This window comes from Amblyomma maculatum, chromosome 2 (genome assembly GCF_055883805.1).
Source record: "Amblyomma maculatum isolate TAMU_Amacu chromosome 2, ASM5588380v1, whole genome shotgun sequence".
Lineage (NCBI taxonomy): Eukaryota > Metazoa > Arthropoda > Arachnida > Ixodida > Ixodidae > Amblyomma > Amblyomma maculatum.
In genome coordinates, this window is record NC_139345.1 from 183,377,598 (window position 1) to 183,521,776 (window position 144,179).

At 46.0% G+C, this 144,179-nt stretch overlaps 2 protein-coding genes across 2 annotated transcripts in view; both read right to left on the reverse strand.

Moving 5' to 3' along the window:
* Window positions 1–6,426, reverse strand: part of LOC146200575 (neprilysin-21-like) — a 21,237-nt gene extending 14,811 nt beyond the window's left edge. The window contains exon 1 of the mRNA XM_084592962.1: window positions 6,342–6,426. The gene's annotated coding sequence lies outside the window, so the exon portion shown is untranslated. The remainder of the gene's footprint in view (window positions 1–6,341) is intronic.
* Window positions 6,427–11,857: 5,431 nt separating this feature from the next.
* LOC146200576 (endothelin-converting enzyme 2-like) lies at window positions 11,858–72,488 on the reverse strand. Its single transcript, XM_084592398.1, has 11 exons — window positions 72,416–72,488; window positions 69,519–69,721; window positions 64,371–64,541; window positions 58,168–58,248; window positions 57,122–57,252; window positions 52,867–53,068; window positions 47,598–47,696; window positions 42,311–42,385; window positions 16,983–17,083; window positions 13,299–13,351; window positions 11,858–11,913 (listed from the first exon to the last, which is right to left on the reverse strand). Exons 1-11 carry the CDS (start codon window positions 72,486–72,488, stop codon window positions 11,858–11,860), a joined length of 1,245 nt encoding a protein of 414 aa, XP_084448524.1.
* Window positions 72,489–144,179: the final 71,691 nt, after the last annotated feature.

Sequence of the window (144,179 nt, forward strand, 5' to 3'; positions counted from 1 at the left end):
TGAGGAGGCTTGAACTTCGCATGAATAAACTCTTTATTAAGGGGCCCAAAACAGCCATAGCAATACAGTTTCCCTATGCCTAGTACGTGAAAGAATGTCGATGTAAGATAACCTTAGCGCAAAAATTTTTTAAATGCGGCATTTGGAAGCAGAGTTATTTGCAATCAAATTTTGAATATCTGCGCCTTCGCGGCTTTCCTCCTCTTTTCAACTTTTTAGCGCGGTCTAAGGCTGGCCCTCCTCCACTCCGCCCACTGACACGTCACAACTGACGCATCTGCTGCTTTTACTTTTTTTGCTTAGCGCCGCACGCCGCAACTTCCGTTTTGTCGCGCTTGCTTGCCGACGCGCCGCCGGGGGCCTCTCGTCGTCTGCTTCATCGTCATCGCCCTTCGGCACGAACTCGCAAGTTTTGTTGCCACGCTATACATCCCTGGCGTTGACCTCACCTTCGATTTTGTGTTACGTCGTGTGCGCGACGGGTGCAGGACAGTTCTGGGCTAGACTGGCCACTCTCTTGAGTTCGCGAAGGCAGTTATCGAAGCGCTGAATTGTTATTGTTGACGGGACATGAGCGGGAGGTTGTTACAGTGTGCAGTCCCTGGCTGCGAAGGTATTGCTAGTGACGGCAGGAAAAACATTCTGCACCAAGTGCTTCAAAACGCCAACCTCCGGAAACAGTGGCTACAGCTCATCGGATAGCCAGCATCGGTGAACAAAGCGTTTATCTACGTTTGCTTTACCAGGATATGTGGTTCGCGATTGGGGGATCCCAACAAGACTGAGTCTGCGTGAAGGAGCGGTACCAACGCTGTTTCTTCCAACCCTGCCGGTAAGTGTAAAATGAAAAGATTGTGATAATATTAGCTTTAGACGCGTTATCACAGTAGTGTGGATTTTTTTTTTAACTCAGGCGATCTTGCTCGGCGTTGTGGCATGCATATAGCAAGATTTGTCATGATCACTGTGAACTACACTGCTCAAAATAAACCAGTGGCGAGCTTACGATGGGATTTTATTTTTTAATGTTACGCTAGTCGACCCCACGCACCAATGCACCCATATAAGCCGTATACTATCATCGTCGGGGTTCAGCAGCGGATTCTTCAACGGCGTGTACTTATGGGGGTCGAATCCCTTCTCGGTACTCATTCGCCGAAGTCGCTTTTCGAGCTCGGGGTCCATAATATCCGTACCGCAGCAAGGGCATGAGATGTTAGCGAAAGACTAGAAATTCAGAATCGAGATCGCAGAGAACGGTCTTCCGGGCGTTGCGGGGGAACTCTCTCGTGCACCTTGCCCGAACCGCCCGAACCTTGAAACCTTCGTGTTTAGGCTCCTCTTGCGTTTGACTATACGATGCCCCTTCGTGAAAGATAACGATCGATTGTAAAGAAAAAAAAAAAAGGAAGGGGATGAGGAGAAGGGGACTGCGTAGTTGTGCGCTGTGGTGTAGTTTGTCAGTCGCGGTTCGGCGTCAGCTGACTGCAACGGAGAACGCGCGCGCCGACAGGAAGTAAACAAACTCTGTTCGGTGCCCGATCATTATCGCAGCATGACTCCCGCCCTGTAGCATTTTTTTTTTTTTTTTTTTTTACGCCATGTGGTGTTTGTACAGAGCGCACTCTGAAATGTCGCGCGAATGGAGCCGCGTCCAAGTTCACCAACCGAGGCAGCCAGGAAAGAAACACGTGAAACCGAGATGGGCGTTGATAAGAAGAAAGAGAAGAAAGGAGGGACACTGTCAGGAATGAAGAGATGGAAACAGAAAAAAAAAGTGCCAAGAGGCTTTACCCTGCAGCAAAAAGGGGGGAGGGGGGGGGGGGATCGCAAAATAAACGTTATCACTCGCGTGAACTGGCTCAGTCGCTCAAAGTTGTGCCTCTGTATCCCTAAGCGATCAGCTGCCGAGCGGAAGTGTAAGTTGGTTTTGACAGGAGCATAGACAGGAGTTATACACAACTAGATTTTTCCTGCGGAAAGGGGGGGGGGGGGGGAGATAAACCGCAACAAGGGAAGAGGACTTCTCCAAATGGCTCACCGACAGCAATAAGAGCAGGAGCCTTCTCCGGTTCCTAACGGAAAATAATTTGCACGGGTTCTTATAATATGCCTTATGGCAAGCTTGCGTAATAAAAAAAGAAAAAACAGCGCGCGCATGCAGTAGTGCAACGATCGAGTGACACAGTTCGGCACAATGTTACAAGTGGCTCACAAATGCACATTTATTTTTGTCTCAGATTTTCCAGGAACAGCGGGTACAGATCATCAGCCAGCTGGATGGAATGGAAGAGGACCTCGCAGGAGATGGGCGTTGCGACTCCCCGGGCTACAGCGCCAAGTACTGCACGTTCAACGTTGTTATCATTCAGACTGACCATATTCTACAATGGGAACAGGTAAGAATAGGAGAGGTCAGGCAATGCTGCGATACGAAAATTGGCAAGCTGCAATTCCTATTAACTGTGTGAAGTCAGCTGCAGTGCCCAATAGTGCGAGCATGGGGCCTGGCCTCAACTAACGAGTCTCAGTGCAGTCTTTAACAAAAGGCGCCAATTTCTGCATATTATTAGGAGAAATTTATTTCAGCCTCACCAAGAGTGCCCTTGGCAAGTGCTGCTTGCATGTCTATATATAAAAAGAATCAAATTAATCATTATATAATACAAACAATTGAATTACAAAATGTTTCATCGTTGAAAACCACTGGGGAAGAGGTAAATTTTCTGACATATATTATTATGTAATGAGGTTTTAATTTCATCTATCTACAAACTGCCACCCAGCTATCTGGACATATTGCAAGAGCAGCAAATCGCCCATACAGCACTACTTTGATGCTTGGCGCATTACTAAAGATGCATGCAGTTGCTTGTTTTAATAATTAGGGCGAATACATGGCAATAACATTATTCTATACTGCATTTACTAAGTTAAAAGCTGTGAGCAGGTCAAAGGGCTGTGAAGCAAGGGTAATGATGACCTGATCATCAGCATGTAGTGCAGCCTGTTGAACCACATATGCGATAAGCGTGATGGCCATGATAGACCATACAGCAAATGCCTGCATTAGCTCCTTGCAAACAGGCAATGGATGAGCAGAGGTAATCTGTTTTGTATAGGTTTTTTTTTTCTAAAGTTTTTCACTTTGATGTTGTTTGGAAGGTGCACGGCTTACACTTGTGGCATTTGTCAACCAATGATAAATTTAAGAGATAGGTAATGCAAATAGAACTTCACGGAAAAACCTTTTTACACATCCGCACATTACAGCAAGACATAGCCAAGAAAGGAACCCATAATGAAGTGAAGAAACAACATAATGTAAATGTGAGTGCTGAGACTGCGAGATTAATTTAATACTGAGGCAGCTTGGTTATAACGCCAGTAAGAAACACAAAAACAATGGGATGTTCTATACTTTCTTATACTGACAATTGTTTGGTCAACAACACCTCTTAGATTTCTTGTCACAGTAAAATAGCAGTACAAGACCAGGTGTCTTTTAACGAATATGTTGCTAAAACTGTTTTCAACTGCAATGCAGCAGCTGTAAGCAGGTTCAGCATCTATGATTGACTAGAATACACACCAACACTACCAACTCATCAGTCAAATATATATATATATATATATATATATATATATATATATATATATATATATATATATTGGAATAAAGAGCATTAAATGCAAAGCGGAAGGAAAAACAACGCGCCGACGGTATATATATATATATATATATATATATATATATATATATATATATATATATATATAAAGTAAAGCTCCTCAATAAAGGCAGGTTAGCAGGTTTCTTTGATCGCCTCCTGCGTAGTGCGCAGGGGTGTCATGGCAGGAGGGAAGCTGCAAACCGACTCCGTCCTCGCTGTTGCTCTCTTTCTACACCAGCAGCAAAGCCGTTTGTCTCCCAACCCGCAAGGAGAGGGTGTCGTCGATGTCTGTCAACGTCGTTCAGGTACCATGCACCATGACAACTACGCGGTCCTCGGCATCGACAAAAATTCCAGCGAGGCTGACATCGGGAGAGCCTACCGGCGACTTGCCTTGAGGTACCACCCGGACAAGAACAAAGCCTCCGACGCCGAGGAAAAGTTCAAACGACTACGCGATGCCTCTAAAGTGCTAAGTGACAAGGACAAGCGTGACGAGTACGACAGTAAGCTTAAACAGTACGATTCCAGAGGCGACGTACCAGAGTGGCAGATGGGCCCAAGCTTCGGATTTGATTCCAAATATTTTTGGTCGCTCAGCAAAACTGCCGATGAACCATCGGGCAGAACACATGACACACCATTTCGGTTCGGCGCCAGCTCATCATCAACCCGGACAGCGAGTGACGATCCACGCGCAGAATGCTCGAAGACATTTAACGCGCTGCACTGGTCCGGGTTCAGACCCTCATCGGAGGCACAGTTCGATAGCCGCTGGTCATCCCCTTGTTATTCGCGCGGGGCGCAATTCGGCTACGGCACATCGTCGGCCGGCGAGAATATTAGTGACATGGGACGTTCAAGAGAGTCTAACTACTCAGAGTACGAACCTTCCTTTAGAGGCTCTGAATGTTTTATCTACGAACATACGCACTTGGTTGTCAGAGCATTTTTGTATATATTCGTGTTCTTTCAATAAATCATGCAGTTGATAGTCAGCGCTGTTCCCGTCTACTCGCTTGTCCTATGTTTATTGCGCTGTGTATTTTTAAAAAATGATGCACCAACTAGCTCAACTCACAGTTCTTTTGAGACTGGCATCAGCGCCGCAAAGAATTGGCCACTGGAACCAAGAAAATTGTTTCAATATGTTTGCTGCGGCTGACAATAGCTGGAGCGCAGTTTCATATGACTTTTGTTGTCTGAGTGAGTGCAATCTTGTACCCATATCTCTGCGTTTTCTTTGTGGCTGCGGCTAAGCAAAAGTGCACACAAAACATGTTGCTGTTTGCTTATCGCGGCAACTACACATGGTGTGCGACCGCTCGCAGGCCTTTCAAGTATTATATCAAAGCTGCCGCTTGAAACAAAAGTAAAAAAGGCAGAGCAACTGTGGGTTCAAGGTGTGTAAGGCTAGATTGTGAATAATTATGCCAGTCAGAGTTTTTGAGGCCAAGCTAGAAGTAAATGGAAATTTCAAGTGAGCCGGCTTCACAAGTGACCATTTAACATCTCTCTTTTCATGGGCTTGCTGTTCCCCATCCGTTAAGCTACACAGTTTACAAGACAACAGTGTAATTATGCTGATTATTATTATGTGTGCGAAATAATACAGTGTTCTTAGCGGCAATTTAAACTGCTGAGCGACTCAATCAACTTCATTCAGATTTTTTTCCTCCTGTCGACAAAACAACAAATGCTAAGGTAGGAACAAAAGGCTACTAATACAGTAGCTTGACGAGGTTTTTAGCCCTGTTTGACATGGACGACAGACAGTCATATTTTTACAGTGATCTGCTAGCGAAAAAAAAAAAGATCAGCAAGTAAAAGAAATGTGCAATATGGACAGGGGCTGTGTCGGAAACAAAGTGTGAGAAATGTACATGTATTTACATTCACTTGCCACTGACTCTTGTACACACTTTGAGTATCTTTAACGCGCAGAACATAAAAGAAAGACGTGGTGACAAAAAAAATATTAAAGTGTCACATACATTCGAATGTACACCGGCTCAAGCATAAGAAACAACAAGGTTATAAAACTAAGAAAGCACAGTTTTTCGCCGAGGAGAGCAAATCTCTTGAAATAATCTCGAAATAAAGTCGTTTTCTTTGTTTCTTCGGTGCGTCCCCATCACTGCACGTCATGTGAAACCTTGCAAGGGCCAGATACAGCATGCGTATCCTAATACTACATGTTTACCGCGGCTGCTTGTACCTCTCCGGCTCTACCGCTCAGTCGTTTGTGGTGAAACTGCGCACGGAGCTTTAATATTACGGTAAACTTTATTTGCTCGTAGGAAGTTAGGTAAGGGTGCTTAATTCGTTGCTGCTGCGTACAATGCAAACCCGCAGTCTGTACCGGGATCGGGGCCGGAAGCCGCCAACGCCGGCGCACGATTCCGCGGGTTCGCGAACGGCCGAGCCAGGTAGGCGCAGTTGTCTTAGGTAATTTACTATAAGGCAAAAGTTTATAACCTACAAACTTACTACGAGACAAAATGCAACCTCCGTGAGTAGTTTCACGCAATCAAGTCAACGGTTAAGACGGTAGGATTTTAATAGCCGCCACAGTAATGATGCATCACAACAATGACTAACTCATTGCACCTGTGAAACCGTCGCTTATCTGTGCGCTATGTTCAAGCTAGTAAACACATTACTTACCAGCGTATGTTGTCGCCTTGACTTGATCCGAGGTGAGTATTTTGGTTTGGTGGACACAGGAACGGAGCAGCGGTTGCCTCCGAAATTTTGCTGCACTACGTAAGGCGCAGTGGATTGGGGCCCGACATTTAAAGCACCGACTTAATGCTGCAAACCTGTAAGCCGACTTCGAAGTTCATTTCGCAAGGGCGACACAAGAAACGAGAACATTCACAGGCGGAAAGTGCCCCGCAAGTACACTGCAAGGAACTGAAACGAGACCGCCGCTTGCGACCGCGCCGCGATTGCCGTGGTACCTGCGCGAAGGGCAAAGACAGCAAAGATGCGCGCGTGCGCGCGCGAGACCGGAAGTGCAGGAAAAAAAAAGCTTTGAAAAAATGTTTCTGTCTACAGAACATCCTAATTTTCTTTCCTGATAATTAAAAGTTAAGCGTATTTCCATTTTTCTGGCATAAGCGATAGTTTAATGGCTGTGTGACGTCGCAAAGAAGCAGACCAATAGTCATTCGAAAACGCATGCACGTAGCAGCGTTGCACAGAGGAGGAGGAGGACTGGCAAAAGTCGAAGGAAAGAACGCGCCAACTTTCGAATGGGATTGTGGGACCTGCACTGCGCGTAGACGTGTATTATTGCGTTCAAATGTGTATCGCAGCATAATCTAGTGACTGAGATAGTTTGTGAGGAGTGCTCGGGAGGTGTTTGTGGGCCCCTTTAAGCTGACTTGCGCCCGCAAAAGAACTAAGCAATCCGCGGCGGCGATGGCAACAATCGTGCTCGGCGGTCGTCGATATACGAGTATTTAAAGGCGTCTATGAAACACCTAGACAAAGCCGCAAACGGTGACTAGCATAACATCGGACCTTGCAAAAATACACGCGAGTGGCTAGAATCTGAGATACATCTCGACGCATCTTGCACGACAAAAAAAAAATTTTAAAGGGCCGTCTTGCGACAACGAGCACGAACAAAGTATACAGAAACGATCTGCGCGCTGGAATCAGAGTGATAAGGCCGCAGTCCGGCGGTTGTCGAAAAAAGAACAAATAAAAATTTGAATAGTTCAGGGGCAATATGGTGCTCGATGGGAGATAATGTTAAAATGTGTGCACAATATCCCCTAATTTATGCTGATTACTGTAACAGTATACAGTTAGTTCGACGACGAATTTATTAGACAACTGCTTTCACCTCTCCAAGATGTTATCAGCATGGAAATGGTATCGTTTATAAAACAAAACATAAAACCCCACTTTTAAAAATGGCTTTTGACAGCAACCTAATGCCGCCATTACGTGACACGAAAGATTTTTAATCGATTCCTGATTGACACCACAGAGGGTAGAGTCTAGGAAGCTGCCGCTGGACGTCCGTCTATTGTTTTACATTTTTGGTTTTAGCTGCCGCTTAAACGTGGCTTCAGTGCCGCTGCTTTTTCAGTATCTCAGAAGATGAGCGAGCATATTTTCAAATTAAATAATCACAAAAGACCAGGCGGGCCACTTCAGAAATGGACTTCTATTCCACTATTATCACAGGTATGCACAAAAGTGCGTGCTTTTGGGTCATCGCTCTGGTGACACAGAATACAAGCCTACATTGTGCGTGTCTGAAGAAGTGTAACCTGCCCAACAATACCGACGTAAACGTCTTTGCTCATAACTCCTCGAGTTCGTTCAAAGCAGTTATGAGCAAAGACTCCACGCGCAGAGAACTATCTGTGTCACTATCTCCATCTGTGTAGTGTAGCTTATGACTTTCGCAAAAGGTGCGTTTACAGTAGTGCACACAGCGAATAACATCACTTTCACAAAATAACTTCGACTCGCCTAACAGAAGCACTTTCTTCTGTTGGTCGTTTATCTACGCCAGGTGTTCATTTGTCTATGCCCACTTGGAATCCAAACTGCGTTCAAATATAGGCATATTTGGATCTGGGGTCTGGTCACTTAGGTCAGCAGATGGCTCATGACGCTTTACAGTCCATGAGTCTACCTTAGATATTTGTAGCAGATAAAAATAATCGAAAATTCAATAAAAGAGAGTATAGAGCTTCTTTCTGCCTCGCGCAAGCAATCACGTTTTGGATTGCCGATATGGTGCTTCCCTGGAAAGAACAAAAACTAAACCTCCTATAAATTTAGATCTATAAAATTTGCGAAGCCACTGACCGCGACACACTAACGTGCACTGAAGCTGAAATTGTATAATCACAGAGTTGTCGCTGTGGATATTCGCTATTTGAACAGGCTTGATGACAGTTCAGGTTGCATGCTGGCCATTGCTCATAAATACGCGCTGTGATACACGCGATTACATAACATATCGCTTGAAAGTGGCAAGTTAATATCAATTTAAAAGGTACGAAATATGAACGTTTTGGGAAGTGCACATAAAATAATGAAGATACATATTATATTAACACTACACAGTTACACCTGAGATAAATTTACACAGAAGATCGCACGCACTACTGCATCAAGGTATAATAAATGTAGAAAATAGCTATTTTACTAGCGCAATATTTTTAAATTACATAAAAATTGAGAGCATCATAGCTTTTTGTTCACCACTTTATTATGTAAGAAGAAAAGTGTCTTGTTGCTTAGTTATACATGAAGGGCGGCCAATGTATTCCAACAAGTGACCACCTTTAATTGACGCCTGCCCTTTGTCCCGATATGAAGTGATGCTGCTTGCATACACATATACTGCATGACTCATAAACTGTTGAAACTAGCATGTGTATTTGCATCTAGAGTTAAAGCAGTTGTGGTCAGCCTATACATAGTTCTTTATTCTAATAACCGACATAGTAGTTTGACAGCGCCAAGGCTTGTTGCGCTTACTTTAGCGTGCGCCGAGTGATTATTTCACTGTTTTAACCCGACCGGTTCACCAGAAGATCCAGCGTCGGAGCTGTGAGTTACAAATGGCAGGTGGCAAATGGCAGTTGACATGCCGATCACCGATTCTGCGATGGTTTGTACGCGTTAACGAGACAACACGACATCAGAATCTTGGGAGGCGTTGCCAAGTCTCGTTACTCATTTGAGGTGGGAAGGCAGAATAAGAATCAACCTTCCAGTGCTCTTGGATGCCGAGTCAGGCACGCTTCTCCTAGGCCACGCAGGCACATTCATGCCACTTGGTTAAAGCTGGGCTTTGTTTCTGGGCTGATAGCCTACGCTATCGCGTCGTACCATTAAAGGCAGAGCTTAAGTGTCCCTAATAATTTATTTTTCACTTTCAACAAAGACACCAAATGAGATATTGACATCAAATGATATTTGTCGCACATTTACTGGTAAGTGTGTTGTCACCCACCAGTGTTTTGTCAAAAAGACCGTGCGTGTGGTTTCCGCCTCATAAATATTAAAATATGCATGCTGCACCACGAACTGCTGCATGCACTTAATGCAGCGTCAAAATGATAAAGCCGCTTTGGACAGTTTTAGGTGCTTTGTGAGAATATTTGAGCCATTAGCTGATTGATACTAATAAACCGGGCATGAGCCCGCGTTGATTGCGGTGGCGATGCAAAGTGACTCGCTGTGCGCAGGACTTGTCAAGACTGAAGTTGGCAGCAGTTGAGAGGCACACTCATTCTATTTATTATTCAGGCCGCTGAGTGAATGATCAAAGCAACCGGTATCATACATCGAATTATCCTGATGGTTGAAGTGATCGCTGCTAACGGGTCGTGAAGTGTTGTATACACAGAAGCCTACAGGAACAGCCTCATTGGAATGAACTGTGTGTGCTTCCATTCAAGAGTGAATATATTAATAGCAACTGCAACTGCGACCCATATTTACATAAAACTCTTGATTTTTGAGGGTTTAGCACTAGTAACTTTTTATAGGTTTCCAGGAAAAAGAGCCGTAGTATCTATCACGCTTTTTCTGTGGACACATGACCTGCTCCGCAAAAGGGAAGAAGGTGGAACTGAAAGCGGGAAGAGAGAAAGAGGTGGCATAGTGGGTGATTACGAAGTAATTTCAGCCACCTGGGGACCTTGTTCACTGACGTCGCGCAGCACATGGACGCCTCTTCGTTTCGCCGCCGCCGGCGGTCGCGATCGAACCCGGGTACTCCTACACAGTAGTCGGGCACCTTATTACACCACAACGGCGAGGAACTAGTAATGACCACAAACATGGGTTTCCCCAGTGTCTGTCAGAGTCCCAACGTTTGCCAAAACAAGTTTTTATCATCATCATCATTATCATAATCGTATTTCTCTTTCTCTCTCACAGTATCTTCGTGAACTTTAAGTGCGAAATAGAAGGCTGCAACACGTGCATTTCGTGGCCAACGAGGAGGCGGAGCGGCTGCAGAGCTACAGCCAGTCAGAGAGACTGGCTGCATCACAGTTGAGATCGTTGCGGCCATCACAAGGCAGTGTTGTAAAACAGTGCAAGCGCGTGTTACTCCGGGCTGAGTAGCAGCGTATCGTTGGCACGCCCTCAACTTCGGACAGTCTACCCTCGCGCCAGTCACCTCTCGGCCTTCACGCACCGCAGATGTGTACGCGCCGTGGCCCTAGACTTCGGCTCCGCGCCGCTCGAAACATCGTGAAGATGCTTTTGCTCACTTCCTTGTCTTCAAGCGCACTTCTTAGCTCTTCAATACACTTCTTGGCTATGAGGACATTATTCTTTCACTGCTTTTGGGGTGGTGATCCCGAAACTTGTGAGCAAGCGTTCTTGCCGTACCCCGCGTTTTCCTCGCGTCTCTCTTTCTCACGAATTATGTAGAAACAGTGTAATAATATGCACCATCAAAGAATAACAAAGCATAAGAAAGTGTAAAATTCACAGAGGAGGATAGTAGGATTAAGCAGTACTGCCGCCCCTACTGCGCATCTGATTAATTACGCAAATCGGCTGTATTTTGTTTTTTCGGTGCCTGTCTCTATCACGTTTTGGCCCTGGTGAGCGAGAGAAACGCAAACTCAGGCGCTGGGCTGGGAATGCTGGGAATGCACCAGTCGCCTCGATCCATTATTTTCATGAGGTGGAGAGCGATAGTAGCCGACAGCAGAGGCTGCTTCCGGTCAAGCATAAATAGATTAGCAGAGGAGTACTCCGTTAACACGCCGTTTTGGGCGAAGTCATTAACTTCGCGCCGCTTTCGCCGTTGAGCTTCGCGATAAGTCGCCAGCTTGACAGCGGGTCGATGTCAACGCTCTCCTTTTACGTTAAATATAAAGTTACAACACGCACGCACGCACGCACGCGCACACACACACACACACACACACACACACACACACACACACACACACACACACACACACACACACACGCACACGCACACGCACACGCACACGCACACACACACACACACACACACACACACACACACACACACACACACACACACACACACACACACACACACACACACACACATGCCTGCGTCTGTGTGAGTGTGTGCGTGCTTACATGTATAAAAAGAATAATATATAAAGGTACGTATAAGGTAAGAGTGAGTACAGAAATCAAGGACGTGCTTACGGGAAGAGCTTGTCGTACAGGAAAGGCTTTTGCACAGATGTGAAGGGAATAACTGAAAGAAAAAGAAATAGAGCAGAATAACGGAAAAGAACGGAACGCTCTCCCTTATGAGTAGGAAGCAGGCTTATCTGTTTATTTATTTTCAAATATTGCGCACCATATCTAGCTTAGGCAGGAGGGTTGAGCGGGAGGAGACACATAAAGTAGAATAGTGTCCCGCTAAAGGGCGCTTCCAAATATCAGATACGTGGGAAAAACAGAGACAAGAGGCTACAAAAACAAAGAACTAGAAATAGACGCTCCAGTTCCTTCTTAGTGGAGCCTCAACAAAAAATAAAAACAATAAATAAAGGGCAAAGCTTTCCACTCACAGGTTTTGGAAAGATATATCTCCTAATGTATTAATTCCGGTGGAAACTTAGGCCAGCCAATGTTCCTAAGCATGCGTTGTATTTATCATACACTGAGTTCCTGTAGTAGATTTGTGTCGGTGCATGGCGATCGGGAGAGCTGTGTTTCTGCCAACTAGGATAGGCTTACTGTGATAAGAGGGCAGCAGGTGAATAGAATGATCTGGGCAGCCCTGTGTGAATTCACGAACAGAGGAATGAATAATAAAAAAATATCTGTCGATACCTCTAAGAATAGATTCTAAACCAAGAGTTTCACATTTTGGCTGCCTACTACAGCGCAGTTATTTTTCTTTTTCAAAGTTTCACATTTTCATGTTTCACATGCTTGCACAGGTAGTACGGCCAGCAGGAGTTGTCGCACTAAGGTTTGGAAGGAGTGGGGCAGTATTAAAAAAAATAGTGCCAAAAGTTTATGGGAAGTTTTCTCTCTTTTAAGTTTATGGAGTATGCGCTGCAGTAGCTGTGGAGTTAGCAGGTAACAAGCTGTCTCTGTACTAGTGGTCTCTTCAGCTTAAACATCGCAGGCAGTCGAACAGACTTAGTTGTGAGCAGTCCTCCAATGCAGCGGGCCTCATGATCATTGCCTGAGTATCGGTTCTTCAGTAGGGATTACATCAAACTATTGTGGCGTGTAAATTGTTAATATTGTTAACAGGTTGTAAATGCTAAGCATCTAGTGTACTTCCTTGGTTCCGGACAGCCTACGCACAAGCATGGGCGGAATATCTCCGGAAGTATTCAAACACAGCCCTCTATACTCAGAAATTGTCGCTGTACCTCATGTGTGGAATCCAGAGCATTGAGCTATAGTGCGTTGGAGAAGAGTGTTTAGACTTCTGTTCCAAAAACAATCGCTGACATATGAATCCATGCGCTCACTCTGCTGCCAGGCAACGAGAAAACCAGCCATTACAGTGAACCATACATACTATCTCTCTCGGAACTTAGGCGGTAGGCTGAAAAGAGTGACGCTAGGCGTATATGCTAAGGTGGCTCAGAGAAGTAGTGAGCAAGGGTCACTCACCTAACGTGTTGCGAAATACATCGTAAAAGGGCGACACGTCGAGGAAAGCCCAGCTGGAATGAAAAGAACACAACCGTGCACTCGTGTTAAAGTCAGGGTTAGTCGTTTAACGATTATGTGCTTTCGAGGCTGCCCGTTGGCATGTGCAGAAAACGCTCTAAAGACCATTTGCGTTCTTTTGTTTATTGGTGTGGGTATGTTCGTTTTGATTGCCAACAATTTCGAGAAAATAGAGAAAAACACGGAGGCGTTCACAAAAAATACGAAACCCAAAGAACGCGAAAAAAAAGGAAGTTTTAAATTAATAAATATTTTAATTAACTTATATGTCTTCGGCTGACGACAGTACTCGTACAGTTTTTTGTGCACTTTTGGCGGTTTCGGAGGCTACCTTACGTTCCTACAAATGGTGTGTAGAGCTAGTGCTAACTAGGGACGCCGGCGCATGCTGTGAAATATTGCGATTGTAGCGGTGTTGGCAGCGTTGGTTTGTCAGGTACTACAACAGTGCTCCACGAGTGCCGTCAGCCGAAAACACCACAGACTTTTCACCTTGCGTATAGGCGATGCTTCGAACTGACTTATAAGTACACCTTAGGTATCGCATGACCAGCACAAATGGTGAACCCGAGAGTAGTGCCACTGAAAGGAGGTTTTACTCGTATGATTGTAGCTATGTCGAGGAGAGCAAAAACTTCCGTTGCGGGAGAGAGCAAGCTAACGCAGTCTTTAAGCGGAGTTGCAGAAACGTGGTTGCTCGTACCTGCATGAACGTTTTGTAAAGACCCCCAGACGACATGCCGTGATGAATAATAGCCCTCTGGTTTTTGTGAAGGTGCTCTTCTTTTTTAGTCCAAGCAATTTTACACACATACGCAGCTTCAGGCGTCACAAAGCGCTTCGTCCTAGTGGGAATTTGGGCTATCATTTACCCAGTGACGTCGCTAGGCTCACCCGCACCCGGTGCAAAGGTCCCCCCCCCCCCTCCCCTCTCCAATCCCCGCGTTTTAAGCATCGAATCGCAACTTCCTTTTCTACCTCCTATGTGCTCACGGTTTGCTTTGAAGTCAAGTTCGCTCTTCACCCAATCACGCAGTGCGAGTGAAGTGGCATTTTAACACGCAGCGATCGTGCCCCATGACTGGTGATTCAGCAAAAGATCACATCAGAAGCGCATATTCCGAAAAAGATAGAAACAGTAGCGCGTGTAAGTTGTGAGGAAATTCACTGAGCAATCCAAGCGGCTTGAGACAGGTGATTGCCCAGTATGTAAACACGCGTTGTAGTTAGGTCTCAAGCAGAGCCTTACAGATGTCACATGCATAGGTGAAAGGCTTGTACACATTTAAATTTTCTCCTCTCCTTTCCTCTAAGAGGTGTAAGCAGACTTTGTCATCCAAACTGTGAAATTACCAATGCGCATTGATTCCATACCAGCTGAAAACATTAATCGCGAAACGGCTTTTTTAAGCTGGGCTCGACGGTGGGCGTCTCCAGACTCATTCTCTTTAACGCTTTCAGTTCCGTTTCTCATTTTAACAATGGTTTGCTTTTTCCAGAGAAAAAAAGGTAAGAGCCGCAATAATGCACTATGGGAGCACCCTTGAGTACATTCACTCCCAATTCCCCTTTTTGAAAAACCTGGCCTTGCTAAAGGTGGCTTCCTTCTCATCATTTTTTTTTTCTAGTCAGTGCGTAGTGATCAGACTTGCCATTCTACTGAGGAACAGGCATTCCGTGCCTTTCGGTGTTTGAAAAGTGTGAGGCGAATGTGTGACTCGGTCGAGGAGCGAGAAAGGCACAGGAGATAAATGAACATCACAAAAGACTGCCGGAGAGATACTGCCAGCGGTCCTCGCTTGGGAGAGGAGAGTGAGCTGCACCTACAAAGAAAAAAATAAAAACAAACGGATGTCGTCTAACACGCTTCTGCGCATGGGATTTCCGATGGGTATCGACTTAATGCTGGTGTTTTCAGGGCACACGCACGTGCACAGGCCCGGTCCAACATTAAAATGGCGTGGAGTCTCTGTCATAAACTAAGGCATGTGTTTTCAAGCGCTCCTCACGAGAAAATAATTCCTCCTACGAGAATATTACGCTTGACGCATTGTTGCATCTTTACAAAGGAATTAATTTTGCCTTCCGCCCCTTTCTCTCACTGTCATGAGCGCTGCACCCGGTTACTGTTTGGCTGTACTCATCTACGTGGGTTCAAACCGGGGGATGAAGAGACCGTTACTCAAGGAAAGTACCACAGGGATGACGTTGCGCATAACGGCAGCGAATTCCTGCTTGTAAATATTTCATCCTATCCCATGTTATGTACCTGGTGTTGTTGCGCAGTTATATATAAATCAAAGTAATCTTCCTTGGCTGTTTTTTCTGATTTCCGGCGATGGTTCTGTGGTTAAAAAATCACCCGTGGGAAATTTTCTAGGCGATTATGTTAGCCTATCCCTCATGGTGGGTTAGAAATATTTATTTTGACTTCGAAACATTCAACTACAATGCCGAAGATCTAGCCGCGGCTTTGAAAGCAAAATAAACATTGACGAGGCTTTTAGAGTACTTCTCAGTAAGACTATTAAAGCAAACAATACGAACAAATCTTGACGAGACGTGCACCCCAACGTTATGTTATGCAATCATTGGCGGGTTACATTTAATATACGCTACTGCCCCGAACCTGGTTTATTATCCGCTCGACTTGTGTGTTTTCCGAACGTGCTGCTTACTGTTAAAGGTAAGCAACGAAGGATCCTTACAGGGCAGCTTTCAGGGTCTTTTGAGGAAGGACTTCAAAAGTCAGGAGGTGTAAAACATTACGTGCACGCCTAAGGCACCTTAAAGCAGTTTAGACATTATTTCTCACGCTGCAAAATCAGGTTATGGACTTTCATCATTGTGTGTAAGGTCTTCCGCAGCCAACTTTACTGAATGGCATCACTTGTGAAATCGGGTCACGTTAAGTGATACATGATCACTGACTTATCTCGACCAATGAGGGAATTTTCCGGCACCACGTCGAATTATATTCACTTCATTGAGTGATCTTGTTAATTGCGACAGGTGGCTTTTGGAAGATAGATTTATGACTCCATTATTTGAGGTATGGTGGCTTCCCGCCGAATGGGGCTTCCGATGCTTTTACAACAAAAACCTAAGCCAGCGAGATCGATTACACCGAAACAGTATTTAGTGCAGCTTCGCAGGCCACAAGCAAAAGTAAAAAACAAAACAAAAACACGTTATGCACTGTATTAGCATGAGAAACGTTCTAACTCAAGCGCACATTTAGGAGTATTTTCCTCTTCAAGCACTGCCCTCGATGGTACCCGTATTCATTCTTCGGAATCATATTTAAAGGCCTGCGGGGCTACTTGCCGACTAGAACAACATTTGACACAAATTCTGTTCAAAACTTTCTTGCAGCTGCTGAGGGCCTATAGATGAGAGAGAGAGATGAGGGCCTATGGATGAGTCGAATAACATTGTGTTGGAGAGTATATGAAAGAACAGTGTAGCATTGTTCCCGCCGGAACCCGACAGGCAACCGTCCATTGCGGATTACTGAAACCACAGTTCCTCCCCTATTTGTACTTCGACTTTACAGCCGGCGTGATGTCAAAAGCGCCATAAAAACAATGCGGGCGCAAAAAGTTAGAACGGCAAACAAGAAACCTTTGTTGCGCGGGTGCCGTCAGCGACCATCGATTCTCCATCGCCAGTGATGAAAGCGTCAAGAAGCCGTCGAGGACGCGGGACGAGCTGATGTCGCGGGCCTGCAGAGAAACGCACGCATCCTGTTAGCTGCTCACGCACACTGCAGTGCTAGATTAAAATGACACAATGGGGCACAATGGAAAGCCAGATAGTCTGATAAAGAGCCATTAAGGATAGTGTTCCTTCAAATGATCAAATGGAATAAACGGAACTCGTTGGATGTTCCGCACATTTAAAACGGTGTGTTTTTTTCTTATGGGCTTTTCACTGCAATAAACTCTGCATGGTGGTAACCTGTGTTGTGGACAAGGTAGACTAAAGGCGCTTTTATTCTTCATAGGCACTACGCAACAACAGAACGGGCGCCATGCTCTTCAGGCAACTGCTGTAATTACAAGCTCCCCTCTTCCATGCTGCAGCCCTTCAAGGTATAAAATGAAATTATGCCTCCAGCGAGGCAATGATCTTTCCCGTTCTTAAAACGGCCTCACAATGAAAGGAAAAAACCGATGTTTTATACTGTGCTCACAAAAATACCTAAGCATTAAACGCTCTGCGGTTGATGAGATACAAGCACCACCGGGAATAACAATGTTATATGCACGAATAGCTTTTGCCGAGAGCAGAACAGATGCAGTGAATGCCCCATGCACTTCGGTACTCCCTGAAGCGTGAACAATGACAGGATTTACAGAGGCTTTAGCCGAACTGGGAATGCCGTACCGACATGTCATTCATGCGAATAGTTTGCCACCGGCGTATCCGGGTGTAACATGGCCAAGCTTTTGGCTAGAACAAGCAGTCCCGTTGAAGGGGCAACTCACATGTTTGCGCGAGATCCTACTCTTATCCCACCAAATACTACGCATTAGCATGTCTGCGGCGGCAGATCCTATCCGCAGCCTTGCAGATGTGCGCCATACATTTCTAGCCAGGTACGAGCCCCACTGCGGACATCATGCAGTCTGAGTTCCAGTGAACAGAATGATAAAAAGAAGTTTGGACAAATTATTGGTATGGGTTCTTGAAAATAATTTCTTCAGATATTGTATCGTTTCGCAATAACAATAAATCTCCCCAGGCTTGTAGTTTTAGCGCGAAAGTACTACTGTTAACCCCGTTTAACCAAACTAACAATCTTATGGCTTGTACGACCTTAAAGTCGGCATTGGTCAACTTAGCTTAGCAGCATCTGCTGCGATCAGGGAAAGAGGACTGGTCGGAGTGGAGCAGATCCGACGCCATGTGCTTATCGTGGACTCGACCGCGGAACCCCGTAGCTTTTGGTGCAGCAGGTGCCTTCTTAAGTGCGTGTTTAAGTGCCACTCTCTCGCCCTGTGGATTGCACGTCATCATATTCACCAAACTCCACCCACGGAGAAACGAATCAACACATGAGGCCCGAAATTTAGGCAGACAAATGCCAAGTTACGTCTGAAAGCAATTAAATGTAAATGGACACTATAGGTCTCGACGTAGTCACGCGATATTACGTCGAATGGCGGAGTCAGCTTATCACTGTATATATATATATATATATATATATATATATATATATATATATATATATATATATATATATATAAGCAGATCAATTAAGGGGAAACGAGGGTGCTCGTTATAATAGATGAACGAAAGAAGCCAACAGTCAGCGAGGCCAAGGAAAGCGTTGGGGATGGTACTTTATGTCTTTTTTTTAATGTTTACTTTGGATAATCACAGAAATTAGTAATGTAATCTGTTTAGGGGAAAGATAATTAAACACAAAGTAGAAGAAAAAACAACGTGCCGATGGTGGGAACCGAACCCACGACCTCCGCATATCGCGTCCGGTGCTCTTCCAACTGAGCTACATCGGCCGCTGTCCCCCCTGCTACTTGCTTGGGTATTTATGTTGTCTGTATACGAACCTTGAGAGTGTTCACCAGCGCCACCCTCAGCCATAGCGGCGGACGTAGAACGTCCTTTGTTACCGCCAGCGTCACGTAGAACGTGATCAAGAGCGAGGGTGAAAGCTGTGCTAGAACCCTCTTACGCTACCTATGGCTTCAAGACTGCCAGAACCGAGACCCCCGTAAGCTACATGCAGATCAGTTAAGGGGAAATGAGGGTGCTCGTTATAATACATGAAGGAAAGAAGCCAACAGTCGGCGAGGCCAAGGAAAGCGTTGGGGATGGTACGTTATGTCTTTTTTTTTAATGTTTACTTGGATAATCACAGAAATTAGTAATGTAATCTGTTTAGGGGAAAGATAATTAAACACAAAGTAGAAGAAAAAACAACGTGCCGATGGTGGGAACCGAATCCACTGCTTCATAATTTAGCCTGCCGTGGATGTCCCGAAAACTTCGTGCTTCTTGAATCCCTGCGTCGGTGCCGTGGACTGGTGGATGAAGTGCCTTCCATTCTATAATAATATGTTTAATATTTTCCGTGGTTTTCATGCAGCAGCCCCAAATGTCATATGTGCTGACGAATGTTTCCCTGTAGCATTTCGTACTCAAGCAACCAGCCGTAGCCTCAAAAAGTAAACCACTACCTTTGCAAAGGTAAAAAAACTTTGCTTTTGAATATTGTTAGTCGATAAAGCTCTATCGTCGGTTTGTCCAGCATTCTCTTTTGCCAGTGTGCAATTTCTGAGGATTTAGCTTTTTTTTTAGGGTGATTTTTTGTATCGTTTTCCTCTCTATGACATTTGTAATTATTCCCAAGCCATCTAGTTCTCCTCCATGTCGCATCAATAGTGCACCGATACAGGTTCCTGAAAATCATTGCCGCCCAGCCCTTCTCATTCATTTGCCTCAACCGTTCTTCATAGTGCGTGTTACTTTTCGCCTCCCGCTCTTTGAACGTCGACCATCACAAATCGCCTTGAACTTCCTCATAAGTAGTGGCTCCTTGTGCCCCCAGAGCAAGTCTGCCGATTGTCCTCTGCTTTATTTCTAGCGCCGAAGTTGTGGCAGATCCCAATGCCAGCACAGCGCTTGAAAACGTCAAGCCTGGTACTATTGTGCCTTCCAGATTCCTCGAATAACTTCATATTTGTTATATACCCAGAGGCCGCGCTTTTTCATGACAGCAGCGTTTCGTTTTGCATACTTTACAATTTCCTCTCTGTGATCCCGCAAGCAGTCTGTGCCATTGTTTATCTAAATAACAAGCTTCTTCCACGCTTTAACTCTAGGTAGCTCTAAGTTTTGTAACATAATTGTGCAGGGCTCATCATTAAAAACCGTGAATCCTGATTTCTCTGCACTAAATCTTAATCTCAGAACTTCTGCCTCTCCTCCACAACTGTCTGCCAAGTATTGGAGGCCTTCCAGGGTATCTGCTAGAAGAACAATACCATCTACATATATCCGTCCCGGTATGCAACTAGATTCAAATTCACCCCACCCTCTTTCCCTCCCCTTCCGCCATGACATCGTAAAATCCAATCCGTTCGATTCTAACTTCGGTTAAATCACTCTATTGTAGACCATGAATAGAAGTAGTGATAGAGGACATCCCTGCCTAGGTCCCTTTTTGCGCAACTTTTTTGCACCACCCAATGCCTACCAATTCATTGCTACATTATTCCCCTTGCAAGTCTCTTTCAGTAACCTTATCATTTCCTTGAACATAAACGCTTTTTCCAGAATTTGCTACATCACTGTGCGGTTTACACTATCGTAAGCCCCTTTGATATCCGAAAACGCCATCCATAGTGGTCGTTCTGCAATTGTCCCGATTTCAATGCATTGTGTGACTGCGAATAATTCATCGTCTAGGACGATGCCTGAAGCCGTTCTGCAGTTCACCTAGTACCTCCCCCTCATTACCTCCCCATCCCAAGTCCATCCTGATAATTGATCTTTGGTTATCTGCCTTGTTATTCTACACAATGCCGATGCCACTGTTAATGGCTTATAAGACTATTTGATCTTTTTCAGATTTTACTTTGTATAGAAGGCTCATTCTACTCTCTCGCCAGCTTGCTGGGATATCTATCATTCTTCAGTGCGTCACTTAAGAGCAGCATACACAGCCGTTTTTGTTTCTTTACCAAGCACTGCAGTTAGTCTCATTGCCATTTTGTGCAAGCCTGTTGCTGTATGCAAAGGCACCTTCTTGTCCGCTATTTCCCAATCCAATTTGTCAATGTCGATGGTAAAAACTTCCTCTTTGTAATGACCCGCATCAAGGTTACTACCACTGCCGTCGTCACACTGTTTAGAAGCCTCTTCTAGCTGTTCGAAAATGAATTGCATGACATCTTCATTTTCCAGCAGAGTATCGTACTCATCCTTTATATTGCGGTGCATCTCTTCTGGCTTCTCGCCAAGTGCGTTCAGATGGTTCCAGAATTTCCTAGGTGCCTGCTTATTAATTTTCCGGATATCTGCCATCCACCTCTCGGTTGTATCATTAATGTTTTTTTTTGTGTGCCAAGAATTGGCATGGTTCTTTGGTTTCTTTTATTCGTCCCATTTCTGCTGAAGTTCAAGCAGGGTCTATTTTCTTTTTTTTTCTTGCTTTTCGATGAGCGCTGGAAGCTGCTTGGCGTCTCGTTATTGCTTATTTAACATCTACGTCCAACTAACATTTTGGTTTCTTTTTTGCCTCTCCACTGGTTTTTATTTAGCACGAAATCTATTTCCGTCTGAATTACTTCTACATTTTCATTATATACCCATGACCGATTTGCGCTTTTTTATGCGTTTCTCTACCACTTTTGATATAGCCATCAAATGTTTGTCGCTCGTATACCGGAATCCACACTGTGCATAATGTCTCCGCTGTCCAGCGTTATCCTTCCCTTTATGCCCAGCCCTTGCCATTATTCGCTTATGTGTCGCTCCTAATACTATTTATGGTTTCCTAGTCTATTTTCATCACATCTAGTCTTTCATGTAAAACCACAGTCATTATACAGTAGTCAATGGCGGAGTGGGAAACGCCAGATTCCCACGTGATTACGCCATCACATTTTGCTTCTTTGTTTACAATAATAACGCCGTGCTGCTCACACATTGTCAACATCATTTCCACCTAATGTGAGCATTCAAATCTCCGAATATGAGTACTTATCCTTTGCTTCGCATTAGCCTGATATCTTCCAATAGACATTTCATCAAAGCTTCGTTTCTCGACCTGCTGTTGCCTGGTGTCTACAAGTACAATACTACTAACAGTAGTTTCTTGCCAGCCATGTTGAATTTAACCCACACATGCTTCTCACATCCTTTGTTTACTCGCTGCCAGGTAAGTCCGTGTCTAATCAACACTCCTACGCCACCACCTTTGCGTTGTCCACCCTGTCTATTACAACCTTCCCAACTGTACCCTGGGATAAGAGGAGCTTCTTCGCGATCCCTAAATTGCGTTTCTGTCAAGCCATATATCGCAATACCCTCTGCTTCCACCTGCTGCTTGATTTCAAGCCACTTTAATGCTGATCTTCCTCCTCGCATATTTAAGTAAGCGATAATGTTGGCATTAATCTTCTGCCTCCGTTGCTTCTTGCGACTGGTCTCAGTCCATTGTGGTTGGATGGTTCTTCAGGTCATCTTCTGTGCTCGGCGAAATGCCCTTTAGTGCTGCCCTTAGGGGCCAGAACCTGCCCGGCTCCCTTTACGCCCTCTTTCTTAGCGCTATCGGGCCCTTTAATCAAGCTACAGCTTTACCCGAGAGGCTCCATCCTATTGTTCAGCCCATGTCATAGTTGAAATGAATTATATCGCATTGGAATTGTTTTTTTTTTTGCGTCAGGTTACTCGCAGCTTCACGTTAGTTTCTACCACCTCATACCACATTGCACGTGCCAGCTTTTGACGTTTGCAGCCAAAATCTCGTCTTCCACGTGGGCGCCCTGGTAACACACTTTGGTAGTATGCACACGACGATTTCCACTCCTGAGGCCATTTCTCGGAGGCCTTTACTCCCTTCGCTATCTGCTTTGCCACCCTTTCTCCTTTACTTCGGAGAACGTCGTTTAATCCCGCGATAACTACCACAACGTTCCTCCCTTTCTTATCCTGCACGTGACATCTTGAATGGGCCATGATTTCTCCGGCGGTCCCGCCTGAAAACGTTCGTCGTTTTTCAGTCATTCCTTTATATAAGCTGCTTCACATCTGCGCATATTGGAATCGTCCACGACAATGACATGGTCATTTCCGGTCTCCTGACCTACTTCAGGTGAGTCATCCTCATTTAGGTACTCTCCTGTCTTTTCTTTATTTCGTGGGTCGATGGAAAGATGGATGGATGGAATATAGGAGCGTCCCCTTAGAGACAAGATGGTAGCAGTTGCTATCATGCTCATGCCCCCCCCCCCCCCCGGCTATATCTTAGTATTGTTTTAGATTGGCTAACTATACCATCGCTTTATTTATTGAATTTTTGTTTCTACATTACTAACATTATGTCACTTCTCTGCTTTTAGGCCACCAATCTTTCAGTCGTTTTTTGCTAGCTTCCACTGCAGGTTTATTCACCCGGCCACTGGTATCTCTAAACCTCAGAGCTTCAGGAAGAGTGACTGCGCCTGCATCGACTTCCGGATGGATACCATTACATTCGAGTATAAATGGTTAATTGTTTCTGTGAATTTACCACATACTGCACATAAGTCATCTTCCTTGTTAAATTTCTTTTTGTAGCTGCGTGTTCTAAGACACCCTGATCTAGCTTCAAAAAGTAGGGCACCCTTTCTTGAGTTATCAAAGAAAGCTTCCTTCCTGATCTGCCTTTTCCACTTTCAGTATAGTTCCACACTCTGTTTATTTTCCATCGAATTTATCCAATTTTTACCTTCTGTGTTTTTCACTTGTTGCTTAAGGCTCTTTATTTCTTCGTCCTTGTGACAAGCATACTTACTGGTCGGTTTGCTAGTTCTTTTCCTCCATTGTGCGTCAACGCCTCTTAGGTATATGTATTTAAATACTTTAGCTTGCCATCTGTTACTGTCCAATTTCTTCAGGCGTTCCTCATATATTATTTTACTTTCAGCTTCCCATACTTCGAAGGATGCACAGCCCATATCTCCCTGTACCACCTCATTTGCGGTTTTGCCGTGGGAACCCAGTGCTAATCGTCCGACGGCTCTCTGATTTATTTCTAATGTTGACTGTACCTCTGATATTAGGCACAACACCGCATTTCCAAAATTAAGCCCGGGCATCATAATTCCTTTCATCATCGTCAGCCTAATTATACCCACTGCAGGGCGAAGGCCTCTCCCATATTTCTCCATGTAACCCGGTTCTGTGCTAGCTGCATCCACTTGACCCCTGCGAACTTCTTAATCTCATCCGCCCACCTAACTTTCTGCCGCCCCCTGCTATGCTTTCCTTCCCTTGGAATCCAGTTTGTTACCCTCAGCGACCATCGGTTATCCTCTCTTCGCCCTCATGTCCTGCCCCTGTCCATTTCTCCTTCTTAATTTCTACTAGAATTTCGGTAACTTGAGTTATTTCTCTGACCCACTCTGCACGCTTTCTATCTCTTAAAGTTACCCCTACCATTTTTCGTTCCATAGCCCCCTGGGTTGTCCTCAACTTAAGTAGAACTCTCTTGGTTAGCCTCCACGTTTCAGCCCCATAGGTGAGTGTAGGCAAGATGCAACTGTTGTATACTTTCCTCTTGAGCGATACCGGTAAGCTGCTAGTCATAATCTGCGAGTGCTTGCCAAATGCGCTCCATCCCAATCTTATTCTTCTTGTTATTTCCTTTTCGTGGTCCTAAGTAGACATATTCGCCTACTACTTCCAGTATTTCGCTACCTAATGTAAACTGCTGTTCCTTCCCGAGGCTGTTGAACATTACCTTAGTCTTCTGCATATTGATTTTCAAGCCTACCTTTCTACTTTTCCTGTCTAGGTCATCAATCATTATTTGCAGTTCATCCCCCGATTTGCTTAGCAAGGCAATGTCATCAGCAAATCGCAGATTACTGAGGTATTCTCCATCTACCCTTATCCCTAACTGCTCCCATTCCAAGTCTCTGAATACTTCCTCTAAACAAGCTGTGAATAGTACTGGGGAGATTGTGTCTCCTTGCCTAACACCTTTCTTTATGGGAATTTTGTTACTTTCTTTATGCAGAACTATGGTTGCTGTGCAGCCACTATATATATCTTCCAGCACTTTCACGTACGGCTCGTCTACCCCCTGATTTCGCAAAGCCTGCATCACCGCCGAGGTTTCAACTTAGTCAAATGCTTTTTCGTAATCAATGAATGCTATGTATAAGGGCTGGTTATATTCCGAGCATTTTTCTATCACCTGATTGATGGTATGGATATGATCGATAGTAGAGTACCGTTTCCGAAACCCTGCTTGATCCTTTGCTTGATTGCAGTCTAAGGTTGTCCTGATTCTATTAGCGATTACCTTAGTAAATACCTTATACGTAACAGACAGTAAGCTTATTGGTCTGTAATTTTTAAGGTCCTTAGAGTCCCCTTTTGTATGAATGAGGATATTGTTTGCATTCTTCCATGGTTCCGGTACCGTTGATGACACCAGGCACTGCGTATACAGGGTGGCCAGTTTTTCTAGCACGATATCCCCCCCCCCCCCCCCCCGTCCTTCAGCAAATCTGTAGTTATCTGATCCTCTCCAGCTGATTTCCCCCTTTTCATAGTTTCTAGTGCTTTCTTGACCTCATCCTTCGTCACTGGTGGAACGTCTGACTGTTTTTCCCTACCGCCAATCTCATTACGGTCCTGACTATTTTGGCTACTGTAGAGATTTGTATAGAACTCCTCGGCTACTTTGACTATCTTTTCCATATTAGTGATGCCACTACCCCTAAAAACCTCATACCTGTTGTGTCCCTACAATGCCCTATGCTTATTTATCCCGGCATTTCTTCGCCCTTTTGCTTTAAGTGATTGCTCATGCTTTTCAATGTATGCCAATCCTTCGTTTACCCATACCCCGAGATATTTATATTCTGTCACTCTGGGTGTTTCTGGGTCATTTTATTCTGGGTCGATGGATGGATGGAATGGATGGAATATAGGAGCGCCCCCTTTAAAACAGGGGTAGTAGCAGTAGCTATCATGCTCATTTTTCTCCCTATATCTTAATTATTGATTTGGATTGGCTAACTAAACCATCATTGTATTTATTAAATTTTTATTTCTACACTACTAACATTATGTCACTTCTCTGCTTTTAAGCCACCAATCTTCCAGTCGTTTTGCAGTTTGAAGTATCTTCCAATATGTGCAGCGCCCCCTAGCGGAGGCATAAATGCCGAGGCCGGCCGCGAAAGCGCCCCAGGGTCCCCTCTTGTCGGTGCATCCTCATCATCATAAGCTGGACTGTACTGACCGCAGCTTCACGGCCTCTCAAATATTCCTCCAATTCACACGGTCCTGTGTTATCCTACACCCGCTTGACCCCTGGAAACTTCCTTTTCATCCTACCGCCTAATTTTCTGCCACCCCCTGCTCCGCTTTCCTTCCTTCGGAATTCAATTTTTGCTCTTAACGAACACCGGTTTTTCTCTATTCGCACTGCACATCACTCCCATGCCCACTTCTTGATTTCGAGCAGAATGCCATTAGCTATAGTCAATGTTTTTATCCTTTCTGCACGCTTCCTATCTCGTAACTTTATAAATGCCTTTTACTGTTCCATAGACCTGTGCGTCGTCCTCAAATTAAACAGAACCCTTTTCGGTAACCTCTACATTTCAGCCCCGTAGGTGACTACAGGTAAGATTCAACTCTGGTATACTTTCTTCTTGAGCGATACCGGTTAGCTGCTAGTCATAACCTGGAAGTACGCTCCAAAGGCACTCTACCGCAAGCTTATTCTCTTACTCATTTCCCTTTCATGGTGCGGATCTGCAGTTACTGCGTGTCCCAAGTAGACATAATTGCCTACCACTAGCAGCACTTCGCTACTTATTCTAAACTGCTGTTCCTTTCCGAGACTACAAAACATTATCTTAGACTCCTGCATATTAATTTTAGGCCTACCTTATCTTTACGATTTCTCTGCCTAGGTGATCTATCAATGTTTGCAATTTGTGCTCTACGTTACTTAAAAAAGCTATGTCATCAGTGGATCGCAGAGTATTGAGTTAGTTTTATTCTATCCTTGTCCCTAACTGCTCCCATTCAAAGTCTCTGAATACCCCTTTTAAGAAAGTTGTGAATTGTACTCAGGATATCGTGTCTCATTGCCTAACATCTTTCTTTAAGACAACTTTAATAATTTTTATGGATGGCTATGGCTGTTGTGCAACCACTATAAATACCCTCCAGTATTTCACATATGTCTTATCTGCACCTTGATTTCGCAAAAGGTGCTTAACTGCAGAGGTTTCGACTTAGTCAGATGCTTTCTCGCAATCAAGCAATGCTATGTGGAGGGCTGGCTACATTCCGAGCATTTGTCTTTTTCATGATCGATGGTAGAGTATCTTTTCCAAAATCTTGCTCTATATTTTGGTTGACTGAAGTCTAAAATTGCTCTGATTCCATTAGTGATCACCTTAGTAAATTCATTGTACGTAACCTCCCTTCCTTTCCCTTCACGAATTACCGAACGAATAATAAGGAGATTGGGGCGCAATATTTTGAGTCCTCAGCGACCCCTTTCTTATGGATTGTGATAATGCTAAAGCTCTTAGAATAATCTGCCACCTTCGTTGACATTAGGAATTGCGTATACAAGGTGGCCAGTTTTTCTAGAACGATATACTCATTGGCGTTCAGCAAATCTGTAGTTATCTAATCCTCCCCTAGCTAATTTCCCACTTTCCATAGCTACAGAAGCTTTCTTAACCTTGTCCTTCGTTACTGGCGGGACGTCTGATTGCTCTTCACTACTGCCAATCTCATTATTTTTGCGACTGCTTTGGCTACTGTATAAGTGAGTATAGAACTGCTCGGATACTTTCATTATATTGCCCATATTACTGACGCCATTGCCGGCATTGTCTTTTAGAGCATACATCTCATCTTTGTCCATCGACAATTTCGTCTTCACCGCTTTCAGGCAACCACCATTTTTTATAGAATAAAACGCTCGATCTTCTCCATATTATGCTTCCCAAAGTCGGAAATTATAAGCCTATTGACAAGCTTTGACAGCTGTGCTAGTTATATCCTGTCTGTTGTGTTGGAGGTTTTCATACTTTGTCATTTCTCAATCAAATATACATCTGCTTAGATAACTTACCGGCATCCTCTCTAACGATCTTATCGCCTTGTTCCACATTGCCTTGTTTAATGATATCATGACGGTTATGTTTCTCTATTTAGCCGTACTACAACGCAGTGCTGAAGGGCTACAATAACGTCATAGATTCCTAAAGGGAGAGAACACCAGACATAACGTGTCATGGGATTATGGTGCAATTGAAAAGATTTTTCCTCATATAATGTAGACAGAGATCTATATTATCAATGAAACAAGGCTTTCCAATCTTAAATTACCCAGTGAAAGACGCATAAAATGATTGACGCAACCTCCTGCGGTGAGCCGCTGCTACTATCACTATAGTACCCCACGTGACATTAAAGGAGAATTTCACTGATTTTCGCAAGTGCACACAATGTTTTTTCTTCCAGAAGTACTTCTCATGCTTTATTGTATTTCTGCTCTCTCCAGGGGCCTATTCAATATCATCCCTCCTTTCGTATCTCCAGTGGGATGTTGTCCCCTTTTGTCGCTAGATGGCGCCAAAGTGTTTTGAATTCCTTGGTTGAAGCGTGACTAGGGCCCACTAAATATTTCTTTGACGAGACGTCCGTTCCTGCACAGTATACCAACCTTGAGTGTGGAAACTGAAATGGATGCCACTTCACACTAAATTCTAATCGCTGTTTGGCGGGTGACATGTATATTTGTTTTCGGTACGTGTCTTTTCCCCTTCATGGATCACTGCCTTGTCGTGGCGGAGGGGCTTGCGAAACTCGATGAAGTCGTGAGCTCTGCTGTGTAGGGCCACTCAAGATAGACAGGTCACGGCAGAGAGTTCTGACAAAATGTGATTCACTGGAGAAGGCAATGACAACCCACTCCAGTATTTCCTGCCAAGAAAACCCTATGGCCAGTCACAATAGCATTAATGATATGGCGCCGGAAGATGAGCCCCCCAGGTTGGAAGGCGTCCCATATGTTACTGATGATGAACAAAGCGTGATTCTTAGTATCTCCATGACGAATGAAGCGGCCGGGTTAAAGCCAAAAGGACGCTCAGTTGCGTATGTGTCGGGAAGCGACCGGGAAGTCCGATGTTGCAAGGAGATATATCACATAGCAGCATGGAATGTAAGATCTATGACGCAAGGTAAACTAGATGTCGTCAACCGAGACATCTAGTTTGCTAGGGTAGTAAGGAAAGACTTGCGACGATCGTATAAAAGGGCATGAGGAGCTCCGTGTCTCGCAGGAAAGAGCTTATATTGCTAACTGCGCAGCGGAACCAGATGGTATAGCTGATTTCGATATACCGGGTGAGGTGGTCCACAGCTATTACCAGGTATCCAGAGATTTCCTGCCGCAGTCAATGGTAACTTCGAAATGTTTAAGAGGGCAGGTAAGAGGTTGAAGTAGGCCCACTGGAGGCAACGTCGACCGTTTACGGCATTGGCATGGCACACGAGAGGCAGCACACTTGGTAACCCTCATTCAGAGGCCGGGCCAGAAAAGTGGCTTTTGATAAGTCTTATGGTAGCCTAAGTGACTAGCGGTGGGATCGTCGGAAGGAGGCTTGCAAGATCTGACGGCGAAGAGAACTGGGAACAACAGGCAAGCGCGGTTTGCCGAAAGGGTTAGGTATGCCGAAAGGTTATGCATGCAAGTAAAGCAGTCCACTCTGAATTTTAAAGTTAAGTTGGTGGCGCAGTGTCAGGTAGGCAGCAATCGACGCGGTATTCGCATTCTGGATGGACAAATAATTTGCATGCGCTGGCAAGGAAGTACAGGCAACGAGAGAAGGCATCAGCGTCAATATGTGTACTTGCCAGATTTGTAAGTTATTGTGAAATGAAATTCTGTAAGTCTGAGAATCCAGCGCCCGTGCTGGCTAGTTAATTTTAGAGGGAAGAGAGCAAACAGAAAGCTTGGTGATCAATTACTGTCATGTAATGCCGGCGGCAAAGGTAAGGGCGACATTTTTGAACAGCCCATAAAACTGTATGGCACTTTTTCGGTGACAAGGTATAGTTCTGCTCAGCCGTATTCAGCGAGCGGCGGGCGTAAGCGACAACCTTTTCCATATATTAGTCTTGTTGCTTTAGTATAACGCCTCGCCATATACGCGGCTTGCATATAAATGTGCAAAACGTTGGCTAGGACTTATCAAGATGGAAGATAGTATGGATCTGATGAATCACTGCCTTGTCGTGGCGGAGGGGTTTTCGAAACTCGATGAAGTCGTGAGCTCTGCTGTGTAGGGCCACCCAAGATCAGACAGGTCACGGCGGAGAGTTCTGACAAAATGTGATTCACTGGAGAAGGTATAATGGCAACCCACTCCAGTATTTCCTGCCAAGAAAACCCTATGGCCAGTCTCAATAGCATTAATGATATGGCGCCGGAAGATGAGCCCCCCAGGTTGGTAGGCGTCCCACATGTTACTGATGATGAACAAAGCGTGATTCCTAGTAGCTCCAGGACGAATGAAGCGGCTGGGCTAAAGCCAAAAGGACGCTCAGTTGCGTATGTGTCGGGAAGCGACCGGAAAGTCCGATGTTGCAAGGAGATATATCACATAGCGTCATGGAATGTAAGATCTATGACGCAAGGTAAACTGGATGTCGTCAAGCGAGAAATGGACATATTGAACATTGATATCTTGGGTATCAGCGAGCTCAAGTGGACCGGAATGGGAGAATTTAATTCCGGCGACCAGTATGTCTTTTGTTGTGGGCACGAATCCAAGACAAGGAATGGGGTCGCTCTCATAAGTAAACAGAAGAATGGGCAAAGCAGTGCTAGGGTACAACCCCAAAAACGACCGAATGATTTCACTTCGGATCCAAGGTCACCCTTTCAACATAACAGTTATCCAAGTCTATGCACAAACCATGCTACTGCTGAAGAAGCTGACGAGAGATTTTATGCGGACCTGCAATGCTTTTTAGACCGCACTCCATCATCATACGTCCTTCTTCTCATAGGAGACTGGAATGCTAAGGTGGGGAGTGAAGAAATATCCGGAATTAAAGGCAAGTTCGGTCTTGGTGGGCCAAATGAAGCTGGGCAGAGGTTAGTAGAGGTTTGTCAAGAAAACAACCTGACCATAGCGAATACTCATTTTCAACAGCACAAGAGGCGCCTGTACACATGGACTTCACCGGACGGTCTGTACAAAAATCAGATCGATTATATTCTTTGCCGGCAGGGATGAAGAAGCGCTATACAAGCAGTAAAAACAAGGCCTGGGGCCGATTGTGGCACCTATCATCGGCTTCTTGTTGCCAAATTTAAGCTTCGATTGAGGAAAACGCAGAAAACTAGAAGACCTTTCAGGTATGATCTGGATCAAATTCCATCAGAATATGCTGTGGAAGTGAGGAATCGATTTCAGGATCTAGAAGACAGAGGGCCTGAAGAGATGTGGACTGATGTTCGTGATATAATACAAGAAGTTGCTACTAAGGTAGTTCCAAAGCAAAAGAAATGCAAGAAAGCAAACCGGTTATCTGAAGTAGCTTTGCAAATAGCTGATTAAAGGAGGATGGCAAAAGTTATGGGGCAAAGAGAAAGACACAAGGTTCTGAATGCGGATTTTCAGAAAATAGCAAGGAGAGATAAGAATGCCTTCCTGAACATACAGTGCCAAGCAGTTGAGGACAACAGCCAATTGAGGAACACAAGAGCTCTGCATATGACAATCAAAGATATCGAAGGAAGCTTCTGTGCTAAGCTGGGCGTGATAAAGGACAAACGAGGCAGGGACCTCACTGAAGCCTCAGAGATAAAGAAGAGGTGGCAGGAATACACAGAAGTACTGTACAAGAAGCACCCAGATGTGCAAACCCAACATAAGACGGTTGTGATTACTGATCTCGAACCGGGCATCCTGAAGAGGGAAGTTGAATGGGCCTTAGCCAGCCTTGCTAAAAACAAAGCTAGCGGAATTGATGGCATTCCAGCTGAGTTGCTTCAAAACCTCAACCATGACGCTGTTAACATTCTGCATACATTATGTCAGAAGATTTGGGCAACCCTGCAGTGGCCACAGGATTGGAGGAGGTCAGTTTACATCCCCATTCCAAGGAAAGGCGGTGCCAAAGATTGTTCTAACTACCGCACGATCGCGCTTATTTCGCATGCTAGCAAGGTGATGTTGAAAATCCTCCAAGGTAGGCTGCAGCAGTATGTGGATCGGGAGCTTCCGGATGTGCAAGCTGGGTTTCGCAAGGGCAGAGAAACTAGAGACCAGAATGCCAACCTTCGCTGGATCATGGAAAAAGCAAGAGAGTTCCAGAAACCCATCTACTTCTGCTTTATTGATTATGCGAAAGCGTTTGACTGCGTTGATCACAGCAGATTGTGGCAAGCTCTCCAAGAGATGGGAGTTCCAATTCACCTCACCTGTCTCCTCAGGAACCCGTATGAAGGGCAAGAGGCTACAGCCAGAACTGGACATGGTCTTACTGATTGGTTTCCGATTTAGAAAGGAGATAAGGCTGCATACTGTCGCCCTGCATATTTAACCTATATGCTGAGTGCATCGTAAGGAAGGCCGGTCTGGACGAGTGTTCAGCTGGAGTGAAGATTGCTGAAAAACGTATCAAAAACCTTAGATATTCGGATGATACCACTTTAATGGCAGAAAGTGAAGTAGAACTCAAGAGACTTCTGATGCGCGTACAAGAAGAGAGTGAGAAGTTTGGGCTTAAACTGAACATTAAAAAGACAAAGATCATGGCGTCTTGCCCTATCAAGTGGTGGAGCATCAAGGTACAAGAATTGGAAGCTGTGACAGATTTTCTCTTCTTGGGCTCCAAGATTACCCCGGAAGGAGACTGTAGCCATGAAATTGGAGACGCCTGCTTCTGGAAAAGACAGCCATGGCTAGCTTTGACCGCCTAGCAAAGAGCAGATACATTAGTCTGCCAACCATGATCCGTGCTATAACTCGTGCTATGGTCTTTCCAGTTGTGATGTATGGATGCAAGAGTTGGACTGTGAAGAAGGCTGACCGCCGAAGAATTGACGCGTTTGAATTGTGGTGCTGGCGGAGACTCTTGAGAGTTCCTTGGACTGCCAGAAGATCATATCAGATGATATTGTCGACCATAAACCCTGATTGCTCATTGGAGGGTCAAATTCTACAGTTAAACCTCAGCTACTTTGGTCATCTGAGGAGAAGAGAGGAGTCGCCGGAGAAAGATTTGATGTTGGGAAAGATTGAGGGTCACCGGAGAAGGGGTGGAAAGCGAACGCGATGGTTAGATGGCATCCTCGAGGCGCTGCAGATGAAGTTATGTGCTGTTAGGAAGATAGTGAGAGACCGGAAAACGTGGCGTGATATGGTCCATAGGGTCACGAAGAGTCGGACACGACTGAACGACTGAACTGAACTGAACGTCTCTTTTGACGATCCCCAGTCGTCATTGCGGTCGCTGCTCATGGTTGACAGCATCGGGCTACATAAAAATGGGCACGAGCACTGATCGAAAAATTCTTGGTAAAGTTTTCTACAGCGGTTCCACCAAAACCATTATAGAATCAGCACTTTAGACATGAATCGTTCCATTGCGCCAAAATTGTTTTGCCTTTAAAAAGCACGCTCCACAAAAATAGCTGGATCCAAAGTGGCACAGGATAAAAGGTTGGCTGATTTATGGGACTTAACGTCCCAAAGCGACTTAGGCTAGGAGAGACGCCGGAGGGCTCATAAACTTTCGATCACTTGAGTTTCTTTAACGTGCACTACCATCGCACAGCACCCAAGCGCCTTGTTTGTCGCCTTCATCGAAAAGCGGCCGCCATGGCTGATATTCCCGAATGACTGGACGCAGCAGTCTGGCGCACTAACCCTTGGACCGCCCCAGCAGGGTACAAGAAAAAGGGGCTGTGCTATGTGAAATAGGATCTCGGATACCAAACACTGCAATGATCCTCTAAATATGGTTGATGATCGATTACAGGTAAAACCAACGCTTTGCCATTAATATGCTAGTAAGATGTAAAAAACCAACGCTTTGCCATTAAGATGCTAGTAAGATGTAAAGAAGCAGTCAGCAATCCATGTAATAATTATTGTCTCGTACATGTCAGTGAACATGTTTACGTGTGCGAATCGACTCGTGCGGAATTACAATGCACATTCGTCGCCAATAAGAGGCAGCTAGCACACGCATATTATGAAAACGCTTGAGTTTGATGCAGTCTGCAATCCATGTAATAATTATTGTCTCGCACATGTCAGTGAACATGTTTACGTGTGCGAATCGACTCGTGCGGAATTACAATGCACATTCGTCGCCAATAAGAGGCAGCTAGCAGACGCATATTATGAAAACGCTTGAGTTTGATGCAGTCTGCAATCCATGTAATAATTATTGTCTCGCACATGTCAGTGAACATGTTTACGTGTGCGAATCGACTCGTGCGGAATTACAATGCACATTCGTCGCCAATAAGAGGCAGCTAGCACACGCATATTATGAAAACGCTTGAGTTTGATGCAGTCTGCAATCCATGTAATAATTATTGTCTCGCACATGTCAGTGAACATGTTTACGTGTGCGAATCGACTCGTGCGGAATTACAATGCACATTCGTCGCCAATAAGAGGCAGCTAGCACACGCATATTATGAAAACGCTTGAGTTTGATGCAGTCTGCAATCCATGTAATAATTATTGTCTCGCACATGTCAGTGAACATGTTTACGTGTGCGAATCGACTCGTGCGGAATTGCAATGCACATTCGTCGCCAATAAGAGGCAGCTAGCACACGCATATTATGAAAACGCTTGAGTTTGATGCAGTCTGCAATCCATGTAATAATTATTGTCTCGCACATGTCAGTGAACATGTTTACGTGTGCGAATCGACTCGTGCGGAATTACAATGCACATTCGTCGCCAATAAGAGGCAGCTAGCACACGCATATTATGAAAACGCTTGAGTTTGATGCAGTCTGCAATCCATGTAATAATTATTGTCTCGCACATGTCAGTGAACATGTTTACGTGTGCGAATCGACTCGTGCGGAATTACAATGCACATTCGTCGCCAATAAGAGGCAGCTAGCACACGCATATTATGAAAACGCTTGAGTTTGATGCTTCCAGAGGCACCCTTTCACCTCTCTCTTGTGATTATGATATAAGAAATGATCGCGTAAAGTGCGCGTTTGTTAAAAATACGTTTCCACAGTAGAAACAAAACAGAGCAATCGTAATTGTTCCAAACACACCTAAGGACAGCTGTTGAATGAAATGAATTTATTTTCTTTAAAACGCATAATCGGTACCGATCTATTACAGTAAACCTGACGTATCGTGTAACACTGTACTCGCCATTAATATAATTAAAGAGCACTGCAGAATCTACATTGGAGTAATGCGAAAACACGGATGCTGCTGTTGGTTGCTTCTGGTTGCTTCTAGTATCTTAATTCACTTCTTCTTTGCCAATTTTAGTCTTCGGTACTTTGAAATTGCGCGCCAACCCCTTCTTATGCCCCTTTTCGGCTCTACTTCCGGTTGCGCGACGTCACATCCTCTACCTCACATAATTCACTTCTTGTTCGCCCATTTTAGTGTTTGGTACTTTCAAATTGCGCGCCAATCCCTTCCTATGCCCTTTGTTCGGCTCCACTTCCTGTTGCGTGATGTCACATCCTTGACGCCATATCCACTACGGCACCCGTCTCTCTTTCCGCTTTCACTCCCGCTTTCCTCCTTTCCGTTACGGTGCGGTTCAGATGTCCACAGAACAATGTGCAGTTACGGCGCCTTACCTTTGATGTCAACCAGTTATTCCAAGTAGTTACCTAATTAACTTATTGGCCTAATTATTTTTTGAAGCAACGTTACGTCAGCCTCTATCGATTGACACCACTCATTAACCTTTACCACTTCTCAATCACCCGCAACTGCTGCGGACATGATTTTGCGGACGCGGTCTGCGGACAGAAATCTGGGACCATAGCGAAGTAACGCTTTCTGTTAAAAAAGGGTACGCTTTTAATACATTTAAGCCGAGTAGAAATTGCGAAAGGTTTTGCGCAGGGGTGGATGTTGACCGAGACGACAACGTTAACTAAACAGCGCGAGAGTGTGTTACTGTTTAATACGCGTTGTTCTCGGCTGCGGTGATAGCTGCATCTTTTCGCACTCACTTTCCTCGAGGAATTACTGGGTTCAAAATCATCATTCCGTAGGTTTTTCGGAAGATGCAAGCCAGAACATTCTTGGTTCGGTTTGGCCTTTAGAAGGAGGAGGAGGAGGAGGTAAACTTTATTTAAAGAAGAGGTCGTAGGCGCGGGGTGGGTTGACGTTCCCGTCCCCACGGTGGGCTCCTTTTCTATGCCGGACGCCAGGTGGCCAACCGACGATGTCGTTCGGCGACCTCTTCAGCCCGCTCCGTGACTCGGAGTTGAACCTCCTGGTCGGAGCTGAGCAGCGCGGCCTCCCACTGAGATTGGGTAGAGAGCTGCAGACTCTGTGATGGCTTGTCTTGATTACATGAGTATAGGATGTGTGGTGTGTCTGCCTTTTGATGTCCACAGAGAGAACAGACAGGGCTGAACTGCTCTGGGAACCATATGGAGTACATGTACGGATTAAAGAAAGTGTCTGTTTGAAGCTGCCGCCAGGTGACTTGTTGTGTTTTACTTAGAGATCGATGTGGTTCTGGGAAGATTTGTCTTTCTTTCTTGAAGTGGATAGTAATTTCTTTGTAGGTTGTCATCCTCTCCCTGGCCGACCTGAGCTCAGGGCAGCGCACCTCCCGGTTAACTACGAATCCTCGGGCAAATTTGTGCGCTGCCTCGTTCCCAGGATGGTCCGAATGGGCAAGGACCCAGATCAATGTGATAAGGCGGGTATGGGAGATTTTTTGTAAGATTTTGATGGTTGCGGAGTGGGCCCTTCCTTTTGCAAAATTTCGAATTGCGGTTTTAGAGTCGCTAAGGATGTATATGGCAGTGGTGGAGGTAATGGCTAAAGCTATGGCAGCCTCTTCGGCCTCCTCCGGAATATTTGTTTTATTGATTGTCGCCGATGCGAGGGGAGAACCTCGATGATCGACAACTGCCAGGGAAAAGGCATCTCTATCCGCATGTTCTGCCACGTCCACGTGCGCCGTGTCTTTCTGTACTGAAAATCTTTCGTGAAATTTTTTTGCCCTAGCCCTTCTTCTGTCCGTATCGTATTCTGGATGCATGTTTTTAGGCAGAGGACGGACTATTAATTGTTCGCGCACATGTCTTGGAATCGGCAAAGCGTGGGCCCGGGTCCCTTCATATTGTATTCCTGCTTTTTTTAGGATGAAACGTCCCGTTTCAGTGCTTGAAAATCGTTCGTATTGTGCGGTGAGGTGTGCTTCCATCATTTCCGCTAAGGTGTTATGAATTTCTAACTTTAGTAGTGTTTCATTTGGGGTATTGCGAGGGAGGTTAAGCGCAATTTTATAGGACTGCCTAATTAGTGAATCCAGGTCGTCTCTTTCTCTAACTGTGAGGGTGACATATGGTGTAGAGTAGATAACTCTGCTAAGAACGAAGGCTTCTACTAGTTTCCTGGTCTCAGCTTCTTTAACTCCTCCACGCCTATTCGCGATTCGTCTGAGGAGGAGGGAAATTTGGTTGACGGTGTTTTTCAGTTTCTTAATTAGTGTGTCGTTTTTTTGGTTTGACTGTATGAGCATTCCCAAGATTCTTAGTGTTTCCACTTGTTGGATGGCTGCACCTTCCGCGTAGATTTTGATCGCAGGCGCTTTATTCTTTCTTTGACGCTTTGGGTGTAGAATGAGTAATTCAGATTTCTGGGGGGAACACGCGAGTCCCGCGGCTTGCGCCTCCTCTACGACTACGTCTACCGCTTGTTGTAGCGTATCTTGTATCGTGCCAATACTCCCCTTGGTGGTCCAAAGGGTGATATCGTCCGCGTACAAGGAGTGTTCTAGGTCTGGTATTCTTGCGAGTTCGCGTGCAATTTTGATTAGAGTTATATTGAATAAAAAGGGGGAGAGGACCTATCCTTGCGGAGTTCCTCTATCTCCTAAAGTGAAGGTGTCAGATTTGATAGTGCCAATTTGAATTTTAGCCGTCCTATCGGAGAGGAAGTCCTTGATGTAGTTAAACGTTCTTGCGCCTACATTCAGCAGTGAAAGAGATTCTAGGATTGCTTTGTGTTTAACATTATCAAAGGCTTTGGTTAAATCTAGGGCTAGGATTGCCCTGGTACTCCTTTCTTGCTCATGATATAGGACTTCGTTTGCAAGTCTTAGCATCGTATCTTGTGTTGATAAATGTGGTCTAAAGCCGACCATAGTGTTTGGATATAAATTCTCTTTTTGCATGTGGGACTGGAGTCTGTCTAGTATGACGTGCTCTATCAGTTTTCCTATGCAAGAAGTAAGCGAAATAGGTCTGAGGTTTTCGAGCGCGAGCTTTTTGCCAGGTTTTGGGATGAATTTAACGATGGCATGTTTCCAAGACGCTGGAGATTTCCCTCCCTCCAACACTCGTTCGCAAAGTCCGCGAGGGCTGTGATAGAAGCGTCGTCTAGATTTCTGAGTGTCTTATTGTTAATGCCGTCCTCTCCTGGGGCGGATGTTGTACGTACCTTAAAGAGGGCTGCTCTTATTTCCGCCATTGTTATGTCAGCATCCAGGATGGAGTTAGGCTCTCCGTTATAATCAGGCAGGGACTTCGTCTCACGGGTTGTGCAGAAGTATTTTTGCTGTAGCGTGTCTATAATATCTTGATCCGTGCCTGGGTCTATGTTTAAAATTTTGGTGATTTCCTTTTGAGTGGTAGCCTTGTTGGATTCCGGATCAAGGAGATGCCGCAGAAGATTCCACGTCTCCCTCGTGCCTAGATTGCCATTCACATTTTCACAGATATGGTTCCACTGCTGTCTCGCTAGTTCTGCGGTGTGGTGTTGAATTTCTTTCGTGAGTGTGACGATCCTGTTTCTAAGCTTTTTGTTATATTTTTGCTTAAGCCATCTTTTTTCTAGGCTCTGCCTTGCCTCCCACATGTACGTAAGTCGGCTGTCAACCGTATTTACGCCTAAGTCATGTACTAGTTCCTTAGTGGCCTTTTCCACATCCGATAGGAGGGTCTGTGTCCAGTGTTCTAAGTCTATGATTGGTTCGTTATTTTGGTCGCGGATAGTTCTAAGTTTGTCCCAGTCGGTGATTTTGTTTTTTCTGGGTTGGGGTTTGAGATTGGCAATGGTGATTTTAGACATTATGATATAATGGTCACTTCACAGATTTTGTCTGGTGTTGCTCCAGCTTAAGTCTGAGAGATTTTTGCCCATCGTTAGGTCCGGGCACGTGTCCCTGGTCACGCTGTTGCCTATCCTAGTAGGTTGCATGGGGTCCGTGTATTGGGTGAGACTTCTTTGCTAGATAAAATCCATTAGGGCCGTTCCTTTCCTGGATATGGTTGCGTGTCCCCATTGCACGTATTGAGCGTTGAAGTCGTCCACAATTAGGGTTGGGTTTTGGCCTGCGATTTGGAGGGATTTGAGTATAGCGGCTTTCGCTGGTCCAGCCGGTGCCCTGGGGTGGCTGTATGCGTTTAGTACGAACAGAGAAGAGGAGTTTCTTCTGCTAGGCAGAATTTCAATTAATATACAATCGAGCTCTACGTTTTCAATCTCGTGGTTAACCACGGTAAGATTTCTATGTACCAACGTAGTGGTTAAAGGCTGTTCTTTGATGTGACATGGCAGAACTGCCCGGTACCCTGGCAGTTTTAGTCGAGACATTCTGGGTTCTTGAATCGCTATAACGTCAGGTTTTTCGGACTGTGACTGAACGTGTAACTGCAGATTTGTTTTTTGTTGCGCATAGACCTGCAGTTCCACTGCCAAATTGTTACGGTTTTAGGATTGACCATTTTGCTGGGATAGATCGATTGGCGCCCCTAGAGCTGAAGGGGGAAGCCGGTGTAAAATTTCATGCAAAACGGCGTCAATTACTCCGAACTTGTGATTTACATCCTGTATTTGTTGTTCGAGTCTTTGTGTTAAATTATCAACTTTTTGGGTTAGACTATCGAGTTTCTGGCTGTGCTCCTCCACTTTTTGTTCGAGTTTTGGGAGTCTATCCTCCACTGAGGTATTTCTTACGTCTGCAGCTACTGCTCGTTTTTTGCGAGGTGTTTCTTCCTTGCTAACTACGCTTACTGGGGTTTCGACTGAGGCGGTCACAGTAGTTTCCATTTCTGTGACTTCCGGCAATGGGAGTGGTTTCCGAGGTGGGTCCTTAGATATGGCGGGTGCTTTTAGTTTACTATTTTCCTCCTCCAAGTGTTTGATTCGATCCGTGAGAATTTGAATGTGGTGGAATGCCTGATCTAGTTTAGACTGTAATGTCTGCAGCTCCATCCCCTTCCCATGAGAGGTCACTCCTTCCCAGCTCACCTGTTTCGGCCCAGGGCTCTGAGTCCGGCTGCTAGTGCTGACGCCTCCTCCATTGCTGCTGCTTCCGTTGCGTCCGCCGCTGCTGCTCCGTCCGCTACGGCTGCTGCTGCGTCCGCTGTCCAAGGACGGGAAGGAGCTCGAGCGGTCCTTCCTTTCGGTAGATGTTGGGTCGTCACATGTCCTTGATTTGGGTCTTGATTGGTGCTCCGACTTTTTCGTTTGGTGTCGTTGAAATCGCTTCTTGCAGCTGTTATCGCCTGTGCGGTGCCCTCCTCCGCAGATAATGCAGACCGGGTCGCAGACTTCTTCTTTCAGGTGTTGGTTGCCGCAGTACGGGCACCGTTGTTGCGGTGGCTCCGGACATACGTCTCTTCTGTGGCCGACTCTTCTGCAGTTTGTGCACGCCTCTACTTTGGGAATGAAGGGGTAAACTGGGTACAGGACTCCGAAGTAGACGATGCTATCTGGAAGTTCGTCCCCGTCGAAGTGAAGCAGGAGGGACTTTGATGTTCTTCCCATGGTGCGTGCTTGAACGATGTCAGGGTTTCTTTTTCGGAATTCGGTCATCATTTCTTGGTGCGTTTCGCCATCGTAAGCCCTATAGATAATGCCCTGCAGGGCCCTGTCCGGAGGGGCGATGTACGACGTCATAACAATGTCTTTGCCTTCTATTTTGATTTGCTTGACTGCGACGTAGCGTAGTGCGTTTGCCTGCACCGGCGTCGATATGGTGATCACATTTTTTGCAGAGTTAGTTCTAGATTGGTCGTTTTCGGCCGCGGACGCGGTGACGCCGCTCGTTGTTGCGATCGCTTGTCTGATAGATTTTCCGGTGTAGCGCGTGATGTCTACGCCACCCGTTGGTCTGTAGATGATTTTATAGTCCTTCTCCGGGAGTCAGGGTAGCGGTTTCTTGGGATGTAGCGGTGGGAGAGGTTTCGCCTTCGGTTTCTCGGACTGCTCATTTTTCTTCTGAGGTGTTAATGACTCAGCTTTGGGGTTCTTGGTACGGTAAGAAACAATTGTCGTCCAATCTGGTGTTTCGAATTCGGCTGGGGAAGCGTTCGTCCCAACTACGGCGTACTCCATGACTGCCGCCGTGGCGTTCGCGCCGCACTAAGCCTGGCGTTCAGGTAAGCAAGGGCGCCGGAGCGACGCTGGATTTAAACAGTCGGAGCTCGGTCTCCCGAGCTCCGATTAGCGTAAATAAGGTCTTGAAAGGTGCCTTGTACACTCACGGTTCTTGTCCGTGTGTCGCAGTCGACGTATCCGGGTGTTTTCCCTTGTAGCAGGTACTCGAAACGCGGAGCCCACACGAAGCACATGCGCCTCAGTTGGCCCCCTAGCGGAGAAACCTTGGCCTTTAGAACTAGTGTCTTGGCATTTCTGTTTGAATCACGTACTCAAGAAATCTTAACTCATGTCAAAATGTGGCAGGCCAATCAGGGGTACGACACAGAAGGTCGTTGCTTGGCTCTGGCGTCCATGTGAGCTCTCAGCACGAATAATAATAAATATGAGCTAGTGGTTAATGGCGATTCCGCATGAATACTCTGAGGTCGAAACAGGTCGTTTAGTGTATCATTACACTCAAGACCAGCTTTATTATACTTAAAACGTTCAGTGCGGGGAAAGCAATTGTGACCCTCCTTACTACTGTGTTCTGCACATAACAATGTATTGATCTAAGAAGGACGCGCTACCTACCTTTTCGAAAATGATGTCCATGTCCTTGACGCCTTCCATATGCTTCGGAAATATGTGCCACTTCACATCACGCATCTGGAAGGAACCAACACAATTGTTGAAATTACTACATCAGATAGACGAAAAAGACATTATGCGGTTACTTGTCGGGGCTTCTGAGTTCGGCTTTACTTATCACAGTTCCATATTTTTTTAGTCCGGAAATATGACCGCGTAAATAGAAAGGCCAGCATACTAATCTATAGTGCTCATGATGAATCGTTTATTGCGAACGGTAGCCTTAGCGCATAAATAGGAGAGAGGGGGGGGGGGGGGGGCACATAAGGTCCGTGTTAAGGGTATGGCGCGAAAGTGTTAACGGTTCCTGTTCACCGGCCTCTTTGCGAATTCTATGTAGTTCTTGTTACATTGATTGCGCTACTTCCTTAATGGGTAAACTTTGACTCGTGCTCTTATAATCTAATTCACACACTTTCGCATGCACTTTAAGCTACCCATCTTTAACCTTTCTGAGCTGTAAGCTTTTCTGTGTGGTATGTGGCTTGGTGGTGTCTTCGCAAAACCGTACTTCTTTATTATCGCCATGACTTCAAACCTACGTGCTATAGCTGCGCTAGCAGGGAAACCATTTCACATATGCTCGGTTACTTTCCCACGTTCAGGGCCGAAACGCTATCCATTCGCTTTGCACCCACACTCACTGACGGAGAAAAACATCCTCGAACAGTGGTCGTGGCGATCAACTGCAGTGAAGGCCTGCCAAGGACTCCTCCGTTTCTGAAAGTGTCCGGCCTGTACAACAGGCTATGGCTTTCCCCAGTGGGCTTTACGCCTACTGACTTGTTTTGTCTTCTGTCTGTTTATCTGTCTTTCTGCTAAAGTGAAGCATTCGCCAGCTAAGGCAGTGGTTGTGAGATAGGAGTTGCATCGATCGGGATAACCGTCATTAATCAATTTCACAAATGCCTGTAAAGGCTGGCGACTGAGATGGGAATCGTACCCACCGGACACCTCAATTGGGTCCCTAGTCTGGAAAGCTACTTACGTGATGGAAACATGTTTGTGCGGCTTATTAGCCAGATTTTATATCTTCATTCACTGCTGTTTCTCATATCAACGCGATAGTGTTAGACGTCGCTGTAAAGAAAACCCGGCGGCGGCGTTTTCGGTGGGGGACAAATCACGGACATAGCTCAGGCAGGTGGTAGCTGTCAGCAGAGATGCGAGGGTACCTGTTTGGTTGTAGGGTTCTGCGGCTTCAAGCGACTACATGCCTGGGAAGATTTGACAGGAGCAGCCAATCCTGGCTTCTAGTTTCGGATGTAAGGTCAAGGGAGTCGAATCTTACAGATCCCTTCCATATTCCGACTCAGACCTGCTGAGCCTAATACTCGCAGGCCGGTTCACACGGGTTCGTTAACAGGTGCTTTATATCTACGTTGCATGGGATTTCACATGATTTGCAAGCGTACGGCTGCATGCGAAAGCCCATGTGTGAGTAAATTAGATATTGAGCAAAGTGGATATAAGTTAAAAGCGTTAATTGTTGGGCTAGTTGGTGATCAGTCTTAAAATTAATCTTGTTTAGCGCAAAAGGACAGTACACACAGTAAGAAGACACGTAGTCAAGTGGACGAGTCTTTGTAATTGTAGCTACGGACAGGAGCCGTTAACGCACTAGAGTGATAACATTACATTCATAACTTAAGTGTCTGCTCCCATTTTGTTTCGGTAGATGACGACTGCATATCTATTAAGAAGGTGCGGAAGAAACTAAAGTGAAAACAGAAGTGCTGGCCCATCTAAATTGCATTTGCCTTACAATGTCGCCTTAATTGGACTATCATTTTTTAACGTCATAGCGTGATAGGCCCCATTTCTCAGGCGATTCGGCGACGGAATCGTAAGCGACAAATCACGAGCATGAATACGCCAGGTGCTAGTTGGCAGGAGAAATGAGCAAGCGCTGATCGGTAGGAGGGTTGCGCAAGGTCACGATGCCACATTAGATCACCTATCTGGCACGAGCTGCCAATGGGGATGAGACGGTAGACTGGAAATCCTTCGTTCTTCCCTCTGGACTCTCCGATCTTAAATTAGGCACGCCATTTATATTCCACGTTGGCGCGTTCGTAGGGCTTGTTGCGAAGAAGATCGGTAGTGACGCGAGAGGAGCCCTCGTGCTAGGCCCGTCATTAAATCATCTTTCACCCTGTCGCCATATTGTGCCGCCTTCTTGCTTGTCGCTACGTAACAACGACTTTGTCAGATGGTATATCTTACAAAGTGGTATCTTACGGCTATATGCTAATAACTATATACGAGATCATAACGCCTAAATCAAGGGGTTAGTGATAAAACCTGCAACCAAATGCATCTTGAGCCTTCCCAGTTTTTATTAATATCGCGCGAGCGTCCATCAATGCAGCGGCGCCGAAGCAAATCAGTTCGGAGATCTGGAGAGGCAACGAGAGCGCGTGTCCGTGATGCAGCTGGAGAGAGCGTCGCGTTATTGGCTTTTCTGCTGCGTGCTATACAATCCTCATGAAAGGTGTCGACGAGTTGCGAAAGCCTTGCATTTGTTTTCTCTCTGCTGCATGTTCATGGTTCCCGATTAGTGCAGGACAGTAGGCGCTGGCTACGCTTGTGGTTAGCGATTATGGACCATTTGTTTTAATACATCATAATGGTCATCACCAGCCGGACTACATGCACCGCAGGGTAAAGGCCCCTCCCGTGCTCCTCTAATTTGTTTCTTTGGTTTGTGGGGTTTAACGTGCCAAAGCAACTCAGGCTATGAGAGACGCCGTAGTGGAGGTCTTAGGAAATTTCTACCACCTGGGATTCTTTAAACGTGCACCGACATCGCACAGTACACGGGCGCCTCGCTTTTAGCATCCCGGTGTGGTGGCGCAGTTGTTACCCGGTCCTTTTTAAGCTGCGTCCATTTGACCGCTGCAAACTACTTAAACTCATCCGCCCACCTAACTTTCTGCAGCCACCTGCTACGCTTTCTTTCCCTTTGAACACAGTTTGTTACCCCAAGCGACAATTAGTTATCCTCCCTTCGCACTGCATGCCTTACACGCCTTCATTTCTTCTTGATTTCTACTACAGTATCATTAACTCGAGCTATTTCTCTTAGCAACTCTGCACACTTTCTAATTTTTTTTATATATTTTTCAAGTGACTACTTCTTTATTAGAGATCTACTGAACTTTGATGAATTCTTCGGAACCTTAAAACACCTTTATAACATCGAATTCTTGGTCAATTCTTTCTCGGAATATTATCTGGTCTGCTAGCCTTTTGGTTAGCGAATCAACTGGATAAAATGACCTGTTGTCGGACTGGCTGGTTCTGCTCGATAAAGAAGATGTTATTACAAGATGTAGCGCTTGCATTTCGGTGCATGTTTCTCTTCTACATCTTCGACAAAGTTTTTGTGCTAACCATCTCCTAGACCAAAGCGATACACCCAGCGACCTTCAAAAGTTCATGCGAGGCGTGTTATGACCTGGCCTGCGCGAAATGGCGGTTGAACCGTCGAACGATGCCACGCCGAACTAAGGGCAACGCCGCATGGGATTCCGAGAGCTAAACATGTGCCGCAACGTCCCCTATCTAGTACACGTTCCAGCGGCGTGAGGACGGGTGCGCGCAGGGATCACGCCATTCGTCGTACGAGCTCTCACTGGCCTAGGGACTACTCAGAGCTTTTGGATGATACCAGTTGGGAAACGCCGCTCCAAAAACTAATTTTTGCATGCATTTTTCGGGTGCCTATTAATTTTCGCGCCATCTAGAATGGGTCAATAGAAGTTATCTGCTATTGCCTTTCGGAAACCACTGCTGTCTTTCTTATTTTCCATCTTAATCAACTCTACAGATGTTGTCTTCAAATAATTTTATTTTCCAGGTGATTGAATATTTATGAAAAATCTGAAAATTTGAAACTTCGATGCCGTTTCCTTTAATGGCGCGGGCACCGTCACTATTCGTATACACTCGAATTTTGACCAACTAAAACCGCCGTTTTTCGATACATGGGCCGTAAGGAAAGTATCGCATTTGGTGTTATTGAAAAGCTCTGGGGACCTATACAAGGACTTTCATGTAACTATACAACACATGCGTCCAACGTATAAGTGTTGGTGGTTGTGGAAAACATTTATCGACAGATATGCGTACATGAGTTATGCATAAGTTGACCCAGAAAGGGCCAGCTCAGGACAGGTGTGCACTATTACCTACTTTACAGGTAGGTAACCGGTCACACTGGGGTGCTTCCCACAGCCGTGGATGATTCTAAACCGAAAGGCCGACCATAATATGGGATAGGGTGTCCAACGACCACAGCATTAGGGAGCATAACAGTGGCTCCTTCCAGATAAAGCCTCCTAAGTAGATGATAAGCTTGCCTGTGCATGTCTGCATGAGTACCTTGATACCGCTCCCTTTTTAGTTGCTGTAATGACTTTTGTAAAGCTAAGAAGATTGACCTTACTGTAATATACAATGCCAAGTGTCTCATGACAGTGGTATTCTGGGTAGGCATGCCGGAACACAATTTGACCAAGGTGACTCACTTCAACCAATTTCATTGAGGAAAGAGCTCTTTGTATGCACACCCCTCTTGCAATCGGAAAGTTTCACCATTATCAGGACAACACTTTAGAACACAAGTATGTGGATGTGAGTGGCAATACAAATCGCATCTTTGATTTGTGCGCTAAGGCTGATCGTTGCCATTCGGCGTCAGTCCGAGAGCAAACATTGTGACCAGCGTTACCGGCGTTGGCGTTGGACAGATCTGTCCACGGCCAGTGCTAAACGGCACAGTGTGCTAACAGCAAACATGCAAGCACAGTATTTTAGCAGGCTGTTCAATCAGTAGGAGGACTGCCTGTCGGCTTATGCATTTGTTTCGTCGGAAATGAAAGGGAGCCACATTATCTGTGTGCGGAGTACAAAAAATTAGATCGTCAAGGAGTCGTTACATGGCCACAGCGGGTAGCATTTAAGCAACACCTCTTTACGGGCGCAAATAGAGAAAGCAATGACACCCTGGACGCCAAGGAAAAGTGCGCTGTTTTAAAGAAAGATCGCGAATTGAGGCAGTCAACGTATATTTCGCATCCACGCAGCCACGACCACCGTAAACACAGACATGATGGACAGCTTGAAACAGTGCGTTGCGAATAGACGAAGAATAAGTCTGAGGGTGACCGAAAGTTAAGTGCTTCAGTCTCCTCGCGTCCTTCACTTGTCTAAGACAATGACTAACCTTCTCCGCTATGATGAGGTTCATGTCCTTGGTTACAGCGGGTGAGTTTTTGAACAGTTCGACGATGCCGTCCTGGATTTGGTGCAGCACTGTTTTCACCTGGAAGGGGGAATGAGAATTTCAAATGGCGATGCTGCCCTTTATTCGGTATCAATGTAATAATCATTCAAACTACTCTTCCTAAAAGGGTGGCTGACTGAGTGCCAGGCGAAAGAACTTCCTGGCTCATGGGCGGTGTGGACAGAATGTGTGACCACCAAATGTGTATGTGACATAACGACAAGAATAACGATAATTAATGATAACTAATGAATTAGCAGAGGATTATTAATGAGACAATGCACCCCAACGTTGTGCACAGATTATCAGTTATCATCATGAGGGTCATTATAAAGGTGAGATACGACATAGAAAAGTGATCACCCACCATAATGAGAGTTTAGGTCACCAGTAAGGGCAAATATATGGAGTCATCAGATCAGATAGATAATTAGTGGTAGCGATGGAACGCTTAACAATCTAGAAACAGAACTAGGCGCGGAACTTGCAAATGCTGTCGCATTTCCGCTGATAAGGAGACTTGCGTGCACGCCTGCAATTTGTCGCTTTTCGCTATTAAGGTTCAAGGACTTTGGTAGGTTGATTTGTGGTCAAAACAAGTCGGTGTGAATCAGGACAGACACAAGGGAAGAAAACAAGATGACGCGTTCCTGGCAACTGATTCTGTTATTGAAGGACATGCTCAAGCAAGCCTGTTCTTCAAGAAACTATAGTTTCACGAAGAAGCCGTGAACGTGTTGCCATTGAACTGGCAGATGTATTTTTTTATTAGAAAAAGGGACTAAATGTGATTAGAGATGCTTTTATTTTCTTGGATTTTTATTTGTTTTCTAAATCATTTGGCCGGTAAAGGCCGTTAGAGGGCTGGGGCAGATAATATACTTTTTCACAACAAAAACTCAACGTTTGTAGAGTAAGAAACGCGACAAAAAACAAAACGAACATGAATTAAAGTTAGAGTATGCAAGACGCATCTCAATGGTTCGTGTTAATTCAACTTCCAAAGGAAGATAGCATGTCTGACTCTGGAACAATGTCGTAAAGTGAGTATTTGTATGACCGAATCCTTGCTTGAAGATTTCGATAAAACCAATTTGGCGGCTCTGCGTTCGCAGTTTGAAGTCTAAATTAATCCGGTTTGGAAGGAGTACTAAAGAGCGCTGGCATATTATAACGTAGGCCTCACGTGGGTTAACTAGGCGGAAGTGGAGATGGCTGTCTAAAGAAATCTTCCAGAGTAAAGGACAGGGTACAAACTGTTCTGCAGTACAGGGTGTTCATAGAACGAAACCGTTTTCGAAGTTTTTACGTTGTTCCGTGTTCGGTTTTGTTTTGAAAGGAAAGCTTTGCTATACGCTAGGTAAAGCCATGGTCGCAGTGATTGGGAGTTTGTCCTTCAAGTGCGCCAGAGGCCATGCGTTGTTATAAGCCTTACCATATGCACTCCCCCATGCTGCCGCACCACATGACCTTCGCCTTTGAGCTTACAGCCAGCGGTGTTAGTCTAGGCATGTGATAGGGCGTGAAGGAAACTACCGATGTGACGTCAGACGATGGGTATAAACAGCCCAGCTGAATATCAACGCTGCATATCAGAGCCAGTCATGGGAGACAATGGGTCTATGGACTTGGTTTTACAACGCGAAGCACCAAGTTCAAGCCTCGTCGTAGTCAACACTGAAACTAAGGCAAACTACTTTATGGGCCCCGGAACCATATTTATATGAATTCGATAGCCCTGCGATAAACAAAAAGCTTTCCTTCTCTTTCATAATAAATTATATTTTGTTACTTTGACCGAACACACCACGGTCGGTTTTTGCCTGTTCTGCTACAGGATGACAATCGGCAAAGTTTTGGGATCTGAAGTGTTTGGTGTTTTTTCTTTTTTTCAGATTTAAAAATTAAGAACGGATTTGCGTGCCGCTATCGTTCCTTAAAGCGGGCGACATAAGGAAGTATAACACGAGGAAATTGAGCATCCTCTAAAGAAAGGTTGTAGCCTGAAAGCGAGGAAGTGGAAATTGGATATAGGCAGAAATGAGATGTATGCGCTGAGGGACAAAGCGAGCAAAGTCAATACTAATATGGACAAGAAAATCAAGATATCCAAGGAGTTCTATATTGATATATACAGCGGCCGAAGTAATCAGCATAATAATGAGATTGCCAGTAACGAATGACGAGGTTAAGAAAGCTTTAGAAGCTGTGGAAAGGGGGAAAGCAGATGAGGAGGATCAGGTGACTCTAGATTTGTTGAATGACAGGGGGGATATTGTGCCAGAAAACCTTGTCACCCTGAATACGCAATGTGGGATGACATCGAAAGTACCGGAGCCGTGGAAGATTGCTAACATTGCATTAATTTATAAGAAAAGGGATACTAAGAAGTGGAAAAATTACAGACCAACTGGCTTATTATCCGTGTCGTACAAGGAATTTACTAAGGTAACCGTTAATAGGATCAGGACGACTTTACACTTCATCAGTCAAGGGATCGGGCTGGTTTTCATATCCATGCTATAAGCAGGCGATAGAAAAACAGTCAGAGTATAACCAGCTCCTATTCATTGACTACTAGAAGCATTTGACTCCGTCGAAACCTCAGTAGTCAACCAGGCATAGCGAAATCGAGTGGTAGGTGAGCCATATGTGGAAGTATTGGAATATATTATATAGTACCTGCACAGCAACCATCGTTCTACATAAAGAAAGTAATAAAATTCCTTTTATGAATAGTGCTAGGAAAGCAGACAAAATCTCTCCAGTGCTATTTACAGCTTGCTTAGAGGACGTATTCGTAGACATATAATGGAACCAGTTAGGATTAAGTGATGGAGAATATCCCACCAATCTGCGATTTGCTGATGATACTGCCTTGCTAAATAACTCAAGGAAACTGTAGCAACGAATGATTAATGGCCCATAAAGAGGAGAAGCAGAATGGTAGGCCTAAAAATGATTATGCAGAAAACTAAGATGTTAATCAACATTCTCGGGAATGAACAGCAATTTACAGGTAGTAACTGCAGGTCCACAAAATGAAAGGGAAATAACTAGGAGAATAAGATTAGGATGGAGCGTATTTGAAACATACTCGTACATTAAGACTGGCGGTTTACCGGTATCGCTCATGAGAAAATTGTATTATACTTGTATCTTAACGGCACTCACATAAGGGACTGAAACGTGGAGGGTAATGAAAGGCCAATAAAACTGAGAGTTGAGCTAGTTGGAACTTATTTGTAAAAATTAACAGCGCAGAGACGAGGGACAAGGAATGAAGACAACACCGTCGCTGACTATCAACTGCAGTTGATTAGAAGGAAAGCACAAAATATACTCTTTTCACAACCAGGAGCGCATGTGCAACACCAGACGCCGAACTGATAACCCAGTCTTTGGAATCAAGATATATTAGTTCACAGTCATGAACTGTTACGGAAGGGATGCTCACATAGAGTCATGGTTTTTATGAATATGAAGCGCTTCTCTGACTTCTCTTGTTGGTTTATCTTTGTGTTCGTAGAGAATTCTGGTTTCATTGTCCTGTCGATTAAGACAGTCACTGATAGCATGTACACATGATTTAGAAATGATGGCACCTAAGCAAGACACTGCTATACCACATTTTACAATCTTAGAATGCGCAGAATTATAACTAAAAAAGGCTTTTCGGATCTCTAGGCCAAACGGCAAACATAGGTAAAACGGGAAGGTGCCTTAGTACTCGCTTACGTGACCACAACATTTTTTTGAAAGGGTCACCTTTCTCATATCTCGCTCTGCATTACAGAAATTGTCCGCTTTACAAACAACCGAATTGTTCTGAAAAGTCACGTGTTGCCATTTTTAATGACTGCGTTTCGATGGAGGCGACACGAAGTGGCGTCCGTGTGCTGTGCGATGTCAGCGCACGTTAAAGAACCCCAGGTGGTCGAAATTTCCAGAGTCCCCCACTACGGCATCTCTCATAGCCTGAGTCGCTTTGGGACGTTAAACCCCGACAAACCAACAAACCAACCAACCTTTTTAATGAAACCAGAATTCTGTACAAACACAAAGATAAACTAACAAGAGAAATCACTGAAGCGTTTTATATACTTAAAGACCATGACTCGTGTGTAAGCATCCCTTTTCTAGCTGTTCATGACTGTGACCTAATATATCTTGATTCCAAAGACTGAGTTATCAGCTTGGCGTCTGGCGTTGCACATGCGCTTCTGGTTGTGAAAGGAGTATATTTTGCGTGTTTCCTTCTAATGAACTATAGTAGATAGTCTGGGACGGTGTTGTCTTCCTCCCTTGTCCCTCGTCTCTGCGCTGTTATTCTTTACTAATGAAAAGGCTTCTACTTGAGTTAAGGTCAAGGGAGAGAGCTATGCACCGGAAAGCGGCAGATGTAACGTTAACAGATAGGAAGCGTGCGATTGGATCAGAGAGAACTGAGTGACATTCTAGTGGAAATGAAGAATAAGAAATGTACATGGGCAAGACATGTAGTGTGAAGAAAGGGACCCCGATGATTGGTAAGGGTGAGTAATTAGATTCTAAGGAAAGGAAAGCGTAGCAGGGGGCGGCAGAAAAGGAGGTGGGTGCTTTAGGATATGAAGTTCGTAGTGTTCAATTGAATGCAGCTAACACAGGACAGGGTTAAGTCGAGGAAAATGGGAGAGGTCTTCGCCTTGCAGTGGGTATAAACCGGCTGATGATGATAATGGTGATGATGACGACCATCCTTTAATTTCCCATACGACACTTTACTCTGTCCCTTTACGTCGTGTGCCTTTTTGTTTCTTTGTTTTTTTACTTTAAAAAATCATCGCGTTTTTCTGGCATGTACGGAAGCTGATAGATGGTGTGACGGCGTACGTATGTACTATGTGTGTCCTTCAATAAAAGAATCATTTACCAGTAGCACGTAGTCCTACCTGCACTCTTGCGTTCGTCTTCTTTTGTGTTAACTTGCATTGATCGAACTTGCACCATCTAGCTCAGAAACAAGTTTTACTTCAGTACCTTGACTTGCGATTTAAAGTCTATCACTGTCCTATTACTATTACTATTACTGTCCCATAATTTTCATTTCCGGATAGAGCTTGCGTTTGAGAGAATAAGCATCTTCAATTGGCCTTCGTCAGACGTTGCAGCCGCTAGTCTGGTCATCGGCCTAAAGCACGTGCCAGACATCCGGTAGGGCAGCGGTCACCTTAGAGACGGCGCTCAGCGAGGGCTGGCGTCGCAGCATCGTAGTGGCGAAGGTGGCTCCCAGTGTAGGCTCGAGCAGAGCGTAGCAGGTTAGCGTGGCATCCCCCTGAGAATGAAGCCGCGACAGCTCGTTTAGGGGCCTCGGCAGCAGCGGGGACACCGCCACCAGCACCCGCCACGCCACTAGGGTGGCCAGGCTAGCTCTGTGGGATGCAACCGGGGGCAGCAAACAAGGCGAAAAGGGTTAATCAAATTCTCAAGGCCATTTGTGTTGTGCTGACGGCGCTCGCGCAAGCATTTCGTTAACGTCTTGTGATAGGATATTTTAGACATAATAACAGGGTATTCAACGCGACACGGAGAAGAAAAAAGACACCACAGAAGCATAATCCAACGGTTTAATAAGGTGAAAGCAGCTGACATATATAGCCTTTTCGGCTATGCTAATGCACACGTGTGCAAGGTATCAAAGAAAAGGCATTAATGTTATCAAAACAGGTGTTCAGAAAGTTTTGATGAGCCTCATAAGGAAACTAGACGTGCCACTGATGCAGTTCAAACCAGCGTTTTTGGTGTAGAAGGCTCCCAGAACTTCACGAGCCGTCTGATGTCTGCCTCTACCCAGAAACCGTGGTACACAATTGGTGCTCTCAATGTCTTCAATGTCTTTTGCATGCTCCCTAAGTCAGTCATTCACGCAACGCCCCGCCTGTCCAATATAGGATTTTCCACAAGACAATGGTATTTCATAGACGACACTGGTGGCGCACCCTGTTATTATGTCTGACAACTAACTCAGCAGTTAACTCTCTTAAAGGTCCCCTGAAAGGGGTCACAAAGAAGGGTAAACAACGCCATAACACTGATAGTTATTGAACCACCCATCATTTTCCCGCAAAAATTTTCGATCTAGCGTCTGCAACACCAGAGATATCGGCGATTAAAAATAACCCTTCCAATATTCCCTCTCAACTCGTACGCCAAAGGGAGCCATAAAAAAACAAAGAATACAAGCAGGTTCAAAGCTCCGCCCAGACATACATCACATCGACGAACTTCCAGTTGCCGCGCGCTCGCTCGCTGGCGTACTCGCGCCAACCCGTCCTCGCTCGCACACGCCTGAGGAGTTCGCCAGTTCGCGCAGCGACGGTTAGTGTAACCGCGAACCCGTGGTTATCCTATCTTTCACGGCGGACCAAACCATGGTTGCACCACGAACCGCGGTTACCGCAAACCGAGCTTGACGACCTCGGTTTGCGTCGTTAACCGAGGTTATGACGGCGTCTGTTGACGGAAGCTACTCGTCGGCGCCCGAATGCGCGAAACGTACGAGCGGGTCTGCTTCACAAAGTTATTCATTTGCCCACTGTATCACGTTTAAAGATCGATTTATAGATTATGGTGCCGCCCGACGTCTTCGATTACGGCCGACAGCGCAGCGACTGCGTGCTGAAGCCTTGTCTTGCCTACAGTATCGTTTGAACGGCTTGTTGCTGAGCAGAACGTCAAAAAAATACGCGGCCTTAGCTATGAAAGTACACGAGTTTGCAACGCTTGCAGCACGGGATGCCGCGAGCAGGCGGAGGTACGTTATACAATTACCGCGAGCGCGGCGAACGACGGCGCCGTGCGTAACCGTCCCTAGTCGTCGCAGGCCTAAATTGTTTCGCTTCGAAGCCGCGGCGGTCAACGCTTTGGAACATGATCAACGCTGTCGTAAATCGTCTACTTATGAAACAGCCTTATAGTGATTCCTGTCCTGCCATAGTAAAATAATTATAGGATTAACTCTGCCGACGCATCAATCGCAGAGCTAGTACGAGCAGCTCGGATCAGCCGAAATGCACCAGCGGCAGCTGGCTTGAGCAGAAACTAGCATGTATTATGGCTATCGCTCTTACCAGCAATTTGCTGCTGGTCAGCGATCCTCACGAGGGCTTCATATTTGATATTCGGCTCAGTATTCCAGACGCCAACAAATTTTAGCACGCTTTATTTCGGACATCGGTGCTAACGAACCGCCGTGTGGTTCGCGAGCGGTATGCGGGAGGAGGGACCACAGCGGCGGTGTTTACGGCGGTCGAGGAGGTGCTGCCATCGTGCGGTGCTTGACCGTGCTGTTGACGCCTCGTCGGACGACACTCCGGTATCCTTGAAACCACGTTATATAAATAAGATATTTGTAAATGCAGCTTCGTTCTGCCGATCCCTGCGTCGCTTCGGTTGTTGCACTTAATGGGCAATGGCCATCTAACCGATAAGGGCGGCGAGCTGTGTAACAGCCCGCACAGAGTTCGAGCAGCGCACGAGCAGACGACTTTCGCAGCTACCGGAAGTGTGTCCGTGACGTCATGGTTGCAGTGACCGCAGCGAATGGCAGCTTCTAGCAAGCCTTGCCAGTAAACTGACCCGCGACGTCACGGGTGAAGGAAATAGTTCCATGCGACACCGCCAAGCGACATTCTCTCTGCCCGCGAATTTCAAAAAACGCTGTTTTTAAAATTAATAATAAATCGCTGGCTTTGTTCCAAGGAGTTATACTTTGCGTTATTGCTCAAAAGGATGTGTTCTACGCACTGCACACGTTTATCAATGGCTTCTTGGGGGCCGTTTCCGTGGACCTTTAAAGCCTTTAAGTGGTTAGTGTGGATGCAAGGGAATACAAGTTTTTTTTTTTGTTTATAAAGTTTGTTAAGATCTAGTAATATTCAATGGAGATAAGTTGTCCCACAAACTAGGCTTTAATAAAATACTTAGTTTGTTCGTTTTTATTTACTGCAGCAAACTTGTAGAATGGACGCGAACAGATTCTGCAGGTCCTGAGAATGGCTTAACACAAAATTAATTTTTACTGCAGGGAAAAGGTAGAATTATCCTAGGCCAAGTTAGGACTACAAACTGGATGAGTGTTAACTAAATCGCTGTCTGCTGCAGGAACTGATTGGTGACGCTGGGTTGTCTGCATGCGCAGATGCCCTGTCATAGCCTTACTGCATGACTGGTAATTTATTTGCAGTATCCTCGTGGCAAAATACAATCTCGAGCGAAAGGGCGAAAATAAAATACAAGAAAAAGAACATAAATCGTAGAGGTGCAATTGTAATAACAAGCAATTTGGTAAAGCAATTGGAATGCAATACATACATACATACATACATACATACATACATACATACATACATACATACATACATACATACATACATACATACATACATACATACATACATACATACATACATACATGTATGCATGCCGAGTGTTTCAGTGAACACTAGAATTCGTAAGATAGTGAGTTGAAAACAAGGAAAAAATATTTGCAGTAATGAATTCTTCCGTTGTGGACACAATATCTGGAAATGAAACTCCTATAATTAGCCCACTAGCTAAATTAACCCCACTAATTATTATTTAGATATCGCAGATGAGTGGTTATTCCTAAAAGAGAACTCCAAGTCGTGAACAAGGCAATGCCATAAAAGTTTTTAGCATGACAAAAAAAAATAACTGGAGCCCTGCCGGGCGATGAAATCTGACGCTCTTTTCATACGAAACCGAAACTGAAGGCGCAGGAAACTCGACGCAGATGTGAAGTCCCGTGATGACGTGATCACCTGGCAGCGGTGCCAGGTTTGAACTGCATGCTCTACTATAAGGCCTCATGTAGTTTTTAAGATTTGTTGTTCCTAACACTAAATACCATACAGATGTCAATCACTGATCTGGCTGTGATGGTTGTGATGAATACACGAGATGTGGCGCAATACAGCTCGCAGTTCCAAGTGAGAATTGACATTATGCATTGGCCAAGCCAGTGTGCCGAAATTATTCGAATGGGCTTCCAGCGTCGTATGAAGTACAGAAAAGTAAGCAGAGCCGAGAATTTCGGCCGCGATCTGTAAAATAGCGGCAACAAAGACTAGAGGGTCATTGATAACTCCTTGGCCCCCATATCTCTGCTTTGTAAAGCAGTGATCGGCAAAAAATGCTTGCGTGCGAAGTACTAAAAGCGGAACATTATTGTCAAAGGTCATGTTTGTAATTGGTTCCTCATTTAGTAATGAATGTACACAGTATCTCTGATATTTCCACCTAGTCCTCTCAACTACATTGTGTCTTAACATTGTCATATTTGGTTGCATATTGCGTAAAAACAGTGACACTATCATCTCATTTGACTCCTGCTCAACGTGCTCAACAAGAGAATTATTTAAGTCAGAAAACTTAAATATCATATCTTTTGCTCACTACTATACCTCGAGCTGTTCCCAAATACCGGCACCAGTTGTCGTAGAAAGTCCACTGAACTGACCAGGACATACAAGTCTTCTCCGAGTGACGACTTCTTGACGCCAAACAGAGTGGAGAGAAATTCTGTCCAGCTCCACTGTGAGGGAAACAATGACTCAAATTAGGTTCTTAGTTGTTTCCAACAGAAGATTTCACACTTCCAACGATCCATAGCGATAGTGCAAATGCTTGGTTCATTTGGAAAGTTCCAGCGCCACTGGGTTTGTCCGTGGGTTGTAGAATGTGGAATACAAAGCTGGTCGCAGCGCTTAAAGAGTGAAAAGATCTATTCCTTGACCGGTGTCTCAGCTTAGCACATGTCAAGCGTGCTTAGGAACTCGCTACGTGACCGAGGAGTAGACACACTTGCGTGAACTCCTAAAAAGGCACAATGAGCAATCGGGCGGAACAATATTGAGGCCTTGCTAATATTCTACATATCACACAGGGGAGGTACGTTTAATGGAGAAAGTGAGAGTGCACGCTCGAAAGGGCACCTTACATGAGTTGAGGTCTTAGCCCGGGACCCGTTGTACAAAGGCATGGAGGAGAGGATGTCAGCAATAAACTGCGCAACGGGTTTTCCTCTAAATTTTCACCTGCTACATTTCTATACTTATTGTTTCAAGGTGTTAAAACTGTGCTTTCGTGCTGTACGGAAGCCGTATAAATTTAAGAAGCGAACTGTTTAGTTTTAGCAGCATGACTACATTAGATTAAGCTCTTCCTGTTAGCGTAGTATGAATTTCCATTTGGATTGCTGTTGCTGTAGAATGTGAACGAGCAACTTTTTAATGTGTTACCGTTAGAACGCCTGTAATCACCAAATGTGTCGGGCGTTGATAGCGGCATGTGAGACCGGATTGCAGTTGCTAAAGGCATCATGAAAGACAGCGCATGATCGATACCATTATTGTCATGCGAAATTGTGGCATGTATGCACATATCCTTTTATGCAACGGCGACTTTTCACCAAAGTGCTGATGGTGCAAACAAAGGCATGACAACATACTTGAGGGATGGGCAGCAGATTCTTGACGACCACCCGCTCGTACAAAGGGATCGACTCGTTGGGAGCGTCAACAATTTTCGCCTGCGATTGGAATGGCAAAACTCGTTAAAGCTGCAATAAAGGCGTTGTGATCTAAGAGTAGCAGACAAAAAGCACAACATAACCAACCAACAGCTTTGCTGAAAACGTCTTTCGGGTCCACAGATCTGTCCAGTTGAATAATTAGTCATCACCATAACATCGGCATGAAGTTCAGAATAGTATAGTTGATAGCGCAAGCGCCCTGGACAGGCGATGATCCACTTTCAATCCCAAATTTGATTCCCAAGCGCAGCCGTTGGACGTGATCCACATAAACGCAGCCAATGCCAGTGCGATTGTGGAGAAGACTATGTGCCGCCTTCTATTTTTCGAGAGATGAAGAGGACGTGGAATGGTGCATTTTCCAGCTTTTGGCTGTTCTTTCGCTTTTTTCAGGGGCGTGGACCTCAATTTGCACTGTCGGTAGATTAGGCTGTGGCAAGGCTCCGATCGCAAAGACGACTCAAGTACCAATGACAACTAGGAAAAAATATGATGTGGGATTCACTTAACACGTAAAAGAAACGGTAAAAATTTCACTTGCGTCCATGAGTTATTATACACAGTTAGAGCCCGAGTGAAGGTGGTGTGTGTGGCATCCACTGGATTCGTACTAGTATGCCTTGGAGCATCTCGGCGTATGGCCTGTGCGAGCTGGTGAGGAAATGGGCGTAAACAACATTTCAAAGACGGTACCGGGTATTCAGCAAGCAGGGGACGCATTTTCAGCATCCAATTCCCCATCACCCCCCTCCTTAGACCCGAAGAGTGACGCCACTGAGCAGGCCGACATAATCCGTGTCCAGTATCACTCCCCCCCCCCCCCCCCCTAGCCTTAGAATAGTCAGTACAAACAAAAATAGGGGTCATTTTAAACAGGGGTCACTTTCCATAACCTCTCACTTTAAGCTCCATTTAGTAGGACATCAACATGATGGCAGCACCAGACGAAATCAGCCTGCGGCCGGTTACAAAACACGCAAGCTAGCGTTTCTCAACGTCAGCAAGAGCCGCCAAGCTCGCTCGCCTTAAGTTCCGCCTAATCATTTGATGCGTAATGCAGTCATACGGTGAAGTCATCATCATCAGCCGGACTATATACCCGCTACAGGGCGAATGCCTCTCCCATATTCCTCCAATTACACGCTCCTCTGCTGCATCCACTTCACCCTTGCGAACTTTTAAACCTCATCCGTCCACTTGACTTTCTGACGCCCCTGATAAACGTTCCTTCCCTCAATTGGTACCCAATTTCTGCCCCTCTTCTGCCACCGGCTATTTTCTCTTCGAACTACATTCTCTGCCCATGCCCATTTCTTTTTTATTTCCACTAGGATGTCATTAACTCGAGGTATTTCTCTGACCCGCTCTGCACTGTTCCTAGCTCTTAAGTTATATACCTACCATTTCTCGTTCCATAGCTCTCTGCCTTGTCCTCAACTTAAAGAGAACGCTTTTCGTTACCCTACACGTTTCAGCGCCATAGGTGAGTGGAGATAAGATGCAACTGTTATATAGTGTCCTCTTCAGCAATATCGGCACGATTCTAGTTATAATCTGCTAGTACTACCCAAAGGCGCTACATTCCTGTCGTATTTTCCTAGATACTTCGATTTCTTTCATTGTATGGATCTGAGGTTACTACCTGTCCTAAATAGACATATTCATCTACGACTTCCAGTGCTTCTCTATTTACTGCAAACTTGTCTTCCTTCCCTAGGCTGTTGAATATTACCTGAACCTAACGCATATTGATTTCGAGACCTATCTTTCTGCTTTCGGAGAGACATGATTTTAATAAACTAATGGTCTTGTCGCTTTCAGCAGACGCTTGAAAGATGTGACTTCGCCACACAATCACAGGGACTAAATGCCTAAGGAACAAATGAATCCGAAAAAAACAACAACAAAAAAACGCAAGCTTATAAACTATGACACATGAATATACGTATACATTGCTGAGAAATTATGGTTATAAGTATCTAAAGAAACGAAAAATTATCGCAAAAACATAAGGGCATTAAAATTCATACATTTTAATGTCCTTCGAAATTGCATCAGCGATAATTCTAGTTTGTAGCGCCGTGGCATCGAATGACAGGTAGCTGTCGCTGATCGGCTAAACGGTGTAACGGATGTCACCGATCATTTCAGCCCAACTTGAAAGTTGAAGCAAGAGCTGGTGACACAGGTGTAACTTAGAAATATACAGGCGCTGAGAGTGAGAAGCTGCTGGAAGACTGCATGTTGCCTTAGAAGCCCTATTTGTAAAAAAAAATAAAATAAGTAATAACCGTTCGGAGAGGGGCTGGGGTTAGCACATACTCTTGAGAAATGATCGTTGAGCGACTGGTCGCAGGCGCGCTTAACGGGAGTCGTGTTCACTATCCGGTAGGATCGAGAACTGCGCGGTCGGAGGCTGGTACATAGGAGGAGGTCATAGAGGCGACTTGCTTAGGAAAAAAAAAAAACATTTGCCCGTTGTATGTCATAGCAATCGAGAAAATAATTATTTTTTCTAATACTGGTGATGGATTTGACGCTTGTTGATAGTATTAGGTTTTTATTCAATTCTCTGTTTCTTCCAATGTATCGCGTAGGGAATCTTCTGACTGGTTCGCTGCTGTAACTGCTGCAGGAATAGGCAATCGCTAATCAACGTACGGTCGTTTTTCTGTCCGATGCATGCAGAGGCAACTTCGAAACAAACTAAACTTTATTCCTTATCTACTTTTTAGTGCGTAGCACATCTAGCCGCAATCACGGATTTCGCCGATGCCTGTCCGAAGCTGCTCACTCTCTCCATATCTCTCTATCTTCGTGAGCATGAAGTGGAGAAAGAGAAGGTGGCGACGCGCGCGTCGCGCGGCTCAGCGGCCGCATAAGCTGCAGCAGACGCCGCTCTCTCTCTCTCTGTCCATCCGTCTCTCCTTGAACTTGAAGAGGACAAAACGAAAGTGGTGGGTGAGGAGCGAGGGGCGCGTCACTTTCAGACGTGGCGGCCGTCACTGGGGGCAACGCTTCACAAGCGTGTGTTACTCCGGAGTGAGCAGGCGTGTGTCGCTCGTGCGTCCTCAACTTCGGCATCTCTCCCCTCGCATCAGTCACTCCTCAGCCTTCACGGACAGCAGACGTGCACGCGCGGTGCTCCCTGGACCTCGGCTCAAAGCCGCTTGCCGCGTCGTGAAGCTGCTTGTGGTTACCTCCGCGCCTTAACTGGCGCTCGCCTTCAAGTGCGTTTCATTCTCTCTTTCTCTCCTCGTATGATCCCAGCCCAGACCTTACGACTGCAGAGCAGTGCATTATAAAGAGGCACATTGTGCCTGTTTTCGTTTATTTCTGAAGATGGCGTAAGGAAAGCTGAGGACGTGGCTCCGCGGCGCGTTTGCTTCGCGTCGCAATTGATGAAGCCGGGCCGTCAGGCACTGTTGTGCAGGTTCGCCGTGCTTAAGTGCTGAAGTACAACGGTTAAGCAGTGCTACGTACCTACTTCGCATTTTTCTCTTCTTCCTTTGTATTTAGGTATCTGGCAAGGCACACGAAATCTGTACTTCCAAGAGGCCGTTGTACAATCGTTGTGTGGGGTACAATTGCGAAGTATACGCATTGGCGGCCTCCTCAGAGCGGCGCAGAAATATATTGGAGCAAGCGCTGGCGTCTCGACTTGTTAACAAATCATTTGCTTATGGTGTTTATAGGCTGTGGCACGACCGCAGTCATGTACGTATTGCAAAGTTCTTGCTAGGTTCTTGCGGCGTTAACTGAATGCAGTGGCCTCCGAATGGCGTGGACATGAGTGTCAAAATAGATATTCGTAGGCTAATGATAGAGACTCTCGCTTCAAAAAATTTCAACTGCGCCACTGTTGGCGGGATATGGACATTTATCCGCGAATAGTCAATGTGCATGGGCCGTGAATTAGCGAAAGCTCTTTATAGCTCGATGCCAGGAAGTCTACAAGCAGGTATTACCATGATGGCAGTTCCGCCGAATAAGTAACAGTATCTCCGTTATCGGTTTCCTCTTGTGTCTGCCAGATTTGCAAGAGCGATGCTCTGAGGCGCCGGTTCCTGGATTGTGCGCCGTCGGCATAACTGGCCAACTGTCGGCGGTGGCAGGTAACAACGGAATGAAACGTCACCTACCACAGCTAGTAGGAGGCAAAGTGCAGAGTTACAATTCTTCTCACATTTAGGGAAAAAGTATAGAAGATAAGAGGCAGCGGGTGGCTTGTGGGTATGGCAAGAGCGGAGGAGTGGGCAAGCGGATTGGGGTTTTCAGCGGGAAGGACTACGACTGTGGAAACCGTAGAAAGAGGTGGATTAGACGATGAGGGAAGATTGCCCAACTTAAAAGGGGATGTTAAAAAAATGAAGGAAGTGGGGCGAATACCATGTCAGTAAAAGGTTGTCGTGAGAACGCTGGAATGCAGCCCGAAAAAAAGGGGAGGGAAATGGACGCAGCTGGGGAGCAAGCAGAGCAGAAGTGAAAGTGGGAAAGATGCAAGCGTGAGGTGGAAAGTGTAGGAGGAGAACACGGCGGGAGCAACTGAGAAGAATCGCCCACAGTTTGCGAAGCTTAACGCGTAAAATGTCGTGGTGACATATGAGTGCCTTAGAAAAAAAAAAAAAGAAACATGCCCACGCCACCGTAGACGACTTGGCGTGGTGACTCCCACTACAGCGGCGGCCTCGTGCACCTTATGCATAGACATCGTGCTTCAGAACCAGCCGTTATCGAACTCCTGGCCTCCTCCGTATCAGAGAAAAAAAAGGAAAGGGGAGTGATTTTAAGGAATAATATTGTGGGAAAATAAAGTCCATCCTTAGCTGTAGATAGTCGCTTTTCTAAAATTATTTACCTCGGCAACACCCAAAATATCCCTAGAGCTGGGCTCATAGTTCTCAGCACCGAATACCGTAATCATGTAAAAATTATTTTTCCTTGTATAAGATACGTGCTTCCAAATGCGCTCTGATTGGTGTATTGCTGTCATTTGCTTTGACCTGCCGTCTACCACGTTTCCGCGCCAGCTCGAACTCGGCATATCTACGCCTAAGCATACGCAATCGATTGGTGCCATGCATGCCAACTACAATGGACAGAAGCACTGAACTGTGCAGAAAGCGCGAACGTTTTGTCAAGCAACATTTCTTTATCTTTCCGCGTAAGATTAATCACACATTCTCTGTCCGCTTTCCCTAGTACCCCAGTCATTTTCTAAGTTGGATCACTTTACTGTCATGCCAATTGCAGTCTTGCCGCCACTTTGTCTATCGGTAGTGAAAACTGAGAGCCACACTTCGAAGAGCGAAAGAGCAAGCAGAAACTTCGAAACACACGAATACATGCCCTCTACCCTTGCGAAAATGGAAGGAGGCAGGCTGCCTCCTCCACAATCACAGTGGCTGGCGCAGACGCTCACGGCAGTGCGCATCGGTGCGCAGGCTATGATTCGGCACCTGGTCCCGAATCCTATCTATGCATGGCACGCGTAAAAAACAAGTGAAGGTACAGAACTGCTTGAGAAGGACGGGAGTTTTTCCATGCGCTCCCACATATAACACCACATCGCGATCGCGACAGTACCGTCATGCTTACAAGGTTTTGAAGTAAATGTTTGACCATGAGAAGGAGTAAAATTTCTCTCCATGTCGAATCCTAAACACGAAACAAAGCGCCGAGACTTCGTACGAGATAATGACTAATCTTTGCTCTGCGCGGAATGGTTCCAAGCTTGTTCTCACGGAAAACCATGTACAAAATAAAGCGTAAGAGCCGTGAATTTTTATAAGTTGTTGTATCCAGCTGCTTTGTTTCGTCAAAGGAGAACCTGCGAAAAGAGACTTGCTGATAGCCTGGCCATAATATATGCAGATTTTGTGTCAGCCAGTTATGTTCCACACCAACATTGGGAGCTGAGCCGTGCTGCGGTGAAGGGTATCAAACAATGCTTACTCCTTAGCGTAAAGTACCGAGATTGCTCGACGGGATACAATGGCTGTAAAGTTGGACCAAAACGTTGTAAGGTTTGTTGCATGTGCAGTAAGACGACAAAACCCTCTGAATATTTCGTTACTAAAAAGCACTGGCTTCCAGGTCTACGAATGTAGGTCACCGACCAGGGCTATGTCATTCTCCAGGTTGAAGGTGTCTTCCGCTAGTCGCGCGGCGTAGTTCTCATCTTCGACGAGGTAAAAGAAGGCCTTCGCCATCAAGCCCTGGTACCAGGACAGACGAATCACGTTGTCTTCCAGCAGTGGCGCCTCCAGGAAAACGTCAGGTGCAGCAAGCTAAGACAATAAAAAAAAAAAAAATCAGAGCATTGCATGTCAGCCTGATCTCTTTGACCGATTATAAAAAGAAAAAAAAAAATCGTACGTTTAGTTGTAAATATAAGAGCGGCACGAGGAAATGAGGACGAAGCAAGGCACAGAGGATTACTCAACAGCGCTGAACTTCCAACTGATTGTATTTCGTAAGAACCGGGGATTTATAAAGCCCATCGTCAAAACAAGAAAGGTGCACTTTACATTCTAGAGGAGTGCTGATGCGCCAAGACTATCCGTGTATCACAACCGGGGCAGGCTTCCACATGATCACCACGAAATCCGAGCTATTACCTTGAAAGTGATAAAGATGGCGAGTTGACATATTTGACGTCACCCTTCTCGAAAATAGACTAGGCCCTCATGACCTGTACTTCGGCCTTTGAATTTGCCTTAGACAGAAAGGTATCTTTATCCAGGTAGAAAAAACAGCTACCGTATTGCCAAAACGTGAATAACGGAAATGCTTACCATTCTACGTGAGCCTACCCGTCTGCTGTTTCGCTTAGTGCGACGCCATCCGGCTGTTATGTGTCGACGCCCAAGAAGCTGGTACTGCTTTTTGTCGGCTGCTTACACTGAAGTTCATATCGAGTGCGGTTAATATTTCCGATAAATAAAACAATGGGCCCATGCAACCAGCTGCGATCCTTACTTGGGAATAGCTTACAGGGGACCCTGAAAGTTGTCGTATTTGGTTAAAACAAACGCCCACGAGAAGGTAACTACAAACACAACCGGGAGCAAGCGTCGCGTTAGAACGTTACCAGTTTGGTCAGGGTGTTTCCACGTAAGATCGAACAAAGGATGGTCGGTCGGCCTTTTATATTTCTTTCAAAATTTTATATATTGTTGCCTGATGAATGGAAAGAAGAGATCTTCAATTTTTTTTCCTGTAAAAAATGTTTTCAAGGTACAGGAAATTAATCACGACGAAGAGGTGCAGTGCTGCGCTTATCTTCTTTGCTGTTTTGGCCAACTTTGGTTATGAATTACGCGAAATATGTTATAGGTAGGTAGATGAAAAGTGTCTGCCTAAATCTATATATGTTTTTATTTGTATTAGTTTATTTTCGCTTTCCTGAGTAATGTAGATATTTTTAAAAAATGTCTCAAAATGAGCCAAGGAAACAAAATTTTACCTACTTTGTCGGCCTTTATTTCAAAAAAGGCTTATGGTAGAGCAACAATAATTCCACACTATGATCTCAGCATAGCTATCTATTGAACAGCTAAAGCTTGTATCTATTTAGCGTCTCACTAGAGAGATATGATCGGGCTAAGTTTTAGAAAACAGCGAACAATGAAAACGTTTGAGGAGAATTAAAAAAAGAAAACATTTGATATTTTTTGAACTTTGTCCATCTATTTTTCTCTGCCACAGCTTTAAAAATCCTTAAAACATGTTGCATAACTTTGTTGCACTAGTAATTACGGCCACTTCAATAAGGCACTTGTGCAAGGCATGGCACCACGCAGATTTGAAGGTTCTACGGAATTTGTGAATCGACCAAGATTTTTAAATTGTGGCATAATATTGTAACAGGAGAAATATATTTACAAAAGGAGATTAAAGATATATACATTGGCATACAGCCAAGGCGCCAGGCAATGGGGGCCCAGCCTTCGACGCACTTCTCTTCACCTTCCAGAAACGAGCGCGCCACTTTGTCCTAATCGTTCTCCACCCTTAGGATTATTGCATCTAGTCATTTTCTGCCTCGACGTCGCTAATTAGCTGTGACAGACACAGCAGTGAATGACTCGGAATCATTTTTGTACGCGTAGAGTTCCTGATGGGCTGTGGCATCGGGCAGCACACCGACGTTTTTCGCAATCACCTTCAACATAAGGCGTGCTTAAAGATGGACCACGAGTAGGCACCCAAAGACTGAGGTCTGGGACGGTGTCCAGAAAGGGTGCCTTTAATGCGTTCACGTTAGCTCAAGATGGCGACTTGACCACGTCCTCGCTCAAGAGCTGTTTCTGGGCTGCATTCATTTATTCGAATGATTCGACAGCGCACTTTTCATTCCTGCACACACAGTTTCTCATATAGTGAACTAGGATAGTTTAGTTTTTCTCATGCAGTCCCGGCTATGCGTGCCGGCATGAAGTGTGACCAGTAGATCGAACGCGCTGCAAAAGACCCAGTTCAGACCGTCTGGATGCCGTCATCTGAGATAGGTACGGGCCCGGTGCGACCATCCGTTTACCAATAGTTTTGTTTTCGTTTTTCATTTTGGCATTCGATACCTCGCTTTGCCACTGGAGAGCCATTTTCATGCTTTCCACCGATCGCATATGGCGCAGCAGTTTCTTATATACGGCAGCGGCTGCCGTCCGCGCTCGTGAAGCTGGCGCTCAAAGCTTGCGATAGTGCTCTCATGTCACTTCCTTCCCCCTCTTGTTATCGGCGCCTGGCTGCGGTGCGAACAAAGAGCGGATAGAATAGTGAAGCTCCAGCGGACATGCGTTGAACAGCTACCCAAGAGGTACTGCTCTTTCGAACTCTGTCGGTACGAAGACGCGAGAACGAGCTCTCACTGCGCCGCTTCTTAAACCGAACGCCTGGGGTGAACATACGCCCCCGCCCCCCCTCCCACTGATGACCGCTCCGGTGACCATATCATATCAATATTAAAGTAATCAGTTCCATCGATATATTTTCTGTACTGTTGGACATTTTTTTAAGAACCTGAAGTCCAATCGTGCTTGCATTTCCTACGCTTAGCGGGCAAGAAGTCTGATCTACAACAATTGCAAATTCTTCTGTAAGGGTCTTATTCGACTGGCCGTAACTTATAGTGCATAATGCAATATGCCTTTAATAATATTGAAAGCTGACGTGAAGAAAAATACCTAGACGAAGTTTAAAAATATCAAAATTTGGATTTTTTTTTTTTGTCCTCAGAAAGTTTTACTGTTACGATGGAAGTGATCGTGAAAAACGTCGGTGTGCTGCCCTATGCTACAGCGCATTAGGGACTCTAGCGTACAAAACTGATTCTGAGTCATTCACTGCTGTGTCTGTCACAGTTAATTTGTAATAATAATAATAATAATAATAATAATAATAATAATAATAATAATAATAATAATAATAATAATAATAATAATAATAATAATAATAATAGTAATAATAGTAATAATAATAATAATAATAATAATAATAATAATAATAGTCATTCACTGCTGTGTCTGTCACAGTTAATTTGCAACGACGAGACAAAAAAAAATTATGCAATAAGTGGACAACGATAAGGACGAAGTGGCGCGCTCGTTTGGGGAAGGTGAAGGGAAGTGCGTCGAACGCTGTGCCCTCATTGCCTGGCTCCTTGGCTGTCTCTCAATGTATATATTTTTTTATACTCTTTTGTAGACATAATTCTCCATGCTACAATATTACGCCAAAATTTCAAAATTGTGGGCGATTCACAAATGCCGTAGAGTCTCCAGATCTGCCTGGTGCCTATGCTTTGCACAAGGGCCTCATTGAAGTGGCCGTAATTACTAGTGAAACAATGTTATGCAACAAGTTTAATGATTTTGAAAGATGAAGCAGAGTAGAAAGGATAGACAAAGTTCAAAAAATATCAAAACTGTTTCTTTTTAATTGTCCTCAGAAGTTTTCACTGTTCGCTGTTTTCTTGAACTTAGCCAAATCATATCTCTCTGGTGAGACGTTATATAAATACAAGCTTTGGCTCTTTGATAGATAACTACAGTGTGGAATTATCGTTTTCTACAATAAGCCTTTTTTTTTTTTTTAAATAAAAAGGCCTGCAGAGCAGGTAAAATCTCATTTTCTGGCCCAATTTTGAAAAAAAAAAAAGAAAAACGTCTACGCTACCCACAAAAGTGAACATTAATTGAATACAAATAAAAAGATGCATATATTTAGGGATATAATTTTCAGCTACCAACCATTGCCTTATTTTGTAAAATGTTTGACCAAATTTGGCCAAAACTGCAAAGATAAGAGCAGCACTCCACCTCTTCGTCGTTAATAATTTCCTGCAGCTCGAAAAAATTTTGACATGAAAACCAATTGGAGATTTCTTCTTTCCAGTCATCAGGCAACAATATATAAAGTTTTGACAGAAATATAAAAGAAGACCAAGCATTCATTGTTGAATCGTACGTGGAAACACCCTTGAATGAAAGCATAAAGACACGCGGTAAATAGGACACATCCAAAACGCGCTCAGAACTCGGCCATAAATCTTGCTTCGCGGGTGTTCCTTTAATGTGGCCAGATGTACACACTACATCGAAGTTCTTTGTATAGTCAGGTAAGTTCTATGTTGTGTTGAATTTGATGGTGCATAAGCAGCAATACCTCTCATGCTCCAAGTAGAGGTTATGTGTTTCATTGCTCAACCGAAACAAAAAAATTCCGAGAGCACTGTGGAATCTACACTTCAGAAATGCACACGGTGCATACAGTTTGCTCACATTATGATTGTCAACTAAATGCACCGTCATTATCATTGCTAATGTTATCATTGTCATTATCATTATTAAAGCGTCATTGTCATCGCTACTATCATCCTCACGTTAAACAAGGAGAAATATGATGTGCGTTTCACGATACTGGGTGACGCAGTTGGTTAAAATGCTCTGCTGGCGATCCAAGAGATGGAGGTTTGATTCCCGGCGCAAATAGAATTCTTAATTAAGTACTTAATCATTGAAAATCAATGACCAATTAATGTTATGGTATTCACCAAATTACTGATTTACGTCGATGATGTCATCAGTTTGATTGACCGGACTGAAGCTGACTAAATTTTCGAAACTGCCGTATAAGCGGATGGGACGTCACATTAGCTATAGTGTGACTGAAGTGTGTGACAGAATCTTGGCCGACAGTATGAGCCGTTAAACGCTTTCGCCTTAAAAGCGGCAAAGAAGGGTAGGTGATGAGTCAGAGCTCACAGCGCACACAGCCTGCTCCTTGAGCTGTGCGTCGGGCCGCAGCTGAGCCGAGAGGAAGGATTGCACGCCCAGAGTGCGCAATGCCATGGCCACCAGCCGGGACAGATCTAGGCGGCGGGCCTCCTCGTTGCTGGGCGGAAACGGCAGGCCCAGCCTGCCCAGCAGAGCCTTGAGTGGCGCCGAGCCTAGCTCCTCGATGGAGTCTGCAAGGACCCCAGGTTCAGGTGTGTCGGCTGTATTATGGTGACCGCGTCTCTTACTAATTGTAGGGCGACCGAGGAAACAGCGGAGGGTAGCTTATCACAGAGGATAGTCGCAAAGAAGCAGATGACCAGCCGAACTGATGACCCTATGGTACAGCCTCCCCCTTGCATTTCAGAGGTGCCAGGTCCGAACCGCAGTGCTCCCCTGCCGGTTTTGTAGTGGTGACAATAATTTCTAGGGCCTTATAATCGTCTCTTTGAGGCCTGTGGCGAGTGCTTGAAAGAAGGGTCCTCCGCCAGCCAAGATGGCTGGACATAAAAATAGATGTTTCCCGAGGTCCAAACGCAGTTGCATCGACTTGGGCACGGAGGCAATCGCTGCGGTTTATAGGCCTACGGGTTGAAATGGAGTGCGCGTGCTGTCTGTATTGCTCTCTAAATGCGCCTGGAACAGGTCTTATAGACACCAGTGCTGTCAGTCCATTTCATCGGCACCCGAGGAAGGGTCCACGCGTCGTGGTAACACAGGTGCCCTGGTGAAGGAGTCATATGCACTTTAGTACTGCGGCTCAATTTCCTTCACCTGTGCCTGGCTCCGACATTTCTTCTTTTCTGTCTTCTGGCTGCTTTCGGTGAAATTTGCTCCAGTAGAGCAAAATGGCTAACAGCCACTAACGTAAACGCGTAACATAACGTATGTAGTTTCAGCTTTTTCTTGGAATAAGTATTAAGAAACCGAACACCAGTGGGCTGCTCAAGTAGCAGAGGAAACTATGAGCCCTTATGGTGGTACATTGTTTTTGAACAGAAAAGACAGTGCGAAAAAATTATTGATTGTGAACGGTTGACAACTTGCATACTTCATAAGAGCACGCAGGAATCTAAACAAGCCAAGCTCTATAAATATTTTACCAATAGAATCTTTAGGCAAGAAAACTTGGATGAATGCCGTCTTGTGACACTTTCTTTAATAAACCTATTTTCAGTAAGTGTATGTGTGAAAAGTGGTTTATCTGGAGGTAAGGAGAATGATAAGGTAAAATTTTGGCAGCATTTGAGCCCCACATTTAAAAGGCAGTCTACTGCCGGCAACCAGTACAAAATTACTGGCAGGATCTGGGAGATCTCACCACTTGCTGGCAATAATGAAAGAAGAACTGGCGGTTTAACCAGGAATTCATAATTTAAATTGATCATGAAAGTAAGGTTTTAGTAGATGATTACACCATACTGTGTTCTTTCGTTGCTACTAAATGATATCGGATTCAAGTGTGTAAAGCTATACTACGCTTTGCGATTACGGCACAGGGTCATACAGACAAATATTTGTGTTAATAGCAACTTAAGGAGCCTAACTTTTGAACCGCTGCAGTGGTGTAGTGGTTAGGGCGCTCCACTAATGTGCCCAAGGATGTGGGATCGAATCCAGGCCGCGGCTGCGCTGCCGCTTTTTGATGGAGGCGAAAAGCTAGGTGCCCCTGTGCTGTGGGATGTCAGTGCGCGTTAAAGATCCCCACGAGGCCTCAATTTCCGTAGTCCTCCACTGCAACGCCTCGCATAGCCTGAGTTGCTTTGGGGCGTCAAACCACATCAAAACAAAACGAACATACCTTTTATCCCTTTCAATAAATTAACAGCTGTTTTTATTCTTAAATCTTGCTTGATTCGTTTCAAATGCGTTCAAAACAGAAAAAAATCACGCAAGCAGCGCTTCTAGAAAGGAAAACGGTTGTTGGTGTCTGTGGCATATACCACCGGGTTTATTTAATTTAATTATTGATTTCAGTCTTGTTAAAGTTGTCTTAGCGTGCGTACTCATAGCTTTAAAAAAATCTGTGCATCTCAGTTCATTACACATTCTGCACGAGGCTTAGGCGGTGCGGCAGTCGTTGTGTTCATAGAGCTGCACAAAGGAGCTGACGAAGCCTTGCTGAATTAAGCGCTGTTCTAACTCAAAAAGCCTGTTTTTAAGAAAATACATTGTTCTGCGAGACACCTCGGAGTTATTGAGAGATTATTTTCCTGCAGCCTAGATGGAGCTACTTGTGCTGCATTCGAAGAGTCAAAATTAGGTTATTACCAGTTACGACGTTGCCGCGAAGTGAAATAATTCATATGACAATAATTGACTGAACTAGATAATTTTTGCATTCTATCGACCGCATTGTCAAAGCTAAGTTATGATAAGCATTGAGTGTTCTTCAGCGTTGCGCGTTTATTGTTTAACACAAATGATTTGAGGTAGTTTTCAGAGTTAAAGCACGTTGAATTTGCTGCACGCGTTTGTGAAACTGAAGGAGCGACCATTCACCCTGTTTTGTTTTTAGCCACAGCTTTGGAGGCGTTTGGTACTATTACATCATTCATTTGGCGTTGTTAATTCAACTGATGCCTGAAGACAACCCGAAATGGTCAATTAAGAAGGCAACCGTTGCTGACAACAGGCTCGATAATCGTCGTTCAGCTAAAACACGTCTTCAACTGCATGTTTCGAAATAATGCTGCAAAGCATCGGGCGATAAAAAATAGAAACATAATAGCCACAACATACTTATACGATAGACAGGTGGCACTAAAAGCATTAAGAAATTTCTGAAGAGAGGGTTTCCCATCGCAAAGTTTGTGTTCTTCGCATGCTGCGCGTTCCTGCACGAAATATTTCTGAAATAATGCGGGCATCTAACGTTAGCTTACCTCTGTCCATGCAGCCAGTGAACATGGCAGCTGCCTTTTCCTCGGCAGACTGGAGGGCACTGTCGATTGCCATGGATCGATAGTCATCTGAAAGAAAATCAGCAGATATTTGTATGCTAATTGAAATTTCCTGCTGAAACTGTCTTCCCGGCTAGAAGGAAAAACAACAGTAAAAAATGAAATAAGAAAGCGGGGTATGTAGCAACTATCGCAGTTCTCGCTTTCAGATGTTACTCCTGACAAATTTGATGAGTAAATTCGGAGTACAAGCAGACGGATAGTTGTGTCCAGTGCTTTTACAATATTTGAGAAATCAAATCTTAAAAAAAAAGAACAATTTCCGCTTGTGTTCCAAGGAATCCAGAACCAAATACAAACCTTGTTAAAAGGCCAGAAATGGGTAATAGGTAGAACGCGGTGTAACTAAAAGAACATCAATGACGGTTACAACCCCTCTCCCCCCCCCCCCCCCCCCCCCCATAATGCCATCATCATTGGTAAGGGTCTGAATAGAGCACTGAATACCTCCGGTAAATCGGTAATCTTACATCAGTTCTGTAACGAAGTGGAACTTTAACAAAGGATTGCTGTGAATGAGCAACGAGCCTACTACTTTTTCCTGTTGTTAATTAGTTCTATTCACGTATTCGCAAGAAGGTGCATTTGGCTCCAGAGCAGAAATAGCGCAGTTCACTCTTGGTATTGCGATCTTTGCCGCTATTTGCAGAGGTAGCTGTACATCCGCTTAAGACAAGCCGACAGGAAACAGACAAATGCCCACCGTAAAGCTGTCGTACGTATCGAGCCCTCACGGCGTCAGCACGGGAGTTCTCCGCTTGGTGGCGTGACGGCAGGTTCCGGCGCACCCAGCGGCCGCAGACGTGCGCGTAGAAGTCTTCGCAGGCAGGTGACTCCTCGTCAACGTCCTGAGACAGAACCTCCTCTGTGTGTACGAATATGAACCACTGGAGTCTGCTTTTAATTTTTTTTTTACACAAAAAGCTATGAAGGAAGGCCTGCAGCAACAGGAAAAGTCGAGCTAGTTTCTAGGACATTTTGTGGAAACAGCACTTGTCCTGCCTTCCTCGTGCTTGTCTGCTGTGTCTTTTTGTACCGCTTCCACAAAAAAAAAAAAAGAGAGAGAGGTGGTTTTGCTGTTAGGCGAGTAATTAATTCGTCTGTGCTTGTTATTACATTCGCACGTTGTTTCCTTTTAGAAAACAGAAAGTGATTTTGAAAGAATGACTGTTTTCAAGGATTTGTAAACCCTTAAGGTGAGATCAAATGTCAGGTGCGTGGTACGGTCTATTGCGGGCTTGTGCAATTTGCCTGAATAACGGCTCTCAAGCAGTGCTGAGATTCCTTAAGTCTGCAGTTGTTTTTTTTTTTTTTGTTCAACACCAAATAGTGCAGATGTCAGACGTGCATATTTATTTATTGCGCTTCATGAAATACTACAAAATATGTATCTGATCCCCTGCCCTGCAGATGTCTGCTGCAGAACGCATTTCATTAGAACTAAATGAGCAAACGACGATGAAATAGCTAGCGGAAAAACAAGAGTGGCGCGAAAGAGCCGCGCAGGCAGATTTATTGGAAGGCGCATCAAGGCGCCGACCATAGATGTTCCATATAGGGCACCGAATCCAGGCTGCCAGTTTCAACAGTCACTGGTTAAAGCAGAGCTAAGGCCACTCCGACCTTCCAGCAAAACAAATCTGCGCAACCTGTGCCTTGACAAATAAAAAAAACAAAACAAAGGCGTTCAGCCCCTGACTAGTAGCTGGGGGTCAAAGGTCGTTTGAGTAAGTCGAGCAAACAATCTCTTCTTCCCCGCTTGCGCATGAGAGAGAAGTACCTCACCGTGCCGCCAGTAAAGGTGCGGTTTGTCTCTCGGAGGGTGTCGAAGGATGATGACGTAGCACAATAAAGTACCAGTCTTGTCACAACAAGCTCATAAGGCGCATTTCCGGGGTTCAGGGAAGCTGCACTGGAGTTTTACGCGTCCACCACTAGTGCTGCCTAGCGGCTGTCGCGTCACTCGCTTAGTAAGACGACTGCCGCTACAGCATGTGGAGGGACGGAAGTGCGGCTAAATTATCGCGAAATCGAAAGCATGCTGCAGCATTTACGAGGTTTCTCTGCAGTCGATTCCGCCTTAGTATACAAAAAAAGACCCCTTAAGATCGAAGGTAAAATTTTGGGCTGATTTCACTGTAGTGTTTATTTGAGAAAACACCGTCGATCATGCACTGCAGGACAGCGATGCCCATTTGATGTGAGTAGCTCCACTCGGCGGCGATGCTGCGCGATCGTTGCGGTGCATAATTTCATAGTTGGCGGCAGATGGCGTGCGCCACGCTCCCTCCTAGAGAGCCGGGTGAAGGCGCCGTCGTCGCGCTCCTTGTTGCCATGGAGACGGCAGGAACGATAGACAAGGAGACCTAGAATATGTTTTTCGCGTTCCCGGTGTGGCGTAGTCGCTTAACGCGCTCGGCTATTTATCGGAGGTGTATACGACCTGGATTCCCGTTGGGGGGTGATCCTGGTGCAATGCTTGTTTCAGCATGTATACTAATGAATCTCTTAAGACTCGGCATATTTTCTTCAGTTTAATCGGGAACATTCCGCTTAATGTAAATATCGTGCCGAAGGTTGGCTGCAGCACGATGAATGGATGTTTAAGTCATGATAAGTGCTGCCTGATGCGTCGCCCTGTGTTTTGTTTTATATATTTTTGGACTCGAAATTTTCTACGCCGGCGTTTTTTTTTTTTTTTTTTTTTGTTCCAGCGGACGCGCGGGGAGGAAGGGAGTAGACCAATGGAAATGCAATGATTAGAAAACCATCTATTGATGATGTTCATTTTCTCCTCTTAGAGATAGGAGGGTGCGTGCGGAGCCTAGGGATATTAGACGATGTGGCAATTCTCCCTGGCGCACTCACATCGTTAGGTCACCGACAACTCGTGCCTGTAAATTATTAGCAGAGCAAATGCGACCGCTTAATTGCTTAATGTGGCAATAAAACAAGCCTTTTATATTAATCATTCAATGCGAATATCGGCGTTATTCGATAACAAAAGACAAAAAACCATTGAAATCGTTGTCGTGCGTGGTCGTAAAACGGCAAGCGTCGAAAATGCGATGGCGGGCCTTTTTTCTACAGGTGTACGTTCCGCTGCTGGGTACTCACAGTGTATTTCATATTTCGGCAGAAGAAATGTAATATTAATGGGCGAACATTTCTCGACTAATATGGTTGAGTCTTCTTCGGAAAGGTAATAGATAAGCATTGCACGCATTCATTGCGCTTATCAAGCACAGCACGCAGTAATCGATATGAATGTAGATATCTTTTCCTTTTATATGGTATTTCACTTTCATTAGCGATGATTCATGGCTGGTTTGGGGGGTTTAGCGTCTCAAAGCGACTCAGGCTATGAAAGGTGCCGTACTGCAGGGCTCTAGAAAATTCGACCAGCTGTTGTTCTTTAACGTGCACTGACATCGCACAGCACAGGGAATAAGCGATACTTCTTTGCTGCCAGATGTTGTCTGCTCAATGTACTGCTCCTTTTTTTTTCCTGTGCGGAAGTAACCATCCAATAGCGAGAAAAAAAGAAATTCCAAGCCAAGAGTTCTAACCTGCGGGTAATTACGTTGTGTTTCCTCTAATGCAGCGACGTCGCGGCTCGTTTTCAAGTAACAGGCAGATGCGATCAGGTCGCGGTTTTCAGCCAGTCTACAGAAATTAGTCATTGAAGACATTAAAGCTGTTATAAAGACGCTACGCACGAAAGAGAAAGCTCATAATCCGTCGACCGGCGCATCCACGACCCGGCGTCTCCTTTGTTCCGTAATACTGTACGATTGCTCATTTTATAACAAGGGGGCGCTTCGTATCTGACTTTATGTGAAACTGTCATTGTGCGCAATGGAGGAGGTCACTGCCCTTATATAGTCTGCAGAAAATGCCAAATATTATAAAACGAGTGGCCCAAAACGCGCATTTTTCATGCGTTCACTTCGTAGCCGAACAAAGTAATATAATATTATTGTAGACTAAAACTGCGGTAACGACAGGAAGGAGGTAAGGAGACACACGCCCTGTTTTGTCCTCTTGTGTTCGTTTCCTCGGATTTAGTTTACAATGTCTCACCAACTGTCCTATAGCCAAGCTCTTCAACAGCACTCACCGTAATATACGGGCGTTTCCCACGATTCAGTTCATGTGTCCTGCGCCGGCTGCGACCGTCTTTAACTCACTCAATCAAGCACTAAACATGACCCTGTCGATCAATCAGGACCTGTCCCAACCACCTTTTACGGCAGCAACGGTTTCTCGGCAGAACGAGCTGTATACGTTACCTTGCAATAGGAGAGCGTGCCTACAAGCTATTTGTCGGTGGCCTTATCGAAGTGGTCCAGAATTGCTTTCCGAAGTTGTGCTAGCTGGGATATTTCATGTATCTATACATGGATTATGTGCAGGACACGCGCGCTTTGACACAAGTATGCGGAACACTATTCAGTCTGGAGCAATCGCCTCAAGAAAATGAACTTTCAGCAAAAATACCACATTTATAGAGAATAAATTCTAAGGTATGTTGCTGAAAATAGAAAAAGGAGCCACAAAATTGCTTAAATATTCGCAGTGTAAAATAGATCTGGTGTCAACGTTTGTGGTTTATTCTTATCTCTGTGCCTACCGTAAATGGAGGTGACGCACAGTGCTCCCGCAATGCCATGTTCACGGAATCTAGCATGATAAGGTTACCTTCGGCCCGACAATCGGGATTTCGGCAGATGACGACATCCAAGCTGTCATCCAGGTTTCCTGCACAAAACACGACATATAGAGTTCTTGAGCTGGGCTAAGCCTCAACATAGCAAATGTGCTCATAATGATAGTTTTCAGCACGCAAGAAGAATGATATTGTATCGCTACTGAAAACAACTAGCAGTATGCATGTTCTTCAGAACAAGCCTGAGTTGCATACCCTGGAGGGCATGCCAGATCCAAAACTGGCCCTGTACTACGCGAGGTGGGTCGAAATTCAATTGTTATCTAATTTTGTCCCCTGATAATCAGCCGGCTCGGGCTACGTTTTTTTTAGCGGAAAATCATTGTTACCTTAACTATAGAGTGTATAGAAACTTAGGTTCTCCGTTCTGGACATCAGCTATTTCGTCGAATTATATTTTCGTTTCTTCATTTCAGGCCGTAATATCATAAGTAATATCTCTCAAGCATTCTAATCTCTCAGCGCAACCATCACTGAGTGCTCCGTAGCTCAGTTGGCTATTTACAACTTGAAGCCATTTCGTCAGCCTCTATTTTCCGTTGAAAAGCAGCCCAGGAATTCAAAAACAAAATAAAAGTAGAGGCCACCATCGCTGACCTTATCTGAGATTTTTACGAGGCACACACATACGTACATATCGGCCAACAAACAAAACCTATCTTCAAATCTCTCTCGCGACCAAACTCTGTTCTTATAAGCCAGGCTGAAACAGACGCTTTAGTTGGCACTCCATAAGTGCAGACAGCGAAAAAAGGAAGGGTCGTTTTTGAGCTTCCTGCACTCACTTCTGAGCCTTCATGTTTCGGCGTCTGCCACTGCTCACACACATCGGAGCTATAAGCACACTTACAAGGACTTGATTTTAATATCTTAAACTGCTATTCAGCGCCTTATTGGCGTACGTTTCCACGAAATCTCAAGCCAGTTAATTGCCGTCGCATGATATTTGGTTTGCATTTTCTTGCAGAGTTAATTTTGATGAATAGCCACACTTGCGCAAGACATAATAACACAATGCATTTGCAAAGGAGCGGTTGATGCACGTGCAACACAGAAGGAAGACCGTGTTGCAGCGTTTCCAGCTGTCTATTCGAGGTCACAAGCGGGTATGAATTGAACTTGGAAACCGAAATAGCGCTGCGCTTATCAATACTCACTTTCAATTCCCTCAACATAGCATGCAAGTAAGGGTTCTGAACTAAATAATGCGGTCAAAAAATGTTTTCTTCACATGAATAGCGCGTTAGAGAGTGAATTTATATAGCACCCGGTCATTGGAAAAGAGATTTTATGCTACAAAACGAGTCACGGTAAAGAACAGAGCAGCCACGAGATGACGCTTCAGAGTGCAATAAGTGTGCCGTCAGAAGGTACCAGTGATAGTGCTCGTTTTTCTTAAGCCTCCAAACGTTTTCGAAATTTTCATAAACGACACAAATGTTTCACGCGCTGCTTTAACACCAGGTGTAAGAGCTATAACAATAATTCTGTTATATTAAGTGGCGACGTCAGAATGAATTTTTACACCAGTGTAAATATCCATTACAGTTCTTCCATATACCATGCATTCATGCACCAAGCATGAAATGAATTTAGCTCCCGTTGTTGACGCGCCGCCGTACAGGAGGTAAACTGAACACAAGTGTCTTCTTTCCGCGCTGATTCCATGGCGAAAACCTGATATGGCGAGAAACTACCTCATTTCTCGCTGAACTTCTTAAACGAGCCAGCGGATGGGACACGTGATGGAGCGGAAATGCGACTCTCTTGAGCACCCTCCGCCTTTTCTCTAATGCATTTTATGATTGCGTATAATCTCGATGATTAAATCGACTGCGATTTGAGAACGTCAGTTCCACTCTACGCACTGCAACTCCCAGGTTCGTGTGGCGCCGCGACTTTGAACTTGAACCAGGAGACGCCGTTGGGGAGGGCGCCAAGAATTTTGACTACCTAGAGTTTTTTTACGTGTGCTCATCACGTGACTAGGCAGGGGTTTAACAACTACTTCAACAGAGTTTGGTTGCTCAGCAGCACCTTGAGTGAGTGCCGCGCTAGTCCAAGTGCCTGCGCCAACGCTTCGTCACCGGTGTCAGGTTGATGTGCAGCCATTGTTTAACCAGGATAAACCACATCAATCTTTTTGCAATTTTCTACAGCGCTCTTCCGCATACTTCCTCCTTTGCCCATGTTCCTTAACTGACTTTGTTCGTTCAATTCTCCTCAATGTTCCCGTCCGCGTTTTGAAGCATGAGTCGTAGCCGTAATTTACCTGCGCGTAGCTGTTTACACGTAGTTTCAGTTGTTACCTCGTGAGATAAATCTCGCTAATCTCTTGTGCTGACGTTACAGACCAATTACGCCTCCACAGGCACATCCGGCACCCGCCAATACAAATACAAAAATATAGTGAAGTGAGATGAGGTCCTGTGCAGCTTGGACCTCAAAGCCCAAAGGGCCCTGGTCGAGAGAGCTTGGGTAGCGGTGACGGTCAAATGCATCCTTGAATAGGGGCTGCCCCCCAGTACCGCAACGATCCCCACGTGTCTTTCCAAATTCATTTCAGTGCTTAAGTAAACGTTTTCCGCCCTTCTGCTATTTCATCATAGCAGTGCTTTTAAAAAGTGGACCGCTGGTTGTCCTCCCATAGCCATCATGAGCCAGTTTAGGAGCACAATGTTCGTGCGCGATCGCAACTGCCGTGAAGGCACCAAAATGAGGAGGGCACTCACCACGGGCAGCCTGGAGTGACAGCGCGACGATCCTCTGGCGCCCTGTGGAAGAGAATGGATGCAAGGCAAACAATGTATGACCAAACAGTGATTACGAAAATGTTGCTAGACCGCACTGATGGATGAGGATGACTGTTCCCTAGGAAAAACCGTAAAATACCTCATTTTGTACATGGCAGTGGTGGAGCAGAGTTTCTTGAGGGCTAGTTGGTTCATTGCAGATAGGGGTATAACTGCGCGAGGAAAAAAGAACAAGGGACATATGAACGTAAAACGACACCATTGGCGAAGACGTCCAAATAAACAGTTGGAATTCTGCACCCATTTTGCCATTTTATGTATTTATGTCGCTTGTACTCTCTTGTTTGCGCAGTTATACCCTATTCAGTACTTCAGCAAATGCACATTCTGCTGGTAGGCTCGCTGCCCAAATAACACTAGGACACATGTGTCTCAGAGTTGGCCAATTTTCGCCTGTCGGAAGCTTGTTTTACTCGAAATTGCTAAAGCCGCTAGTTGGTTTCCAGCCCGCAGGACGGCGCAAACAGATCTGCTTCGTTGGCCACTAAAGTGGATGCACTGCGTCCTGGCCGCAGCCGATTAATTTACGTGCTAAACTGCCGGTCACTCGCATTGCGCTGTGCATGCTGTCGTCTTGAGCAACTTCCATGCATTCGAAGTGGGTACGAAAACTGAAATCTTAGGGTTAAACGAAGTGTATGCGCTCCGAATTCGCACCTGCAGCCTAACAGCGATAGCCTGTCCATCACTTTAGTCTATTTCCGCTACTACCCGCATTCTCGAAGAAATAAAATCCGATGGGGCGTGCCACTCTGAGGCCGACGAGACCTTCCACCTATCAAGCGCGGTGGGAAGAAAAACTGCGCCGTCATTTAGTTTTAAACACAGGGCGCGGCAAAAGAATATGCGTTTCTGGCCACAGAGCTATGCCACTCTTTGGAGCCTGCTTATCTACGTTCAAGGCTTCGAGCGATACCCAGAAATATTGGATATTTTCTAGAAACGTGCTCTTAAGAAATTGTTTATTTTTTTTACATATTGCACAACTTCACCATTACAGCACATTCTGATATCATTATCATGCCGGCTTCTAGCTTTAATAAATACGCCCCATTGTTTTTTTTATGGCACGCTGACCATTTCTTAAGTTCGGGCAGTATTCAGGAGGAAACTTTTGCTACGTATTTATAGAAACTATGATTAGGTCATTTTGTTTATAAAATATCTCAATAATTCACGAATCGCCTAAAAAGCGTTTAGGAATACTCCGCATTGGTTCTATGAGCGAGTCCTGCAGGGTTAGTCAGTTAGTTACTGTTTTTATTATATGACACACTTCAGAGGAAATCTTTTGCGACGCATCGGTGGCTAAGGCAATTACTGTCACTATGTTCATAAAAGTAGTTTACTAATATATTAAAAAATTCAGCTCACTGCTTCCTATGGCTGTTTTAATTACTCGCTTCCAGCGAAGAAATATTAAAAGCAAATTTTTCACTAATCGTAAGCTTAGTACATTGCCATGAGCATGTTCTTAGGGTTAACTTTAACATCCCACAGTTTCCTGCCAATTAAATGGTGTCTCAGAATACGAGACGCATTCATGCTGCGCTCTGGACGCCGTCTTGTATGAAGTCAGCATCTCTTACGACAAAACAACATTAAAGAGGGCATTGAGGGGTATTATTTTCGAATTTGTGACTCTATTGTAATACCTGTAAGGAAAGTTTCATCCAGAAAGCAGTGTATAAGCCTCATATAAAGGTGATGAAGGGAGCACATGGCATCGTGCCTACTGCTGCATGTTTTAGGGCTCTTGAAGGCACGTTGGCACACAAAGGCACAGGATCCCAAAAGAGCCGTAAGTGAAATAGTGAGCGCAGGGTATGCCACCGAAGGCACATGGTCAAACACTATGGCTTTATGACATAGTTAGCACAAAAGAGCGACAGCCAAGGTAGGAGAAAGGCGTTTTTTACGTTGAGTTTATCATGAATTATATTCAACTCGCTCAACTTTCCATCTTACTGCTATGGCTTTGTTCCTACAAGTGGAAACAAGTAAGCAAAATCCTAAGCTTATCCGTAAGCAAAATCGTATTTAAACCCCTGCCTGTAATGATCGCTCTGCTAAGACAAAGACAAATCCTCTTGTCGAAACATTGGCTCGGTCTGCGAACTGAGGCTTCCCCCACCTCTACCCTTGTTCAGTGCTCTTTCATACCATATTAGCCATCCCCTTCCTTAGTTCGAGGCTTAGTTAATCAAGCTATGAATCGGCAAACAAGGCAGTGTAAATTCTCACTTGTACAAACAATAATTCCGCGCACAGAATTTAGCCTATGCAGTTGGTGAGTACCGGCCGAAGCATCGGCGCGTACGAGTAGGTCCTTGCGCTTATCAATTGTTTAACTACTGAAGACTGATTGCTCACAGAATAGAAAATATGATTGCCCCTTCACGAAGCAGCACTTTTCCTGAGCAAAGAAGGCTTGTTCGATCCCCGGGAGGTATCAAATTTATTATCCACGAAGGCACTGATGCTCGGCAACAAAAGTTTCAGAGGGATGAACTAACAGATTCTGCTGCAACGGGCCGATGTATGCGTGACGCGTAGTATTAGGCAGCTTCAGCAGTAATGAAGCAATAATTATAAGATAACGTGAAAGCAAAGAAACAGGAGCAAAACATTGCAGGTCATAATCTGGTGCCAATAAAACTACTCTGTGTTTGGAAAAAATCATTAGCACGAAGCGTGGAGTAGCCATGATTGCTGTCTGTGCTCAAGAATTGGCTACTTGAAACACACCTCTGCACAGATGCCCTAAAGACTTCTCACGAGGTCCCCACTGTTCAACCCTATACCACGTTATTTTCAACCCTACCACGTTCAAGGGAACGGTCAAACGGCACCGCTTCTGCCGGAACTGTCCGAAAGAGCTCTGCATCAGGCACCTGACAGCGGCGCTCCCCTCGCACAGAAACCTTTAATGGCAACTGCATGAGGCGACATTCCTTTGCGATGTATCGTGCGATGACGTCATTGCTTATCATTGCCGCTCATGCATCAGCACGAAGCGACCAGGTCCGGCGACGCAGCGGCGCTGTAGATAAAGGACTGGGTAAAGAGCGGACACTCGGCGAAATCTGGCCCTATGAAATGACGCATGAATGATAACGTTAGTTCGGCAACACCAAACGGATTGTGCTACCAGCATCGCCGCGCGCGCGGGGGCCGCCAGCGCAGACCGAAGCAGACTGCGGAAAGGCAGTTGTCTACGCGTGCTGTGTGTGTTCGTGAGGACAGACTGCGTAGTTTACGGCTTTCTTGGCCTTGGAAGAACTACTGCAGTTTGTCAGAATGGCGAGGTGAGCAACATTATTTGCCTTAAAACGATGTATTTCGAGCAGTTTAGGCTGACTGCGCCGACTGGTTCCTTGAATTGCGCAGCTCGTGAACAGGCGCTGGTGCGCACGTCAAGGGCCAGCCAGTTCGTGACACCCCGGCAGCTTCCAGCAAAGCCGAAGGTGGGAAGTGTGTTCTGCTTGAAAACTACGCTACATTCAAGCAGTTAAGCTCAGCATTCCGACTTGCGTGATTGTGAATGGAGGCCTATTGCTCAGTAATGACCTAACAAGGGATCGCCGATTGATGCGCAGTTAGATAAGAGCGAAACCACGCTCTTTGCTTGGTTTGCTTAGCGGTTAGTTTTGCATGGTTTCGCGTTGCGTTTTACATGTGGGGGTGTTTTTTATGGCCTTCACAAGTGCACAATCTCTTTCGTTGGAATGTTTTGTTGAAATGTGAAAACGAGCGTTCTGGCAAGCAGGAAAGAAAGGTAACGTGCAAAAAGCTGGAAAACCAGAAACTTGTGTGTCGAAGGCTGTCGTCTCAGGCACCTGTGACAAAACGCGCATTTGCACGGGCGCAGCAAGGGAATACGCTTTAAAAAAAACAGCCACACATAAGGAAACGCCGAGGTGTTTCTAAACAGCTTCATACTAAATGAGTGGCGCGCCATGGAGGAAGCAAAAAACTTAGGAGATGCTCTGACGTCACTTTTTTGAAGCCAGCATGGCCGCGCGGCTGCGCCGTGACCGGACGCTGCAATGTCTCTCCTTCTCCTTTACCCTCCACATTTTTTATCCGAGCGACGCCCACGTACCTTCGGCCCTTAGCAACGCTGTTGCCAGTAGCCCGAGTTTTCATAGCAACAGCGATTGCATTGTTAGTGGCTCGACTTGGCTAACCCCAAAATTTTGACGTCACTTCCGCCACACTTTGTTCAATGCATTGTGAATGGCAAGGGCCTCTCCCTAGTTATTTCCGTCCTCCATGTGGCGCACCGATCATTCCGTCCTCTCCGTTTCTGAAAACGTGCATTCCACCCGCGCATTTACTTTCATTGCTCCTCACTTACACTATAAACGTCTGGCTGGTAGTCGCTTTGTTGTTGCCGCAGGTGCATCAGATATTTTTATCGAATGAAACGTGTAGTCGGCTGTCTATGCAGCTTTTAAAACCAAAGATTAACACCGGGAAATGGAGCAATGCTTTGAAATTACTGGTAAGGATTTTCGTCGTGTAGATTTATGTGTTTTTTACGTGGGCACGCACGCGAGGTTCGGCAAATCATTGACCATGTCCGTAATTTTATTTCTTTACAGCTTTCTCATGTTTAATCTGTTGCACAGTTTCGGTAAAAGGTTTATCACGATGACAAATATTGGTTGGTTGGTTGGTTCACAGGAAGGGAAAGGCGCAGTATCTCTCACACTTGCTCTGTGGACACCTGAACCACGCCGTAAGGAAAGGGATGAGTGTGAGAGCGAAAGTGGAAAGAGAGAAAGGGGAGCCGTAGTGGAGGGCTACGGAGTAATTTCGACCACCTGGGGATCTTTAACGTGCGCTGACATCGCACAGCACACGGACGCCTCTTCGTTTCGCACTTTAAATTTTCCAGCCAATGCCAGGATTCGGCCGTCTCTGCTGTGTGCCCTGGTGAAACAATTGCAGCATACGTGCAAGAGGTCAGGACCAATCTCCCGCATCCCACGAGTCAATAGATTTGAGGTTTCACTTTCGGCTTATTTCACGGGACGTATTTTTACAACGATATAAATATTAATCAACTTGAAAAATGTGTTAATAGTCGTGATATAAATGTCCCTAATGTTTCCTGAATAATAATAATAATAATAATAATAATAATAATAATAATAATAATAATAATAATAATAATAATAATAATAATAATTTGTTCACACGAAGAGAAAGGCGCAGTATCTGTCACACTTGCGCTGTGGACACCTGATCCACGCTGTAACGGAAGGGAGAAAGGTGGAGTGAAAGTGGAAAGTGAGAAAAGGGAGTAGTAGTGGAGGGCTACGGAGTAATTTCGACTACCTGGGGATCTTTAACGTGTGCTGACATCGCACAGCACACAGACCCACTTTGTTTCGCCTCCATCGAAACTCAATCGCCGCGCTCGGGATAGAGCCCGGAACTCCGGCACAGTAAAATCAGTGCATATTTTGACATTCCAACCAATTGGCCATGTGATAACATTGCAAGCTAAGCTTGGTTGGTTCATACTGTTTACTGTTCCAAAGAGACCCAGGCTTATTATAACGACGCGCATAATACGGAAACAATTTTTATATTGAACCTGTTGGGTATTCTGGCTATGAATGTAACGAGTTGTAGTTACAATTTCATCGTACAATTAATGCAAGGCATTTTGTAACACGAGTCTGAATGTTTTCCACCTTATTTCGGGCTTCCAGAATATTTGTGTTTAGAAACCCTTCAAACTTTCTGAGAAAGGTTATGCTGAGGATGAAAGACGTGACCGTCTGCTGGAAGTTTGCTGTCAAGGTCGTACCCAAACGCCCATGAAGGTGTGGGGAAAGGGGGCGCATTTAAGCTCACAGCAATGTTGTCCCTGTTTAAAATATTTGTTTAGAATAACATACAGGGTAGTCTGAGTATTGTGAGTATTGTGAGCGAGTGTATCGTGAGCATAGCGTATGTTTATTTTCTTTGTGTTTTGTTTTGTGTTACCTCCTCTGCTGCCTTCTTCCAAAAGAGGTCTATTTTCTTATCTATCATTTTCCGTACTTTGTATATCTGCATGTCGTGCTACATTTGCCTACCTGTGTATTGTTTCTTGCCAACTGTAATATTTTTTTTTTCACTTTTTGTTTAGTAATGTACACTTCGGCGTGTGTATCCTACGTTTTTTCTGTCTTCCTGGTTGCTTTTGTGCACCAACCTGTGACAGAATTGTATTGGTTTTGTATTTCTATGAAGCAAAATAAATGTTCATTTTACAGAGGTACTGGCATCTTTCCTGCAATACTGCTGTTTGGCAAATGCTTTGAGGCTGTTGCGGTGATGTGACCTAACTTCATATTTCAATGCTGAAAATAAACAGGGAAGCAATACCACACCGTACAGAACAGAAATAATGCGCCGACAGGGTGTGGCAGTACGGCAGCGCTTGCATTCAAATTGCGCGCCATGGCGCAGCTCATTTCGGCGTTCAAACCACGCGCCTTTAACCGAAAGCGGATATGCGTTAAGCACCGGCCGTTTCCGGCGCTACAGTGAACTGGGCCGCTGGGCCCTATGGAAGTGTCCCTCTCTTCACCCAATCCTTTCTCCATGGCGGCTCATTTTCAGTGTTAATATTTCAGCCCACCTCACCGTGCTGTCACTCCGAACCACCCAGGAAATAGTTATATGCGAGTAGCCCGTTTTTAAGACTAAATAACATGAAGTGCGGCAAATAACTGAAAGAATTTCTTATAACGACTCGCATCTCTAACGCACACAGTGCAATGTTGTCTACTGCGATCTGCGGTGCAAAAACACAGGTGGGGGGACCTCTCGCTTCTTTCTATAATAAATAATAATATCTAGCCACAATAGCACTTCTTTCTATTAACGCACCAAGCTTTCAGGGAACTATCTCGGTGCTCTGAAGCACGGCTCTGAAGATACTAGAGGTTCTCTGCTGAAGCCCCGCAAGAAAAACTTCACTCGTAAAGGGACTCCAACAAACGTGGCGCGCCCGCAAAGCCCGCTGCAATTAGCTGTCTCCTGAAATGCTTCCAGGCAGTGAGCGAAATATTCTCCAAACCCAGAACCTGGGCGATGGGAAGATCAGCGGTTCATTGTCGGACGCCAGCTCCCCACGCGGCGTGCCGCTGCGAATCATCGCCATATGCGGTTAGCGCTTTACTACTGAAACTCAATGACCACTCATCTCTAGCTGCCTGTATGCAGACCTACGTTCTTTCTACAGCAGCCACAAAAACACTGAGGCCGGTATGCATCATCGTCACATTTGGTAAACCTTGCTGAGTAAGTGAAATTCTTGTGTTGAATGAGGGGACCTAATGACTCACGTTAGGCTTAAACAAGTTCCTAACAAAATTGTAAGGCAAGTAAATAATGAAAAGTGGCGTGGTTTTTTGGGCTTGTTGGTACATGATTCCAATACACTATAGCGCAGCAAAAAACGAGGACACAAGAGACGAGATACGAACACCACGAGCGCTAACTTCCAACAAATTTTATTCGCCTGAAGCATCATATTTATACGGCAGAAAAGCAGGAATCACTTGTGCCAACAGTATCAATTCCTTAGAAAGACGAGCTGTTTATCTGAGAGGAGAATGGAAGGTGTGCTTACACACGCGCATCCTGAACTATTTATCTTTTCGGCTTCAATGATGTCGCGCGTTATCATTTCTCTGCTTTTTCCCATTACCACACTTTTATCAAAGAAAGGCTTACAGGTTTTTGACTTGCATTCGAGAATGTGGTCAACCAGCGATCCGCCTTGCCGGCCGTTTCTGACGTTGCGAGCGTGTTCCATTAGGCGCTCGTTCAGACAGCTCCCCGTCTGGCCGATATAGTGTTTCCCGCATGACAAGGGAAGTTTATATACAACACCTTCATCGCACGTGACGTACGGCTTCTGGTGCCTAATTGCGCATCCGCGCGCTTTGTTGGTGTTGGTTTCTTTCAGCTTGCAGAGCGTAGAAAGTTTCTTTGGCGCCGAGAACACTACGGTCGCATTTGCTCGTTGACCAATTCTTTTCAAATTGGGAGAAATCTTGTGCAGATATGGTAATACAAAAAGGTTTTTCCGTTCCCGAGGAACCGGATTTAGGTGGCATTGATTTTCTGGTTTCCTTTTTTTAAGAAGTTTTTCGGCAACAGAAACTTGAACATGGGCGGGATATCCAGCATTAGTCAGCCTCCTGGACTGCTCTTGAAAACTATCGCTCATCATGTGTGGACAAGATTTCCGGAGAGCATTTTGAAAACATAAATTGACAATACCTCTTTTCACATGTTTAGAATGAGCGGAGTGATATGGCAGCATCGGCTTGTCGCTACGCGGCTGATAGGCCCAGCATATGTGATGAGCGTGAAAGGTGAAGTTAATATCTAAAAATCTAATGGAGTTATTAATGGGCAATTCGGATGCTAGAACAAGCGGTTTAAAATGCTCTTTCATGATAGTTAAAATGCTTTGAGCCTTTGGCTCAAAAGAGCCATGGTCACACTTAACAAGAATAAAAAAATCATCAACAAATCTAAAGACTGATTACGTCAAAGCTGTCAAGGTGGCTGGAAACAGCCTTGTCAAGTTTGGATAAAAGCAGATTACTCAGAATCGGCGCTATGCACGACCCGATGCGTATCCCTTCTTTCTGAAGGTAGGGTTTTCCTTCCCAGTTAATAAACGTTGACTGCAAGTAAATAGCTAACATTTCTAAAAAACTGCTCGCCGACACACCCGCCGAGTTCTGGAAAGCAACACACCCGAACTCATCTATGTACTCCTCTACACAGCACAGCACCTTGTCGTTCGGCAGCGAGTAATAACGATCCTTAACATCCACAGAAAATGCAACAATGCTGCCATCAGAGCGCGACCGAACGAAGTCTAAAATTACGTCAGATTTCTTAACCATAAAAGGATCGTCAAGCGGCAAAAGGTTAAGTTTACTTTGTAAGTACATTGAAACAGTTTTTTGCCATGTGCCAGTTTCAGAAATGATCACTCTGAATGGTTTTTCCGGTTTATGGGTTTTTGCACTGAAAAACACGTCTAAAAATCTTTTCGTGCATCGCCTATTTCTTTAGCCAGCTTGGTAAGGTTTAACTGGTTGCATAGCTTCTTCGCTTTAGCTTTAACTTTTGACATCATTATTTCATTGCGGCAGTTAAATACAGATGACACGGCTTCGTCCGCCTTGGACTTGTAAAGTTCAGAGGATAGAATCGCAAAACCACTTTCTTTGTCAGCCGGCAGCACGAACAGGTCCTGTTCCTTGATGTAGGACTCGACGCTCTTGAGGGGTAGCTTGGAAGATCCTGGCTTTGAGCATTGCAAAACGTCCACTTACAACGTGTACTTACAAAGCAAACTTAACCTTTTGCCGCTTGACAATCCTTTTATGGTTAAGAAATCTGACGTAATTTTAGACTTCGTTCGGTCGCGCTCTAATGACAGCATTGTTGCATTTTCTGTGGATGTTAAGGATCTTTATTACTCGCTGCCGAACGACAAGGTGCTGTGCTGTGTAGAGGAGTACATAGATGAGTTCGGGTGTGTTGCTTTCCAGAACTCGGCGGGTGTGTCGGCGAGCAGTTTTTTTAGAAATGTTAGCTATTTACTTGCAGTCAACGTTTATTAACTGGGAAGGAAAACCCTACCTTCAAAAGAAGGGATATGCATCGGGTCGTGCATAGCGCCGATTCTGAGTAATCTGTTTTTATCCAAACTTGACAAGGCTGTTTCCAGCCACCTTGACAGCTTTGACGTAATCAGTCTTTAGATTTGTTGATGATTTTTTTATTCTTGTTAAGTGTGACCATGGCTCTTTTGAGCCAAAGGCTCAAAGCATTTTAACTATCATGAAAGAGCATTTTAAACCGCTTGTTCTAACATCCGAATTGCCCATTAATAACTCCATTAGATTTTTAGATATTAACTTCACCTTTCACGCTCATCACATATGCTGGGCCTATCAGCCGCGTAGCGACAAGCCGATGCTGCCATATCACTCCGCTCATTCTAAACATGTGAAAAGAGGTATTGTCAATTTATGTTTTCAAAATGCTCTCCGGAAATCTTGTCCACACATGATGAGCGATAGTTTTCAAGAGCAGTCCAGGAGGCTGACTAATGCTGGATATCCCGCCCATGTTCAAGTTTCTGTTGCCGAAAAACTTCTTAAAAAAAGGAAACCAGAAAATCAATGCCACCTAAATCCGGTTCCTCGGGAACGGAAAAACCTTTTTGTATTACCATATCTGCACAAGATTTCTCCCAATTTGAAAAGAATTGGTCAACGAGCAAATGCGACCGTAGTGTTCTCGGCGCCAAAGAAACTTTCTACGCTCTGCAAGCTGAAAGAAACCAACACCAACAAAGCGCGCGGATGCGCAATTAGGCACCAGAAGCCGTACGTCACGTCCGATGAAGGTGTTGTATATAAACTTCCCTTGTCATGCGGGAAACACTATATCGGCCAGACGGGGAGCTGTCTCAACGAGCGCCTAATGGAACACGCTCGCAACGTCAGAAACGGCCGGCAAGGCGGATCGCTGGTTGACCACATTCTCGAATGCAAGTCAAAAACCTGTAAGCCTTTCTTTGATAAAAGTGTGGTAATAGGAAAAAGCAGAGAAATGATAACGCGCGACATCATTGAAGCCGAAAAGATAAATAGTTCAGGATGCGCGTGTGTAAGCACACCTTCCATTCTCCTCTCAGATAAACAGCTCGTCTTTCTAAGGAATTGATACTGTTGGCACAAGTGATTCCTGCTTTTCTGCCGTATAAATATGATGCTTCAGGCGAATAAAATTTGTTGGAAGTTAGCGCTAGTGGTGTTCGTCTCTCGTCTCTTGTGTCCTCGTCTTTTGCTTCGCTATAGTGTATTGGAAAGAAAAGTGATATCAACGCGCAACTAAACTCACAGGATCACATCACACATCAACGTTTAAACACGCGATATCCCACTCAGTAAATCACGTGGGCGCTTCCAAGAGGTAGAACCATGGTATATCTTCGCGCCTAATGCGGTTCTTTAAACTAAATAAAACTCATTAGCTGCCTTATACTTAAGCCGTGGGTACGTAGCTTCTAAGTAGTAGCTACATTATTCTTATTTCAGAAATGGTGCGCAGGTGTTCTCGGTTTTGTGTGCGGCTTCCAGTTCCTAAATCTCTAACCGTGCACACGGGAACGGATGCAGAGCATACGTGTATTAGTAGATGTCGGAAACAGAAGTGATCACGGCGATGTCGAGTTTATAGGTACCCGAAAGGTACCATAGCTTCGGTGCAATGAAGTTGAAGTCAAATTATAATTTTGAAGTCTTGTAGAACTCAAGTCCAGCAATCCTAGGTATCAGCCTTAAATTTCAGGCAAGAACGCAACATAGTGTAAGCTTTGGGAAGTGCAGCGGTTTCTTACTTTGAAAGTTTCTCCTGTACTCGCACCAAGCGGTTAAGGATGCCATAGGAAATCAAAGAGGTGCAATTTTGAAAAAACATATATATATATGAAGGGGAAATGAGGGTGCTCGTTATATTACATGAAGGAAAGAAGCCAAGGTCGGCGAGGCCAAGGAAAGCATTGGGGATTATGTTTTATGTTTCTTCGGTGATTATGTTTACAACATAATCCCCAATGCTTTCCTTGGCCTCGCCGATGGTTGGCTTCTTTCCTTCACACACATATATATATATATATATATATATATATATATATATATATATATATATATATATATATATATATATATATATATATATATATATATACTGTAAAAGAAGACAGAACAGACAACGCTGTGGCATCGCCATAATCCCCAATGCTTTCCTTGGCCTCGCCGACGGTTGGCTTCTTTCCTTCACATATGTATGTATATATATATATATATATATATACTGTAAAAGAAGACAGAACAGACAACGCTGTGGCATCGCCATCACCATCGCTTGTCTCCGGCGCCCATCTCTCGCGCTGAAGCTGTGCCCTGCGGCTGTCAATTCGATCCTGCTGTGCTCGAACTACTGGCAGCGCTAGACGTTCGACCAAACTATTAAATCCACTTTTCACTTGGTGGAGGTGCTGGGTATATATATATATATATATATATATATATATATATATATATATATATATATATATATATATATATATATATATATAGCAAGGGGGTTGAAGCTCCAATGGGTCCGGTAGGGCATAGACTTAAGGTAGGTGACACACGGTAGAAAAAACAACACTTTATTCCGACGTTTCGGCCGGGGTCCGGCCTTTGTCAAGGAATGTAGAAAGAAGCTGTCGGTTCCCATTTCTTATATACATGCACAATCGAAGAACACGTGACCAGCTAATATCAACAAATAAACATCAAAATATCAAAAACAAGATTTCACACGCGTGATGTAATGGCGGTGCAAGGTATATAGACAGAATGACACGTGTTGCGCTTAGGTCATGCATCTTAATATGCTGCACAAAGAAAGGAAGGTATATCGCTTAAAAGATTGTTGTCGCTATCAGCGCACAAAACAAAAAAAATATCACGAGGTTAGGATGGGTGGAATACATGCCACACTTAATTCTGCAATATTCAGGAGGGGGGGGGGGGGTTCATCTACTGAAATATCATTCTCATTGATAGGCGACAGTAGCAGATAACACGTCAGTAGAATTTAACAGTGAAATATAACTGTGATTTAGCGCGGTACACACACAAAAAAGTAAACAGTCACTGAAATCGCGGCATGGTGACAAAACTCGATTTTGTGCTCAATGCTATGGGGACAAAGAGAAGAAGTTAAAGAAGTTAATTGTTCGTAACAGTGTTGATTACACAAGGAATCATGTGCAAGGTTATTGGATAAGCTGTAATGATCAGTGCATGTTACGGCAGGAAGCAATATGATCGTGAGAAACTGGCAACCATGAAAAAGATCAGTGCAAGTAAAGAATGACATCCTGTGAGGGGCTTTGGGCTGTGACCGTAACAGCGCAAGCGGAGAGGCAAACAGTGCAAAATGGAGGCAATGTCGATTAAACATAATATCTTTTGAGACGCTGCCAAAGGTGCTATCATTTAGTTAAAATGCTACGACGAGAGACAAGTTAGCTTGCCAATGTTCTCATTCAGACCACAAGAAACCGTGTTAAACTTGTGTATTAAAAATGATTCGCGAACTTCGCGTTCATGGTGGGTTCTGAAACCTGATTCCAATAAAGTTACTTGCATTTTTTCAAAGGGGTGCATGGTAACGTTTACATGCTTAGAGATAGGAAGGTTAGGAAGTGTATTACAATGAGCTTTATGGTTATTAAATCGGTATCTGAAGGGTGTTTCGGTTTGGCCAATGTACTGAATTTTGCAGATAGAACATTCCAGCATATAAATCACGTTGTCCGTATCGCATGAGAAGTTGCCTCGAATCTTTACATTAAAGTTCGATGCAGTGCTGAAAGCTTTCAGTGATGTAGTCATTTGTGCACAAACTTTGCACCGTGACTTGTTGCAAGGATGGCAGCCGATTGGTGCAGTGGGGCTAGTTTTAGACGAAGTTAAAATATCACTGAGGTTCTTGTTACGGCGATAGACAACACGGGGGGCTTGCTCATAAATTTCTTTTAGACGATCACTTTGCATGAGAATACTATGATGTTTTTTTAAAATGCCTGCAACGTTGGGGACCGAGGCTGAATGCGTTAGCACGAGATTGATTCGTGATTGGCCGGATGGTTCCTTTTCCGCTTTGAGGAGAGCTTTGCGATCAAGAAGGCTTGCTCGTTCCACTGCATCATTTATTAGGCGCTCTGGATATTTGCGTTCTATTAGGGTGTTACGAAGGTTGACACAGTGAAATTCAAAGTCGCGATCGTCTGAACATATCCGTTTAAAGCGGACGGCTTGTCCATATGGGATGCTAGTCTTCCAGTATTTAAGATGGTTGCTGTTGAAGTGCAGGTACTGAGGTCTGTCACTGGGTTTCCGGTATAGATCAGTGATTAGTTTGCCATTCTTTATTGACACTGTCACGTCTAGAAAAGCAATAGTGGTTGGAGAATAAGAATGAGAAAAGTTTATGGCCTCATGCACATTATTAAAACTAGAGATGAATGATAGAAGTTCTGCCTCACTATGTTGCCAAATAAAAAAAAAATGTCGTCTATAAATCTCTTGTAGTAAAAAGGCTTTAGCGGGTATTCTTCGAGAAACCGGTCTTCTAATAAGCCCATGAATATGTTGGCGTAGTTGGGACCAATACGTGTACCCATCGATGTTCCGTTAATCTGGACATAATGTCTGCCATCAAATTCAAAGTTGTTAAGTTCAAGTATTAATTTAAGAAGGATAGCCAATGTAGAACCGTCAATGTTACTGCATAAGTTTCGATCTTCAAAAGCCTTTACAACTGACCGGATACCATCGGAGTGGGGAATATTGGTATAAAGTGACGCAACATCCAGAGTTACGAGCAAGACGCCTTGAGGGATGGTGATATCAGCTATATCAGCTAGGAAATCAGTTGTATCCTTTATGTAGGACTGGAATGTGGCTGGAATCTTATTGATTAGAGTGTCAACATAGCGTGACAGGTTTTCAGTTACGGTTCCTATACCGGAAATGATGGGTCGTCCAGGGTTGTTAGGTTTATGAATTTTGGGCAATAAATAAAACCGCCTACTGCGGGCCTTCTGCAGGCGCTCCAAGCTCCTTTACTATGTGGACCATGGCTTTGAGTGGCTTCCACCGACACGCGTGCTCGCTGCTGACGGCCTCCATCCAAGCTATGATGGGACCGCTCTGATTGCAAGTAAGATTAAGCATTTCTGCTCAAAAGCCACTCGAGATGTGGGAGCGTCCTCATGGATTGAGTGCGCACCAAATAATCCTTCTGCAGGAATGATAAGCACTTCGACAGGGCATGCACTTACAGACAATCCCACTACTGGTGCCATCACTTCTAGCCCTACTGCAGTCAATACTTTTGCTACCGGTGTCTGTCCTGGTGGTGTCCCTGCTGCAATTACTGCTGTTCCCGACACAGCTGTCCCCGACGAGGCTGCTTCCGTTGACGCGCTTACAGGCGATTCCGCTACTGGTGCCTTTACCTCAAGCCCTAGTGCCGCCAACGTTATTACTACCGGTGTCTGTCCTGATGGTGTCCTTGCTGCAAATACTGCTGACACTGCTGTTCCTGACGCAGCTTTCCCCGACGAGGCTGCCCCCGTCGACGCGCCTGCTGCTGACGCTTCTGCTTCCGGCACTTCTGTCGCTGCGGCTCCCGCTAACGCTATTCCCGACGCTCCGACCCCTGGCTCTTCCGCTACCGACATTTTCACTCACACCAAATCTGCTCCAGTCTCGCCTGGTCTCGATGCTGCTGATTCTGATGCTCCCGCTGAAGGAGCCTTTCCCGCTCCCAGCGTATCATCTAGATGCCCTCCTGATGCCGACCCTCCAGCTTCCAACGCCCAGAGCTCCAGCCTTCATTGCCCCACTGTTTCCGACTCTCGAGATATTTGCCCTCAAAAGTGTAATACTCAGTTTTTAAACAGTCATGTTTATAGGGCTCGAGGCTCCGGAACTTCCACTTCTAAGTCGAACTTTTGCAAAGGCCATGCTACGTCTGCTCCGTCTTCAGCTAACCATGCCTCGACCGAGGAGCGCCAGTACAACCTTCGAAAGAAACTCCCGAACACTGTAAGAAAACCCTTATGACTTAAAAACTCGGTTCCTAAGAAAAAGCCTAGCCTCAAATACTCCAACGAATTTCTACGCGTTAGAAAAGTAGCAGAAAAGCGCATTCGTGCAGAACTGCATGTTATGACTTTAAAGGCTTACCTAGCATGCTCCACTGCCCCGCGTGGTCTCCGCGTTAATGTAAAACCAGCAACGTCCAAACTGTCTAAGAGCAACAGTGCAAAATGGGACAGCATATCGGCAACGGCTGCTTTGGAATTTACGCGCATTATTTTGGATCACCACCAATCTGCCCTAAAGTCATTAGCTAATACAGAAAAACAATTGCTTAATCATCTTAACCTCTCTTGCGAAGACCTTGCTGCTCTTGACGTGTACAAAAAGAAAAAATGGGAAGAGATTAACTCCGTGAAATCCAAAAAACTTTTGCGCGACAAAATCTCCCGGCCCGCGCAGTCCCAGCCTCCGTTGCCACTGCCATCTCAGGTTCAAACCCCAATTGTAAATCTTTCAAACTTCACCCTGACTAATGATGACGAGAGTGCCCTGGCACACGGCCTAAATTTTTGCCCTGCATCAGGTGGGTTCAATGAGTTTCAATTGTTAAAAGACTTGGAAAATTTTGCCCGCAATATGAGACTTAAAGAGTACTTCCATGGCCGGCCACAAGATCCCGTACAAGATGGTAAATTGCCCTCTCAAAATCACTGGACTCCCCCGACCCAAAGAGAAAACTGCCTCGACATTTATATTAAGGCAGTCCAAAATGATGTGCTGAAAGCTTACAATACTCAAAAGAAATTTTGTCGTAACCTCTCTGGAAAAGAAACCGCATCAATAAAACGACTCGCGTCACAACCTGATATTGTCATAAAGCCCGCTGACAAGGGTGGTGCCATCGTAGTCATGAACAGAAGTGACTACATCGCGGAAGCCGAAAGGCAACTGGCAGATGGTTCCTTTTACCGCCTGCTAGAAAGCGATCCGACTGCGGACTTTAAAACTGTTTTGGAAGAAACCTTATCCAGTCTTAGCTTGAGTGAAAAAATTGACAAAAGCACTGCAAAGTCAATACTTCCCCTCAGCCCTGTACCAGGCCGATTTTATTTATTGCCCAAAATTCATAAACCTAACAACCCTGGACGACCCATCATTTCCGGTATAGGAACCGTAACTGAAAACCTGTCACGCTATGTTGACACTCTAATCAATAAGATTCCAGCCACATTCCAGTCCTACATAAAGGATACAACTGATTTCCTAGCTGATATAGCTGATATCACCATCCCTCAAGGCGTCTTGCTCGCAACTCTGGATGTTGCGTCACTTTATACCAATATTCCCCACTCCGATGGTATCCGGTCAGTTGTAAAGGCTTTTGAAGATCGAAACTTATGCAGTAACATTGACGGTTCTACATTGGCTATCCTTCTTAAATTAATACTTGAACTTAACAACATTGAATTTGATGGCAGACATTATGTCCAGATTAACGGAACATCGATGGGTACACGTATTGGTCCCAACTACGCCAACATATTCATGGGCTTATTAGAAGACCGGTTTCTCGAAGAATACCCGCTAAAGCCTTTTTACTACAAGAGATTTATAGACGACATTTTTTTTTATTTGGCAACATAGTGAGGCAGAACTTCTATCATTCATCTCTAGTTTTAATAATGTGCATGAGGCCATAAACTTTTCTCATTCTTATTCTCCAACCACTATTGCTTTTCTAGACGTGACAGTGTCAATAAAGAATGGCAAACTAATCACTGATCTATACCGGAAACCCAGTGACAGACCTCAGTACCTGCACTTCAACAGCAACCATCTTAAATACTGGAAGACTAGCATCCCATATGGACAAGCCGTCCGCTTTAAACGGATATGTTCAGACGATCGCGACTTTGAATTTCACTGTGTCAACCTTCGTAACACCCTAATGGAACGCAAATATCCAGAGCGCCTAATAAATGATGCAGTGGAACGAGCAAGCCTTCTTGATCGCAAAGCTCTCCTCAAAGCGGAAAAGGAACCATCCGGCCAATCACGAATCAATCTCGTGCTAACGCATTCAGCCTCGGTCCCCAACGTTGCAGGCATTTTAAAGAAACATCATAGTATTCTCATGCAAAGTGATCGTCTAAAAGAAATTTATGAGCAAGCCCCCCGTGTTGTCTATCGCCGTAACAAAAACCTCAGTGATATTTTAACTTCGTCTAAAACTAGCCCCACTGCACCAATCGGCTGCCATCCTTGCAACAAGTCACGGTGCAAAGTTTGTGCACAAATGACTACATCACTGAAAGCTTTCAGCACTGCATCGAACTTTAATGTAAAGATTCGAGGCAACTTCTCATGCGATACGGACAACGTGATTTATATGCTGGAATGTTCTATCTGCAAAATTCAGTACATTGGCCAAACCGAAACACCCTTCAGATACCGATTTAATAACCATAAAGCTCATTGTAATACACTTCCTAACCTTCCTATCTCTAAGCATGTAAACGTTACCAAGCACCCCTTTGAAAAAATGCAAGTAACTTTATTGGAATCAGGTTTCAGAACCCACCATGAACGCGAAGTTCGCGAATCATTTTTAATACACAAGTTTAACACGGTTTCTTGTGGTCTGAATGAGAACATTGGCAAGCTAACTTGTCTCTCGTCGTAGCATTTTAACTAAATGATAGCACCTTTGGCAGCGTCTCAAAAGATATTATGTTTAATCGACATTGCCTCCATTTTGCACTGTTTGCCTCTCCGCTTGCGCTGTTACGGTCACAGCCCAAAGCCCCTCACAGGATGTCATTCTTTACTTGCACTGATCTTTTTCATGTTTGCCAGTTTCTCACGATCATATTGCTTCCTGCCGTAACATGCACTGATCATTACAACTTATCCAATAACCTTGCACATGATTCCTTGTGTAATCAACACTGTTACGAACAATTAACTTCTTTAACTTCTTCTCTTTGTCCCCATAGCATTGAGCACAAAATCGAGTTTTGTCACCATGCCGCGATTTCAGTGACTGTTTACTTTTTTTTGTGTGTGTACCGCGCTAAATCACAGTTATATTTCACTGTTAAATTCTACTGACGTGTTATCTGCTACTGTCGCCTATCAATGAGAATGATATTTCAGTAGATGAACCCCCCCCCCCCCTCCTGAATATTGCAGAATTAAGTGTGGCATGTATTCCACCCATCCTAACCTCGTGATATTTTGTTTTGTGCGCTGATAGTGACAACAATCTTTTAAGCGATATATCTTCCTTTCTTTGTGCAGCATATTAAGATGCATGACCTAAGCGCAACACGTGTCATTCTGTCTATATACCTTGCACCGCCATTACATCACGCGTGTGAAATCTTGTTTTTGATATTTTGATGTTTATTTGTTGATATTAGCTGGTCACGTGTTCTTCGATTGTGCATGCATATAAGAAATGGGAACCGATAGCTTCTTTCTACATTCCTTGACAAAGGGCGGACCCCGGCCGAAACGTCGGAATAAAGTGTTGTTTTTTCTACCGTGTGTCACCTACCTTAAGTCTATATATATATATATATATATATATATATATATATATATATATATATATATATATATATATATATATCATGGCAAATGTTTTTCCATACAGTTGGCAGTGCATAATAGAAATGGCCCAGCTATCCGATTTGTATCAAAATAAGTGTTTTTAAACATCGTCCTGCGGTCACAGTAGTCAACACTGCACAATACGTCCAATAGAGAGTATGTGTGACAAGAAATAGCAAAGTTCTACAAGGCTATCGAGTGATGAACTGCATTTGCTATGCGTAATCTCACGCTAAGGTGAAAAATATTTCAGCGATAAACAATTTGCGGTTGGAAAAATGTGCTTGTTCAGTATTTATCTGTATGAAGCGCGATTTTTTGATCCGATATTTTCCACTCCACGGAGCGCCGGCCCAGCTACTATCTTCCTCCTCTGTCATTAAAAGCTTTTGCACGACTTGGCAAGCGCGCCAAGAATTACAAAAGCAGCAGTAAAGTGAAAACATCCACTTAGCATTTTTTACCTTTTCCTTTCGGAATGAATGACACTTTGCCTTTAATATTGGACAAAGTGTCCATACTCGCAGGATTGCAGGAAAGCACTACCGCTTGAAACAAAATATTGCTTTGTAATTTTTGTGCAGCGAAGAGCAGGCGGGCCATTGAACGTGCAAACCACAGAGCATAGAGCCTCTTGCTCACTGTTGACGTAGTCTCCGAGCCCGATGAGGAAAACACTGGACGAGAAGAAGACCACCAGCACAGCAACAGAGATGAAGGCGACCACGAGGTAGCGCCCTCTGGTCTGCAGCTTAGGCGAGGGCGCCGGGTAGCGTCGCCTGCGTTGGCAGTGCCGAAATCGCAGCGCACTGATTGCTCTGTAGTAAATATAAAACATTCCGGGAGCACTGAAATACACACTGCAGAAATGCGAAAGCCGGAGCATTGCTGCTGCACACGATGCATCACGTCTGTTCTCATTATCGTTATCAGTAAAATGCACCGTAATTATCATTGTTACTGTCATCATTGTCATTATCACTAATTGCAGCGTCAATATCACGGTAGACAAGGAGAATTATGATATGCGTTTCACGATCCCGGCAGTGCAGCATTTGGTTAATGCGCTCGGCAGGGGATCCGAGCAATGGAGATTCGATTCCCGGTGTTGACAGGATTTTTTATTTTTCTGACGATGTCATCATGATGGTTTACAAAAGATATATCAGCGGCCAGATCCCATCCACAGATCTGGATCACGGGATTTCTTTCTGTGAGCATAGAAAGGCTTTCGCCTTAAAATATGAGATGCTTGGTAAATTTCGAAAATTTCAACGGCGCTGTTCTACATCCAACGTTGTGGTACCGTATGTTTACCCATTATCCCACCGACTAAAGTAAGCAGAGAGGTATTGGGTGGAAGCTTTGTTTTCGGGTCCTTAAAAAATTAAGTATTGTACTCTACATGGCAGCGGAGGACGAGAAGAAAAATAAAAAAAACTAAAGGTGAGAAACGTTCCAAGTAAGACATGAGTTGCGATTGGCACCAAGTGCTGAGGGAATGGTCTACGCATTACGGCAAGAACTATAACGGAACTAAGTAAAGCAACATGTCTTTCAACGGTGCTCCGTCCTTCATCCTGGCACTAGATTACAGGGACTGACAATAACAGTTCAAATTCGTCGAATGAAAATGCACGTGCCGTCTTAGCCAAACTAACCAGGCTGCCCCGAAGGCTGTGGGAGCAGGCGTGCGGCGGTGATGCGGTGTTGCGCTCGCCGGTGTTTGCTGGCGCTTGTCAGCTCCGAGGATAGAACTACTAACGTAAACTCGGACACTAGCTCTCGCTGTTCGGATGATAAAAACTTGGCGCGTATGGTGTGCTGGCTGCGTTTTCACGTGCGAGGATCACAAATGTGCTGAGAGAAGGTGCTGAATATACCAACGGCGCCATTTGCTCTTTTCGGCAACTGCCCCAACGCTAATATAAGTCATGTTTTTCGCGTAATAATTATGCACGTTTACGTTCTGTGCAGCGCTGCTGAAAAGCACGAAGAAAATGGTGGTTTTCTGCATGTTCGATGTAGCTGAAAACAGCATGGTAGTTGAAACTGTGAGCTCTGTTTCGGTTTCTAGGACGAATGTGCTGGGTTTGCGCGACGCTGCTGTGCGGAAATAAAGGGTAGTGAGTGTTGAGAAAATAATCACGTGCGCCTAATGATTAAGCGCGAGGAAGCCATGCCTCAGCTTATTTCTGAAAAAAAAAAAAAATAAAACGTACAGGCAAATGGAATACATTATTAACAATCATGCGCTGCACTGATTTATTCTGAACTTAACCAAGGGGTTAACTGCTTCACTTTGCATACATACAGGAGAGATGACGGAGCTTGAAATGGTTAACAAGCTTCCCCATATCTTTCTACTCGAGCCGCACAAAGTGGCAGTACGCAAGGCACCCCAGAGAAAGCGTTTCTAAATTTCGAGGTACGGTACCTCTCTTTCATTGACAGGCACAATAAACAAGCAGAAAAGATATGCTGTACTGGTGCTTTTCAGCAGCGGTGTACAGAATGTAAGGACGCATAATTATGTATAGAAAAGCACTACTTATAGCTACTTCGGGCCAGTTGCCGAATAGACTGAATATCACCGTCGCTATACTGAGAGCACAAGCTCAGCACAATCATGCATCGCACACGTCAAAACACCTCGCATGCATTATACATGCCTAGTTTTAATCATCCAAACAGTGACAGTGATGGTGCGAAGTTACGTCAGCTGCTGTAACCTCAGAGCTGACTAGCGTCGGCAAGCGCCAGCGAACACAACGCCGCTGCACACCCACGCGCCTGCTCCCGTAGCCTTCAGGGCAGGCTGTTTACTTTTGGCAAAGACGGCACATCTTTTTTTTTTAACATAGCTAAGATTTGCTTAAAGCGTAAAAATCACTTCACAAGAGAATTACGTCAACCATACCACTTGACAAAAACTGCGACACATATGGGATCACACATGTTCATATCGATGCCTGTGAAAGTTTTTTTTTCGTGGTGTCAACAGAAGCGCATTTTATATATATTACTTTTACGTTTGCTGAGAGGGAAAGCAATCGCCTTCTCAGCCAAACATCCAGGTTCAATTCCGAGGTCGAGTGGTACATTTTATTCTGGCACCTCTACTACTGCCATTGACTATGATTTCGATTAGACTCATGAATGCCATGGATGTCCTCTAAGTGAGGTGCAGTAAAGAAACTGCGACACAACTCTGCTCGGCTAAGTTTCCCTTCATTCTTGTTGCGTGATATGCCTGCACAGCCCTCTTTCACTCGACAGCCATCGATTTCCACGATCCTAAATTGGAACACTGGTCACACTCCACTAAGCCTGAATAGGTGCTTCAACGTTACCCGCGGGAGCCTCGCGAGCGTCGAAACAACAGAGACGCTTCAGGTGGCAATGTGGCATTTAGTGGAAAGTACGCGCCTTATTATGCTGCAGAATCGCAAGAAACGAAAGCCGGTGTGTCCTTGTGGTGGTGGTTAAAATGTGATGCAACCCTTGCCGATCGGCACACACACCCAATCATGAAGTTACATAAAAAAGTTTTCAAGTACCCGCTTTCAAAAATATATATATATATATTTCATGGACGTTTTCGAACCTGATTTTGAAACCTACTTTCGAGCTAATCTTTAACTTTCTCCACCATTGCCTTTCCCGTGCTCCTACGCCATAAGACGATTAAGCTCAATCGTTGTAAACCTGCATCTAGTCAATATTTTCGTCGGGGTGGTTCGGTGGTTAGGAAGCTCGACTACTGTGCTCAAGGATGCGGGATCAAATGCCGGCCATGACAGCTGCTTTTCGATGGAGGCAAAAAGCTAGGCTGCCGTGTACTGTGCGATGTCGAATGTTCCGGAGCCCTCAGTTACGGCGTTTATGATAGCCTGAGTCGCTTTGGGCCGTTAAACCCCAGAAACCAAACGATTGTCGAAAGCCTAGTAGAAGATACTGTCACATGAGTCTGGAAATCTCGACTTCTAGAATGTTTTCACAAATAGAACAAGAAGCCAACTTTGAGGTATGAGCAGCGCGGATATACTCGTGGGGAATCTGGGAATGACTTTCGATGTGAGGATAAAAGAAAGAAAAGCCAAACTTTTTATGCATATGGCATAATCTTGCTAAAATTTAACGCTTGACCACTGAGAATATTATTATTTTTCCAAGTCAGTGAGTTGAGGCAAAGTAGTGTTTTGAGTCTGATAACAAAACAGTTGCCGCAGAAGACATAAGTGCAATAGATTCCTTAGTAAGATTTACTTTAATGTTAACCCGTGAAGCATGCACATCATAGAAAAAAAGGTTTGTGGAAGATTGTATATACACTGCGTAAAGAGACAAATTCGTTATGTACACGGAGTATTACTCGCAGTAATTGCATGTATTTAAACAAATGTATAACTTGGAGCCCTCTAGAGGGGCACAACATGGTGACGGCGGGTGCTAGCTTCCACGCCTTTTGCGCATAGCGATACCTTGACGACCCACCTGGCTCCTAACTGAAATGACGCGATTGACAAGACTATATCTGGCCTCAGTTTCGGCATTTTTCATCTGCTGCTAAGCGGCAGCCGAGACATTAGAGTTCGGTTCGAGGTGAGGTACAGATCAATGAATATGAGGCGGAATGTCGCACGAGACATCTGGCCGCGAAGTCAGCAATATAAGGATCTGTTCCAACACCGTCGGCACGGAGCACCAGGTATACTCGACTCCCTTTTTGACAACGTTTGCTCTATGAGAGACCTGATATGTAAAACAAAGAGTCCATAGCAATTGGTCTGTTGAGGAAATATTCGTGATGTGAGCTAGGGGCCATTAGAGACATGTAGGGGCAAAAAGCAGGTGGTGTAGCGAAAGCTCTAAGTTCTCCCATAGAATCCAGGTGTGTTTGTTTCGAAGCGGGTCCGCTTATGACACAGAAGTGTGGGCTGCGGCGTTGCTATTGCTTTGACATCAGATTGGGGTAAGGTTCCCGTAACGGAAATTGTAGGAACCGCGCATGTTTTGTGAATTGTATAATACGCGTGGCCCCACGAAGCCAGCTCACCTGCGGTAACGGACTCTATCATCGGTCGGCTTGGGCTCCATCTGGACAAAGCCTCCCCTTCGTCTTTTTTCACTTCGGCGAAGTCGCCGTCGCGGCTCTGCTGGACTGCGCATATACTCAGGGTTCTTGACTTTTATGGGCAAAAAAGTGTTAACTACCATTTTTCATTTATTAACTAATTTATTGCACTTCCCTGAATGTACCGTTACGCCACAATTTTCTGATTATTACACTTGCATTCCTCCTTTTCAATGGTGACTGCCAGTTTCCGTATTCTTTTGCCACCTCTATTGTGCATTCTCACGTGTCGTACATCCAAGACAAAAATGAGGCTGATGATGTTCTAAGGGCCAATCGCTTTATAATGACAGGGCATGCACGCGCTGTCTCAGCCAGCAAAAAAAAAAAAAAAAAAGAAAAGAAGAAAAATTCTACAATAGAACGCTTACGACCATGTAAAGTAAACGTTAGAGCGTTAGCGGTGATGTGACAAAAAAAAATCCTTCACACACATATTATGTTTTCTTTGTTATGGTAAAGTCAGAGAGCCAGAGGTAAATCCGCACTTGCCAAGGACGCAGTTAGGCTCGGCAAGCAACTTCTTTTGCAACGACGCTACAGCAGCGACAGTTAACCTGTTCGCTTGGTTAGACAGGTTGGTTAGTGTGTCCTCAGCCTTATTAAGCTTTGACCCTAACCTCTTTTCTTAAATTGGTTGCAATTATCCGTGTCCTGGTCGCGGCAGCCCGCCATCTGGTTCGGCACCACTTCATTCTCGTCGTAACACTCTCCTTCGAAGGTGGCTTTTATTCGTGCTCTCACCGTGGCGCCAACCTTCCGGTAGCGCATTTCTCCGCTCCCGCTATTCGAAACTTCAGATCATGCCTCGCCATCTGCCACGCTTCGCGAGAAACCTTCGAAACAAGGTCGCCAAACTATTGCGCGATATGTTACTCGCGCTGTTCTGAGCGGCATCTCATATTTTTACTCGTCTTAATACAGCAATAGCCCCGCCGGGGTGGCGCATACCAGATGTCTCATGTCTGGTTAGTCAACTTTCGAACCGAAGAGGCACAGAAAAAGTTACTTGGCTTAGGGCGCATCCTTGTTAAAGGAAAAACGTGCGTTCTTTTTGTCCCCCAAAGGCAAGAAGACTTAAAGTGCACTGGTGCGCGTTCAACGTCAGCAACGATACGTTGAAACGCGCGTTTGCCGTATACGGCGAAGTGAAAGATCTGACGACAAATGGAAGACCGGCGGTTTTCAAAACGCTGACTCGACCACCGAGTTGTTCGGCTGATACTTCGTGAAGGTGACAGCCTGGATCGCATACCACATCAGATGCGTATCGGGAACGACACCGTTTTAGTCGTCGTCCTAGGGCGGCCGCCGATATGCCTGCGCTGCCACAAGACAGGCCACATCCGGCGTGACTGCAGTGTACCCAAACGCAATGAGTGCGACGCTTTTGGGCACGAAGGGGCGGAATGCACGAGATCGTATGCCCGAGCATGCTGGAAGAGGAGCGTTCGGCGATAACAGCGATCTGCACATGGATGAGGATGAAGCGGAGAAGGCAGCCTCGAACGGAGCGGTTGATAAACGGACGCAGTGCAGAGCAATGAAGAGGGATGCGCTGAAGATACTCCTGCATCAGAGCTTAGTCCACCAGAGTCGGACAGCTATGAACTTTGATTTGGCGACGGCTAAACGGCGCCATCATGAGGTGACTAGACAGAGCCAGGAGCAGCGACTGCGGCGTCTAGAACGTCAGTGATGCGTCGCCGATGTGAAGAAGCAGCGCGTCACGAGAGGGACACGATCGTCGTCGCTTCCTCGCGGCGACAACCCGGAATCCTAAACAATGGCGGGACGGCACTACATGGCGCGACGCTGTGCGCGCAAAAGGTAAACGCCATACTGGCGTCCTGGTCTCGCTAAGCGATGGCGTCGTTTGAAAGGAGCATTCTAGTAGCAACCCTCAATATCAGGGGTCTGTCCTCCAGAAGGAGGCAAAACCAACTGTTGCGATAGTTACAGAGCAGGAACTAGATATTGTAACGGTGCAGGAGACCAAAATTGAGAGTCAAGACCAGACCGACAGTATGGTGCGCCCTTTCAGCAGTCGATATGATGTTTGCATGTGTCATGCGGTAGGGACTTTGGCAGGTTGTATGCTTTTGATTCGCCAATCGTTGGGTGCGGTTGTGGAAAGCGTTGTGACCACTGATAGCGGTCGTTGGATTATATGTGACATCACATTAGCTGGTTTGAAGTGGCGCATTATCTGTATTTACGCGCACACTAATTCAGGTGAGAGGCGAAAACTTTTTGAGAATATCGGCTATTACTGTGACACAGGACGTATGGTTGTTTTAATTGGTGATTTCAACTGCGTATGCACGGCCAGAGACAAGACTAGTACTACGCCTTTCCGAGATGCGAGTACTGCCTGTCTGAGTGACATAATTGAGCAATGCCATCTTGATGATGTGGGCAATTGCATCGGAAACGCTACTGGAGCGCTTTTCACGCATTTCCAGGGAAGAAGCCACGCACGTTTGGATAGGGCATACGTATCTGCCCAACTAATACCATACTGCTGTGAATACCGCGTACAACCAGGGCCGTTTAGTGATCACTGTGTTGTCTTTGGGATTGAAAAAAGAAATGAAAAACGAAACAAATTTGTATGGGAAAATTGGAAACTTAATGAGAGGCTTCTGAAAGACGACAGTTTTGTGGGACAAGTAGTGTCAGCTTTAAATGAGATTAAATTGGCCAGTAATGAATCTCAAGGGAAAAAATGGGAAAGATTTAAACAAGAAATAAAGATGAATGCGATTGAACGATCGTGTGCTATAAAACAGCAAGAAAAGGTAAAAGAAAAGGCGCTTAGAAACGACCTCACATTTCTACTGTCGCAAGAGAGCAAGCAGCCGGGCTCGTGCATGGAAGAAATCAGCTCCGTCAAGCAGAAATTGGAGGCAATAGATACAGAGAGGTATCAAAGTGCGATGGTGAGGGCGAGGGCACAGCGCCTGTTAGCGGGCGAAATACCCACAAAACGTGCTCTTGGATTGGAAAAGAAGCACTCCCGCAAGAATCACATATCAAAAGTAGAATGGAAAGGTGTACTCTATTCAGATAAATCGAATATAGAGAGGGCTTTTTATGAATACTACAGCGGACTTTTTATTCACACAGAAGGTAAAATCGAACGATTCAAGTCCAGTTTCCTTTCTCTTATGCCAAGACTGGATGACGAAACAAACAAAAAAAAAAAACGTTTAGAGCTGCCAATCTCCGAAGGAGAAGTAAATAAAGCCATAGAAGACCTCAACCCTGGAAAATCTCCAGGACCAGAAGGGCTTGCAGCCGCCCTTTATAAAGAATTCAAAGATGATTTCGCCCCAGTTTTGACTGCATTATTTAATGAGGTCTATGACAAAGATATGCTTCCCCCGCCTTTTCTAACAGCCCATACAATTTTAATACCAAAAAAACGTTGACGAAGCCAAGCTTCAACAAGTTACCGCTTACAGACCAATATCCCTGACGAACACATATTATAAGATCTTCATGAAAATTCTTGCTAATAGGCTACAAACTGTAATGGAAGAATTAGTAGGACCTCATCAGACCTGCGGCATTAAAGGCCGAACCATATATACTAATAACCACAAGGCACGGTCTGTGCTGGAGTGTTGCGACGCCTTGCATGAGAGTGTTGCCATGCTCCAGCTTGACCTAGAGAAAGCTTTCGACAAGGTGCCGCATGATGTCTTGTTATCAATTTTAGAGCATGCAAATGTGGGCTCAGTTATTTTCAAAGGAGTCGCAATGGCGTACAGAGGTTGCACGACGCGCCTGATAGTAAATAAGAGGGTGGGTGAGCCCATCCAAGTGCAACGCTCTGTGCGTCAAGGTTGCCCCCTGTCGCCATTGCTTTTCTGCTTGTGTATTGAACCATTTTGTCTGAGCATTATCGAGAGCAGCAGTATCCGAGGCTTTCGTTTGCATGCAGCAGAGGTCCGCATACTTGCATATGCCGATGACATTGCCGTTTTTTTTTACCGACTAAGAAAGCATTCGCAGTATTGTCAAATTGGTGAAGGATTTTTGTTCTATTAGTGGTAGTGCGGTGAACTGGAATAAGTGTGTGGGTTTCTGGCATGGGGAGTGGCACACAACCCCTGCGAAGTTCGTGAACATGCCTTGGGTAACAACCCCAGTGAAGTATTTAGGAGTGCCACTGGAAAACTACCGATACAGTGAGTGATATTGGAAGCAGCAGGTTTTAGAAGTACATGAGAAGGCCGACAGACTAAAAGGATTCGGTTGGTCTATGTTTGCACGTGCTACGATTTGTAATTTATTTGTTGTTACCAAGATATGGTACGTGTTACAAGCAGTGCATTGTTCTCGTGTGAATGTGCAGAGGTTTCACCGTGTGTTCGCCATGTTTGTGGGGGGAAGTATTTGGGAGCGCACTCGCCGAACCAGCTTGTTTCATCGCGTCCGCTCGGGACGAGTTGGTTTGGCGCATTTGTATTTGCGCCAAGTGGTTAACCGTTTTATGTTCTTTCGTGATACAAAGGACCCATTTTTACGAACTGTGTGTCAGGTTACATTGAACAGAGTGCAACCAAATTTTGTTGTAAGTTCGGCGAGCATGCAAGGGAGGATTTTCGGAATCCTTTAAGAAGTGTACATGTCATGTCGAGTATTGCAAGCCCGTTTTTCGTTTGAATATTTATCAACTGTGACGCGAAAGAAACTTTACAAGGACTTGTGCGATGTCTTTCTCCCCATCCCATTGTACAGATCGTTGTACTGCGCAGGTCCATGGAAGTCAGTCCTTAAACGAGTAAAAAATATGGCTGCACCAGGGGGAACGAAAACTTTCTTTTTCAAACTCCATAGCAATACACTAGACGTTAAGACTTATTTAGAAATGAAAGATTTTTTTGTACCTTGGGGAAATCACTGCTTCATATGTCGCAAACCGGAAACTATCGAACACGTTTTTTTTTCTGGACTTCATAAAATCTGCCAAACTTTTTCCATTCATTTATCATTTATTCATCCTTCATCTCATACCCTACTGATGCCCTGAGGCAATAAATATCGACTAAAAAAAACCCTTTTTCGTAGACTGTTGGGAAGCCTTTTTCTTCTGGGACATTCTGCATTAAACAATTAAAAAAAGACCTGCCCGTGGATGCTTTCGGAATTCGATTTTTACCTATTGAAGATGATGATGGGCTACCGCTGGACATGATCATGTTATTGGGCCTGCACAGTATCTGGCGATCCAGAATGGCTTTCAGGCATGCAGACGTTGATGCGAGGAAAATACGGTAGTATTTTCTCGAAGCCGTTACGAGTGTTATTGAAGTTCTCAAGACACAAGACGAAGTGTCTGAGTGGCTTCCGAGAATGGAAGTGTTGCTGCAAATGACTGATTTGTAATGGATCACGCAGCCCAAATCGCGTGGTTTTAACCCATGTAGTGTATTTGTCGCGTAATATTCACTCGCTCTTTGTGTGTATGTGTGTGATGTTCTATATGTGTAAAATCTGATAATAAATTAGGCAATAAAGAAAAAAAAAGGTCGAGGTGGCGCAGTGGTTAGGGCGCTCGACTACTGTGCCCAAGGACGCGGGACCGAATCCCGGCCTCGGCGGCCGCTTTTCGGGGAGGCGAGAAGGTAGGCGCCCGTGTGCTGTGCGATGTCAGCGCACGTTAAAGAACCCCAGGAGGTCTAAATTTTCGGAGTCCTCCACTACGGCGTCTCTCATAGCCTGAGTCGCTTTGGGACGTTAAACCCCACGAACCAAACCTTAATACCGCAATATGAAAGTGTCCTGCCGACGGGGCCATTTTTCGCTCCTATTTTTCTTATCCTGTATTTTTCTTACAGTTCAGCCCTTTATCTGCAATGAACCAAAAGAAGCAATTAAGAACGTTCTACTAAAAATATGAAAGTCGGAATATTTCTGCTTTCTGCTTTATGTATCGTCTTGCTGGAAAGACCACATGGCGCTACTTAACCGTTTCCCGAGAGAAACAGACGACGCGCTCCGCAATGCGCTAATAGACCAAAAACTCACGATTAAAGAAAGTAGGAGCGACGCGGCTATGCATGTTTACACGAAGCATTTCACCTGGGACACCTTGCTTTCGGGTAAGCAATAGCGTCCCCCGTGGACACTGATGTAATATATCTTGGTCATGTTGTGATCATGAATCCTTTTTCTATGTGCATTTTATTTAGGAACTTGGCGCCATGCTCAGGCTTTTATCAGCGGCTTGGTCGCTGTTGATTGATTTCAATAAAACGTTCGGCTGGGCGAGTTGGTTCATCTTTGAAAAGGAGTGCTTTTTTACGCGAAACAAGTAAGAAACGGACGAGGACAGAACACAAGATACGAAAGAGCGCTCTTTCGTTTCTTCTGTTCTGTCCACGTCCGTTTCCTACTTGTTTCGCGCGAAAAGCATTCCATTTCAACGTTGATTGATTTCAGTGATGTTTGCCTTCGACAAATTTCTATGAGGCTAACAGTTCAGTGCGCTCAAGCGGCTTCGCTCTGTGAGTGAAATTGGCAGACTGCTAATTGGTTAGATGAAACAGAACATGATCGATGTAAATCGGTATGAGCACGAAATGACTTACGCGTATTTCATTTTAAATGCAGTTATTACTTTGTTCACCGTACATAGCTCCGTACATAGCATTCACTTATCTAGGAAAGCGTATCACTTACTTCGGGGAGCACTGTGCGATTCATTGACCACAGAAGCTATGGAAATGCCTTTCGGGAACTTCCGTAGTTAAAGCGGGGTCAGCAGAGAGGTAGAAATCTCTATGAAATTGCAGAAGACACAGCCAGTCCATCGCTCTTAACGCTAGAACCTGTTTCCACTTTGGTGCTTCGCACACTCATCTATAACGCAGTAAATTTGAAATGAACCGCAAAGCAACTTACCTGCAACAGTGCATAGAAATCATAAAATTGATAAATGCTGCATAAATGATATTCTTGAATTCATGTACAAGGTAGGTCCTCACAGCTGCATCATTAGCTCCGCTGAATGCACGCACATACTTTATTTACACACATAAACTGACTACGCGCCTGGCAGACATGCGTTCGTAATTCCATCCGATAGTCAGGAATTCCGTCTAATATCTGAACAGCACAATTATATTTAGCAGATCGGCGGCAAAAAAAAAAAAAAAAAACGATTTGATGTGGAAATGAATGAGCCTTAGAGAAGCGTAAATTACTCAACAGTTTTTACAAGAAAAAATGTAAGCAAAATTACTTGCGTTACCTGTTGCGTCGACGGCGTGCATACAATTCCGACATTTAAAGTCACCCGCTAATATTACCTTGGAACCGCACACGTATACCTATGCTCGATCAGGTAGTCATTAGGTAGGCCTACCTAATGTGGATCATATTGTTACCTGGAAACGCGGGACCAAAGTGATGTGCTCACTGACAAAGACGACGACCGAGGAACGCGGGCACGACGAAGCGTTGAGAAAGAGGACGACGCTGACAGTGAATACTGCATGGCTAATGAAGTCTTAGCGTCGAGTTTAGCGCATCGCAGTGCCGTTACATTAATCATATCGATCATATCCATACCATCAATCAGGTGATAGAAAAATGCTCGGAATATAACCAGCCCTTATACATAGCATTCGTTGATTACGGAAAAGAATTTGACTCAGTTGAAACCTCGGCGGTGATGCAGGCATTGCGAAATCAGGGGGTAGACGAGCCGTACGTGAAAGTGCTGGAAGATATATATAGTGGCTGCACAGCAACCATAGTTCTGCATAAAGAAAGTAACAAAATTCCCATAAAGAAAGGTGTTAGGCAAGGAGACACAATCTCCCCAGTACTATTCACAGCTTGTTTAGAGAAAGTATTCAGAGACTTGGAATGGGAGCAGTTACATTAAGTACATCCCCGTAACATCTTGGTGGAGGTGCGGGGTCGACACAATCTCACGCTGGATCTCCGCAGTGGCCGTCACCTCGGAACCGTCACGATGACAACCGACGCGGCTCCATCTACCTCCGCAACTCCAACTGTCGTCGTAGCCCACCCCCGTGACCCTGGCACATTCTGCGGTACAGATGAGCTCGATGTCGAGGACTGGCTTTCGCTTTATGAGCCTGTTAGCCAGCACAACAGGTGGGACGCCACGCTGATGCTGGCCAATGTCATCTTCTACCTTACTGGCACGGCACGCGTGTGGTTCGAAACACATTAAGCTGATATACCCTGCTGGGATGTTTGCAAACAAATCCTCCGTGACCTGTTCGGAAAACCGGTTAGCCGTCAACTCGCCGCCAAGAGGGACCTCGCCACACGTGCCCAGACATCTACCGAGCCTTATATAACATATATACAAGATGTTTTGGCCCTCTGCCGAAAAGTTGATAAAGACATGATAGAACCTGATAAGGTGGGGCACATCCTCAAAGGCATAGCCGACGATGCCTTCAATCTTCTACTCTGTCGGGACTGTTCTACGGTTGACTCCGTTCTGCAGGTTTGTCGACATTTCGAGCAGGCCAAACACAGACGCATTGCACATCGCTTCGATCGGCTCCCCAACACTGCCCCTAGCTCCACGTGAGAAAATCTGCCGGCCCTAAGGCAACCTTCCAACACTGAAAATGTGACCCGCATCGTGCGTCGTGAACTGGAAGCGCTTGCTCCTGCGGCATCCCACCCGCCCTCCTCGGACAGCAACTTAGCGACTATATCCCTCATTCAAGCCGTCGTTCGTCAAGAGGTTGCCAACTTGGGCGTCCCCTATAGCCACACCGTGGAACACCACAGTTCGAGCCCCGTCCCTCCCATGGTCGCCACCGCTACGCCCAGCAACACCTACACGCCACGCTACCGATACCGCAATCCTGATGAGTGGCGCACCCCTGACAACAGGCCGATCTGTTTCACGTGCTCGCGTATTGGCCACATCTCTCGCCACTGCCGCAGCCGCTGGACATCACCACCTTGACGTTTTCCTTACGTTGACCGCTACTACGATTACGGTCACCGCCGTTTCACGCCTCGTTATGAGCCGCCCCGCACCGATACCACTCCGCCTCCTCCTGTGTCCAGTCGCCCTCCTTCCCCGCCAGCCCGCCGTTCCCATTCACCTCTTCCTAACCGCAGTTCCTAGCCGTCCTCTGCCGGCCGCTTCACGGGAAACTAGCCAATGCAGCTCCCGGAGGTGACGCTGCATCGGTACCCCGACCTGGAAATCCTCTACTGCCCATTTCTTCGCCCTGTAATCTCCTCTCCCTGTTCGTGGATGGTGTTCCCGTCTCTGCCCTCATTGACACTGGTGCCCAAGTCTCGATCATGAGCTCATCGTTTTGCCGCCGCCTCAAGAAAGTACAGACCCCCGCCGCTTCGCCCACCGTTCGTGTTGCCGATGGCAGTACTGCTGCCGTCACTGGGCTGTGTACTGCCCGAGTCACCCTTGCCGGTCATCACATCTCTGTTTTTTTCACCATCCTCAACCAGTGCCCTCACAATGTGATCCTCGGCCTTGACTTTTTAACGGCCCACTCTGCCCTTATCGACTGCTCCAGCGGCCTTCTTCGTTTGGACCTACCTGTCTGCTCAGAACATCCTCCATCTACACCCCGCCTTCGCTCCACCGAGTTCGCTCGCCTGCCCCCTGACTCTGCTGTTTACCTACCTCTGTCACCTTTCCCGCCTGTGCCTGACGGTGACTATGTTGCTTGCCCTATCACCGAGGTCTTACTTGACCGCAGCGTCGTTCTTCCTCATCTCGTCGTACTCGTTACACAGAACAACACCTACCTTTCTATCCTGAACTTCAGTCTGTCACCCTAAGTTCTCCCTGAAGGAATATCCCTTGCTCCCCTGTCCCCTCTCATAGACTGCACCATTTGTGTACTCACTCCTGGCCCACATTAAAGCGTCCTTCAAACACCCGTACTCCCCACCACAATTACCGACCCTATTTCCGCAATGATTGCCTCTGACCTCTGCCCCGAACACGCTCAGGACCTGCACAACCTTTTGTTATCCTTCTCCGACATTTTTGACTTTGCTGCCGGTTCTCTGGGCCAAACATCAGTTGTGACTCGCCGCATTGACACCGGCGATTCAAAACCTGTGCATCGGAGGCCTTATCGTGTGTTCCTTTCTGAGCGCCAAGTCATCCAGCAGGAGGTCGACAAGATGTTGGGCAACAATATCATCGAACCTTCGAACAGCCCCTGGCCATCTCCTGTCGTGCTCGTTAGAAATAAAGACAACAGTTGGCGCTTTTGCGTCGACTATCGACATCTGAACAAGATTACAAGGAAAGATGTTTACCCGCTGCCGCGAATAGACGATGCCTTGGACTGTTTACATGGAGCCCGCTACATTTCCTCCATCGACCTGCGTAGCGGCTACTGGCAGATCTCTGTTGACGACCAAGACCGCGAGAAGACAGCTTTTGTCACACCCGATGGACTTTACCAATTTAAGGTTATGCCTTTTGGACTTTGCAACGCCCCTGCTACGTTTGAACGAATGATGAACTCCTTACTCCGCGGCTTCAAATGGACTTGTCTATGTTACTTGGATGACGTGATTGTCTTCACGCCCTCATTCGAAAGCCATCTTCGTCACCTTTATTTCATCTTGGCACTTTTCCGCCCTGCCGGACTTCAACTGAACTCAAAGAAGTGCAGTTTTGGTCGCCGCGAACTTAAAGTGCTTGGCCATTTGGCGAATGCCACCGGCGTGCAACCCGATCCCGACAAAGTTCGCGCTGTCAGTGCTTTTCCATCTCCCCGTTCACCCCGTGATGTCCGCAGCTTTATAGGACTGTGCTCTTATTTTCGCCGGCTTGTCCGAAACTTTGCCGCTGTTGCTCGTCCTATCACCAATCTGCTGAAGAAAGGTGTTCCTTTCTCATGGGGACCAGAGCAGGCTAACGCATTCTCCACCCTCATCGCTGTTCTCACCAATCCTCCTGTGTTGGCCAATTTCAACCAGTCTGCCCCGACGGAACTTCGCACCGACGCCAGTGGCCACGGGATTGGTGCCATTCTTGTACAGCGACAACGCGGCTAACACTGCGTGATTGCCTACGCCAGTCGTCTCCTGTCATCAGCGGAACAGAACTATTCTATTACGGAACGGGAGTGCCTGGCTCTCGTTTGGGCCGTTGGAAAATTTAGACCTTATTTCTTTGGCCGACCCTTCCCTGTAATTACCGATCACCACGCCTTATGTTTGCTCTCTTCCCTCAAGGATCCTGCTGGGCCGCCTCGGCCGCTGGGCACTGCGCTTGCAGGAGTATACCTTTTTCCTTTGTATACAAATCCGGTCGGCTCCACCAGGATGCAGACTGTTTGTCCCGTTATCCCGTCGATCTCCCTTCCTCTACTGACCATGAGTCGGACCCCTGTGTCTTCTTTATATCGGACTTCTCCCACATAGCCGATGAACAGCGCTTGGGCCGAACCCTCAGTTCTCTTATCGACCGCCTCCGCACACACAGCCCTCCTCTTCCCTCGCTCAGTTCTTTCTTCATGGGAATACACTATACCGCCGCAACATGCGACCTGATGGAGCTGAGCACTTGCTGGTCGTTCCCTAACGCCTACGCTCTGCCGTTCTCGAACAAATGCATGATGTTCCTACAGCTGGTCATCTTGGCCTCTCATGCACATACGACCGCGTGCGCCGGCGTTTCTTCTGGCCTGGAATCTACCGCTCTGTCCAACGTTATGTAGCCGCTTGCGACCTCTGTCAACGCCGGAAGAAACCCCCTGTGCTACCACCTGGACACCTGCAGCCGATTGCTATCCCGACTGAGCCATTTTCTCTTGTTGGCCTTGACCTCCTAGGCCCTTCCCCGAGTCCTTGTCAGAAAACAAATGGATCGCTGTGGCCACCGATTATGCCACGCGGTACGTGATCACTCGTGCCATTCCAACCAGCTGCGCCACAGACGTTGCTGACTTCCTTTTGTATGACGTCAGACTTCACCATGGTGCTCCCCGTCAACTACTTACCCACCGTGGCCGCTGTTTCTTTTCCCGAGTTGTTGAGGAAATACTTCGTTCTTGCTCCGTTCGGCACAAGTTCACCACTGCGTATCACCCTCAGACGAGCGGCCTTACGGAGCGTCTCAACCGCACACTCACCGACATGCTCGCAATGCACGTATCCGACAGTCATCGCGACTGGGATATTAGTCTGCCATTTGTCACCTTTGCATATAACTCTTCGCGTCATGACACTGCTGGATACTCTCCATTCTATCTTCTCTTTAAAAGAGATCCCTTACTGCCCTTAGACACTTTGCTTCCCGCCGCTGGCTCCGTGACAACCTATGCCCGCGATACCATCGCCCGAGCCGACGCTGCTCGCCAGATTGCTCGTCACAATCTCAACATCTCTCAAGAAGCTCACAAACGGCGCTACGATGCTCACCACCGCGATGTGCACTATCCTCCCGGATCTCTGGTGTTGCTCTGGCTTCCGTGCCGTCGTGTGGGGTTGTGTAAAAAACTTCTGCCCCACTACACAGGTCCTTACCGTGTACTACGCCCAGTGACCGACGTGACCTATGAGATTGCACCGCTCCACCCAAAGTCACCGACTGCTATACCCACTTCCGAAATCGTACATGTCGCCCGCCTCAAGCCCTATTACTCCCCCTCCACACCGCACGCCTAATACGCACCGGGACGTTGCCTTTTGCCGAGGGGGTAGTGTTACCGGGAAACGCTGGACCAAAGTGATGTGCTCACTGACAAAGACGACGACCGAGGAACGCGGGAACGACGAAGCGTTGAGAAAGAGGACGACGTTGACAGAGTGAAAACTGCACGGCTACTGAAGTCTTAGCGTCGAGTTCAGCCCATCGCAGTGCCGTTACATTAAGTACATCCCCGTAACAATATAAAGGATCTTTACTTTATACGTGATGTGAGCGCTTGGAGGTCTGCAGGCCACACCCACTTCAAAAAACTCGTTTTTGGCTTTATTTTCCACACAATGTTTCCACGCATGGCCCACATATTGGGCGTTAGCGTGTAACACAAGTCCTTCCTCAAAAGCGGAGCCACTACCCCCCCCCCCTCTCTCTCTTTTCCAGAACGACGGTGAACCGATCAACAGGTTTTACGTCAGTGGCTATTCTTCTCGGTCTCGAGCTCCAGTTCCCTATCGAGCACGATATTACTTGCAGCTCTAAATTACCACCGTCCAATTATTCCAGGTTCACCCAGGATTCATTGAGCCGGCTTGACAGGACCTTGAAGGAGGCAGAGTGAACTTGGACATCGCCCGCCTGGAGCAATGCAGTCAGTACAAGGGAAGGCGACACGGACCCTTCGCATTGGTGACAAGGGGCTCCGCCGCACACACCCACTATGCGACGCTGCAAAAGGGGTTGCAGCCTCCATAGTGCCGCGATGGGAGGGACCGTTTTTAATAAAACGCGCCTCCAGTCTGGCCTACCTTCTCCGAAACATGCATGATGGGCGGGCGATCGTACCCGTGAACATTAACGATCTCAGAGCATACTACGAGCGTCTATGATCACTATTAACAGTGTTTTGGACATTACAAGACTTTCCCAGTTTCCATTAACTCCGAATTGTAATGGATATACACAGACCAATGTACGTTGTTCCTGTTCCTCTTTGTGGCTGCGCAGGGTGCAATGTGATCACCGCAACAAACGGAGCCGTCCCAGCTGTCATGGCGGCTCTGCGGCCTACCACAGGCACAGTCATCGTAGTACGGTCCAGGCTCCATACAGTCGGCCTGCCTATCCGGCTTTCCCACGGCGTCGGCAAGCAAGAACCGAGGTACAAGGGCGCGAGCAGCACGTGGCAACCTGGTGCTACATTGGCAGCGGCACAGAGGCGTCCTTTTCATTGGCATCCGCCTGAGAGACGCAGGTACGGCCAGGGAGAGGCAGCCTACCAGCAACAGCGCCGTTTACTGGCCATACCTTGGAGGAGCTTCGCCACAGAGACCCCATCTGGTCCCTCCCTGCGGAAGCCGACGTAGACTGGTGTTCGCTATGCGACACTTGCATAGTATGTGAAGAGGCGCACACCCTCAGCGCTTTACACCGGGAGTATCAACAGCTGCACGACACTTTGCGCCAGGTTCTGCAACCTGGTGCTCCGAATGACGCCAGGCGCGGCTAGCTGACGGAGTTCGCGTCAGCTTTACGTCAGAGCCAGAACACTTCACAAGCACCTGCAGTTCACGACACTGCGGCAAGTGGCAATCTCCTGGACTTGCACGATGTTTAGTTCATATCGAACACTCTTGAATTTACTTTTCAAGTGTCTTTTTTTCATCGTAAAAACTCTTGCAGTTCACAACACTGCGAAAAGTGGGAACCATTGAGATCTGGACGATATTTTGGTCATCGTGAACACTCTTGCAGTTGTGTTTTTCTCTTCCACCCCCGGGAAGGGTACCGTCGAGTAAGCTTTGTTTTGGATCGTGATTAATGAACAAAACAAGAACGCATCCGGATGCTGACGTACTGCGCATGTCGGGCAGCATGGACTCTGAAGCATAATGCGGCACGTAACCTGATGGGCGCCTTGATAAGCCGCGAGCAAACGGCTACAAGTACTTTTTTGTCGGACGGTGTGCGGAGGCGCTCGCCCGGAGATGGAGCATTGCGTGAGTGTGTATTTGGGAAGGAGCGTCTTTTTCCTCCAGCGCAGACGCTTTCCTGCCTTGCTACATTAGACTTGACTTTTGTTCTTTGTTGGGTTTTCACGGCTGCACCGGCCTCTGATTGTGTGGCCCGTTATCGGTCCTCCCTTATCGTACGGTGCAGTAAGATGAGAGGTGTGCTCTTCCCGCCTGGTGTTTATTCTGGGTGCTGAAATTAAAGCGATTGTTGTTCATATTGTTGCCAGCCGTTTGTCGTACGGGTTGCAGCTTAAACCCCCCCCCCCCCCCTCCCTCCCTGAGTGAGGGCTGAGGTCCTCACTATTTAGGAGGAGGATCAGCACCTGCCACCATGGCCCCCCATTAGTCATCTGGTGGGAGCGATCGCTGGTCGACGGGAATAGACATACAATGATGCGACAGAAAAACAGCCCCACGTAGAAAGCCCGCCTGTCGTGAGGTTATTGCAACCAATGATCAACGGGCTAAATGACATAGATATGAGTATGCTGGTAAGGTGCTTTGCATCTGTAATGTGGTTTGGTTAATAAAGAAGCATTTCCATTACTATGCACTTCTCAGATTGCTGACAGCAGGCAGTTCCACAATGAACTGCATTTTCTCATGTCTGATTTGCCCAAACCTTTCACCATGTATCCACCGATATAACAACTACCATTAAAATTTCATGCAAAGGTTGTCAAGAGTGGTCACTTTTCCGTGAGTTAAAGAACCTCAGGTGGTCGAAATTACTGCAGTCCTCCACTACGGCATCTCTTATAGCCTGAGTCGCTTTGAGACGTTAAACCCCACAAACCAAACCAAACCAACTTTTCCGTGAGTTTCAAATTTTAGCGCTCCTCTATGGCCTTGCTCTTTTGTGTGCTACTGTAGTAGCCAGCTGCTTTGTACACCTCAGATTAGTAGAAAAAAGTTTGCAGTTTCCGAGACGCCACCACTGACGGGCATACAGGAAAGCTGTTCAATAACAGCGTGAGGAGAAAAAGACAATAGTGGGGACAGTTAAGTGATAGCTTTGTCGGTGACTTTATTGCACGCTTCATTTTGTTGCAGTGCAACCACAATACTCGCTGGGTTTGCATGCTTTGTTTGTTTGCAACACACTTTGCATCAAAGGAGATATTCTGCAGACAAATACATGCACATTGCGGCAATTATTTATTGCTATATGGTGAAGTACTGCCATGTGAAGTAGCAAAAACTCTAATATTGCAGTCATATGCAAAAAGGTAGTGCTAACTTGAGTTCACCTTATCGCACACGTTGTCCATTGTTCACAACAGGTGACAACTGGGAACCTGCCAGCCCTTCTGAGGAGTTGCAGCTACCAGCTGGTACTGCTAGTGAAATTGGGCAGCCTGCAGCAGCTTCAGAAGCAAATAAGAGCAGTTAGCAGGCTGAGCAGCAAGATTAAACATCAAACACAGTGGGACAGACTCCACCAACACTCCATTTGATTCTGGAGCTGCTGCTGGTTACTGTACCTTTTCTGCATCAGTAGCCATTGATGGCAATACCTCCAAAGGGGAGAATGGCGCTTTTGAAGTGAAGTCTCTCTGACGAGAATGACGTCAGAGCTGACATTCCGAGCGACGAGCATGCCATCCGAATATTGCTCCTTCAGGAGCACCACAAAGACGCAACGGGGCCGGGCAGCAAAGCAGAAGTTTGAGGAGCAAATGCAGGAGCTTGAGCTCGAGAAATAAAAATCGAGGTTGACAAGCGAAAAATTGAGCTTGAAAAGCAGAGAAAGCAGCTGGAAGAGCAAGATTTTTAACTAAAGAAATGTAAAATGGGGCTCAGAATATTCAAGATGAAAAGAAAATAAAATAACTCCCGCTCAGCATACTGCAGTGCACTGCAACACCATAAGAATGAAAGAACAGAATGTACTGCTAAACAAACTTGTGCCATCAGCCAGTGCAAGTGGATGTTTGTACGCATGCATTTTTCGAAGTGCATAGCTGGGTGCAGGAAAACATGTAATGCCACTCAAAAAAAATACTCTTTTGTGCCTTACTAACTTGTAATCTTGCCCGCCTGATCAGTGAGAGGCCGAGTGATAGCATACTTTGAGGCAACAGTTTCCCAGCAAACTGTCTGTGGGCTTTTCAACGGCAAGTAGTAAATCTCCCTCTACTGATGAGGCACCATTCACCTAATCCAACTGGTTTGACGCACTGAGAATGTGGCAAAAGGGGTCGCATTAGTTTTTCGAACCCATTGAAAGCCCATAATTACCAGAAATTCTAGGATTACTGAATGTTCTTGCCTATGTCACAAGCACCGTTGAAAAAAAAACTAGTCCGGATGTGCACATAGGCATTTATCAGATTAACTCTTCACAATTTTGGACAGCTTAGCAAATACTGCACCTATTGTGCGAAAATGTTGATGTGGCAACATGCCAGCCAAATACAGCGTATTCCAACCGAGCAGCTAGCCTTCACAGTAATCAAGAACAAAATATCGGCATCTGTCATGAGGACAGGAACATCTAATATTTCAGTTCTGTCTGGTCTTGGATCAGCTATTTATCTGTTCCAGCAAGCCGAAGTCAGCTTTCTATCATTACACTAACTGCTCGGCCCTATTTCAAAAACATCCTTGAGCCATCTGAGGGGATTGCAGAGCATGTAAGCAACATTGGGAAATGTTGATCGTCAGTCGAGCTAACAATCAAAGGCTCTAGCTATGAGTAGTTCCAGCTGCTGTTGCATAGCACACATTGGGTAGCAATTTTCAGCTGATGGCATTGCTCTGGACCAAGTAAAGAAGAAAGCCATTATATACATGCCACTGCCATTAAATAAAAAAGAAAAACGTATGCCGAGATCATCATATACTCGGAAGAATTCATTCCCATATTTTCAGAAATCAAAAGCCCACTTTGTGAAGATTTGAATGACCAAAAGAACAGAACACAACACACTGAAACAGTCAAGGTTTCAAACGCAGTTGATAATGGGTCCTATGCTGTATTAGTTTCAGTCGTCAAAGCCCATAAGAAGTTCACTAATGCTGATTTCAATGTGATGAGATCAGAATAACCACAAACAGACCCAGGAAGCATTCTTCAGCAACAATGACAGCAATAGCACGAAATGAAAATGAACTGCTAACCGAAATTTTTCTGTCGAAAACCTTTCACTATTACACCAGCAGACATAACTTGGCCATGCATTCTGACGACAAATGCATGCACAGTGTGGCAATTATTGTTGCTCTGTGGTGCAGGACTGCCATGTCAAGTAGTAAAAGACTCCAAAATTGCAGCGTCTCTACACCCTCTAGAGACCAATATAAGATGAGTGTACTCATTTGGGGGGATGGGGGCTTGGAGTGGGGAGTATGTTGTGGAACCAGACTGGAATGCTAGAGCCACAGTGACGTAAACCACCGCTGCACGCCTTCGCTTTCTCAGCCGAAATGCAACATTATGCAGAGATATTGCAGCACCGACATAGAGCCTCGAACATAAAAGCTTGCATCCTGTTACACTGAGGAAAGCAAACATGCTTTCCTAATAGGTACATAAGGGTACCTGTTAATGCCACCTCATCGTAACAGGCATGTTCGTACACTGTCATGGCTCCAGCACAGGGGTGAAATAGGAACTGAAAAAGCTCATGCAGCCACAGCAACAGTGAAGGGAGGAAGACTGCTTGCAAATGTCGAGTCCACGACAGAAGGGAGAAGCATACCGTAGCCTTGTATACATGAGCCCGACGCAAGCGGTTTGGGTAGGGGGGAGCCGGCGGGTTTACATGAGCTCGATTCTGTTGGGCAAAGATCGCTGCTACACCGTGCGTCGAGCAAGTGAACCAGGCGCAGGCGGGAGAGGAGGGAGAGGAGGAATGCTCAGACGAACAGCTCACGGTCCCGTCCCCGACCAGCAAGGAGGCAAGAGAGGAGGCGTCTGCCCGACGCGTCAGCGTATCATGCCCCTCGCTCATCGGGTAGGGTCGAGCCAACCCACCCCCTGCAGTTGGGCTGGCGGGTCCCGACCCGACGGTCATTTAGCTCGACTCCCTAGCGTATACATGAGCCCGATAGCCGGTTTCCAGCCCGACAGGCCTCCCCGACCCGACTTTGTCGGTCTTATGTAAACCCCCTGCGTATTTCGTCCTGGCAGGGCAACGCAGTCCTTTTTGTTTCTTCGCTGTTTTCAAGTTATAACGAACCCATAGTTGAAAGTCGTGGCATAATTAATCTTATAAAGCAAAGTTATGCTGCAGTGATATACGTCACCATGCATTGGCGCTTGAGTCTTTCCAGCCCAACACTAATTGGCTTGCAGAACAATCTGTCGAGGTGATTCAAGGGGTTACAATTTAATAACACTGCTATTCATGTTAAAACATCTGGTGGTCTTAACTCCTGTAACTATTAACCACAGCATCCCTATAGCTAGAGTTGCTTTCGAACTATAAAGCCTATAAACCATACCAAACCAAACCATCAGCCCCAAATAAACGCTTTCTGATGTCGAACATGAAGCAGTGGTGTGATAAGACTGTGCAGCCCAAACTAGCATTGTCTGTGCTCTAGCAGTGGCCATCAGGTGCTGATGAGGTCTCTATGGGGAAGGCTGCCCTTGAAAAGCTCTTCCGCCGAGGAGCATGGTCGTGTTCGCCTCTGCAAGATCAACACAGTGCGCTTGAAGAATAACATTACAAAACATATTGCTGGAGACTCAAGCTATCTATAACGCCAACTTTTCCTTCCGTGAATTTTGTCGATATTTTTTGTTAAGTAGGAGTAAACGGTCAAAGGTTCTTCTCGTTTTTCTTCAAATCTTCCACACCTCTCCAAGGTGCTCTTCGATTCGGCAGGCGACGTGTAGTTCACACGCAAACACACTGAGACGAAGGCCAACAAACTTGCAGTAACAAAGCGAACATTAACTTTATATAACACAAACACAAGATACAGAAAACTTATTTACACGAGACAAAGAGGCGACACACTTTACAAAAGAGACTGAGCTAAAAACTAACATCAAACTGAGCGCATCGCTCTTTTTACGACTTCTCAGTCGGGGCCTGCCTGCTACGCTGTCTTCTCCGCGCGAGAATCGAATCAGAACCAGAACAGTTAGTAACTGCGCGGCGCGCTCTTAAATAGCCAGCGCCGAACCTTCTAGGCGCGGAGGAGGAACGGAAAACAGCTTAGCGCTGCCAAAGCTATGCCTTCCCCCCTTGGCCTTCTGGAGAGGCCTCGAATTTTCTCGAACATGGTCAGCACGCGCGGCCCTCCAGCGCGAAGCGAGGAGGAGGGCCGGGACCGTGCGGGGGAATTCACGCTTGACTCCGCGCATGGCGACGAGGGCGAGGAGGCGCAGCGCGGTGGCCGAGACGACGTAATCGGTCGCGTCGCTTTCTCGTAGCTTGGAGAACATTCCATCGCCGTTTGCTACGGCGCGCGCGCCGAAACATAAAAGAAAGGGCCACCGCGGCCTTACACGCCCCACGATAAGAGGATTGCTGGGCTTTTTTGCCCAGCCAAACCGAACAAATACAAAAGGCCGCGACTTTCCTTCCGCTATAACACAGTCTACATGCACAGTTCCTTTTCACCGTTGCTTCGTGGCATGCATGACGTTCAAAGCTGGTCACCGTTCCTTGTGCACAAAGTTCACGAGCACAAAGTTCAAAAGCACTTCTCTCGTGCGCGGTCAGTGCACAGCATGCAAAACGTTTATAGCAAGTCCCAGATCTTGTAGTTCCGCACACATCACATGTGGTCAAGTCTGGCAAGTGTTCTTCGCGCGCTTCGCTTGTCACTCCATGCTCGCGAGCGCACGCACTTTTATGCACATGTGAGCAGGACCGCTCACGCCCGCCGGCGCTGCGCTGCTCAGGCAAAAGTGGAGAATTTATTTCATCTCGACACTCGTTAGAGCTAGGGAGAGGCGCGGCATCATGCGGCTCGTGTAGGTCTGCAAAAAGGCAGTTTGCTAAACGCTCGCCTTCGAATGGGAGACTAGTCGCTTTACTGAGCGTCTCGGGTTCACGAGTGCTAATGGCGGCCAATTCCGCGACTGTTGCGGTGCTGACTTTGATGTTCGCGACAGCTTCTGGGACTTCTGCCCTACAAACAGCATCTGTTGCGGTCAACGCATGATCGCGGATCCCGCTAATCGCATCGCTCGTGACCGCTGTCACTGAACCAACTGTGGCGCCCTGTTCTTGGTAAGCGCTCGCGCCTGTTGTCGCTGTTTTATCCGCATTTGCTGCATTTAACGCATCAGGATCAGCTTGTAAACACGCGGCAGCTTTACGCTCTTCGAATACCTCGTCTACAGCGAGTTTCAGTCCGGTCTCCTGTTGCCGCTGACCGCTGACGCCTTCGGTAATCTGAGCAAAACCGGGGACTTCTGTCGCTACAGCTTCCGCAGTTGTTTTGGCGTTGTTTACTTCCTTAGCCGGCGACGCGCCGTTCATGCCGACTGAATTTCTCTCCTCGGCGAAGGTCGTCCCCGCCGGATCTATGCTCGTGGTAGTGTCTGACGCTGATGCTGCAGCGTTACTTGACACATTCCCTTCGAGTATTATTCGGGGCCGCTCTTTCGAAGCGCTCTTTTTAGTTTCTTCTACTTGCTTCAATTTGGCGTCCGAGGGGCATTTGTCTTATTTGTAATAACTGGATCGCTTTTTGAGTTTCCCGTTCGTACTTTCTCAATTCCTTCTCCATCCTAGCGATTTCCAACTTAGCTGCTATCTTTCTCATTTCCACCTCGGCTTCCATCTTTCTAATTTCTAATTCAGTCTCTGCCTTCACCTCTGTCTCTCGACGCTTCGCTAAGTCCTTACTTTTCGTCTTTGTTACGCAATTCTTCCTTCTCAGTGCAGCTACGGGGACTCTAACGGACACACTGGTCCATCCGGAAAACACTGACTTTCTGGTGTTCATGTTTACTAATCGAACTAACTACACGTCGACACTGCGCACCTCCTGCTCCTAATGCCTGAGCCCACGCACACCAACGGACGCAAGAAATCCCGCTCACCTGAGCGACGGTTGCGCCTTCCTTGCCACGTCGCTCCTCGCCGTGGGGCACTTCCGATCGCCGCTGCCTCTGACCGTCACCGCTGGGGGTCCCTGGGTCCTTGCACGCGTCGATGAAGTTCCTACCCCGAACGACCGGGAGATCTTGGCACCTCAGCAACGGTTGCTCCCTCCTTGCCGCGCCGCTCCTCTCTGGTGGGCACTCCTATTCGCCGCTGCCTCTGACCGTCTCCTCTTGGGGTCCCTAGGTCCTTGCACGCGGCGAAGCTCTTCCACCTTCAACGGCCGGCAGACTTCGGTGAGCGCCGAGAACGTTGCGACGGCTGGAGTAACGGGCTGGACTTGCAGAGTGCTGCAGTTGCCGAATCGTACTGTCGGCTGCGCCAGTAAACGGTCAAAGGTTCTTCTCGTTCTTCAAATCTTCCACACCTCTCCAAGGCGTTCCTCGATTCGGAGGCGACGTGTAGTTCACACGCAAACACACTGAGACGAAGGCCAACGAACTTGCAGTAACAAAACGAACATTAACTTTATATAACACAAACACAAGATACAGAAAACGTATTTATTTATTTATTTGTACATACTATCAGTCCATCTGGACTAAGATAGGAGTGGGTTTGACATCAAAATTCATAAACGCAGGCCAGTACGATAAAACAGCAAGTACAGTCAATAAAACACGGTTCATAAAATACAGTCAATGTAATGTACAAATTATGTGCACTCCTGCGTTAAATATTTGCATATAAGGGTAGCAAATTGCTCTCGGGATTGAGCGTTCACAACGTGGTTAGGAAGGCTGTTCCAGTCGGATGATGTGGCAGGAAAAAAAAGAGTATTTAAAACAGTCCTTAAAAAATTTTTCTACTTGGACGTGTTTATTATGCTTATTACGAGTGACGCGCGTCTTTGCTTCGTTTATGTATCGTTCTTTCTTAACCAGGACTAAACCATTTATTACACAATAAAACAAAGTTAGTCGTTTTTCTTTTCATCTGTTGGAAAGAAGAGACACATCGTCTTGAGCATAAAGAGGGGTCACTGAATCCAATCGTCGATACCGGGAGAAAATGAACCGTAGCGCCCGTCTCTGTATCTGCTCAAGCTTAGAGACAGATTTTTTGTGATATGGGTCCCATATTTCGCATGCGTAATCAAGTAAAGGCCGTACAAGCATCTTGTACGCTTTCAGTTTTGTGTCCGTAGAAGCCTGTTTTAGGACGCGTCTAATGTAGCCTAATCGCTTGTTTCCCTTCGCGACAATGTTGTCAATATGTTTTGCCCAGCTAAGATTTGAGGTGATGGTCACACCGAGGTACTTGCATTCATTTACTCTGGAAAGCGGGCTACCTTGCAAGCTATACACATAGTTCAGGGGCTCAAGCTTGTGAGTAATTGTCATGCAAACTGTCTTGTGTGGGTTTAGTGACATCTGCCATTCCGTGCACCAATTATCAATTTGGAGTAGATAATCATTAAGCTGAATTTGGTCATTAACGGATCTGATTTCATGGTAGATAATACAATCGTCTGCGAATAGCCTCGCTTTTACTGGTGAATCCCGGATCATGTCATTAATGTATATCAGAAATAAGAGGGGGCCAAGAACTGACCCCTGGGGTACACCTGATCTAACCTCGCAACAATCGGACCTCTTATCCCTGATGACAACATACTGTCTGCGACCTCTTAGGAAGTCCTCTACCCATCGAACTACACAGTTATGTCCCAAAACAGTTTTTACCTTAATTAGAAGCTTTCTGTGGTTAACCTTGTCGAAGGCCTTTTTGAAATCTAAGAATATAACATCCATCTGGCCCCTGCAATCAACCACTTTACAAAAACCATGACATTCCAATAGTTGTGTCACTGTTGACAAGCCCTCCCGAAAGCCATGTTGGTATTCACTAAAAAAATCATTGCGCGTTAAGTGCTGGCTAATATGTTTTGATACAATATGCTCTAAAAGCTTACAGCACACTGATGTTAGTGCTATTGGCCTGAAATTTGAAACGTTAGCAGCGTCACCATCCTTAAAAACTGGGGTAACCCTACCAATCTTCCAATCATCAGGAAGCATACCTGTGGCTAAAGATTTCTTTAAAATTACGAAGAGGTACCTGGCCGTCCATTCAGCGTACCTCCTTAAAAATAAATTCGGTATATCATCCGGGCCTGCAGCCTTTGAAGTGTCTAGCTTCAGCAGTGAAGCCAGAATTCCCTCGTATGACACTTGCAATTCGTCTAATTCGGGTAAATTGTTATGCGACGCAAACTGTGTCGGTTCTCCGTCATCCGAAGTAAAAACTCTTGCAAAGAACCCATTGAAAGCCTCCGCAATTTTAGCCTTATCCTCAGTGAGACCCTGATGCGTATTCATTTTTGTTATTGGTGTCTTGGTTGCCGACAAGTGGCTCCAAAACTTTTGGGGAGATTCACGAAGATATTTACTCATTGTGATGTTGTAAAACTTATGTTTCGATTCTTTAATCATTAATTTCAACCTTTCACTTAATGTCGTTAAGTCCTCACGTAACGCCGGGTTCACTGATCGCCGCAACCTTGCTTTACGTCTGGACACTTTTCTTTTTAGTTGAATAATTTCTCTCGTAATCCACGGATTGTGGATACGTTTTTTCTTACATTTCAAGGGTACATATTGTGTTATACATTTGTGAACAGTTTCTTTGAAAGTTAGCCATAGTTCATTTATGTGTGCGGACTCATCGTGGCTTAATTTGTCAAAGTAGTCATAACGGTAGCTTAATTCGTCAAGTATGGTAGTGTCACCAGCTCTATTGAAATCTCTGTAGTATGTCAGGTGTTTTTGCGTACAAGAGAATGGACCCAAGTGCAAAGTTACACTAACTAAGGAATGATCCGAGATTCCAGGTAGAATGGCAACTTTGTGCAGCCATGATGAGACACTGTCTGTTATGAAGACTAGATCCAGAACCGATCCACCATCACCGTGAACACGAGTAAGCTCCCTGACTACCTGTGTCAGCCCGTGGGAAAAACACATGTCAACAGCAGCTATCCCAGCTTCATTCTCCCGTGAACCCGGTTCCATTTCATCCCATTTTACATACGGAAGGTTAAAATCTCCAGCAACAACAACATGTTTGTGCTGTGCGCGCAGGTCATAAAGAAAATCATTTAGCTTATTTTTACCGTTTGAACCGGACCCAGGTGCACGATACACAGCCGCTACAAACAGCTCTTTTGTTCCTAAAGAGATTCTACACCATAATGTTTCATTGTCGGTCATTTTGCAAATGAATGTGTAATTAATAGACCTTTTAATGAAAATAGCTACCCCGCCCCCTCTGCTGCCACGGTCGTTCCTAAGCACGTTGTAACCAGGCGGGCATATTTCAGAGTCACGTACATCATCGTGCAACCAGGTCTCGGTCATGACAACAACATCTGGGTGATGCTCAATCAGCACATGTTCAAAATCAACACACTTGTTTACAAGGCTACGAGCGTTAAGATTCAGCAGCCTGAACACTCCGTCATGCGCAAGTCAATCCCCTGCGTGAGCCACTGGCGCTTTATCAGATAGCTGTTCTTTCACACGACTGCGCCGGTTTGTCGCTTCATCCCACGCGTAAGTTACACCATTTATCTTAATCTTGTCGAAAACAAGTGTAACTTTTTTTCCACTTTTCCTATCGTTTACTGCGCTGCTCCAAAGACGTTGTCGTCTTCTTCTTACTTCGTATGAAAAGTCTTCGTCAATAAAGATCTTTGCTCCTTGCAGTCTGGTCCGGTAGCGCAGTATTTCTTTTCGTTATAATTCCCAAGCCGCACAATGACTGGTCTCGAGTTTCCCGTAGAAGGCTTTCCAATTCTATGTACCCGTTCTGCACTCGTCACTGCTACGTTAAGTTTTTGCGCGAAGACTCCCGCAATCACTTTCTGCTTCAATTGTTCCTCGGTTTCATTTTGTACCTCAAGAATGCCCCGGATCACCAAGTTCTTACTGCGGCTGCGATTTTCAATGTCATCAAGCTTTTTTGATACGCCCCTAACACTGGAGCTCAAATCTACAATTTCATGTTCAGCCTGCTCAATCCTTTTACATTCTTCTGAGGTCTTCGAAAGCCCCATTTCTAGGTCAACGAGCTTTTGCTTCAATTCAGCTATACCCTCTTTACTTTCATGCTGCCCGTCCAAAAGCATCTGCATCATACCTATTATGTCACTGTCAGGACCTGGATTTGCTTCAATATCCCCGCAACACTTCAGCAACAGTGCCATTGTGTCCCAAAAGTCAGCAATAATTACACAAAGTGCCTGTGGGCTTGGCAGAACAAGTAGTCCACGACAGTCGTCTCTGATAGTAGATATAAAACGCTTTTCACCAACCTGTGCGAACAACAGAAGAGGGTTGGTCATTGTTGTTGTCAAACCGGTGCCGCCAAGCCCACTGACGGTACGACGGAAATCCCGGCCCGAAGAAAACGCCCCGTCTGTTGATGTCCATTTTCCTGGCGTTGTCCAAGTGAAATCGTCGACCGCCGGCAACTCGGCGGGAAAATGCCTGTGATGGTCAAATTTGTCGATCTTGATAGAGGAATCCTGGTCTGGCTTTACTGCGAAGAATTCACCGCTGGCCTGCTCTGGCGAAGAACAAAGCAGCAGCAGCACCTGTGCGAACAACAGAAGAGGGTTGGTCATTGTTGTTGTCAAACCGGTGCCGCCAAGCCCACTGACGGTACGACGGAAATCCCGGCCCGAAGAAAACGCCCCGTCTGTTGATGTCCATTTTCCTGGCGTTGTCGAAGTGAAATCGTCGACCGCCGGCAACTCGGCGGGAAAATGCCTGTGATGGTCAAATTTGTCGATCTTGATAGAGGAATCCTGGTCTGGCTTTACTGTGAAGAATTCACCGCTGGCCTGCTCTGGCGAAGAACAAAGCAGCAGCAGCACCTGTGCGAACAACAGAAGAGGGTTGGTCATTGTTGTTGTCAAACCGGTGCCGCCAAGCCCACACGAGACAGAGAGGCGACACACTTTACAAAAGAGACTGAGCTAAAAACTAACATCAAACTGAGCGCATCGCTCTTTTTACGACTTCTCAGTCGGGGCCTGCCTGCTACGCTGTCTTCTCCGAGCGAGAATCGAATCAGAACCAGAACCGTTGGTAACTGCGCGGCGCGCTCTTAAATAGCCAGCGCCGAACCTTCTAGGCGCGGAGGAGGAACGGAAAACAGCTTAGCGCTGCCAAAGCTATGCCTTCCCCCCTTGGCCTTCTGGAGTGGCCTGGAATTTTCTCGAACATGGTCAACACGCGCGGCCCTCCCGCGCGAAGCGAGGAGGAGGGCCGGGACCGTGCGGGGGAATGCACGCTTGACTCCGCGCATGGCGACGAGGGCGAGGAGGCGCAGCGCGGTGGGCGAGATGACGTAATCGGTCGCGTCGCTTTCTCGTAGCTTGGAGAACATTCCATCGCCGTTTTCTGCGGCGCGCGCGCCGAAACATTAAAGGGCCACCGCGGCCTTACAGTAGGTTTGTGGGGAAAGGAGAGCACAGTATCTGCCGCATTTTTTGGTGGAGAAAAACCTAATTTTTGTACTGGTTTATAGAACAGTAAAGGAACATTATCTGTCACAGTTCTCAGTGGTTACCAGAACAGCGTACGGTAAGGGACAGTATTTCAACTGCAGGCCTCCGTTTTTTCTCCTACATTCTGAACTCTTCGAACAAATCCCGAGCTGAAGGTGGAATATGGCGATGGCTTTCTGTCGTTTTTTTGCGTCGTCGATGTAGTAAAGACGTACGCGCTACTATTAAGCTGCTAATTTTGTTTATTCACCAGATAAGAGGGTACGACCAGCATCGGCCGAGGCGTAAGCCGAACTGCTGGGCGAAGAACGGAGGGAACGCAGGCCGGAGATGGGGATGGGGCTTGCTTCCCAGAACTAGAGGAGGGCGAGGGAGCCCGCCGTGGGGGGCGGCCCGCTGAGCGCTGGCAGGTGGCGAGTCCTCCCGGCGAAATGCGAAGAGGGGTGCGGGCCTGTCCATTAGCGCTCACTGCTTCAGTCACAACAGAACGGACGAGGACACAGCACTTCGAGCACAACACTTCCTTCCCCTTTAAAAAGTTGCCTGATAGCGTGCAGGGGGTCGGCGAGGACGCGTGGAGACGCGCCGGCTCTGTGCGCACATGGAGGAACCACTTGTAGGCTGGAGGTTGCCCGCTGTGCTTTGTATGTCTGCCCTGGGTGCAGTCTTTTCTTCTGTGGAGGGATGCCAGGCAATGTGGGAGGATGGTTCAGATGCTCTCGCTGCTGCAAGACCGCTCTCGAAAGGCGTCGTAAATCCAAGCAGCTCATTGAGGTGTCGGCGTGTCACTGTTTCATGTATGCTGACGAGCCAAGAGCGCAGGCCTACGCATCTCAAAACAGTATCTTCCTCCCAGCGTGGTTTTCTGAGGAACTGGTGGGCGAGGAAGCGCTGCCCTCAACAAGTGTCCTGCAGCGCGGAATCGAGTTTTCTTCCCGGGTCGTCTCTGTTTCAGGCTCGGGGAGAATAGCTGTGAGCTGCGTTTGCATTTTGCGCTCGAACATGATTTTCGCTGGGTTCTGACCTATTGTGTTTTGAACTGTCGTGTGCTGATTGAAAAGAAAACGTGCAAGACGGCGCTGCAGCGACCCCGTCTGGTCTCTTTCAGGGGAACGTTTTAGCTCGGCCATGTAGCACTCGACTTGTCCGTTCGTCGCTGGGTGGTAGGGGGCCGATGTGACTGATAAAATCCCGTTGTCACGATAAAACTTGAGAATCTCCGCAGACACAAGCGGCGTTCCGTTGTCCGACACTACCTTGCGGGGAATTCCGAACGTTGCGAACAGGGATCGGAGGTTGTCAATGACTGCTGCCGAAGTCGTCTGTCGCATTTCCCTTATCTCAAGCCATTTTGTGTAGGCATCTACGAGCACAAGGAAAGTGCAGCCTTCAATTGGGCCTGCAAAATCAATGTGCAGGGTGTGCCAAGGTGTGTGTGGCTTTTCCCATTCTGGGAGAGGAGCTTTCGGCGGATTGCTCCGGATGCTTTGGCAAGGCTTGTAATTCCGGACTGTTGTTTCAATGTCGTGGTCAATTTTAGGCCACCACATGTAACCTCTGGCACACATTTTCATGTCAACGATGCCCCTGTGTACAGCGTGGATGAGAGACATAGCTTGTGTACGCAGCTTACTCGGAATCACAATTCGGGATTCAAATAGGATGCAGTCGCGGTGGGTGCTCAACTCTGTAGCTCGCCTGCGGTAAGCGTCGAAGTTGTCCCCTTTGAGTTCGTGCACGTTGTCTTGTTGAACAGCTGTGTAAACGTGCCGAAGAACTGCGCACTTCTGCGTAGCTTCTGCAACTGTGCATGCTGTAAGCGGATGTTCTGGCAGTGCTTCGAACATAAGAATGTCTCCGGGCGGAGGCGGTTCGGCAACTGTTTCGTTCAGTGGCAGGCGGCTTAGCGCGTCGGCATTCTGATGTTTAGTCCCATTGCGGTAGACGAGATCGTAGTCGTACGCTGAGAGCTTGATGCACGAGCGTGTCATTCGCGGAGAAAATGTCGGTGGCATAGGTTTTTGTGGACCCAAAATACCCAGTAACGGTCGGTGGTCCGTTATAAATATCACCTTTCGGCCGGCAATGTACTGGTGAAAGTGTGTCGCTGCGTAGACAATGGCTAGCCCTTCTTTGTCAAGTTGCGCGTAGTTGCGCTCCGCTTGTGACAACGTACGTGAGGCGAAGGCAATTGGGGCCTCCCTTCCTTGGTCGTCAGTCTGGGAAAGAACCGCACCGACTCCGTACGGAGATGCGTCGCAAGGCAAAAGCAGTGGCTTCCTTTCGTCGTAGTGGCTGAGGACTGTACACCTTCGAAGCAGGTTTTTCAGGGCGTCGAATGGTTGCTTATGGCGTGGCGACTATGTCCATTTCATGTCTTTCCGCAGCAGCTGGTATAAGTCGTTGGCCACAGTAGCTCTTTGTTCTAAGAAACGGTCGTAGAACGTCAAGAGTCCGAGATGCGCCTGTAGCTCCTGTTTGTTCGTTGGTGCCCGTGCTTCGCTGATTGCTCGCACTTTGTCATCGGTAGGATGATTGCCCTCTGCATCAATTCGATGTTCCAAAAATTGCACCTCTGACACCGCAATACAGAATTTCTCTTTGCTTAAACGCAAATTTGCGTTTGCTAGCCTTTCAAGAACGTGCTTCAGGCGCGCTGCATGCCATGCCGTGGAGGCGCCACTGATTATGACATCGTCTATGTAGACACAAACTCCTGGAATTCCCTGAAGTACTGTCTCCATGAACTTCTGAAATATGACCGGGGCCGCAGCTACGCCAAAGGGCAATCTCTTGACCCTGTACAGGCCTTTCAATTAGTTGATTTTCAGTAATTCTGACGTCGATTCGCTCACCTTCATTTGTTGATAGGCCCGGGTGAGGTCTAGAGTGCTGAAGCCTCTTGCGCCGCGTAGTACACTGAACACTTCTCCACGTGTCGGCAGAAGGTAAGACGAGACGTTAGTCGCAAGATTTACGGTGCTCCAGTAGTCTTCGCAGAGGCGTATGGTTCCGTTCTTCTTGCGAACTACAACCAGTGGTGTGGCCCATTGTGAATGGTGTGTCGGCTCGATGACACCTTGCTGCTCCAGTTTGTCCAACTCCCTTTCAACTGAAGCTCTGAGAGCAAAGGGCACCGGCCTGGCCTTCAAAAACTTCGGTTGTGCTCCGCTTAACAAATCCAGTGGGACTGGGGGCCCTTCATTTCCCGAAATCTCTTCAGAAAATACTCTTTCGTATTTCTCCTGCAATTGTTCAATCACGTTGTGGCTCGGCGCTTGGTGCATGCCGCATATCGTTGTGTTGGCTGTCACACCACCAGCAGCGTTGCACATTTTTAACCGATTTTGCAACAACAGAAGGTTTGCGTACCTGGTTGCTTGTTTAGTGTACCAGCTCGGTGTTCCGGCGCATCTCTCTCTGCTGGTGACCGGCGCTTTCCGCTCGCACGGCGATGCCGTAAGCCTTGTTAAACGTGAGGTCCCTCTCAGCGACAGGCGCTGCTGTAGTGATTCGTCACTGAGTCCGCACACAAATCTGTCACGTAACATGACTTCCAAGGAAAGCATGGTGGTGTTAAAAGCTGCGTCTTCTTTCTGCCCGGTAGCTGTCCTGGTTGTGGTCAGCGTCCCAAAATTGCAGTCAGCTGCAATCTTCTTGAGCGCTGCTACGTAGACGCTCACAGTTTCGCCTTCCAGCTGATCTCTTCGCTGGAAGCGGGCTCGGCTGTAAACTTCTGATGGCCTCGGGTCGTAGTGCTTTTGAAGTGCTGCAACGGTGTCTTCGTAAGGCACTTCCGCTGGTGTGGTTGGCTGAATAAGGACGCATACAGTGTCGTAAGTCTGCTCCCCGCACAGCGTTAGCAGGTTGGCTCTCTTCAAGGCTTGGTCTGTGATGCTGTTAGCCTCAAAGTAGAACTTGAGGCGTCCAACCCACGACGACCATGATGAGCCGTTGAATTCTGGTATTAACCCTCGCGTAGCCATGGCTTGTCATTAGCGTTGCGTAGCGCGGATTGAATCCACTTCCTCGTCGCCACTGTCGTGTTTGTGAGTCGTCCCGCTGAGCGCAGGCAGGCGTCGCGTCCTCCCGGCGAAGCGCGAAGAGAGGTGCGGGCCTGCCCATTAACGCGCACTGCGCCAGTCACAATAGAGCGGACGAGGACACAGCACTTCGAACACAACACTTATTGACCGAACAAGGCGTGTGCACTCTGACGTAAAATAGACACTGTGAACAAATGTAGGGCTCTGACTTGAAGAGGAGGTTAAAGACAAATTCTTTGTAATCTGTGACCTCGTAACCTGTTTCTGGTACCTGTGTGAATAAAGAAACATTGCATGGAAAGAAACCAACAGTCGGCGAGGCGAAGGAAAGCTTAGGAGATATTTTTTAGCTTGTGCTATTGGCTACCGTAGAACTGTAATCAGGTAACCGTACACAGATTGTAGTACAAATTGAGACCAATAGCAAAAAGTTGAAATTAAAAAGATCTGCCCTGTACGTTTTCCTTGGCCTCGCCGACTGTTGGCTTTTTTCCCTCATGTATCCTTACGAGCCCCTCAATCCCCCTTCAGTTCTCTGTTTAATGTGCCCTATGTGTGCTATGATTTGATGTCACATTGTAAATGCATAATCAAAGTTTCCATCGTGCAGTGTCATTGCCAATAATTAAAGTACCCTCCTTGCGTTGCGTTTGGCGTGCCAGGGTATGACACTGGCATCATCATGATGCTTGGCATGCATATCCAGCATCCCCGAGCAGCACTCCAGAAACATCCTCAAACGAGGATTATCAGAGTTCGCTGTCGTGGACCAAGCCTGGCCCGCTGATGACGATATCAAAACATTGCAGCCACAGTCCGGTGACACCTTGCATCAAACCAGCAATACACCATTCAGCAAATTTTAGGGGGCGTAAGCTTTCAGTTTCTGGACTTAGGATAAGTTATCCATTTAGTAAAGATGCTTTCTGTTATACCCAGTCACTGTTGACACGACAGTCTGTCGTTCAGAAGATTCACTTCAGTTAACACTCGTGAAACTCGCGGTCAGTTGCGTATGAATCAAGTAAACAGCACGACGACACATGCATGGGTAACGAAGTTGTATTCTGGAGCGGCCACTTTTTCCAAAGCAGAGAAATGAGTCTCGAGCACATCAGTTGATATATTTCGCATTACTTCATGCACCAGCGCTCGAGATAAACAAGCTAACAGTTGCCCGTTCGTAAAACCGCGCAAAAATATTGATTGCTTGCCTGAAGGTTGATGGCACTTTCAACGTTTGGATCGCCAGGGCTTTGCATTCTCGCGTAAGCACAGCCTATGCAGCCTTTCAGTCTAGGGTTGTCAGATATTTCATAAAACTCCCGCAGCAGTTATGAAAAACTCCGCGCCGGGAAAGTGCATCAGCATCGGGCGCAGGTGCTCTGCTATGAGCACGGTGGCTTTACCAATTGCGCGGCACACCGTTGACTGTGGAATCCTCACGTGATCTCGGGTGCCGCTTAGAAGGTGCCAGCGACATAAAAGCAATGCCGTCAGCAAGTTGCAGCGTGGGAGGCACGGCAGAGGCAGCATCGAGAGCAGCTTTCGCATTCCATTCTTGAAGAACCTGTAGTGGACGAGAAACTGCTCTTCATCGTGCATCTGCACTGGATTTCCCCGATGACGCAGGGCTAGTCGAAGAATCTTTGGCAGGGAATGCGCTTCCGAAGACATTATATCCATTGCGTGGCAAGTAAATTCAAATGACGCAATCACGCAAGCAAAGTCGCTGCGATGGGCAGCGATGTTGAAAAAACAAACGAATGAAGCCGCATTCAAGACAGCTCAAGAGCTGTCTTGAAAATTGACCCGGCTTCGAGCGAGTCAAGTCGAGCGCTAGTTGCCTTTGAAGTCAAGTTCGAGTAAAATTAGATCTCTGAATTCTGAGGGTATCCTCCTTACGCGAGGAAATGCGAGCGCATTGTTACCTCCGGTTTGAGCTAGTTCTGCGTTTCGCTCCCTTTCTTATGTGCACAACTTATACTTTTTCTTTGCTTCCCTTACTTCAGTTTTTGTAGTCAGTGCTCTTACTTTTTGTTATTTTCGGTGCCTTTGGTTTAGCTTGCTCGTCTTTTTGATTGTGATTTTTATTATTTCTAAATTTTCTTCTTATTTTAATAGTTAACGGTCTTTTTTACTTTATTGTTTACTAACGTATTTACTTTTATATCAGTCTCATTTTTTTCTTTTGCTCAACAACCTTCAGCGAACGCTGAAGGGTGTTGAGGGAAAGGGAAAGGAAGTCTGCTGATGGAAGGGTGCTTTCAGTGCACAAAAAAAACTTTCTTTAAACTGTACAGATCAACGCTCGGGATGTTGATGCATTGCCGTCTGTGCAGTGCACCAGAGACCATTTATCATTGTTTTATTGTCTGCCTTGATGCTATGCGTTTTTTTACATATTGAGCCTCCGCATTTAGCCTACATGATTCGCCAAATTGTCTGCGATGAACTCTCCCGCCGTCAAAATGTTGTGAACCGCAGTGCTATCCCTTCTGATAGGTGCTCTCTGTAGGCAGCTCCCATTCAGCGCTCTTCTTCTTGGGGTTCTACCGCTCTAACTCCTCCTGTCTGTGACCCCCGAAGTGACTCCTACGGCCCTGCTCCAATAGCTTGTTCTCTCTAAAGTGCCATTTCCTCCGCAACGACCCCAGCGGCTGGACTTTGCTGATCGCTTCGATCCTGCTTCTGATGACTATTATTTGGACCGTGCTCGTGAACTACCAGTATGTTACCGATGTGGTATGCTTGGCCACATACTCAGTGTCTGCCGCCGCCGGAACCCGGTTCCACGCTACCAGCGCCAATGGCCGAATCGTCGTTCTAACGTGAGTCCAGAATTCCGTGACCTGACCTATCCACCTCCTTCGGGGTCCTAACGCTACGCATCACCACGCAACGCCTCTCCAGCTTCTGACCGCAGCCTGACTCCCCCTGTTCGCCACTCCCGACGTTCGCCCTCTCCCCGCCGTTCTTCGCCGCCACAGGGAAACTAGCGTGTGCGGCCGATGGAGGTGCGGTCGCCAGGTCATCGATATTGCCAATTGCTCTACCTGTAGTTATGCTAAATAACCGCTTGGAAGTGTTAGTGGACAGTTTACGTGTTATGGCCTTAGTGGATACGGGTGCTACAGTTTCCGTGCTACAGTTTCGACCACAAAATTATGTTTTGTTGGGATGGGACCGTCACATTTCGATGTGTAGGAGGAGAATCGTCTGTTCCGCTCGGTATTTGTAACGTAAATGTAGCAATCGCTGGACACGTGTTTAGAACTGAATTCATGGTGCTCCCTCGCTCTAGCCCGACATTATACTTGGAGTTGAATTTTTACAACAGTGTTGCGCAACTCTTGACTTCAGCAGTAGCGGGATATGCATAAGCCTTAGCCTTCGATCGGCCCTCATAGATGAATCGCCGCGAGCTGCCCAAGCGCTTTCTGTCTTCAACGATATCGTCGTTCTGGCGATGTCCGCCATCTTCGTCCAAGTTGTCTCCTCGCGCGTGGTTCCCAATGCCTTCAACGCTCTGGTGGAACCCGCTTGCCTTTCCGGTGCCAAAAAGAGTGTGTTGGTGCCCCGCAGCGTTGTTCGAGTGAACGAAGGCCGTGCCACGCTTTGGACTGTCAACCACTGCAACGAACCTGCCATATTGCCGCATGGTTTAAAACTTGCCGACTTTGAAGAACAACATATATGCACATCGCCGCGTTCAGTGACAGCATTACTCGTTCAACTACACGTCCTGATCTTACTGATTCCAAGTTCCAGTCAATGATTAACGAATCGCTACCCACGAACGACTGCCGAATATTGATAGAAGTTCTTATGAAACACGCGGACGTGTGCGACTTTGCTCGAGATCAGCAACCACCGATCCCACCTTCCCGCACCCATCACATGATCGCCACTGGGTCTGCACACCCGATTCGACAGAGGCCATACCGTGTCTCACCTTCAGAACGTCAGATAATTGACGAATAAGTCCGCGATGTAATGCAACGAGGAATTATTCAGGAATCATCTAGCCCGTGGGCCGCCCCTGTAATTCTCGTGAAAAAGAAAGATGGCACATGGCGATTTTTTGTCGACAATCGCCGCTTCAACACTGTCACCAAAAAAATGTTTACCTGTTCCCGCGTTGATGATGCCATTGATGGCCTCCATTCAGCTCACTGCTTTTCCTCTGTTGATTTACGGTCCAGATACTGGTCGATACTGATGAATCCAAAAGACAAAGAGAAGACTGCATGCGTGACTCCAGATGGGTTATAGAATTTAATGTGATGCCTTTCGGCCTATGCAACGCTCCGGCTACCTTTGAAAGATTTATGGACACCCTTTTGCGTGGAGCAAAGTGGCAAATTTGCATGTGTGTTACCTAGACGACGTAGTGATTTTATTCTCGGGAGTACTTTTGCCGAATATAATAGCCGTTTAGTTGTTGTCCTTAACTGTATGAAGAAAGCCCGTCTCGTGCTGAGCTCCAAGAAGTGCCGCTTCAGATCGTTGTGCTTGGGCATCTGGTTGACAAATATGATGTTAGACTCGACCCAGAGAAGATGGAAGCTGTCAACTGCGTCAAAGAGCCCAAGTCTGTTAAAGAACTCAGGAGCTTCTTGAGATTTTGTTCTTACTTTCAGCGCTTCATCCCCACGTGTGCTGACGTACCCTACCCACTTACATGCCTCTTGCATAAAGATATTTCTTTCAAATGGACTCCCGAATGTCATTATGCGTTTCGCCAGTTCAAGTTTTTTCTTACCTGTGTCATGTCTGCCCGACAGCTCCCACTGAACTCCAAACTGACGCCAGTGGCATCGGCATAGGTGCTGTGCTCATACAACGACATGACGGTAATCAACACGTGGCCGCTTACGCAAATCGTACCCTCAGCAAGTCTGAACACAGTTATACCGTGACGAAACAAGAGTGCCTTGCCGTCGTTTTCGGCATACAGCGGATTCGTTCGTATCTTTATGGACTTGCCTTTACAGTCATCACTGATCATCATTCGCTTTGCTGGCTGGTGAATCTCGCGACCCCTGCAGTCGGTTGGCCCGCTGGGCATTACGACTTCAGGAGTTCAACTTTACAGTGTTGTACAAAAGTGGTTGCCAACACGCCGACGCTGACTGCCTCTCGACTCCCTCTCGCGAATACTCTTTGCAATGACGACAACTTTGAAGACTATTTTGCTGCCGTTTCCGTACAATTTCTGGATCCAATTGCCACTTTCCGGCGAGAACAACGCAAATGTTTGGTGCCGCTTTTTAAAAAAGCTCGTGATCCAGGATCTGACACCCCTTTCTGCATTCGCGATGGTTCGCTCTACCAGAAAAATTACTCTTCTGGCGGTGCGCGCTTTCTGCTCGTCGTTCCGGCTAGCCTCTACTCCTCTGTTCTACACTCTATACACGATGACGTTACAGCTGGGCAGTTGGGTTCAGCCAGGATCCTTACCCGCATTAAGGAACGTTTATATTGGCCAAATATGCGTCGAACGACTCAGCGTCATGCGACCTCCTGTGTTCAGTGACAGCGGTTCAAGCTCCCCACCACTTCTTCGCCCGGCCGCTTACATCCGGTGACACCACCGCCCACACCATATGAACAGGTGGGTGTTGACCTCATAGAGACGTTTCCCCGCTCGTCCAAAGGCAATCGCTGGGCTATCGTGTGCGTTGGTCATCTCACGCGTTATTGTGAAACTTCCGCCATCCCTTCGGCTACCATCGCTGACATCTCTTTCTTTCTTCTTTACGCATTCATCCTCCGTCATGGGCCTCCTTGTGTCATTATCAGTGACCGTGGCCGCCAGTTTACGGCAGATGTTGTGGAACAGCTTCTGCGCTACTGTACTTGCCAGTTCCGACACTCTACACTCTATCACCCCCAGACAAATGGCCTCGTTGAACGTACAAACCGGACACTGACTAACTTGCTTGCGATGTATGTCGACTCGCAGCACAAGAACTGTGATGACGTGTTTCCCTTCATTCAGTTCAGTTCAGTCGTTCAGTCGTGTCCGACTCTTCGTGACCCTATGGACCATGTCACGCCACGCTTTCCGGTCTCTCACTATCTTCCTAATATCACATAATTTCATCTGCAGTGCCTCGAGGATGCCATCTGACCATCGCGTTCGCTGCCTACCCCTTCTCCGGCGACCCTCAACCTTTCCCAACATCAAACCTTTCTCCAGCGACTCCTCTCTTCTCATCAGATGACCAAAGTAGCTGAGCTTTAAATTTATAATTTGACCCTCCAATGAGCAGTCAGTTTATGGCCGACAATATCGACTGATTTGAGCTTCTGGCAGTCCAAGGAACTCTCAAGAGTCTTCGCCAGCACCACAATTCAAACGCGTCAATGCTTCGGCTGTCAGCCTTTTCCACAGTCCAACTCTCGCATCCATACATCACAACTGGAAAGACCATAGCACGAGTTATACGGATCTTGGTTGGCAGACTAAAGTCTCTGCTCTTTACTAGGCGGTCAAGGCTAACCATTGCTCTCTTTCCCAGAAGCAGGCGTCTCCTAATTTTATGGCTGCAGTCTCCTTCCGAGGTAATCTTGGAGCCGAAGAACAGAAAATCTGTCACAGCTTCCACTTCTTGTCTATTGATGCTCCAGGACTTGATAGGACAAGACGCCATGATCTTTGTCTTTTTAATGTTCAGTTTAAGCCCAAACTTCTCATTCTCTTCTTGTACGCGCATCAGAAGTCCCTTGAGTTCCACTTCACTTTCTGCCATTAAAGTGGTATCATCCGCATATCTAAGGTTGTTGATACGTTTTCCAGCAATCTTCACTCCAGCTGAAAACTCGTCCAGACCGGCCTTCCTCATGATGCACTCTGCATATAGGTTAAATATGCAGGGCGACAGTATGCAGCCTTGCCTCACTCCTTTCTCGATCGGAAACCAATCAGTAAGACCATGCCCAGTTCTTACTGTGGCCTCTTGCCCTTCATACAGGTTCCTGAGGAGACAGATGAGGTGAATTGGAACTCCCATCTCTTGGAGAGCTTGCCACAATCTGCTGTGATCTACGCCGTCAAACGCTTTCGCATAATCAACAAAGCAGAAGTAGATGGGTTTCTGGAACTCTCTTGCTTTTTCCATAATCCAGCGAAGGTTGGCAATTTGGTCTCTAGTTCCTCTGCCCTTGAGAAACCTAGCTTGCACGTCCGGAAGCTCCCGATCCAAATACTGCTGCAGCCTACCTTGGAGGATTTTCAACATCACCTTGCTAGCATGCGAAATAAGGGCGATCGTGTTGTAGTTGGAACAATCTTCGGCACTGCCTTTCTTTGGAATGGGGATGTAAACTGACCTCCTCCAATCCCGTGGCCACTGCAGGGTTGTTCAAATCTTCTGACATAATGTATTCAGAATGTTAACAGCGTCATGGTTGAGGTTTTGAAGCAACTCAGCTGGAATGCCATCAATTCCGCTAGCTTTGTTCTTAGCAAGGCTGGCTAAGGCCCATTCAACTTCACTCTTTAGGATGCCCGGCTCGAGATCAGTAATCACAGCCGTCTTATGTTGGGTTTGCACAATCGGGTCCTTCTTGTACAGTTCTTCTGTGTATTCCTGCCACCTCTTCTTTATCTCTGAGGCTGCAGTGAGGTCCTTGCCTCGTTTGTCCTTTATCACGCCCAGCTTAGCACAGAAGCTTCCTTTGATATATTTGATTGTCTTATACAGAGCTCTTGTGTTCCTTAATTGGCTGTTGTCCTCAACTGCTTGGCACTGTATGTTCAGGAAGGCATTCTTATCTCTCCTTGCTATTTTATGAAAATCCGCATTGATAACCTTGTATCTTTCTCTTTCCCCCATAACTTTTGCCATCCTCCTTTCCTCAGCTATTTGCAAAGCCTCTTCAGATAACCAGTTTGCTTTCTTGCATTTCTTTTGCTTTGGAACTACCGTAGTAGCAACTTCTTGTATTATATCACGAACATCAGTCCACATCTCTTCGGGCTCTCTGTCTTCTAGATCTGTCTTTCCTTCATTACATATGCCTATAATATTTCGAAGTATGAGACAATTGCTTATAGTCCATTTTTCCTTCTCTATGCCCGTCCGCCTCAACGTTCTTTAAACAACATTTTGCCGCTCTCTCTCGACATCGAGCTTACTGTTTCGAGCACTCTCTGCAGCGCTGAAGAGGCTTATCGGGTCGCCTGATACGCACTGGCTTCGCAGGACCGTTCTAAGCAGCGCTACGATCGTCGGCATCAGGATGTCTTCTACCTTTCCGGTGACTTAGTGTGGCTCTGGACACCTCTTCGCAAGCGTGGTTCAGCCCAGAAGCTGTCGTCACCCTACACAGCCCCATGTATTGTGCTCACACGCATCAATGACTTGAAT

Excerpts from the sequence above, each read along its gene's own strand:
- LOC146200576 (XM_084592398.1), bottom strand. The coding sequence starts at position 72,488 with ATGGCAATCGACAGTGCCCTCCAGTCTGCCGAGGAAAAGGCAGCTGCC. Across the intron at positions 58,249-64,370 it reads TGGAGAATGACATAGCCCTG|GCGAAAATTGTTGACGCTCC; the intron begins GTCGGTGACCTA and ends TTCCAATCGCAG. Across the intron at positions 17,084-42,310 it reads TGGACATCATTTTCGAAAAG|GCCCGCGACATCAGCTCGTC; the intron begins GTAGGTAGCGCG and ends GTTTCTCTGCAG.